Raw genomic sequence first — 117348 nt, 5'->3', positions numbered from 1 at the left:
CTTGGATGAGACTGTTCCAAGCGAAGGTGTTTGACAGGGAATTTGGTCGAACATATGGTGGGTGATTGCAATTTGTCAGGTTTAGAGGAGATTTAAAGCTGGGCTTCAACATTACTGGCTTGCCAAAGTTGGGATTCGTTCATTGGTTTTGGGCTTTGAACATTGTATCTGTTACAGTTGAAGGGCATCTATTTGTTCTATACTTGGATAAATTCTGAAAATAATTAATTATCAGAATGAGTTGAGTGCATTTGGAAATAATTTATGAAAATCACAATTTTAATCGAAGGAACGATAGTGATGTTTGGAAACATTTGGTGGAAATCATTGTATTAGGAGAACAGTAATATCCATGTAGTAGACAGGGGAGATAACAGAGTACGAGATGGAGAGTTGAAGAGAAGAAAGGAGCTCTGTTTTTTCAAGAAAAAATAGGTTATATCTTGATCGAAGTAAAATGGTAGAAGGAAATCAAACGCTGAAGAGAGAGAGAGAGAGAGCGAACATTGGCATTGGTTGTCGGAAACCATGGCAGCCAGCCCCACTGTGATTGCAGCATAGGAAGTGAAGACAACCATCTATCTGAAAATGTCACCGGAAGCTTGGATGTTGCTATTGGGCATAGGAGGTGGAGAAGACAGACAACAAACTCTTTTAAAAAGCAAGCCTGATACTCTTTCCCTTTATTTTTCTCACCGGGATGGCACTGTTTTTGTCCGACCCCAAATCCCAGTTTTTGAGAAAGTACGTCTCCCTATTTTCCCATCCCATTTTCGTGTGTCTCACAAAACAAACATGGGAAAGTGGAATATTTTAGGAACATTCTATCTTTTCCACCTCTTTCTAGCAAATCAAACAGAGCCTTAGGGTGAGCATTATTCGGTTAAAACCAATAATGCAAAGATTCCAAATCAAAATTTTCAGTTCAATTTTTTGGGTTTTGGGTTAAATTAATTCGAGTTTTGGTTTTAGTTTTTATAATTAAAATTTGATTAATTGAATTAATCAAACTTTCTATTATTATATATAATATGTAATATATTACATATTTTGTATTTATATATAATAAAATAAAATTTGATTTCATAATATATATTTTATAATATACACTATATAAAATAGATAATATATTATTAAAATTCCCGAAATAAATGAAAACCAAACTGAAAATTTTGGTTTCGGTTATTTCAGTTTTTTCTATGATTTGGTTTTGGTTCTATTTTCAAAATTTTGGTTTATTCAATCCAGTTTTTGGCCGAATAAACCAAATGCTCACCCCGAACTTTAGTGTAATCTTGCACAAGTCCAAATTTCCTACCCACATAACATCACAACTAGCCACACATGGGGAACATCTCGTCCTCTTAAATGTTACTATGCATGGGGAGACATTCCCAATGCACGGAGTAGTGTTTTGTGGGTAGGCATGGGTAGAATTTTTAGAATATTCTGCTACCCTTCACATGCAATTTGTCACAATAGAGAAGGATATCAAAACATATTTACAACAAGGGTAAATTTCTTAAACCTCCCTTGAAGTTTGGTAATGGAATCACCTCCCCTTAACTTTTTGATATAGTTGCAAGTAAACCCCCTTGTTAGAATCCTCTAACATAGCCATGAAAATGTTTAAAATATCCATGCAATTACTATTAAGAAGGATGGTTTCCATGGAAAAAAATACAAACTTTATGAACAACTAAAAAAATAATTTATAGTTGCACACATTTAAGTGATTGATGTGATGGACAATTTTGAAAAATAAATCAATTTCAAAAAAGATATCGTAAGGGATTATGGTAGTGATTCATATGGAGAGAAATTTTGGAAAACAAACATTACATGGATATTATAGACATTTTCATGCTTGTTGTTAGAAGATTCTACCAAAGGGGCATATTTGCAACCATGTCAGAAAGTTCAAGGGATGTGGATACAATTACCATACTTTAGGAGAGGTTTTGGCAACAACTAGAAACTTCATGGGGGGTTTCACCAATTTACCCTTACCATAAAGATAGCTGTGCAATTAAATAGTTCTAGTCAAATTTAAATTGGGTGGATTACTAAAGCATTCCCTAAGTTTTTGGTTGTAGCTGAAACCTTATCTGAAGTTTGATAACTGTAATCACCTTCCCTAAAATTCCTTACATATTTGCACGTAGAACCCCTTCATTATAATCTTCTATAAATTATGCATGAAAATGTATAAAATACCCATGCAGTTACTTTTGATTTCTATATTTTCTCCTCATATGATTCTCTAGCCTAAGCCCTTCTGATTTTTTTATGAACTTGATTTGTTTTCCAAATCTACCCTTCATATCAATCATTTACACTTAGCTTGGAAGGATTACAAATATGAATATATAGAGTACAACACCTTGTATTTTGTATTATTTTATATATATTTGCACTGTACATATTTGTATGTGTACTATTTCCAAATTGAGCCTTAAAGGCGAAGTTGCAACTTTAAAGTTTCTTTTTTTTTTGTTGTTGTTGTTTATAAAATTTGTATTGTTTTTTCCATAGAAACCAGCCACAATAGTAATTGCATTGGTATTTTGGATATTTTTATTCATTTGTTTAGAATATTCTAACAAATGGGGTCTACTTGCAACTATATCAAAAAGTTCAAGGGACATGATTACAATTATCAAACTCCACGGAGGTTTCATCAATTTACCCATTTAAATTTATGGCTTGTACCAAAACCAATTAACTAGTGTAAGGGTATTGTGGAATAATGGTAAATATTTAAGTTATTATTGAATTTATTTTTTTTTATCATCTCCATCAAAATCAAGCCAAGTATCTACTTTATAATAATATATAAAATGCAAATACAAATGACGATGATGATGATATAGAAAATAGATTGTTTAAAACTTTACCTTATTGTTTTTTTGACTTTTTGCAAAAAAATTATCCAAGTTTTGGTCAATTGACAATTTCAATTACGTTTTAAAAATAATAGCAAATTGAGTGAGCGGGAGGAAACATGAAGTTTTTATGACAAAAATACCCTTTTGTTAAAAACATAATCCACTGAATCCAAAGCATTCATGTTTCGTTCGTTCGACTCCATCCATTCAAACTACGACTAGCTGTAAGCATCTCCAAGTTTGAGTTCGACTCTATCCATTCAAATTGCAGCTAGTTAGAAGCATCGACTCCATCTATTCAAATGACTTCAGATTGGAAAGCATCGATTCCATCTGGTTGGGAAGCATCAACTCGATCGATTCAAACTATGGCTGGTTGAGAAGACTCCATCTTCTAAGCAATATCCCTCCTAGTTCGAGTTCGAGTGATTTGGGGTCCCATTCTTCGTCAAAGTTCAAGTTCAGGCAATTTGGGATCCCATTCTTCGTCCAAGTTCGAGTTTGAGTAATTTGGGGTCCCATTCTCCAAGTTCAAGTTCAAAATTACTATTTGATTGTTTGTCTTCTTGCAAATTTCACAGTTAGCATGAAGGGGTTTTTTCTTCTAACATCGATTTGGGGTCCCATTCCCTTTATTTCTTTTCTTGTTTCTTGTTTCTCCAACTCTTTTTAGTTGGCATGGGGAGATTTTACATAATTTATTTTTTTCTTTGTTGTTTAAGTAATACAAATACTTTGTTGTTTCTTTGATGTGATTCATTGGTCAAATTTTGATTGTGTATTCTTTTGTTTAAATGATGAAAGAAATCCCTTCATCTCAAAATGTAAGTAAATGATGATTTACTTGAGTATTTGCACAATGTAAGTAAAATAAACAAGACTTTGAAGTCAATAGAAAGTTGGAAATGAATGGTTGCCAACAATCCATGATCAATTAAAGCAATTAACATTGGTTTCTTTTGATTTCTAGTACCTTGTTTCATGATTCTTCGTTCTTTTGGTTGATGGATAACTAGTTCCATTTGTAGTTACTAATTTTTAGTGCTATAGAAAGTTAAACTCCCACCTATATGATGAAATGCCTAAAAGGAGAAAACTTTGGTTGTTGAAAGCTAATAGCCTAAGTTGTTGGGAACGGTCATGGGCATGGCATGCTAATCCATTCAAACCCTTGCTAACATTCACAATAGCCAACACCTAAATTTAAAAGACTACAATTAACCAAGAATATTATCACTTCTGATTTATTTCCTATTTAAATATACATAAAGCCCTTTTCTTCAAAGAAGCTACAATTTCGTTTGACCAAAATATCAGCATATAATATCTTATAAAATGAGTTAATATACATAGGACTTTAGAACTTGAATTATATAAATGGCAACCATATGATGATTTGAATGCTAAAGAAATCCCAATAAAGGCAGATATTTATGGCCGTGCACAAAACATGGCTTGTGTGCTTTAACATCGTGGAATGGCACCTGCCCAATAGATGTATTATGCAATTTGGGTTTCTACGTCTATAAATATGAGAATTATATAGAACCAAGAGGTTCATTGAGTTTTAAATGGCTTTGATGGTGTAACTACCTGCAAGGGGATAGATGTTTAAAACTGTAACTTATGTATCAAAATTGCAAACAATTATCCGATCTGTTTAGTGTTGGATGGTTTTTAATTCTATAAACATATAAGAATCATACAAAACAAAAAGGTTTAGTGGGTTCTAAGTGATTTTGATAGTGTAACTATGATGCGGAGGGATAGATGTTTGCAACTATATTTATGTTTCAAAAAGCATTCAAAAAAATTATGTTTTAAAAGCAAACAATAATCCGGTTTATGTAATGCCGGATGGTTTCCAACTCTATAATAAACCATATAGTCTTCTCCATGCGAATCGTTTATACACTTGTGAGAATCATATACTACCTTATGGAATGTTGGGCTTTAGATGGTTTTGAGGGTGTAAATACTATTTCATCACTCGAGGGGCTGAAAGTTACAATTGCAATAAACCATCCAGTCTGTGTAATGCCGGATGGTTTATACACTTGTGAGAATCATATACTATCTTATGGAATGTTGGGTTTTAGACGATTTTGAGGGTGTAAATGCTATTTTATCACATGAGGGGCTGAAATTTAAAATTGTAAATGCTACAATTGAAAATTCAAAATTGCAATAAACCATCCGGTCATAATGTCGAATGGTTTCAAACTCTATAAAGCACTATCCAGTCTATGTAATGCCAGATGGTTTCCAACTCTATAAAACACTATCCGGTTTGTGTGATGTCGGATGGTTTCCAACTCTGTAATAAACCATCCGGTCTTCCCCATGCCAGATGGTGCCTAAATCTGTTAAACACCACCCAAGTAGCTCCATACCAGATAGTCTAGGCACAAAATATGTTATTGTTTGTTGATCATATAAGTAGATATGTAGTTTGGGTATTAATCATAGAGATAAACACCATGAGTTTTACTCAATTGTAATGCTGTTTTAGCCAATCTAGCATTATCATTCACCACTTTCCTCTAGTATGCTTGCTTTGAAGATGGAGTCGATGCTTCCCAGCCATTCGTAGTTTGAATCGATGGAGTTGATGCTTCCCAGCCAGATGGAGTTGACACTTCCCAACCTGGAGTATTTGAATGGATGAAGTCGATGCATCTCAGCCAGCTACAGTTTGAATCGATCGAGTCGATGCTTCCCAATATGAAGTCATTTGGATGTTTGGGGTTGATGCCTCCAGCCAGCCATAGTTTGAATGGATGGAGTCGAATTCGAACTTGGAGAAGCCGAACGAAACATGAATGCCTTTTGGATTCAATGGATTATGTTTTTAACAAAAAGGTAATTTTGTCCTAAAAACTTCATGATTTCTCCCACTCACTCAATTTGCTATTATTTCTAAAACATAACTGAAATTGTCAATTGACCAAACTTGGTCTTTTTTTTTTTTTTTGCAAAAAGTCCTTGCTTTTTTTTCTTTATTTGGTAATAAATGAAATTTATTCAAGAACTAAGGAAGATACATCATAGCTAGAGAATAGCAAAGTAGAAAGCCACAAATGAAAATGGTCCCCCGGCAGGATCTTTGGGAAGGAAGCCCTACGAGTTGTATCATGAGCACCTTCAAAGATCGGGGAACGTGTGACAAATTCCAGCCAGAGAGCCGAAGTAACTTGGATCTTCCAACTCAAAAGGATTCACCATAGGATTCTAGATTACAAAGGCTGTTTGAGAGAACCTTATTTCACCCAAAGTTTAGTGTGACTAGAATCTAACACCCATTCTAATTTCTACGTACGGCTAAATGAAGTTATTAACTGCTCGGCATTCTGCATTGTTAGCCGAAAGACATTGAACTTTTTGCCTCTCACCCCTAGCACTTAACCAACTTCATTGCACAGGACACACTTAGATGGTGTTTAGAAGCGTGAGTGTTTTTTGGAACCGATTTTCACAAAAAAAAAAGCATATGCTTGCTAAACCCGTTTTTACAAATAAACACCTTCGTATATTTGATAGTGTTTCTGCCACATAGGCAGTAAATAACACTAATGCTGTTTGGTGAGATGATTTTCATCACCATTTTTCATGTATATGCACACTTTACACCGTTTGTCCATTGACAACTAGGATACACGTAAACACCGCATCATATAGCCATTGGGGGCAATGATTCGTCGATGCATGAACGTTTCATGCAACAGGAGGGATGCAATTTACAATGCATGCCAGTTTTTTACTGTTTTTTTTTTTTTCAAATAGGCATATAGGCGGTGATAAATGGAATCACCTACATGGATCCGGAGAAAAAGTGTCTTTTTGGGAGGGTTGTTTCTAGCTTTACAAGGTGGACCTCACATGGAAAGCAGCAGCTATGTCCAGTGAAAAACCCGGGAAGCCAAACCCAACATACGCTTTAACTAATAAATCAACTTTTCAATAAGCTAATTTCAGTGGCTTCTTCAACAGGGTTCGGTCAACGCAGCTCAGTGAAAGCTGAGGCCCTCCCAAACGTCCAAGTGGCAACTTGTAAAAGCCATAGCCGCTGATACCGTAATAGTGTAATACCATGTGAGCACAAAATTTACGATTCCCTGCATTGTTTGTTCTTAGGCTTCGTTTGGGAAGACTTTTCTCAAATGGAAAAAGAACAAAGCTCAATCTTTCTCTTCTTTTACTTTTCTTGTTTTGTGTATTGGGAAGCGTGTCCCAGTTCTCCTCAGGGGGGAACCGGATGTAATTGGACCATTCATGATATGCTACATCTGTCTGACATGTCAGACCCAGATGCATGGAGCTGGTATGGTATATCGTGATTGGCCAATATGATTAGCAGTTGCTTACTTGCTTATGAGTCGGTAATTCCAAGCTCTAGACCCACTCGCATGAATTTTGCTATTGAAGGTTCCATAAGATGGGATAAGTTAACAAGTCAATTCAGCTACAAAATAGAGATGGAATTGCATACAACTGCAAAGAAGCCTGAAAGACATTTGGGCACACATGGAAATTGCTTTCTGGATCTAGGAAGAAAGCAACGTGGCTTTTCTTACATTTCAGAGATCATGCATTTGGGATAAAAAGTTTTGATCAAAATCAACAATGAAGGTACGGATTTCCATTGGTCCAAGCTGCATCACTAGCTTTACAGGATCAATAGGTTCTCCTCTCAGCACCTTGGGCTCCTGCTTGGGACCATCTTCTACTTTCCAAACCAGTCTCTTCTTCTCCATTTCTGCTCTTTCTTGATTGGCAGATAAGTTCATCTCTGTTACTTTGCTGATCTGTAGTGAATGAAACAGTAAAACAATGTTAACACAAACATATTTAATTATGAAAAGAGCAGTACAGAGTGGTATGCATCCAACTGTTTCCACCTTTTTATCAGGGAATAGCTTTTTAAGATCGACAGTAGCCATTACTGAAAGGTCCTTGTCCTCTCCAATCTTGCAAATTCAGAAGAACCAATAGTGAACACATTTAGAACATGGCCATTGAAGCCAACGGCCCAAAACCACAATTCTGAAAACTAGGATGAATAAACTGCCATAGTGATTGTAAAACAGTTGCATCCGACTCTATCAAGTCAACACACTGAAAACACCTTAATCAATCAAATATTTATTTGACTTTATGTGCAGTTCATCAATTGTTCATGATTCTTGGGTTCACAAAGTTATCCTGTTTTAGCAATCAATATCATGTTCCTACTACGAAGTTCCATCAGTTAAAACTTGGAATGCCCTGCAATTATTTTGTAATCAAAGTTTCAAAGTTACTGTTATAATTCGGCCTGCCTTTGAGTTCTGTTAGTCTGATAACAGCCAAGAAGAAAGAGGAAGAAAGAGGGAAGAAAGAGAGAGAGAAAGGAGGAGAAAAAGAGAGAAGAAAAGTCTGGTTCGAATTAGGGAAAAGTCACTCTCCCATTCGGCCAAACATGTTTTTATATTATTAATATAATGGAAAAGACACATGTGCCCTTATTTAAGTGAGGGACACTAGTTCTAATATAATATTACAGATCAGCAACCTCAACATAAGTATAAAGACAGAAATACCCCTACACTAACACTCCCCCTCAAGCTGGTGAGTATATATCACTCTCACTTAAATAAGGGCACATGTGTCTTTTCCATTATATTAATAATATAAAAACATGTCTGGCCGAATGGGACACTAGTTCTAATATAATATTACAGATCAGCAACCTCAACATAAGTATAAAGACAGAAATACCCCTACACTAACACTCCCCCTCAAGCTGGTGAGTATATATCATATAATCCCAGCTTGTTACATATGTAGTCCACTCTTCCCCGACTCAACCCTTTTGTAAATAAGTCTGCCCACTGGTTTCTTGTATTAATGTATGCAGTTTCTATCACTCCATTCAGCACCTTCTCTCTCACAAAGTGACAGTCAACCTCTATGTGCTTGGTTCTTTCATGAAACACCAGATTAGAAGAAATATGAACTGCAGTCTGATTGTCACAATAGAGCTTCATTGGAGTATTAATGTTGTATCCTATTTCCTGTAGAAGGTTCCTTAGCCACACTAATTCACAAGCAGTATGTGCCATAGCTCTATATTCTGCCTCTGCACTGCTTCTTTCCACGACTGTCTGCTTCTTACTTTTCCATGTCACCAGATTACCCCCCAGAAAAGTGCAATAACCTGTGGTAGAAACTGCATCGGTATACCCTTCTATTTCAAGTGTTCCACCACTTTTGTATATCAAACCACGACCATGGGCCCCTTTTAAATACCTCACAATTCTTAGAACCGCATTCCAATGAGGAACCAGAGGTTTCTGTATGAACTGACTTACCACACTAACCGCAAATGAAATATCTGGCCGAGTAATGGTTAGGTAGTTTAGTTTACCTACAAGTCGTCAGTATCTGCCAGGGTCTTCAAACACTTCACCCATATCACTGCTCAACTTAGTATTTGTTTCCATAGGTGTTTCAGCTGGTTTAGCACCTAACAAACCTGTTTCCTCTAGCAGATCAAGCACATATTTCCTCCGACACAAATTAATACCGTACTTAGACCTTGCTACTTCTATCCCCAAGAAATATTTTTATTTATCAAGGTCCTTCGTTTGAAAATGTTCCTGTAGAAAAGTCTTCAACCTGTCAATGCCCATTTTATCATTCCCGATAATAACAATATCATCTACATACACCACCAATAGTATTTTTCCTGCCGGAGAGTCATGACTGAAGACGGAATGATCAACTTGGCACTGTTTCATACCAAACTTCTTTACCACCTCACTGAACCTGCCAAACCATGCTCGAGAAGATTGTTTAAGCCCATATATAGCCTTCTTTAGTCTGCATACCTAACCATCCTCCCCCTGAGCAACAAACCTTGGTGATTGCTCCATGTAGACCTCCTCGAGCAAATCACCATGCAAAAAGGCATTCTTGATATCAAGCTGATATAGGGGCCAATCATACATAGTTGCAAGAGAGATCACAACATGGACCGACCCTATCTTAGCAACTGGGGAGAAGGTCTCTGTGTAGTCAATACCATAGGTTTGGGAGTACCCTTTTGCAACCAATCGAGCTTTCAGGTGCTCAACACTACCATCAGGCAAATACTTAACAGTATAAACCCACTTACAACCGACAGTCTGCTTCCCAGGAGGAAGAGCGGTGAGGTCTCAAGTATGATTATGAAGTAGAGCTGAGAGCTCTTCTTCCATTGCACGACACCACCCTGGAGAGGCAAGGGCTTCTTGGACATTCTTAGGAACAACAATTGAGGATAACAAAGAGATAAACTGACGATGGGAGGCGGAAAGGTGAATGAGTGAAACATGATTAGAAATAGGATGAAGGGTGCAAGTGTGTTTACCTTTCCGCAAGGCAATGGGAAGATCAAGATCAAATACTGGGTTCGGGGCTGGTGTGGAGACAATTGCTGGATCTGTCGATGGTGATGGAGCCGGAGGAGTAGCAGCCGATACATGTGGGTGATGTGTATACACTTGACGGATAGGTGGGCATTCAACAGGTGGTGGCACTGGAGGCAAGGACTTGGTCACGGCTAGAACAAGGGGAACAGAATCGACAACTGGAAGTGGAAGAGGGGGAGGTGATGAGGAAGAAGCATCACCGGATCCCAAGAAAAACGGAGTAGACTCAAAGAAGGTAACATCAGCACACACAAAGGAACGTCGAGAACTAGGATGGTAACACTTATACCTTTTATGAGTCCGAGAATAGCCAAGGAAGATGCATTTAAGGGATCGTGCATCTAACTTGTCATTCTCGGGGCCTAGATTATGGACGAAGCAGACACACCCAAATACCTAGGGAGAAAGAGGAAGATGAGACAAGGTGGGAAACAAATGAAGGGATGAGAGAACCATCATATGGATAGCCGAACCCTACAGGTAGGTAGGGCGAAATTTCAAAAAATTTCTCTCTCTCCCATGTGGGAATCACATTCTTTGCTTTAGAAAATCTGCATTTTCAAGGATCAATCTTGAATCTAAACCGAACTAGATCTGAAACCAAAAGGTAGGAGAGGGATATACCTGATACGGAGTAGCAGTAACTCCCAACGAAGGTGCATTTTCAATGATCAATTTTGAACCTAAACCGAACTAGATCTGAAACCAAAAGGTAGGAGAGGGATATACCTGATACGGAGTAGCAGTAACTCCCAACGAAGGTGTTCACGCCCAAGGAAAACTCCAAAGACTGCTTCCACTGAATATGACACAGTGTAGGGTGGAGCAGAATCAACAGGTTCTTCACAAGAACTGAATCCTTCAGCAAGAATTCGATGGAGGGTATGTGAGCACAACTTCAGATCAATTTTTCTCCAAAAACTGCTTTCAAGAACTCTTCTTGATCACTCCTACAGTGGAGATCGAACTGGCAATGGCGGCAGCAGGAGGACGCAAGAGCAGAAGATGGCGCAGTCTTACTGTAGCTGTCTTCTCTCTTTCTGTGATATGAGATCTGTTGTGATGAGATGAATGGGGGTTCGCCCTCCTCCTCCTTTTATAGCCTTAAAGAGAGCTCCTAATCTCATTAGGAGTTTCCTAATCCAAATATGTATTTGGATCAAGACTTCTCTTTAAGAGATAAGGATAAGCCCTTATCTTATCTGTAGATTAGATCAGCCCCTCCTAATCTTATTAGGAGTTTCCAAATCCAAATCTATATTTGGATCTGGACTCTCTGAGTGGATAGGGATAACTCCCTATCCTATCTGCTGATCCAAATCCCAGATCCGCCCCCTTCTTTAACAAATCAAATTAGACCAGTTTGAATTGGGCTTTAGGCCCATTAAGTCTATGTGCTCACTAATCTTCCAGACTACTGCCCAGTTGGGTTTCCTTGTATGGCGTGAGACCCAAACATTGATCTACACATCAGCCACATGGGTTCAACCTAGCCTCTGTTACAAGGCCTGGCCGAATTCACTGTTATGGGCAATGAACCCTTGAGCCCATCACCATGGGCTCTTAATGGGCCCAACACTTACACTAAGTGGTCCCTGGGCCAAGCCACCTTATAAAAACCCAGGGACTGTGGGTAGATGCAAGATTAGCCCATTAGGTATTACCCTCAATGGTCTTACACTTAACCTCTCAGCCCATAATGATCAAACACTGCCCGACAAGAGAAGATCTCTCCCTCGGCTGCAAGGAACAATGCTGCACTCTCTACTCACATGGATCCCGGGAATTAAAACCTTTTGCAAACATTTTGAAACCGTAATATATATGTATATCTTTATATAAATATATTTTGCAAAAACAACTTTCAACGATTGAAATCGGCTGCTAATAGCTTTGGTATCCATCAGAGAGAGAGCATCCCCGATCATTACCTTTGTCCGACAAAGGGGCTGATCCTATCACTATGATTACCCACTCAGATGAATTCTCGGACTGTCCCAACATACCCAGGTTTTGACCCCCTCTAAGGATCTCACTGATTAGCATATCAAAGACAACCCAATCCGACACCTAGTGCAGTATCATAATCGAGTCTAGGGGTCAGGTGTAACATTCCAGTTTTGCCCACTAATCACCAAGGTCCAGGGCAATACTGGAATTCTGGTTCGATTCAGGGTTTCAAGTAAACCTACACCGCATGTACCTCGGGTCTCACCCTGGCAGCTGAGAAAAGCCACCCCAACCAACTTGGAGGCACATCAGTGTCAGCCTTAACAGGATAGATTTCCCCAGATCGATCCAACAACTGTGAACATTTTAAACTAACACGAGTCTCATATGTGTCCAGTTTAAGGGTATTACACAGAAACACACCACAATAACATGAATTAAATATGTACTTTATTCATTTACAATAAATGTCATAATGCACATCATTCTGATTGGAGCTAAGGGCATACACTGTCTAACAACAAGGTAGTGAATGGGGAATGACCATCAAGGATAGACGTGGGCATCCGATTAATCAAGAAGCAAGAAGTAAGCACCGCATCACTCCAAAAGGGTTTGGGAACATTCATGTGATGCATGAGGGATTGTGCTGTTTCCAAGAGATGACGATTCTTTCTCTCAGCCACCCCATTTTGTTGTGGGGTGTAGGTACATGAGGTCTGATGTATAATGCCATGTTGGTCCAAGTATTCTTGAAATGGTGAAGATAAATATTCACGACCATTATCAGAACGAAAAATTTTAATGTGAACACCAAATTGATTGCAAATTTCAGCATAAAATTTTTGAAAGATGGTAAACAATTCACTTCTTTCTTTCATTAAATAGAGCCACGTCATCCTTGAAAAATCATCAACAAAAATGACAAAATATCTATATCCATTGTATGACATCACTTTACAAGGACCCCAAACATCTGAGTGAATCAAAGAAAAATGACTCGACACACGGTTATCAACCCTAGAACTAAAGGGAACACGATGGTGTTTCCCAAACTAACACGACTCACAATTTAAAACAAAAAGTTGACTCAACGAAGGAAACAAAGATTTCAAAACTTTCAGCGAAGGATGACCAAATCGACAGTGCCACTGGAGAGGAGAGGGGGACGACTGGAGAGCTGTTGATGTTCTTCCACCACTGTCAAGATAATACAATCCACCAGCTTCATGCCCTCCACCAATCTTCATCCCCGTCTTGAGATCCTGAAAAACATACATAGAAGGGTAAAAGGTAATGGAACAATTAAGTGACTTGGTTAGCTTACTAATAGACATAAGGTTAAATGAAAATTTAGGGACATACAAAACTGAGGATAGGGATACAAGGTCCAGGTCAACATTACCAACACTACAAATGGAGGATGTGGAACCATTAGCAAAGGTAACAGATTGTGATGTTGAGCAATGAGAGAGGGAAGAAAACACACCTAGAGTTCCAGTCATGTGATCGGAGGCTCTAGAGTCAATAATCCAGGGATTAGACAAACCTCTCATACTCATCATGGGGAACATTCACCATCTCCTTCCCGGAACCATCTGTGGATGTAGGAGGCATCTAATCAGCTGAACGATTCTCCTGTCTGAAATTGGAACTGGTGTCACTAGTCATGGCATGATTGGCCCAGGTTGAGGGTGGACCATGCAAGTCATAGCAATAATTAATGGTATGTCCATCCATACCATAATGAGTACACCTCCTCGGACCTGAGCCACGTCTTCTACCACGGGCTCCCCCCGAATCTCTACCTCTAGTACGACCACCACCACGGTTATATGTGGGTCCACCACCACCACTCCGGCCATATACCGGACCACTGCTACCACCACGGCCAGACTGAGCTCCTCGAGCTCCACCTCTAACACCACGGCCCCTTGACACTGCAAAGGCTGATCTATTTGAGAAATTAGAGTTCTCAGTAGATCCAATAGAAGTCCTCCAAAGTCATACAAACACCTCTTCTAAAGAAAGGAGAGCTAACCCTCCTAGTATCTGAGCCCGTACTGGTTCATACTCAGATTTCAGCCCCACCAAAAATCGAGTCACGCCAAGCTGTTCTCTCTGTTGTTGCTGAATTTTGACATTAGAAGTGAGGGAGTGATAAACATTCAACTCATTACGGATGTTTCTTATACTAGCATAGTACTCCTCAAGACTCTGATTGCCCTGTTGCAGATTAAAGTATTCCTGATACAGCTGATATACTCTGGTTGTATTGTCTTGACCATAATATAACTTCTTAGCATGGTCTCACACATCTTTGGCAGTGTCAAGAAACATGAAATTTACACTAATCTTGGGTTCCATACTATTCCATAACAACATGATAATCTGTGCATCCTCTTGTTTCCAGTCTTCATACTCGTGAGAATCAGTGGAGGGTTTCTCCTCCCTTATGTGTTTCACCTTCTTCTTTGCCTTCAGAAAAACTTCTATAGATTTAGCCCAAGGTACATAATTCTCTCAATTCAGTTTAATGGAGGTCATTTGAACATTCAGGTAGTCAGTAGGTATCATCACATTAGATTTGCTATCACTGTTATCTCCCATTGCTGAATTCTGTTATCACTGAATTCGGCACACTGCACACTGTTTGATCACACTGATCACATTGATTTCAACACTTGTTATTGCTAAAGATTGCACTCTTTACACCACAAACCCTACCCTACGACTACCTGAAATCTCACCACTATATGAGCACCACTCCTTCGAATCACACAAAAAACAGCATAAACCCTAGCACACTACAGTCTAAAATTCCATCATATGATCTGAAACATAATTCCTATTTGATTCATAACAGAAAATATGCATAGAAATCTCTTACCTCATCACTTGAAAGACAAACCACACGAGAAGAAAATCAGTCCACACAAGACACCCACTGCACCACACGAATCAGCCCTCTTCTCTTCATCAATTAGGGGAGGGCTTCTTAGAAACCACAGCAACCGACCACACAAGACACAACTGGAGGCATAGAAACCTCCATGGGAAGAGGGCAACCACTCCTTTTCAGCCCTTTCCCTTATCTCCAATCGATGGCAGAGAAATCAAGGGAAAACCCTAGATTGAGTGCGTAGAGAACAGAAATCTGGGCAGATCCGAGTTGCTTAGTTGTGCTCTGATACCATGTTATAATTCGGCCTGCCTTTGAGTTTTATTAGTCTGATAACATCCAAGAAGAAAGAGGAAGAAAGAGGGAAGAAAGAGAGAGAGAAAGGAGGAGAAAAAGAGAAGAAAAGTTTGGTTTGAATTAGGGAAAAGTCACTCTCCCATTCGGTTAGACATGTTTTTATATTATTAATATAATGGAAAAGACACATGTGCCCTTATTTAAGTGAGGGACACTAGTTCTAATATAATATTACGGATCAGCAACATCAACATAAGTATGAAGACAGAAATACCCCTACACTAACAGTTACCAAATAATTGCTGATGAAAAATGTTGTTGAATAATTCCTACTCTAAGAAGTATACAGTGAAGGAATTATAAGAGTTATAGGAAATAGAATAGCATAATTTTGGTATCTAAATTATTCACTGCTAGATGAAGCCTCTCATCTCCGGTAAAGGTCGTTTTGTCTGAAGTTTAGATGGAGCGTAATGTGTCTTTCAGGAGGCCAGGGGGAGGTAAACGAAGGTGGGAAGCTTTCAACCGGTATCTTAGAGTGGGGAAGGAAGGGAGGGCAAGGCTCAACCTTTCTTACAGTGAAGCGGTGACTGCGGGGGTTTGGCCTGTGTTTGGGTCTTCGGAGGTGAAGTGGATTGAAGGTAAGAGGGTGGTAGTTACGGATCCTCAGGGGGTGAATGCAAGAAGGGATTTCTTGAGGAACTGCCTGGTGGGGAGGAGATTAGGGAGGTAGAGATGTGGGTAAACAAATTCTGAAGGGAAGTGGAGGGGGGGGTGAAAGTGAAGAAAATGGCGGATGGACTCTTCCTCTTCATCTGTCAGTCGCGAGCAGGTGTGGAATGGGTGTTAAGGCAAGGTCCTTGGCAGATGGGAAGGAACCCCCTGTTGTTGGACTGGTGGGGGGCGAGTGCAGGTTGCTATTACCCTGATCCTTTCACAGTTGGGGAGGACATGGAGTTGAGCTGGATTAGGATTTTTGGTCTTCCTCTTCTCCTCCGGTGCCCTAGTGTTATTAGGGCTATCGAGGATGCATGTGGGGGCTTCATAGAGACAGACGATTCCCCGATGGAGATTGCAACCTACGAGTGGGTTAGGATGAGAATTCGTAGGGGGAAGGAAATTCCGCACAAGGTAGAAGTGGTTTTTTATAGTTCAGATCTGGCAAGAGATGCTGCTGCCGTCGGTTCGAAGGTGGAGAGTTGGAGAAGAGCGGTCTTGCGATGTTCAGAAAGAAGAAAAGGGTGTTTCAAGCTATACTAGTCCTGGAAGATTCACGCGAGAGTGTTCTTCCCGTTTCTTCTGAAGGAGTGCGAAGCAAAAAGTCTAGGTTGCGAGGCTCTTCTCCGATGGCCGGTGATGAAGAAGATGCAGAGGTGGGGTCTCCTTTGAACCGTCTGATTATGGCGACATTGAAGGGTCCAAATGGGCATTCCCAGGAATCTAGTGTTAAGGAGGTTCGAAATTTAAATTTGGGGGGCAGCAAGCAGGTCTTGGGAGTCTAAACCATTAAAAGTTTAATCAAGGAGTGTCTTGCTGAGATCCAGCTGGAACCTAGTGAGGGCCGTGCGTCAGCGAATCAGTATGGGGTGTACTAGCCCCCCCTTCTCGGGCCTCAGTTGGCCCATGACAGCTCGAATGTAGTTTTTGGGCCAGGAGTTCTGTACCCAGCCCAGTCGGTTTTACTTCGCTCTAATCCGGAAGTTGGGCCTGGGCCCAATGGTCTTAAAGAATTTAATTCCCCATTGGATAGAGGGGCCCATCAGAGTCTGGTTTTTAACTCTCCGGCTGGGGGTTGTCAGCAGGGTGTGGAGTCAGGGGCTATTCGGGACTCTCAGGATTGTTGGGTGCTTGCTTCCAATAGAGAGAAGGGTGGGGGGGGGAGGCTTGGACCTTGGCTTGGCGATTGTGAAGTCTTCGTCCTCCCAAACGGCTGCTTTGGAAGGTGAGTTGCGACAAAAGTCCAAACAGTTAGTGGTGCAGAGAGAGGAAGAGGAGCTGATGGAGGTTGACTCAATTGTGATGGTGGCCGCAGAATCTCAAGGTATATAGCTGATGGAGATGAACAAGAGGGTGTGGGGTTACAGGGGGAAGGTAGTAAGCTCTGTGAATCAGCTAGGGGAGTTATATCGGATGGGCAGCTTCAGGAGAGCAGTAATATATTAATAGCTCAGTCGAATCTGGTAGGGGAGCATCCGGTAAATGGTTCTGATTCTTCTTGGGTCTCTTATAAGTTGTTGGGTTTGGGTAATTTTCTGGGGATCTCGCTAGAAGGTTTGGAAGAGGAGACAATCAAGTACTTGGAAGGGGTTGAGCAAAGAGTGCGCTTGGCTAGGGGAAAAGCTGCAGTAAAGGAAGGGGGTAATGAATCTAAACGACGTAGAGAACTGTTGTGGTTGACTTGGAGTCTTAATGATAGAGTGGGTAGCAGTGAGGGGAGTTTGGGGGGGGGGAGAAAGGCTCAAGTGCCATCTGTCAGATTTTGTGGTTTTGTTATGGAGTTCAAGGTGCTTTCTTGGAATGTTAGGGGTTTGGGGTCAGGAAGAAGGAGGTTGGTAGTTTGTGATTCTCTGAAAAAATCAGGTTCAAATGTGGTTCCGATTCAAGAAACTAAATTGGAGAGTGTGGAGGCTGCAGTTGTTAGGAGTATCTGGGGGAAGGGGGAGGTTAGGTGGAGGTCAAAGTCAGCTGTTGGAAGTGCAGGGGGGTTACTGAGCATGTGGGACCTGACAGTTTGTAGCTTGATTTCATTTCAGATTGGGAAATTTTCAATTTCCCTTGTATTGAAATTTGTTGATGGTAATGTTTGTCAAATAACTAAACAGATACACCAGCATCCCGAGCAGAAGTTCCAATGGGGGGGGGGGGTGAGAAGAGAGACTGGCATCTCTGAGTGTGAACAGAGAGAAGGTGAGATGGCAGTGAAAGAGGGACAGAAGGAGGAACTAGAGAGAATTTGGGAGAGAATCTGCGTGTTGTTGGAGGAGTATAAAGAGAGGGAGGAGAAATTAGATCAAAGGGAGAGAGTAACAACTTTTCAAGAAAAGGACTATTACAGGAGCTCTAATCTGGGGGGGGGAGATAAATGAAACTAGTGCCTTAATGAGGAAGACTAAGGGTAACAATAAGAGAAAAAAGAAAAAGAGATCTGAAGTGGAGATTGATTTCAGATATTGAGGGTGATATTGAATTTAGTGGGAGAGGGGAAAGAAGAAAGACTTTGCTGTAAGGTGGAGTTTTTGAGAAGGGTTTTTTTTGAAAAAGTGCTTGATGAAGATCATTAGCTGGAATGTGAGAGGCTTGGGAAGTGAAAGAAAGAGAAGGGCAATTAAAAAATTGTTGAGGAGAGAGAAACCGGGCATAGTCTTGATGCAGGAAACCAAGCTGGCAGAATTGGATAGAAGATGGATCAGAAGTGTATGGAGATCAAGAGGAGTTTGTTGGACTTCAGCGCCGTCCTATGGAGCCTCTGGAGGTCTAGTAACCTTATGGAGGGAGGATGCTGTAGAATCAGTGGAGGAGCTAATAGGAAGATTTCCTGTGTCCTTAAAGGTTAGGAATGTGGGGGATGGCTTCACCTGGGTTTTAACCAATGTCTATGGGCCAAACTCGTATAGAGAGAGGAATGAGATGTGGGAAGAGTTGTATGCCATACGAGGTCTGTGGTATTTTCAAGAGTAACGTCCATGTTAAATTGTCTTATTGAATCTGTTGTATTTTCAAGAGTTACTAGTCATTGTAATTTTATTTTAAACAGTCATTTGAATCCTAAGGAATGTTATGTAGGTTTTCAGGGTATCTCCATCTAGTCTGGAAATAGTTATTTTTCATATTGGTTGGCAGTTGAAATTAGTAGTGGGTGAAGACAATCTATTTTTTAGTAGGATCTGGTATACACCGAGTTTCAATCATTGAGGCACTATTGGATATCTTCTCTTAGGAATGGGGATTTCTCTTTTGCTAACTCCTCTGGCAAACAGAAAAGCAGCCTTCAGCCCTTTTATCTTCCAATCTTCTGTCATCTAGTTTATCCTTCAGTTACTACTTTGAGGTTGAATCCAGATTTTGATCTGCTGCCTTGAAGTTTTACTGCTGTACCACACAATCACACATTGAAAGAGCATGTAAAGTCATCCCTTCATGTGCAATAGAAGTGTATTCTAGAAGGTTGTTGTATCTGAGTGACTGTCATAATGGTCAAATCAGAACCATCACAAAAATGCTGTAATTGTTTCAGGGTGAAACCTTTGAATAAAATGTGGAATGGTCAACAATTTAGCCACATTTAAGTGAGATCCACTCATACAATAACAGAGTTCCTAATAGTTAACACAGCAAAGAGAAAAGCTAAGACCTCATATAGATGTGCCAACCGAAGAAGAACCTTTCCACTTTCAATCTCCTGCAGAGTTCATGAAAGCAAAAATTTTAAATTAGAAATGCATGCCAATAAAATGTCTGAAACTACTTTCAAGTGCTTTCTGATTAGCATTTTTGTTTTTTTTTTGTCATTTTTAACTTTTCATGAATGAAGATAATAACTGTTTTGTTTTTCTTTTTTACATAGAATGACATTAATACCTGGAGAGTTATCATTGCAACATTATCAGGTAAAGTATAAGAGGGATCCATCCCTGAAAAACTTGATGGATGAGAACCTATCCAGTTATCTCCATCCTGAACAAAAAAAAAAAAAAAAAAGAACGAATAAATGACCTGTGTGTCACAAATTCATAACCCAAAAACAAAAACCAGTATACTTTACTGTATTTATTTAACCTGCTCTGTGAATGCTAAAAGAAACGGGGAATATATCTCTTGTCCAGCTGAACGACGCCATTTAGCACCCTCTCCCAAAGGATCAATTCTCAGATAATAATTTCCTTGGATCTGTTAAATAATAAATTACTGACTTCAATAAGAGGCAACTACTGCATATTCTCTATATTGGAGAGGGTTGTTATGTAAAGTAGTTATTGTTAACAAGAATAGTTGTTACAGTTCAGGTAGTTAATCATGGATTACAATATCAAGGATTGAAACATGGCCTATGTTAGCAAAAGAAAGAAAAAAAAAAGAAGAGGATAAGAAAAGATGCTCGTAGCATTTCTTCTTTAATAGGATATGCTTTCACAATAATAGTTCTAAAAAGCATACATGGACTACCATAGATTATAAATATATGGTTGTGGAAATTGAACTACTTGCTGAAAATGATAAAGATGTCACTTGTGTAATTTAGGGTACTAATTCATGGTCGTTTTACAGGAAAACAACATCTTTTTTTGAAAGTTACTAACTTACAGTACGATAATCCACCAGAGAAGTAAATAAAAACATCAAATTCAGACTAGTCCATTTGAAATTAATTTAAGCAAAGATGACAAAGGGCAACAATGTGCTTTGTGAAGAGTAGGGAAGGATGGATTTACCACTAGTCCTCTGCATTCATCTAGGAGACAAATTTTTTCATCTAGTGACTCTGCAACACCTCTAGAATCATCATGAAGCAACCTCCTATAATACAATTAAACAAGATAAAACTAAATTAGAAATTTGATAAGTTATGGTGTGCAAACCAAGCTAAGTATCGTGACCTTTATGGATAAACATGGAACACAGAAATTTGAAAATCACAGCTGATGAAGAAAATTAAACTTGCAAAGGGAAGAACAAACCTATGAAGCATCAACTCTATTTCTCCATCCACTATGCTGGATCCACCCACTGATCTATCTACCAAAACTGAGAGCTCAGTCATGTTATCTTGTATGTAAATTCCAAGGTTAATCTGGAAAATAGGAAAAAAAAAGGAAAGAAAAAACTGTTACATGTAGTAGAAAGACATTATCAAATCATGGATTTGGTTTCCAAATTATTTCTATGATTAGTTCAGAAAAAGGGCTTAAAAGACGAGTAGAAATAGGTATGGCCGTATGGGTAAAAATGAAGATATAAATTAGAAAGATCATTATATCTTTATTTCTTTAAACAGTAAACAGTTTTTACCTACATTTCATATGTATGAGCAAGCAGCAAGTAATAGCATTTTATTATGCTTAATAAATGAACTGATTCAATAAGGAAACATACTGGGTAATAATTTCCAGCAACAGGTTGGTTCACTTGCAGGTCCCAATCTGTTCTGTAGTCCCGAATCTGCAAATAAATAAATAAATAAATTGGTATATAAACATAAATTTATGGAAGTTAACTTTTTGTAGAGAACACTAATGTGGACCCCACTAAGGTGGTCCCCACTGTTCATATGTCAGCAATAAGTTATGATTACGATTAGTTCTTTATGATAAGATTAGGACTAGTCTTTTATAAGATTAGGATTAGTCTTTTTTCAGCTTTATCTTATCTTGTTATCTTATGTTATCTTACCATGTAAGCAATTCAGTCCTTTTACAAGTGTGATACTAGTATATAGATTTAAGAGGAGGGCGGCTGTTTAAACACATCAACCCCTCTTTTATCAAAATCTCTCTCTCTCTCTCTCTTTTCTCCCTCTTCTTTTCTTATTTTTTTCTTCTCCTTTTGAGTGTCTGTTCAATCTTGAGCGGCTACTCTTTTCAAATATCAAAGTTCTAAACCATCTAATTATTCCCAATACTTAGAACCTAAACAAATAGCATATTTTGTAACTCCCTTCAATGCAGAGCAGACATGTTGTTTGGAGCATGGGAAAGTCCAATGTTTTCAATCCACTGGATCCTTTTTGAAATTCATAACCAAAGCATACTTAAGCACCCTAGAATTATGTCAAAAAGGTTATCTATTAACTATTAATGTTCCAATTTCGTCAGGGAAAAAACTATTAATGTCCCAAGCTTACCACCATAGTTAACATTAATGCAGTTACTTAATGGGTACAAACATAATATGGAATGCAAATTATAGGTTGATTCAGTTGTTAAGGCATTAGGAATAAGGCCAATGCCACCGTCCTAGGTTGTAATGATTTGTTCTCATATAAAGAATACTTGGTGCACTGATTAATATACATACACAAAGAGGCATGGGGGCAACTCACCCTTCTAATAAAGTCACGACCATTGGAATCTGTGTAAAATGTTTTATTGGTCTTCATGGTAGTTTTAATTTGAGTTACAATCTCTTTTCCGATGCCATCATCAACAGGTATAGGGCCAACCTAAAATTGAGGAGATTGTCAAAGATTGAAGCTCCAAAGCAAAAAAAAAAAATAAAAAACACAGCATAAAACTATGTTAATAGTACTGAAGAATATTTGCTTCATATAAGAGACGATCTGATTGAAGCTCCAAAGCAAAACAATAAAAAACACAGCCTAAAACTCTGTTAATAGTACTGAAGAGTATTTGCTTCATATAAGAGACAATCTTACAGTGAATTCAACTTCAGCATGCTCCTTTCCCTTGTACACCCTGGTGATCTGCATATGCATGTGGTACTATATTAAGCAGAAGCATAATCTATAGGTAGGTAAACATACCAAGATATTGTACTGGCAGATAGTTACTGGTAAATTCCATGACTCTAAAACAACTTATTCAATTGTTCAATATCAAAATTGTGTTTCCATATAGTGTTTCAGATGCCTATATTTCGTCTTCTTCTTACCCATCAAGCGATTGCAATCCTCTCCCTTGGACAAAAAAGAAAAAAAAAATCTCAGATATTTTGTATCTGTCTAAGCTAACTAAAACAAGCTAACATTTAGAAACCTTTTCAATTAAAATTTATGTATTCAATGTAGCTCACATACATAGACTTTGACCCTTTAATTAATTAAAATTTGGTTTAGAAACCAATTTTCTAGCACTGTAATTTCTTATGCATTCTCATGTCCTGAGACAACCAGATAAAAACAATAGTTATATTTTGGTTTCACGACCAGCAAAATAGAACCCATAAGGAAAAAGAATGCACAAAATGCAATGATTGATTGACCAGGTAAAGCACCTGATATATCCACTGATTGACTTGTTGATGCACTTCATCCAATAATTGTCCCCTAAAAACAGTCAAAGGAACCTGAAACAATAAAACAATTCTTTGGCTGTCAGACACTAAATCTGAGAAGCATATTTTTAATAAAGGCTTTTCACCAACCATCTTATATGATTTCGATAGTTATGCATAAGTTATATACTACAGAATGAATGGTCTACCTGTCCATTAGATTTTATTGGAAATGTACCATTTGGGCGGAAGACATAGGCTCCAGAAGCCTTGAACAAGCAGCAAAAACTTCACATGTTAATCAATATTAATATCAACAGTTACTCCTTTATATGCTTTTTAAATCAGAAATCTTATTCAAGAAATTTAAGATGCAACACAATGTTAAGAACTATAATATAGGAGAAACTTTTCCAAGAAAACTCTAACTACCTGAGGATCTTTGTCAGTTCCATTGTATCCAGTGTAAAAGCTGAATGATTGCTCTAATGGTGCCTTGACCTTCAATAATAGAGTACAAACACGTTAAGTCTGTTTTAAATATAAGAGTAAAAATTCAAGAAAGAGGAAAAAATAAAAGAGAAGAAAAACACAAGACAAGGACTATTGAATATTACAAGATATATTAACAATAAAACAGTAATAATAACACTAAAATTGTACCATGTTTATGGAAATGGAAATTGTTTTGAGGAAATTTAACAAACATACAAAAAACAAAGATAGTAAATAATGCAAACAAAGCATCACCAACATTAACCTACCAGGCTTCGTGTGTTAACATACTGAGTAAGTTTGCCTTCATCTATAGAGTAAATAAGCTTTAAATTCCCTTGTCCCACTTCTATGGTACCATTTTCATCTCCAAATGAAGATGGTGTTGATATGGTTGAACTGGCACCTGTCAATATAAAAAAAAAAAGAATATGTAGGTTGATGTCAGTCATGAACAGTTTGTTCTGTAATCACAACTGCAGGTATAAAAGCATTAAATATGCTGAAATGCCTTAACCTGTCCGTTTGGCACTTGACACAATATAAGTGCTGAAACCAAGAGCTGGTACAGATGCAGAAAAAGCAAGCCAATATTTAGGTGTATCACTTGGGTATTTACCCAAGTACGCTTTAACATGGTAATTTCTTATGTTCACAGAGGTATTGACTATAGGCAATAGTTGGAATTCAATTTCTCTTCCATTGGAATCTTTAACAGTAATTGATTCACCAATAACCTGAATCAAGTTTTACCATGTGAGTAGAAATTACAAAATAATAGCTAAGATATTTAAAAATGATTACTTTCTACTGGAAAGGAAGTATGCAAGAACATTTTTACATATTAAAATATTCTGACTAATTTATGGGCTATGTACTGTGCCTGACAAAAAAATAAATACCTTGGAATCAGAGAACATACATCAAGTAACAATAAAAGAATGACATAGGCCTAAAAATCTGTATCAATGATGAAACTGGGTGGTTACCATGTAATAGTTAGCTGAACAGATTGAAGAATTTTTTTTTTTATAAGAAAGCTCAATAATGCCTAAACTATTTAACCAGTGACTTTGAAACTTTTTTTTGGTAACATAACAACTATGACCAGAAAATCAGACAAGTAGGATGAATTCCACAGACAATCTATAAAATGACAAAAATAGCCTTACTATCTAAAAAATACATAAAAATTAAAAAATTCCACATTTATCCACTTGACTCCTATATTAATTGATCGAGTTTCTTACCAATGGAAAATGACAGATCCATTATTTTGTATTTTGGTAGCGGTTGTAGAGCTGCATATTCCCCCTGTTTTGGTAGTGGTCAGTTACTCTACAGCCTTAATGGTTGTAGTTTAGGTCTTTCAGGAGCTGATATCAACCATCAGGTTGGTTCTCTGAATGTTCAGAGTTTTATATATTCTCTATATTTTTTTGTTTGGATGGTCAATAGCTTTCTTTGAGTAGTGAATTCTTTATTTATTTGATAGGAAATGGTAACTTTCATTCATTAAATCATAAAATCAAAACATTACATATCAGACATTACATAGGTGGAATGCTGATTTCATAGCAGTAAATCCTTTATGTCCAACATACCCTTTATTCAACCCACCCCCACCCCCCACCCCCCCCAAAAAAAAAAGTTCTACATGTAATCTTTTAAAATCTAAGGTGGCTGCACTCCACCTGGACATCAAGGTTGAAAAAAATTAAATAAAAACAAAAATAATTTCCAACTTATATCCATGGCATTTTATTCTCCATAATAGGTGCCAAGCACTTGAAACAAGAAGAAAAAACATCTAAAAGAATCTTATTATCAGTAACAATATCAAAAGAGATTTATTAATAGGAGAAAAAAACCCTCATATAGTTAGGACAAGGCTTAGATGCTGAGAAACAAAAATAAACAAGAAACAGTCTTCCTACTCCTTAGTTTGATAGGTGGCCCATGAGATCCTCTAGAATAACAACACTTATGACAACATCTCAATACAAGCCCGCCAAAGTTACTCTTGAGGCATAAAACAAACATCTAAAAAGATTATATGGGTGCACAGAACAAAATGGATTTACTTACAGGAATCCGGACAACATCCTCTCTCTTCCACCCAAGAGAATTGTAGATAATAACAACCTAACAAGAAAAAATTAGAAATGTAGTAAAAAACAGAGAAGTAATTAGTAGCTCTACTGAATGAAAAAAGAAGTAACAGAAGATAAAATGTCAACCATACCAAGCTTTTGCCATGCGACAAATCAGCTTCTGATGGAGGACAATAACTAATATTCAGAAGAGGACACTGAAAAGAAATGACATGTATCAGTTCATTTGTATTTTCTATTCAAAACTGAGAATAGGATGTGTATTCATGCCTAAAATTTTCTAAACCAACTTAAGGTTTGGGTTTGATTGAGACCTGGGTTTTAGAAGAAGCCTCCATGAGTCTGAAATAAATAGTGTTTTAACTCTTCTCCAAGGTCTTGAAAGGGTGTTCTTGGATCCTTCAAAAAGGGATAGTTGGATTTGGACTCTTTCTTCCTTTGGTTCCTTTGCCTGTGCCTCATTCTTTTTGTCCTTAATGCAGTCGGGTGATAGTTTTTAACTGCCTTTTCTTGTAAAGGAGGTTTGGAGCGAACCTATTCCGCCTAGGATAGGATGTTTTTGCTGGTAAGTGTTTCTGGAAAGAATTAACACCTATAATTTACTTCAAAGAAAAAGATCGAATTGGTGCCTATCCCCCCACTGGTGTTCTCTCTATAAGGCCAATGGTGAGACTTGCTATCACTTATTAATCTCATACCCCTTTGCTTCTTCAATTTGGGAACGATTTCTTCCTTTGTTTGGGTGTAAGTAGAGCCTCCTGCCAAGTGTACAAAGCATGTTTGCCCCTAAATTTGTTAGATGGCTGAAGAAGAGGGAAAGAACCCTATGGAGGTGTACAAGGGTGGTTGTTTGTTGGACAACTTGGGAACCTTCTCAGAAAAAGAGAGGAGTATGGATGCCCAAATTGAAGTCATTACTATTAGAGTAGTCTGTTGGGTGAAGTCCTTGAAACTCTTTGAGGAGAATCCTGCTGGTTACTTGATGACAAAGTGGAGGGGCTGATTCTGCTCCCCTCAAGGATGTTGTTAGGCCATCTTGGTCCTCACCTTCTAGTGGTTTCATAAAGATGAATTTTGATGGAAGTAGTAAAGGAAATCTAGGTCCTCCAGGCATTGGAGGAGTCTTAGAAAATGATTAAGGAAAGAATTATTGCTCTCTACTCAAGTCCAATTGAGGTGGATGATTTGTTGGGGGCTGAGATAATGGCTGTCATGGAAGGAATTCAAAAAGCTAAGGAGCTGCACATCTGTAAGCTGTCAACTGAAGGGGATTCAAAGCTAGTTATAAATTGGCTACAAAAGGAAGAGGATGCTGGTTGATGGGGCTACATTTATGAGAAAAGGAGAATCAAGTGGTTGTTACAAGGAATGGATGTTACTCTACAATGGGTGAAAAGAGATGCTAATTCCTTTGCTGATACATTGGTTAAACAAGGGGTGTGAAGGAACCAAATTTTTTGGGCTTTGTTGTAAACATGTCTTTAGTAAGGGAGAAGTAAGAGAATTTATCTATCCCTTTCTTCATCATTAAACCTATTTGTTTTAAATTAATGAATCTGTTTTAGTTATTGGTAAAAAAACAATCATTTTAAAAATAGTATCTATTAACTCTTATGGTACTAAAACAATGAAAACAAGGCTTTCAAGAGAGAGTCAATGCAAGGTGCCATCCCAAAGCCTAGATGCAGCCATATGACATCCCAGGCTTCACTCAACTCCAAAAGAAAGATGTATTCCTTATTACATGAACTTGTTTCTATTGTGCTACGTTGAAAAAAAAAACTGAAAAGAAAAATGCCATTACATCATGGATTCAAATATTTAATACTATTTTCATGAAAGGGGCAGTAAGGCAAACAAGGAACTTGTTTCTATTGTGCTATGAGTATATGCAACAGTTGATAAGACCAATTACAAGCGGCAAAATAGGGAAAAAAAGAACACAACACATACTCCTTTTCCTCTATATGTCATAGGCTAGTCACATGAACAATGCCTAGATAACCATGACGGAATGTTTAGAAGATCCTTTTTCTTCTTCCATTGTGCCTTATCTTCCCCAAATGAACAATATTCTTATTCTTTAAGTAAAGAAAATCAATGTAATAAGAGGCATGGTGAATTAAGGTCAAAGATGTAATTTTACAATCTTTGGTTTTTTATTGAGTTAATTAAAAGGTTAGAATGAGCTGATCAAGGCAACCAGTCTATTCTCCCAAATATATAAACCTTCCTTCTTCCTTCTCTATCACATATAGAAAACCAGAAATACAGGTCTTTAAGATTTAAAATAGAATCAACTAAGATTGGAAGTAAATCTTATCTTACAATGAACCACAGTTTATCCAATTTTATATGTATAAATCAATTCAAACAAATGAAGTAGTTGGTATAAGATACCAACAAATTCTTATGCATACGTATACACTAAAAGGAGTTGCTTAAAAGTAGAAAACCTTATTAGAGCATTAAAAGCATATCCATACAAATTTAGGAAAATATACAAAATTACAAACAATTCATCAATCTCATAGGAAGGCCAAAAGCAAGAAATGCTTCAAGACATTAGGACACTGTGCCTTGAATTCTATCTTAGACAAAACAATTATAAACTGAAGGGCTCCTACTACTCCCAAATCCCCAAGGCATAGTTCAGTGCCATGGAAACAAAAATATAGATAGACATTTCTTATATAAGCCTTTTCTGATTGGTATACAGAATCTGTATGCACTCTTGTTTGAAGTGGAAAATCCTCTGAGTTTTCTTGGTTGGAATCTAACCTTCCTGGTCAGAGCTTAGGATTTGCATTTAGGTCATCTATAAAAGTCATTTTTATCAGTCATCTAAGTAGGTCATGGATTGCGATTGCAGGCTTCTTTTTTTCTTTTTGCAGATCTCCATATAACAGATGATTCTTTAGGTCACCGTTACCTGTGGATGCAGATGCACATTCTCTTCAGTTTTCATGTTACTACAAACCTTGATTGAGTTAGTTGTAACTTGTACCACAATGAAGTGGTCATCCGTACATACAAAATAATAGCATTTCCAGTTATGAGGTGAATCAAGTGGTTGCAGGAAAGCCAAATAAAAAATCTTGTTCAATGTACACCTAGCAGAGAAATTAAGGATTTTTTTAAAAAATCCTACATGCATTAAACATCATCAAGTGAAGCCCTTATCTAAACAAATTAGAATAACTGCAAAAGGAAAAATGAAAAAAGAAGGTTCAGTTGGTTAAAATGAGCATAGAATGTCATGGCAAAATTTTGTCCAACAATTCTTAAAGGTGCATATCACAAGATTCTTCTAAGAAGAACATTAATTACAAGAGGAAGTGCACTCTTTTCAAACTATGATGTAGAAACACCCAACTAGCATAAAAGTTCGCTGTCCTTGACCTGTTCTAACTTAGCTGTTGATTTTCCGCATCCAGTAATTAGTTTTGAATTTGCCAAGCAGGCAAGTGAAGATGCAACCAACTCCTTAGCCTACAAAACAAAGCAAATTATGTTAAAGCTTAACAGGATAAAGTATAAATGATGATAAAAGATTTTGAAATTCATATTTTGATAAAAAAGGAGAATATTCTGCATACACAGAAAATATTACCTCCTCATAACCCATTGATAGTCGTTTTGCATAATCATTCGCCACATGTTGCTTTTCTGTGCCAGTAACTGCATCATGATGCTGAGCAATGGCCAAAGCATCAGCTAGTGTGTCTGTTTTGGGCCCTAGATTGTTCCTACCCACAAAAAATTCCAATTGTTTTGCAGCCTGGTTTGACACAAAAATCTCATGAGCAATAAAGATTTGGAAACTGCAAGAAGACCATAATGTCCTAATCTTTAATATAAATCAGAATAGATACAAAAATATACCAGGTAGTAACCACTTAGCATTCTGACATAGCGTTTAATGGCTGGTCTGCTGGTAAAGTATCCTGTCCAGTAAGCATTTGCACGATCTGCATATCTGATAATTACATGTTTCAGTTTTTAAGTAGAGGTGAAAATAGGAAATAAGTGAATAATTTCTTGTAAATTCAAAATTTTTAACTCACGGGAAGAAGTCATCTGTCTTTATTGGCCAAGATTCATTTGTTGCATATTTTGCATCAGTGTAAATCGATGGGGTTGAATAGAGAGCATTAACACGGCCATCCTACAAGAATTAAGAATTTTAATAACAGGGAAAGCTATTAGATTTTTGAGATATAAGATGTCAAAAGAAAAACATGAAACCACTAAAGGAAACATTTCAATAAATTACCTTCCGAAGTCAACTATGAAAGAAGTCAGGTAGATAGGTACAGAACAAGACAGACAAAAATGAAAAATGGGTATTTTGGTAAACAAATAGGCTTATGAATAACTTTACCTACCCAAGGAGAAGAAGGAGCACCTAACTAAGAGTCTAGGGAATGTAACAGCATGAGTGATAAAAAGTTGAGCAAATCTAGATTCCAAAGTTATCAAAAATGGGGTGAAACATATAAAATGCTAAGAATGATGCAGCAGAAAAAATCATCTTTCATTGACAAGTTCTTCAGATGCTACCATCTTTCATCAAGTATGGAGATGCATATCTTACACTGATATATTAGATCACTGCACCGAATCTCATTAATCAAAGAACATCTTATTGCAATTTCACTTCAGTTAATTATCTCCTGATAGATTATTGATCACACTAATCTATCTAACTCCGCAGGAATCTCAACATGCATCCCTGATTAACCATGGCTATGTTGACACCTTATCGTTCTTTAGCAAGTTATGACATAATGGTGTTTGTTTATTTGAATGAAAAGAAACAATCTTTTTCTTCAATATCATTATTGTCTGGTGAATTTTAACACTATTATCATTCTATCAATTGAAGGCTTTACCGGCACCACTTAGATGGCCAAAGTAATGAGAAAGGCTTTGAAACCAGTCTGTCCAGTGTTTGATTCATTCTTTGAAATTCTTGTAAAGTTACTTGGTTTTGTCTTTCTCAGCCCATGCATCTGAAGTATCAAATCACAATGCTTTAACATGTGAATCCCAAAATAGTTACTAGGAAAAAAGCATAACTTTGGAGTGTGAAATAGCAATATCATAAGTGATTATAACCTACAATAACTAAGAAAACATTTACACACCTATTATCTTTATCCAACTATCATATAGAAAATTGATAGGGCACATCCACCTTATTGACATAATGAATAAGTTTGTCCATCTGCCGGAACCAGGTATGTGCATATTGATACTTGAAATCTGTTCCCATGGTCCACATTATATGATTTGTGCGAGTTTTGTTAGCCTAAAAACAAGAACACAGTTTTTGGTAAGTCATAAGTCCCTTGGAGTTGGAAATACATACAATGAAAGTTAAAAAGAACTGTTTCAAAAGAGACGCAAGTAGATTTTGCAAATTGAACAAGAAATTTAACACATGGAGCTAAGAACAAAATTTCCTGCTCACCTGCACTATTGCAGCAGCTACAAAGTCATTGACTCGCTCTTGTACATTGTAATCAAACAAATTGATGTCATCCTTCAAAATAGAAAATAAAAATACAGTGAACTTCTGAACAAATTAGTGGTGAAGCAGTGATTAGAGAATTCTTATTAGGATTTACCTGAACAATAGGTGAATCATCATTAATTTCAAAGTAAAATCCACTGGGAGGTTCATAATTACCCGCATGGAATGCACCAGCAAAAATCTGGACAATAAAAATTGAAAGCAACAAACACTAAGAATGGGCTTGGGAAGGAAAGGGAAACTTTTCAGATAACTAGACAGACAGTTAATTACAGGTATGCAACACTGAAACCAACAACTGGCATCCATTTCTTGACCCCAATTACATAAATCCAAGACACTTACACCAGCAACATAATATCACCTGTGCAGATGAACCAAGAGTCTTTGAACCCTGCCAAACAAACTCAAGACTCTTTTCATTACTTCTCTTAGATCTGTCTTGATAATCAATCCGAGCAAAGAAAAGAGAGTCAAATCCAACCTACATCAACAAGGGAGGTTGAAAACCTAATAAGATCAGAGACTAGAAGACCTATTTCAAGAATAGAGTACAGATATCGATAAGATATACCTCTGCACCCAACAAGTAAGCTTGCACTGCAGAGTGTCCAAAGGGATCGATTTGCCAACCAATTCTAGGAGTCACACCAAATTCCTGCTTGATAAATCGATGCCCCAGAGTTGTCTGATCAATCATGTCAATGTAATGAGTTGTTGCCTCATCATGCATGCACATCCCACCATTTCTGTGGAAGCCAAAAATCCAACAAGCCCAGTAAGAAAAGAGTGAGTTTTCTGCGCGTACAGGCTTGCCTAATAATGAGAACTGGTAAAATGAACAAAAGCAACCACCCTGTTACAATGTTCGTTGGGAACCTCTGAACAACTAATAATAATAATGAAAAAAAAAAGAAAGAATAATGTCAACATTGTTAAATTTTTTAAAACAAGTAGACAATGCAAAGCTTAAATGACATAGTATACATGAGCTCTAGTTGACCCGAGCTGATGAGCTGCTTGACTATACTCTGGACTGCCTCACTTTGGTCCCTCCACCAACGTTGGAAAAATGCCTGCTTCAAATGAACAAAGCCGATGATAATCGCTATGCATTCTAAGAACATGACAATCAAAACTAACTTTTAATTCACTATCGGAAAAAATATATTCTTGCCTGTTCAACATAAATGAATTTCCGATTCTTGTCGGCCAGTAAAGCTGGAATTAGGGAATCCAATACATTCTGAACGCATGCCACCTACAAAATAAATTGAAAGAAGCAACATTTTATGTTTTTATGTCAGTTTTAACTGACAGCAAATAAGAGACGGGACGGGAGAACATGGAATGCCAAGAAATATGAACGAGAGACCTGAATGGAATTGTTAGAACCAACGTAGTACTGATCGACTGTCTTCAACCATCCGACGTCATCATGCGTGTGCGGTACCAAATGGACATTAATTTTTCCAGGAACTATCCTCTGAGAGGTGTTGTAGGCGATGTACTCAGAGTCCGCGCAGAGAAAACCCGCGAAGACAGACAGAAAAAACAGCACTCCGATCGCCATGAAAATTCCAGTCCGAGCATTCAAGCTCCGAGACTATAAACAAAAGCAGAGCAGTTGGAAGGATGAGATGAAAGCGGAAACAGCGACGAAGAAGCCAAAATTGTGCTCGTCTCCTACCTCTTTGTTTGCTCTGGATCAAAATGAAATCAAAAGTCGCTTCCAGTGTGGGTCCAATATATGCTTGGGTTCTACAAATGTCGAAATGATTTCAGATAAGGTTTAGTTTACTTTTCCTGAAAGGCAAAGGAAAGGAAATTTTAAATCAAGTGGGCGAGCCTTTTTGATGGTGGCGAACGGACTCGTTCTTCCGTCCCGAGTCTGACCTGGTGATTGATACCTGATAGATGCTTTTATTTTAGTAGAAATATACTGTTTATTAAAAATTATACTGTACTCCACCTCACAATTCTAAACCTCACTTATAACACCAATACCCACCCGTCCGTATATTGGCATGGCACTATCGGAGTGGACTGATCAATAAAAATCCATTTTTATTTTAGCTTATTATTTTATTATCAATTATTACTGGTACAGGCTACGACTTACGAGTGTACATAGTTCAGAGTACAGCCTATAGAGAGAGAGAGAGAGGGCTACAAGTGCTGTGAAATTGACGTAAGAAATTCTGTGAAGAAATCTGAATTCAAATTAAACAAAAATGATTCAAGATTTTGGACATTGGTTTGTATCATTTTGGAATCGCACAAAGGATAGGCCTAATAGTTAATCAAGAAACAACATTATGAGCCTGATCTCTCAAACCCTTTTTATTGGAATTTGGATTTCCTCCTCATACAATGGTCCTCACGCTCAAATAACTTGCAACAATTCTGTATAAGGAAACATCTCTCATGAATGAAAACATGTACATACAGAAAATGTTGAAAATGTTCGAGCCTCCCGGAGCACACTAAACCCTGCTTATCCCTCCCACGGGGAAAAGTTATTTGATCCATGGTTTTCAAAACCAGACCGGACCGGATGGTTGGACCAAAAAAACTAGGAACCGATCAAGTGGCTGGTTCCATTTTACCCCAGAACCGTTTTTTCCCCCAAAACTGTTGATTTGGTCTACAAATCACTGACCCGAGCGATCAAACCGTATATAAGTTTGAACGGTTTTTATTTTTTGTCAAAATAGGCCATCCATTCAGTTCGAATGATCAGATTGTTCGACCCGGAAACTGGACCCCTGACCGGTTCATTGTCCGGGTCAGTTTTAAAAGCCTTGATTTGATCACATTTTGATAATTAATGTGCGTGGCACAATGTGGGTTGTTGAAGCTACTTCTTCAATGCAATATCATTTCCCTCATTAAGATTAATTCCAGATCAGTGCGATCCTCCCAGAGCACACTAAACCCTGCTTATCCCTCCCACGGGAAAAAGTTATTTGATCCATGGTTTTCAAAACCGGACTGGACCAGATGGTTGGACCAAAAAAACTGGGACCAGTCAAGTGACCGGTTCAATTTTACCCCAGAACCATTATTTCCCCCAAAACTGTTGATTTGGTCTACAAACCACTGACTCGGATGATCGAACCATTTACCGGTTTGAGCGGTTTTTATTTTTTTTTTAATTTTTAATTTTTATTTTTTTTTGTCAAAACAGGCCGTCCATTCGGTTCAAACAGTAGGACTGTTCGACCCAGGAACTGGACCCCTGACTGGTTCGACCCGGGAACTAAATCGAATTCGACTGACTTTAGCAGTTGACCCAAGTCCGGATTTTGAGCCGATCTGATTGTGGGCTAAAGGCTTGTACCGCGTTTTTGCTGTACCATATCACACGGTTGACCGGAACTCCTGTATATGGTGCGCCGAGGACAATGGAACGGAACCTCATTGGAAGGAAATGTGGTGCGCTTCATAGTTCACATCATCACATGTATACGACTCTTCCCACGTGAAGACCACAACTTTTAACTGGCGACGTGTATCTAATTATCTAAATGTTCCACCCATAACGGTATGCCTGTATCGTGGCAACAGTGCATTAATTCAGAGTCCAGACCATCCGTTGTCCACTTTTATCTGTGAGTTGTGATTGTTCAGTTCGAATCAAGGTATGCGCGTATCATGGATCTTTTCTCCCCTACCAAAAGAATATATACACAGGCTGAGTTGAGTCGAGTCGAGATTACCTCTTCGCTCATGTAATTGTGTTGGCCAGTTTTCAATCTGAGAACAAATGACTTGCCAAGTGGATGAATCTCTCCGATCTGCATACAAGCACAGTAGACGGTAGCGCAGGCCAAATGGAAATGGGACCGTGAAAAAAAGCAGGTTAACCGTTGCATTACTGAAGGGAGGCAAAAGCTGCAACTTGCAAGGCCAATTCAAAGCACGTTGCAGCCGCACATCTCCTGTACTTGTATATTTTCATACATGGGAGACGTTCAATGCACGACTGCCAGTACTGCGAGGACCACTCCGTGGGGAGGAAATCCAGACTCTCAACAATGACTTGCTAAGCGCATAATAGAAACCTCCTCAATGGAGCCTTAACTGAAGTGAAACCAACATTTTCATAGAAACATTGATCTCCCCAGACGAGACGGGGTACAATATTACAAGATAGAAGGCAGAGTAGCGTTTGTCAATACAAAATAGAATGTCTTGAAGGCCCTAGGATCTGACATCCATATTTCAAATATAATGGATTGCAAGGTCGACTCAGAAAGTCAGAAGCCAAGAAGAAGAAGAAGAAGAAGATTGATGGATTGCAAGCTTACCAGGAAAAAAAAAAGACTCGGAAGCAAGTGTCAGCTTCTGAAATCCCCACATCAGAAAGTGAGAATAATCTAGGATCCAAAAAGAAGTTAGAAAATAAAAAAAATAAAGAAGATTGATGGGTCAATACCAGGGTACAATATTGGCTATACATGTGCGTGTATGTATGCAACACCTTTCAAGTTTTAACTAGAAGCGAACCATCATATCATAGCACTGGTCTTGATCAATCTTCTTATGCCATCAATATGCCTAAAAGAAATAACTGCAGTAGGAACCAGGAAGGGTGTATCTATTTACACTACATGCTAAAACAAGTGTACCAGAAAAGGAAATAACAGTAATTCTTGTACCCCTATATGATTAGTGTGGGCTGTTTTATTTAGGCATTAACTTACCATCATTTGATAGCCAATTCATCATAATGCAGAAAGTTACTACAGCCACTATACAGAAGAGGATTTCACTTGCAAATAGAGAAGTTTTGAATACACAAGCTTCTGGGTTAGGTAAAGAAGCCTTTTACCCATCAACCGTATTGACCAAGAATATGTATTTGAAATTGATAATGAAGGTGCGGATTTCCATGGGGCCCAGCTCCACCACCAACCTCACAGGATCAACGGGTCCTCCCCTCACCACCTTTGCTTCTTCCTGGGGAGCATCTACTTTCCAAACTAACTTCTTCTTTTCCATCTCAGCTCTTTCTTGGTTAGAAGATAAGCTCATCTCTGTTATTTTGCTGATCTGAAGAAAATAAAACGGAACTCTATGAGAATGACTTTAGATGGTCACTGGTGATAAGACAAATTCAATGTCATGTACTGGTTGCATCTACCTTCTTGTCTGCAAACAACTTTTTCAGTTCCACCCTTGCCATTACTGAAAGATCCTTGTCCTCTCCAATCTTGGACAGATCATTACACCCAACAGAAATATGTTTAGAATACTACAGTTATAAGAGTAAACCTAGAGCATCTAAAAGAAAACCAACAAAATTTGGTGATTTTGTTGGGTAATCTAGGGGAAGTTGGAGTTGTTAAGACTGTTTCCCATCTTAAAACATAAGTTTTCTTTAGCTTAGAATTTGTCAAAATCCATGGACTGCCAATACTATGAATCACCTTCACTAATAAATACCTTCCCTTTGCAAAAAAGAAATTAAAAAGATAAACATGAGTTTCTTTATTTTAATGACAATTATTGAGATCTAGTATGGAAAATTTCTAGAAACTGAAATCAAACAAATAGATGCAATTTGGGCAATCAAGCTGATGAGTTCGAAAATGGCTGAAACCCAGATTTTCCATGGAAATCTGGAATTCATATCAAAACAATGAAATTTAGAAAGAACCCATCCCAAATGGAGACAAGAACAGAAAACAAGCAGATACTGGTGATTCTTCATGGTTGGCACTATAACCTACAGACGCTGGTATGTGAATCTAGCCTCAACTTACATTATGTATGCTCTTTCAACTAAGAACAAATAATTTTGGTTGCTTTTTTTTCCTTAACTTCCACAGCTCAGCCTCCCCTCCAAAAAAAGAAAAGAAAAAAGAAAACGAAACAAATAAAAAGAAAAGCCATTTGTAATGTAACAAAAAGATCGTTGTGAAGTAAATCATGCCCATTGCATCAAATTTGCAAAGAGATTAGCTCTGTCATCATGCTTGTTAGAATGTTAGAGTGATGTTTGGCTGATAAGAGTTCTTATTAGCCCATTCTTATGTTTAACTTATCTTGTAACTGGGCTTGTGTTAATGGGCCTAATCCTGTTTAATGATTTAAGTCATCTGGGTGTCCCATCACTAATCACGGGCATCCCAGTAATTTCTTGTGCCTTGTACTATATTCATCTATAAATAAAGGACTGGTCGACTGGCTAGTGCAGTTCGACATTCTCTTCAGTTCTGTGGTTCTCTTCTCATCCTTGCTACTTCCAGTATAGCTCTTCAGATTACATGGTATCAGAGCAGTAGCTCCTTCCTGGTTTCAGCAGGCGCACTCTCTTCTCTTGCTGTCTTTTCATCTTCTCTCTTCCTTTTCTGAGTTGCTGCAGTGAAGACCTAGGAGTGTAAGAGAGTAAAGCAAGTTCGAACCTAGGGTTTCTCTTGGTTGTAGGACTCAAGGGAAGTAAGACCCAGAAGTAGATGTCCTACTAGATTATCTCCAGCAAATAGTAGCTATTGGGCTACTAAGAGAGGTCTGTATAGGACAGACCTAGTTGAGGACTGATTTCAGCAGTCCTAGCACTAGCCGAAAGGGGGAGAGCTTCCTCTACAGTTGCAGCTTCGTGCTCCAGCAAGACTTGCGCAGAACAAGTGGTAAAGACTTAGCCTTCTCTACAGTTGCAGCTTCGTGCCCCAGCAAGACTTGGGCAGAACTGTGGTAACTTCAGTTACAGATTTTCTTCAGGTCGGTTATCAGTCCTACTTTGTGAACTTCAGTTACTGCACTGCACAGTTACTTCAGGTTGCAGAACAAGCCCCAACTGAATTAACTTCAGTTACTAGCACTGTGAACTGGTTTAGTTACAGCCCTGTACTTGCTACTTCGGCCAGCCCTAAACAGCACTGCACAGTACCCGAACTGTGAACACTTCTACCAGCACTGTGAACACTGTGACCACTTCGGCTAGTCCTAAACAGAACCAGCTACAGCACTGTGAACAACTCTTGGACTGAAGTCAGGATGTCCTCACTATCCGGTGAAGTTTCCTCTAGAGATAACAGACCTGTTACAAGGTCCTCAAACCTGGAAAACCCTAATCTGCACAGCTTGCAGATTACAAGTGTGCTGCTAGATGAGTATAACTTTAGAGAGTGGTCTGTCTCAGCAATGCTGTTCATTACCTCTCGTGAGCTCACAGGCTATTTGGATGGAGACAAGAAACAATCAAAAATTGGCAGTCCTGAATACACCGTGTGGCGCAAGGAAAATGCCACAGTCATGTCTTGGTTGCTGGCCTCTATGACTCCTAGGGTGGCCATAACTGTTCATCACTTCCCCACAGCTGCTAAAATTTGGGAGAAAGTATCTAAGACATATGGCCAGAAAAAGAACAATGCTAGAATCTACAAGCTGAACCAAGACATTGCAGCCCTAAGGCAAGGAGACATGTTGCAACACTGGAAGGCCTCTGGGAAGAGCTTGACCACCATTTGATTTTGGATTGGGAAAATGCTAATGATAAGGGGAGTTATGATAAGCAGATTGAGGAGGGCAGAGCCTTCAAGTTTCTGGCGGGTCTTGACCCTGTGTATGAAAGTATAAGGTCACAGATTCTAGGGAGAGATGAATTACCTGAGCTTCACCATGTCTACTACCTGGTGAGGAATGAAGAAGTAAGGAGAAAGGAGATGCAAGTTGACTCCCAGACACAGTCAACAGAACTACCTGGAGAACATTCAGCCTTAGTCTCCACTAAGGGGAATAGATTTTCTGACAAGAAGTCCCTCAAGCGTACACATTGTGGTGGTGAGAAACACACAAAGGAGAAATGTTGGGTCTTGTACCCTCATCTGAAGCCAGCTGCTCTGAGAAAGGACAAAAGGCAACATAAGGGCCACACAGCAAGTGGGAATCTTGCCACCAACAATAGTAGTGACAACTCACAGAGTATTCAGACAGTGTCATCTTCCACCGCAAGGCAGGCTGCCAACTCCTCTGGACCAAGTACTTTGGGCTTCACAGCTAGTGAGGTAGAGGTTCTCAGTCGGGCATTAGCCCGTCTGAAGAACAATTCTTTAGCTTCCACCTCTCTTGCCAAATCAGGTACAGCCTCTGCATTTAGTGCATCTAGTTCCATTAATTCTACCTCTTGGGTGATTGATTCCGGAGCCACTGACCATATGACACATATGTCCTTATTCTCCACATATCATTTGTTGTTTGGCCAGGATAAGATGAGAGTAGCTGATGGGTCCCTCTCCACCATCTTTGGAAAGGGGGTGGTTGACCTAAGCAAGAATCTCTCTCTTAAATCAGTCCTACATGTTCCTAGTCTTACCTCAAATCTATTGTCTGTTTCAAAGCTTACGAAAAACTTGAACTGCAGTATAACTTTCTTTCCTTCTCATTGTGTCTTCCAGGACAGATTGACGAGGAGAACGATTGGGAGTGGTCATGAGTATGGGGGCCTCTACTATTTTGATGAAGATGTCAGCTCAGCCTTGCAAGCTTCTACTACTAGTCCGGAAAGTGTGGAGTCAATAGCTAGGTTGCACTTGTGGCATGTTAGGCTAGGTCATTTGTCCTTTTCTTCCTTAGCAATGTTGTTTCCCGAATTATGTAAGGGCATTCCGAGTCAGAGTTTAATTTGTGATGTGTGTCAAATGTCAAAACAATGTAGATCAATGTATCCAATTTCTAGTAATGAAATTCAAGCCCCTTTTGATTTGGTTCATTCTGATGTTTGGGGTCCTTCACCCATTGTTTCCATTGATGGCTTCCGTTACTTTATCAGTTTTATTGACCATTATTCTTGGTGCACTTGGATTTATCTGTTGAAAGGACGTGAAGAAGTTCCCCGGATAACTATGATGTTTTGCAAGATGGTTGAAACACAATTTGATAAAAGGATCAAGCAATTCCGTTCAGACAATGCAGCTGAATACTTTGAAAGATCCCTGAACTCATTCATGGAAGATGCAGGCATGTTACATCAATCATCATGTGCTTACACCCCTCAGCAAAATGGGGTCGCTGAGCGCAAGAACAGGCATCTATTGGAGACAGCTCGAGCCCTTCTTTTCCAGCACAATGTGCCCAAGCAATATTGGTCTCAAGCTGTTCTCACTGCATCATACCTGATAAATCGGATGCCATCTAAGGTCCTGGGTATGAAGACCCCTTTCTCTGTTTTGTGTCCCACTCTTCCAGAATTTCCTCTTCCCTCACGGGTTTTTGGTTGTACATGCTTCATACATGTGAAAGATCCAAAGAAGACCAAACTGGATCCTAAGGCTACAAAGGGAATATTTTTGGGGTACTCTCCTACGCAGAAGGGGTATAAGTGTTATAATCCTGTTTCCAAGAAAAAATATGTCACCAGGGATGCAGTCTTTTTTGAGTCTTAACCCTATTTCCAGTCTTCTCAGAATCCTCTTCAGGGGGAGAGTAGTGGGTTGGAAGAGGATTCTCATTCTCCCTTCTTTTTTGTTCCCATTTCATCACCTTCCACTACTACTAGCTGTAACATTCCGGGTCAACCTAGTGAGACTTCCACTGTGCCAGTTGCTTATCCAGATTCGGCTGATGCTTCTGAAGGTTCCAGTAAACAAGAGAAAGAGATACTTACATACAGTAGAAGGAAGAAGGCCCCTCAACCTCATGATTGCAACCAGTTGAACTTAGATCAATCTGTCTCTGCAATCCAAGGTAATTCTGATTCACTCAATTCAGATTTGGATCTTCCTATTGCTCTCCGTAAGCCTGTTCATTCTTGTACCACTCGGCATCCCATAGCCGATTATGTTTCTTACTCACACTTATCCCCTGCTTATCATTCCTTTGTGTCTGCTCTTTCCTCTGTATGTGTCCCTTCCAGGTATTCAGAGGCGGCATCTGATCCAAGGTGGAAAGAAGCCATGAATGAGGAGATGAAAGCCCTAATGAAAGCAAGGACATGGGAATTGGTGGACCTGCCAGAAGGGAAAGGCACTGTTGGGTGCAAGTGGGTATTCACAGTAAAGCACAGGGAAGATGGGTCAATTGAGAGATACAAGGCCAGACTTGTGGCAAAGGGATTTACACAAAAGGAAGGAATTGACTACAAGGAAACCTTTGCCCCAGTAGCAAAGCTCAACACAATCAGGGTTCTACTGTCACTAGCAGCAAAATTCTCTTGGGAACTTCATCAGCTGGATGTGAAGAATGCCTTCCTAAATGGTGATCTTCATGAAGAGGTATTCATGGAACCCCCACCTGGATATGATGTTGGAAAGAATGTATGTAAACTAAGGAAAGCATTATATGGTTTGAAGCAATCTCCCTGGGCATGGTTTGAGAGACTTTGTTTGGCCATGAAGAAAGTAGGGTACACTCAGAGCAGTGCAGATCATACATTGTTTACAAGGAGACAGGATGACAAACTTACAACACTCATTGTGTATGTGGATGATATGGTGATTACTGGAAATGATGTGAAAGAGATGAAGAGGCTGAAGGAGTTCTTAGCTTCAGAATTTGAGATCAAAGACCTGGGAAATCTGAGATACTTTCTTGGAATTGAAGTTGCTAGATCAAGAGAAGGAATCTACATATGTCAAAGAAAGTATGTGCTAGATCTCTTAGAGGAAACAGGCATGATGGGGTGCAGGCCAGCAGACACTCCAATAGAACCAAGCCATGGATTACAAGAATCAATGGGTGAGGAATACTGTGATAAGGAAAGGTACCAAAAGTTGGTAGGAAAACTGATATACTTATCCCTTACTCGGCCAGACATTGCCTATGCAGTGCATGTTGTCAGTCAATTCATGCACTCACCAAAGACCCCTCATATGAGAGTAGTGGAAAGAATCCTTAGATACTTGAAGACTTGCCCACGGAAAGGAATTCTATTCAGAAAAAACAGCAGACTTGAAATTGAAGCCTACACTGATGTTGATTGGGCTGGGTCTGTTGGAGACAGAAAATCAACCTCAGGTTACTGTACATTCTTGGGAGGAAACCTAGTCACATGGCGTAGTAAGAAGCAGAATGTTGTGGCTAGATCAAGTGTAGAAGCAGAATACCGGGCTATGGCACACGGGGTTGCTGAACTCTTATGGCTCAGGACTCTCCTTAATGAGCTTGGTATCAAGACTGAGGGTCCTCTCAAGCTGTATTGTGATAATAAAGCTGCTATCAACATTGCCAACAATCCTGTGCAGCATGACAGGACAAAACATATTGAAATTGATCGACACTTTGTCAGAGAGAGAATTATTTCAGGAGAACTCTGTGTGCCTTATACTCCATCAGAGATGCAAATTGCAGATGTATTAACTAAAGGGCTGGCATCAACGAAGTTCAGGGACATACTTGGCAAGTTAAACATGATTGATATCCATGCTTAGCTTGAGGGGGAGTGTTAGAATGTTAGAGTGATGTTCGGCTGATAAGAGTTCTTATTAGCCCATTCTTATGTTTAACTTATCTTGTAGCTGGGCTTGTGTTAATGGGCCTAATCCTGTTTAATGATTTAAGTCATTTGGGTGTCCCATCACTAATCAGGGGCATCCCAGTAATTTCTTGTGCCTTGTACTATATTCATCTATAAATAAAGGACTGGTCGACTGGCTAGTGCAGTTCGACATTCTCTTCAGTTCTGTGGTTCTCTTCTCATCCTTGCTACTTCGAGTATAGCTCTTCAGATTACAATGCTATGCAGCTATAGCTCACAAAGAGTTCAAGGAGACAATGATATCTGATTTTGATTCCAAGTAGATAGAGTTAGCAAGGCACTAATAGCAGATCATGAATTCTTTACACTGATTTCATGATGTACTTATGTTTAAATGGTTGGTGTAAGGAGGCCATCTCAGCCTCCTATCTTTAACACACTTTCCGTTTTCAATATTAATAAAACACAGTTATCTTACCTATAAAAGAAAAAAGAAGAATATCATTTAAGCAATGGACTAAAATATGAATGCTTGGAAGCAGTTTTATTTGTATAGTTACCAAAAATAAAGAATGGTTGGTGAGATAAATTTTATGTTTCATGTACAATGAGAATGCCACAGTTTCTAAAAGATGGGCAGAGAGAAATTTAATACCTCATATAGGTGGGCCAACCGAAGGAGAACATTTCCATCTTCAAGCTCCTGCAGAGTTTGGACAGGAAAAAAACAACTAGGTTAATGGGGAAAAGAGATACAATGGAGAATCATTAAATTTCTTAGAGCTTTATCTAAGTTTTCTTTCTCCAGACAATATCAAGGTTGGAGACATTGAAACATCTTGGGCTGACAAGAATGAAAATATGGATCCAAGTACAAGAGTGGCCACTTTGTGCAAGAATAGCCAGGTTAACATTGGGTGGTGACCCTTTATGTTTCACTATATAACATAGTGCCTGATGGGTGGTGCAGGACTCACATTAACATTTCTTTCTTTACATACTAAAATATTAGATTTTTTTTTCTTGCAATTCAAGACAAGGGAAGGAGACAAAGGCATACTTGAAGAGTAATTATTGCAACATTATCAGGTAAACTGTAGGAAGGATCCATTGCAGAAAAAGTTGATACATGAGAACTTGTCCAGTTACCTGCATCCTGCAAAAAGGAACTGGTTGCTAAGCACCACCATCACCACCAACACCCAAGCAGTGAAAATAAATCAACATCAAGGTATCAAGGTATCTTTTACCTGTTCTGTAAAGGCTAGAAGGAATGGAGAGTATATCTCTTGGCCAACTGAACGCCGCCACTTAGAACCTTCTCCTAGAGGGTCAATTCTGAGATAAAATCTTCCTTGAATCTGAAGAAACGTTCACAAATATAAGAGGTAGATGCTGCAAGAAATTTTGATCTAGGACAAATCAAGGAATACAGAATTCTCCACAGATTTTAAAGAACCAGGTTTAGGAATTATTGGAATGATAATATAATAAGTTAACTAAGAATATATGGATCATTAAGCCAATTAAGAACTAAAACAGAAATGGTTAAAGAAATCACAAATGCAGCTGATGACACAAAGATATTTGTCACAGAGAGTACTTGTTAAATAAGACATCCAAAATTTTCATTGTATGACAGCCACCCCTACTCCCAGAACACTTTGGAGTTGATTTTTGATTGGCATGCAATAAATAATGAGATCTCATCATCATCATCCATGCCTTATCCCAACTATATGGGGTCAGCTATATGAATCCTGTTTCACCAATCCATTCTATTTAAAGCCATATCCACTCTTAAATTATTAGTGCTTAAATCATTTCTTACTACTACCCATGTCCTTCTTGGTCTACCCCTGGTTCTTCTATCCCCTTTCACTTGTAACAAATCACTTCTTCTAACCAAAGCCATTGGGGTAGTTGAGGGACGAGGAACATCAGTGCTTTTTCAATCAATGTTTGTAGTCCACTCTCTCTCTCTGCCAAAGGTATCCAGGCAGAATAGATTGTGCTAATATGGCTTTGAATTATGATGCCAACAATTGATTCCAAGACAAAGTGAGGGAAAAGGGAACCCTCTGATTGTTCTCATAGTACAACTTATAAGATGCTTAGTGCATTTTTAATTGTCCAATCATGAAGAAGATTAATTTCTTGATGACCCTAAAGTTTCATGAGGATTGAATGCTAGGAAGAAATGTCTCGTTAAGGTTACCATAGCCCATAGGTAGTTCATTAGCCATGTGATTTTTGGATAATGAGGATGTTTCTTCTTTCTTTTGAGTCACAAATTGCTTACTTTATTTTCTGGTGTCAAATTTTCTCAAATGACTTCACTTTATTTTCTCCCAAAATATTATTCCATTACTAGTCTACATATCAAATATCTCACAGTACCAGGTATGATTTGGGGAATCACAACGGATGTACTTGGTGCCAACTGAAGCTCAAAAGTATCAATACATAGAGGGTGATACTCTATTTTTTTCAGGCTGATATTTCACAAATAATAATGTTAAGAGGGGTTGTTATGTTTAAACATAAAAGATACCTCCTAAATCTATGTAAACAGCATTTCAGATGGTTCAAAAACCGATATGTATCATATGATATGCACCGATACTTTGCGGTATTTCAGATCTTGATGCCAGAAAGTGTTGAGAAATCAATTTTTAGCAGTTTAAACTTTTGTGGTGAAAAGAAATAAAATTTGGTCATTAGATAGCTTTCCATGTTTTTTAGGATATCCGAGCCTTGGCTCTCTGTGAATACACTGTCAACATACATGCTGGATTAGTAAGTCATTTGGTAGACAAATTGGCAAGGAATCTAGTCTACAAAGATCTTGTATCCAGTGATGTGGCATTCTCCATCATACTTGTTTTCTTTTTTATGATCTTTCTTTCAATGGTAAAAGTCATAGTACCATTACTTGTTTAGAATAGGAAACTGTTATTACTTTTAGTAGTTTTGGGTTTCTTTCTTTCTTTTTTTTTTTTTTGATAAATGTAGTTTTGGTTTTGGGTTTCTTAGGCTCATCACTTTTCTCGTGATCTGATTTTGAGCAGATAAATCTCATATATTCTTCATAATTTAGGTGTCATGGAAAGTTATTTCGGTTAGGCATTCAGTGAGACTGACATCATGTGAATCCAATGCAAGGTTATGTCAGTTTAACTGACAAGCATGGTTCAGAGTATCAATACACCCTGTGCATATCAGGGGTTTGACCCTCACACTTCTTTTTTTTAGTTTTTTTTTTTTCAAAATTTTACGGGGGGGCTGGTCATAGCAAGGCCTAACCCCTGAAAATATTAAAAATATAAAATACTTAATATTTAGCATATCGAGGCAGCGCCAATGCAGTACAATACGCCTGATACACCCCAATACATAACGAAATTTTGAACCTTGTTGACAAGGTATCAATTTTTTTTATCAGGAACGATAACTTTCATTAGAGATAAATTAAACTGAAATACAGAATTCAACCCTTATTAGAAAAGGTTGATCCAATAAACATCAAACATTACAGCACTGCCCAATAAAGACTCTCCCTTACAGTCCCTTGTTTTGCTAGGGCGTCAGAAAAACCATTTGCTGATCTCCTTACCCACCTCCCTTGTTATGCTAAGAATTTCCCTTATCAGCTGTCTATATTGCCAAATTCCCAGCTGTCCTGATTGCATCCACCCAATTACCAACTTGGAGTCTCCCTCTATCTCAATCTGCTGTAGCCCCAATTGTTTGGCCAGTTTTACACCTTGATGTAGTGCCAAGATTTCCGCTCTTAAGGAATCTCCAACTCCTATTGGACCTGAAAACAAAGCCATTATCTTGCCTTCATTATCTCTGAAAACACCTACTATACCAGATGGGCCTGGATTACCTATAGAGCTTCCATCAAAGTTCAGTTTCACCCTTTGTTTTGCCGGTGGGGACCAAACTTCCTGTATCATAGCTTTGGAAGTAGTAGTAGATGCCACAATACCCCAACTTCTATAAATGTCTTCAACTGAGAAATCCTTAAAAAGATCACAGGATTTCAACCAATGGATAACCTTAGTAGTTATTCCTTCCACAACCTCATCCTTGGATCTACAACTACCTTTGAAGATCCTATTGTTTCTTTCCTCCCACTGACCAGGTATCAATTAATAACAAGATTTAGTCTAGAAATTCTATTTTCATTAGGATTTCTTAGCTCAAGTTAGGAATTTATTTCTTGTAAATGGTTGTTATGGAGGCACTACAAAGATTTTGTGATTCAATGAAGTTTAAGTTACTTCTCTGAGAATTTTCTCAATTTTCTTGTGGATTCAAGAGTTATATTTGACCAGAATGAGATAGTGATCTTGTTCTTTTATTTTTCATGCTTATCATCACATTACTAATCCATCAAAGTTCTTTTTCATCAGTCAGAGAAGTGAGAACAAAGTCATGAACAAGCTTTCTTTTTCATGTTTGTTAGAGTTTATTAGGATATGCTTACCATTAATCCTGAGCATTCATTTAGAAGTGAGAACAAAGTCATGAACAAGCTCACTTTTTCATGCCTATCATTACATTATTTATCCAATAAAGTTCTTTTTCATTGGTCAGAGAAGTGATAACAAAGTCATGAACAAGCTCTCTTTTTCATGCTTGTTAGAGTTTATTAGGATGTGCTTACCGTTAATCCTGTGCATTCATTTAGTACACACACTTTTTCATCTAATACCTCTCCAACACCTCGAGAATCATCATGAATTAACCTCCTATTCAACAAGGAGAAATTAAGATCACACAACTGATAACATATGATGCATGCAGAAATTGATCGTTATGAATCTTATGCATTAGAACATAATACAATAATAATATGTCATCAAGAAGTTCAAGCATTGGAGATGGCAGAACAAACCTATGGAGCATCAGTTCTATTTGTCCATCAACTATGCTGGATCCTCCCACAGATCGGTCTACCAAAACTGATAGTTCTGTCTGGTTATCTTCTATATAAATTCCAAGATTAATCTGAAAGCAAAAGAAAAAAAGTTTGCTATGTGCGGATAAAGAAATAATGTTTACATAAACTTACAACATCTTTGCTAATAACTTATGGTAACCATCTCTCTCTCTCTCTCTCTCTTGATTTTTGAAATATCATCTGCTATCAGAGTGACAAAGAAAATTGATAACCATATGCACTAAATTTATCCACATGCCTATCATGTTTCATTTCAACATATTGACTGGTTATAAACATGGGTACAAAGCATATATTCAGCGTATGGTACAAACATATAAATCATATACCATATAAACATATTGCCTATCATGGTACCATATAAATCAGAGAATTTATATGGTACAAAGCATGCTTCATGGTACTGGCACCACAAAAACACTATAGGGCTATATTCACCGTAAATGTTGCACCCTAGACCATTATACACCTAGCTGAAAATCTTTTAAAAATGGGGTACAACCTTTATGGCATAAAAGTGCAACATTTACAACCTCAAACTTTGCATTACCCGTACTGTGAAACATGCTTCTGGACCATAGAATTTGCATATAATTTAAGAAGGTTAAGAAAATAAGGACATCCAATATAGGCAAATATTTTTCATATAAAGTAGGCATACTGACAACTGTAGCATCAATATGAAGGAAAATATGCAAATGTTCCACTTATAAAGGAAACATACTGGGTAATAATTTCCAGCAACAGGTTGATCCACTTGAAGTTCCCAGTCTGTCCTATAATCATGAATCTGCAAACCAAAATACCTATTTAAATTTGATATAAATAAGAATGTAATCAATGTATATACATAAAATTAGGTAGTGTAATTCAAGCATCAATTTACTCCTTGACACACCTTAAACTAGAAGACTAATTTGTTTCCCATAGTATATTTCTCCTTTCAAGAGAACTACACTATAAGTGGTTCTAGAAATTAACTAATCAATATTTTCATCTTGCAACCAAATTGAAGAACTATGCCATAACCATAATCACTGGATAGAGGTAAAAGAGTACAAAATTTTGCAATGCTAACAACATACCCTTTTAATAAAGTCACGTCCATTAGAATCTGTATAAAATGTTTTATTTGAATTCATGGTTGTTGTGATTTGAGTTGCAATCTCTTTCCCAATTCCATCATCGACAGGTATTGGTCCAACCTAAATTGAGAAGATTATAGTTGAATAGAGATCAAATAACACCATTACCACAAAAAAGCAAGTGAATAACTTTGTCACAAATACCAATAAGTATATCCGTTATGGATCAGTTTACAAGAAAACAGCTTACAATGAATTCGACTTCAGCATGATCCCTTTCCTTGTAGACTCTGGTGGTCTGCATGTGCAATCACACTATATTATTGAAAAAAAAAAACACAAGATTTCCAGGTTAAGAAAAAAATCTAAAAAAAAAAATAATTGCATTGTTTATAAGAACAATAAAGTAGGTCATGACAATACCACACTACATAGAATCTCCATTCAATTGTCTAATATCTTACACTTGTTTCTGAGTATATCACAAGGAGTTTCACCATGTTACCTGGATATGGCAAGAGCACATCTAGACAAGGCATTGGATATGCTATTTGTTGAAATAATTTAGTTATTTGTGTTAGGGTCTGTTTGGCTAGTTAAAGCATTTTTTTATTTTCTGTTATTTCTGTTATTGTACTCACTTACAGCAGGGGCACAAGAGTCTTTTCCCTTCTTATTTCTGCCGCCCTATATAATATAATAGAAGCTGGCGCCGCCAGCACTGTTCCATTGCTCCAAACCTTTTCTTCTTCCTTTCTTTCTTCTTCTTTTCTCTTTTCTTCCCTTCTCTTCTCTACTTCCTCATATTTCAATCGGATTTATTGCCAAGATGGTATCAGAGCAAGGCTGTTGAATCTGGGCGACTAAGTTTTTCTCTTCAAGTTGCTGAATCTGGGCGGAACAGAGGACTGAATCTGGGCTGATCAAATCAGATCTGCAACTGGTACAACCCTAAAGTTTTCTTTCTTCTTTTATTTCTTTCCTTGGTCGTGTACCAAGTGGAGAACAAATGAATCCAAACCACTGAATGTCAGCAGACTTTTGTGAGGGTTATACCTTTTCTTTATTTGTTGGATCGTGTGATCCTGTACCTGTGAAAAGGTGACTGTAGGTCATAGATGACCTGTTTTCTCTGCTCGTTAGTCTGATTTCATGTGTGTTAGGATCTCTCTTATTGATTAATGCCGTGGTGGAACTTACTGGAAAACCAGTAGGCTGGGACTGTTCTTCATGCAGATCTGAAAATCAATCTCGTCATAGTTCTTCTTTGGAAATTGGTGCTGTTTTTTGTGCTCAAATTAAGTCCATAACTGAATTGTTGTGTGTGGAGATTTTGTCGATATAAGGAGGGATCCTAAGTTGAGAGTTTAGATAAAAAAACTGTGTTTACCATGTCGTCTGAGAGTTCTGCTACTTCAGAGATTTCAGGGAGCCACAATGGAGTGAGTGGGGGAATGGATATGAATTTCCCCATGGCTGTTTTTCCCTTTGATGGTCTGAACTACCTTGAGTGGTCTAGGGGAATACAACTCTACATCACTGCTAGGGGGAAAATAGGATACATCAATGGGAGAGTGAAGGAACCGAAGAACGGAAGTGCTGAATATGATAGGTGGAACCAAGAGAATAGTATGGTGATGTCATGGCTCTTGGTTTCCATGCTGCCACAGGTAAGGAAGACTTTTATGTGGGCTGAAACTGCTTGTGAGATATGGGAACAAGCAAAGTCCACCTATTCAGAGCAGAGACACTATACCAAGATATACCAACTGCAAGCTGAATCCTCTACTTGCAAGCAAGGGGAGAGGAGTCTCTCGATGTACTATTCTGATTTGGCATCGATATGGAAAGAACTTGATCACTACCGGAATGTGAATTGGAAGTGTGATGAAGATGCAAAGGCGTATAAGTCACTTGTATCTCAGCAACGGGTCTTTGCCTTCCTCCTAGGGCTGAATCCTTCATATGAGTCCACCAGGGTGCAGATCTTGGGTAGTAAAGACTTGCCATCAGTTCAGGAGGTGTATGCCTTAGTGCAGTTAGAAGAGAGTAGAAGAAGTGGGATGAATTGTGTAGAGGGGGAGTCAGTTGCCCTAGCTGTCCGGGGAAATTCAGATACAAATGTCGGAGGTGCTTTTAAGAAAGGTGACTCTCAGAAGAGAACAAATGATAAGAGTAAACTTTGGTGCACTCACTGCCAGAAGACAAGACACACTAGAGATATATGTTGGGATCTCCATGGAAAACCTAAATGGGCACAGGATTTGGGTAAGAAGTCAACACCTGATCAGGGCAAGAAACCAAGTCAATAAAATCAGAAAAAGTATAACTCAGCTAATATGGCGTCTCCAGAGACTAGTCCATTGGTATGGTAGGACTCTCCGCCAGATAGATTCTGGTCCTACTCCCTCTACCTCTTTCGCGTCTACATCAGGTAACACTGCCACTGCCTTCCATGTGTCATCTCATACCACTGATTCTCCTTGGGTTATTGACTCCAGAGCCTCAAACCACATGACCGGTAAGTTAAATTTATTTCAAACATACCTCTTTGGGAGAGATAAGGTGAGACTAGCTGATGGTTCTTTCTCTACCATAGCTGGCCAAGGTACCATACCTCTCCCACTTGGCCTTACCCTTTCTAATGTACTGCATGTTCCGAAATTACCTATAAATTTGTTGTCCATTAGTAGTATAACTCACTCCTTGAACTATTCAGTCACTTTTTTTCCGTCTTCATGTGTGTTTCATGATTTGGCCTCAGGGAAGACGATTGGTAGAGGAAGCATGGTGGATGGTCTCTACGTATTGGAGAATAAAGCTGGTCTTGTGGCTATAGAGTCCATGAGTTTGTCAAGTGAGAGTCGAGCCTATTTATGGCATATTCGTCTTGGTCATCTTTCTTTTGAGTCATTAAAAGTTATGTTCCCAAAGTTGTTTGAATCCTTGTCAGTGAGTCAGTTACAGTGTCAGACATGTCAATTGAGTAAACATTGTAGAAGTTCTTTACCTTTGAGAAATAAAAGATCTGAATTTCCATTTCATATTGTTTATTCTAATGTTTGGGGCCCTGTTACTCTACCCACTGAGGCTGGATATAAGTACTTCATTACCTTGATTGATGATTACTCTAGATACACTTGGGTTTACCCTATGCGATCTAGAGATGAACTGCCAAAAATTGTGAAAGACTTTTAACGCGTGGTGTTCACTCAGTTCCAAACGAACACCCCAACCAAAAGGGTGTTGTTGAACGAAAGAACCGTCACCTTCTCGAAGTAGCTCATGGCTTATTAATTCATATGAATGTGCCAAAACGTTTTTGGATGGATGCAGTTTTGTGTGCTACATACATCATCAACCGTATGCCATCTTGGTTATTAGAGTATAAGGCCCCACATCAGCTTCTGTTTCCTACAGCTCCGTTGTCCACCATTCCGATGCGTGTTTTTGGGTGTCGTTGCTTTGTCCATAACTTGTCCCCTACTCGAGGTAAGCTTGATCCTTGGGCTATTCCTTGTGTTTTTCTTGGTTACCCTTTATCTCAAAAGGGGTATCGTTGCTATGATCCTACCTCTCGCAAGTACTATGTCTCCATTGATGTATCCTTCTTTGAGAATCAACATTTCTTCTCGGTTTCTCCTCAGGGGGAGAGTAGGGTTGAGGAGAAACAGGCGGCTCAAACTCAACTACCTCCTTTACCCGATCCTCCTCCATTTCGTGTCTTTCATCGTCGCCATAAAAGCCAACAGAGTTCAAGAGCCGTGGAACCTGACACTATGCAACCAACATCATTGGATTCGCTAGAGGCAGATCCGTCTCATCAGCCAGGTACACTTGCTCCTATTGATATGCCTGTTCCTCTCAATGTTGATTCCCCTATTATCAATGATCTCGATGTTCCTATTGCTAAGAGAAAGGGTGTTAGATCTTGTACCACTAATCATCCTATCTCTAATTTTGTGTCCTATGATCACATTTCACCTTCATTCTGTGCATTCCTCTCTTCTGTGGACAGTGTCCCCGTTCCTAAGAATGTGGCAGAAGCTTTATCTAAACCTGAATGGACAGATGCAATGCAGGAAGAAATTGATGCATTACACAAAAATGGCACTTGGGAGTTGGTGGATCTTCCTGAAGGGAAGGAACCGGTGGGTTGCAAGTGGGTGTTCACAATGAAACACAAGGTTGATGGAACTGTTGAAAGGTGTAAAGAGACTGGGCCGAATGGGCCCTAACATCCTCTCTTGTAATATCTTTTATTTTACTGTTTATGGGCCACACTTAATGGGCCTGTTATTTATTCTTGTTTTATTTTCTTTATGTAACTGCCAAGCTGGCCGCCCACTTAAGGGCATTCTTGTCATCATATAATTTTTAGATCTTAATAAAAGAGGGTTAGAGGAGAATGGAGAATTATTTGACTCCTTCTTCTCTTACCTCTTCTTTGGCCATTTTCTTCTCTTGTATAGCTGTTCAGACATGTTTTTCTTCTAATCCCTAAATTTAATCTTGATACTTGAGGATTGATTTACATCTAAAGGTACAAGGCTAGACTGGTAGCAAGAGGTTTTACACAGGCATATGGAGTGGACTATGCAGAGACTTTTGCTCCAGTAGCCAAGATGAACTCTATCAGGATTCTTCTTTCATTGGCAGCAAATCTTGACTGGGAACTCCACCAATTGGACATCAAAAATGCTTTCTTGAATGGTGACTTGGAAGAGGAAGTGTACATGACCCAACCTCCAAGTTTTTGTGCCAAAGGCAGTGAACAAAAGGTGTGCAGGTTAAAAAAATCTTTATATGGGTTGAAACAATCACCTCGGGCTTGGTTTAGTAAGTTCCACTTAGCAGTTCAACAGATGGGGTTCAAACAATGCCAGTCAGATCACACTCTATTTGTGAAAAAAGGTAAAGGGAAAATTGCAGCTCTAATTGTGTATGTGGATGACATAGTGATCATAGGAGATTGGGAGGCTGAAATACGAAGACAAAAAAAATTCTTAGCCACTCAATTTGAGGTGAAAGATCTAGGTCCCTTACATTATTTCCTTGGAATTGAAGTTGCCCGCTCTCACAAGGGCATCTTTATTTCCCAATGGAAATATGTACTAGATCTACTAGAAGATACAGGCAAGTTGGGGGTAAAACCAATTGACTCACCAATTGAATCTAATCATCAGCTGGGAGACAGTCAAGGAGAGTTTTTGAAAGATGTGAAGATGTGAAGAAGTTCCAGAGACTCGTAAGGAGACTCTTGTATTTGTCTATGACCAAGCCTGATATTGCTTATGCAGTGGGTGTCCTTAGTCAGTTCATGCACAATCCTAGGACAACTCACTTTGAAGCTGCAGAGAGGATCCTTAGATACCTCAAGAAGTTTCCCGGAGCTGGTTTGTTGTTCCAGAACATGGACACTTAAAGGTGGAAGTATATACTGATGCTGATTGGGCAGGAGCAGTTGATGACCGAAAGTCTACCAGTGGGTATTGTGCCTTTGTAGGAGGAAACCTGGTCACATGGAGAAGTTAAAAACAAAGTGTGGTGGCTAGATCTAGTGCTGAAGCAGAATATAGAGCGATGTTTCATGGGGTTGCTGAAATCATGTGGATAAGAAATCTGTTAGGTGAACTGGGTTTTGCAGTGGGCAATCCTATGTCACTCTACTGTGACAATAAAGTTGAGATCAATATTGCTGCTAATCCAGTCCTGCATGATAGGACGAAACACATTGAAGTGGACAAGCATTTTATTAGAGAGAAACTTGTAGATGGAGAAGTGTGTACTCCATATGTCAGCTCAGAAGAACAACTTGCAGATATCTTCACCAAAGGTCTTCATCATGTGCGGCACAATGATTTGTGTGACAAGTTGGGCATGATTGACATCTATGCTCCAACTTGAGGGGGAGTGTTGAAATAATTTGGTTATTTGTGTTAGGGTCTGTTTGGCTAGTTAAAGCGTTTTTTATTTTCTGTTATTTCTGTTATTGTACTCACTTACAACAGGGGCACAAGAGTCTTTTCCCTTCTTATTTCTGCCGCCCTATATAATATAATAGAAGCTAGCGCCGCCAGCACCGTTCCATTGCTCCAAACATTTTCTTCTTCCTTTCTTTCTTCTTCTTTTCTCTCTTCTTCCCTTCTCTTCTCTACTTCCTCATATTTCAATCAGATTTATTGCCAAGACAATTAATACTAAAAATCGAATTATCCAACATGATACGGCACCCTTGTATGGGAATCTCTCCTCTCTTCTATTTTCTTTTATTATCCTCTTCTTTCTTTCTTCCACACTTGCAGCAGGCTGAATACCATTTACAAGTATATTTAGGGATAAAAAAAGAAATAAAAGGTAAGGAAGAATCTCTTAACTGACATATTTACTGCTTTTCATTTTTCTCCTCATTTTTTTAAATATATAATGTATTGAATTGATCAAAAAAACTAACATATACAATCAGCCCAGAAACCCCTGTACAATGAGAATCTGTACGAGGGAAAACCCAAGTGACCCAATTACGATAAAGCCAAACCAGCAAAACAAATTACAGATTCCTGACAAAAAGATGATCCCAATAAAAAAAAGTGTCTGATTTTGAACAGAGAGTGATTTGCCCACAAAAACAACATGCCTGAAGCTTTTCTGAAAACCTCCTCTTTTGAACTCTGCCTCCCCTCAAAGATTCTGTTATTTCTTTCACACCACAGTCCCAAAAAACTGCTGTAGGAATGATGCTCCAGGCTACTCTACCAGCCTTATTTATCCCCCTTAACCACCAAGCACTTTCAAGTCCCATCACCACACTGCCCAAAAGACCTTCCAACTTCAAGGTAGGAATAGAATGTTTTGCCTAGAAATGAGATTAGATAAATGGGGATCAATAATCAGCTAAATCAAAAGGTAATATTTGATGCGAAGGTGGTGAATTAATATGTATTTCATCTACCACCTGAAGGTAGCAAAGTGTACACTGCAGTTGGGGATGCCCACTGGAGGAGGGGGGGTTATGACCATTAGGCTGTAAAGGAAGTTGGATAGCAGAAGACTGGTCGCATGAAGGTTTTTGGCAAATTGGTGATTCAACTTCTGCAGAAGAAGGGATCTGTGGCATTTTTTGTTGGGGGATTTATATGTGCTTGCTATTAGTGGTTGTTCTTGTTGTGAGCCCTTATTGCACTAACTCTGGGGTATGCATTTTGTGGGTTAGGGGATTTATTTTCTCATGTTGCTATTATTTCTCTTGTATAAGGTTTTGTAGCCACTTTTTTTAGGCTTTTTCACTGTTTTTCTCATTCACTGATCTTCAATAAAACTTCTGTCATCAACAAATTCTTCTGCTTCCTCAGTTTTTAATGGTGTTCTTGGTCTTGTGTCTTTTTTTTCCCTGATGATAAGGTAAAAGAAAATCTCATTAATACAAAAAAGATTGCTCTTGAGTCTTTAAGGCTGTTTGAGTTAGCTAAGTAGGGTTATTTTAGTATCTTCTCTCTTATTTATTAAATTGTGCTTTCTCTATTTTGTTTCACTTTAAGTTACATGTCTCATAATTAGGGGCATAATAGTCTTTGTATTCTTTGGCTAATCTATATATAGTTGAGGTCGGCTGGGGTGAGAATTCATTCTCTCCAGTTTAGAGTCTTTAGACAATTGTTTCTCTTCTTTCCCCTTCTCTTTCTCTCTTCTCCTCTTCTCTTTTTCTTTCTAACTGAACCATTAAAACAAAGGCCTTCATGCCTTGTACTTCCTTCTCTCTTTATTTTCTTTTTGTTGCCAATTATAGAAAAGAAACCTCCCTTAATTATAGAAGAGCAAACTCCTGTTCCTAGGCAATGTTTCACTACAAGATAAAACTCTTAGTTAAAGAAATAAATTTCCATTGCAAATGACAAGAATATGGTCATAAGTCATAACTCCCACAGATCAAGTTCAATTGCTTAGCTCCTAAGATCTTAGACCATGAAAACCTTTCTAAAGGCACTAGAACCAAGGAATTGAATTTTTTTTATAACATATAGGTTGCAACTAAATTTGCAAACTGAGATTCATGGAAAACTGAATTTGTTTCAACACCTTGTACCTATCACAAAGTGCACATTTTCTGGAGTATTTTTCCATACGTCGGAAATGATCGTTCACACCAAGGTATCTACTCACTCTCCAGTCAAATTAATCACATCTCAATACTCATGAACGAAACCATGGTACCTCAATGCTAATAACAAAGAAAAGTTAGAGTATGAACTCTTAGTTGATAGGCATGCAGTTTTGCTTATAGTTACTGTTTTACATTCTTTTTAATTGAATGCATCACTGTAATATTTCTGTTTCTTAATGATGTGACCTCTTCACTATTTGCATAGATGCAACTTTTTCTTTTACTGATTTTTTTCACTATAAGAAAATCATTCTAAATTTATTTTAGGAACTACTTTTGATGTATTTTTAATATTCTATATTAATTTTATCATCATAATTCTGGTTCTGTAATCGAAGAAAGGCATAGACGGTAAATAAACAACACTTAATACAGAAATGTACCTGATATATCCAAGGATTGATCTGTTGATGAACTTCATCCACAATTGGTCCCCGCAAGATAGTCAAAGGAGCCTAGAATAATCAACATAATTCTTCCTTTTGTTTCAGACACAAAAATTTGGCAAGTAATAAATTTTCAGCATGATCTTTTATTTGATCATCATCCATTAATATAAGCTGCATGATGTACCTGTCCTTCAGACGCTGATGAGAATGTGCCATTTGGTCGAAAGATATATGCACCAGAGGCCTAGAACAAGCAGCAAAAATGTTCATATCATTAACATTTAACAACATCTCACCTTAATCACTGTTTGAATAAGACTTGAAGAAGGTGATACAAGTCTTTGAGAAAATTACAAATCTGAAAGTTAACTTCAAATAAGACTTGTGTGGCAAGCATCAACATTGGAAGATGAAGAGGTATTTGAATGTGCAACAATATTGGGTTATAAGGTATGTTAGTAGCCTATGAATTATTTGATTTACCTCTGGGGGCAACCCTAGAAGCGTGAATTTTTGGAACCTGGTAGTGGATAGATTCTCAAAAAGGCTTGCCTCCTGAAAAAGGAATTATCTCTCAATGGGTGGAAGAATTACCTTGATCAAATCAACTTTGGCCAAACTGCCAGTTTACTTTCTTTCGATCTTTAGGATGCCTGCGGGGATCTGTATAAGGTTGGAGAAGCTAATGAGAGATTTTTTATGGAAACTGGGAGGGGAAAAGAGGGATCATAGGATGAGTAGAAGTAAGGAGCTAGGGGGTCTAGGAATTGGGAACATTCAGAAGAGGAATACAGCCTTGTTAGGAAAGTAGTTATGGGGATTTCCGGTGGATCAAGACAAATTGTGGACAAAAGTGATTAAGAGCATGCACAGGATGACGGCAGATGGCTGGAACGCAGGAATTTCAGCTAGAGCAACGGAGGCAACACCTTGGAAAGCCATCCATGCCATTCTTCCTTGTTTTCTACCCTTTGTCAGGTATAACTTGTGTTCTGGAAACATGGTAAGGTTTTGGGAACATGTGTGGGTGGGGGAGACATCACTTAAAGACCAATTCCCTTCCCCGTTCTCCCTTTCTAGGTACAAAAACTTAACTGCCTCATCTTTAGTTTCATTTGTTGGTTCAGGACCTCAACTTAATTGGGATTTGGGTTTCAGATGAGGTCTCAGAGATTCTGAGATGGAGTTGGTGTGGTCCCTGGTTCAGGTACTTCAAAAGGTCTTCTTAGAACCGTCAGAGGGGGATTCCCAAATTTGGACCCTTTCCTCTTCTGGCTCTTTCAGTTGTGCCTCCTTTTTCAATGCCCTAGATCAACCCTCTCTTTCTCCTGCCATTCCCTTCCCTTCTAAAGAAGTATGGGGAAGGCCGGTCCCACCTAGGGTCGGAGCAATGCAAAGATTATTGGCTGACGTCAAAGAAATAAAAGAAAGCTTCGCATCCTTGCTTGAGCGACTGGAACAGACACCACCAGTGCCGAATCGGGAAGGGCAGGAAGAACGTAGTGATACCAGTCATCGAAGCGGATCAAGAACGGCAAGAATCGAGTTTCCCGTCTTCGCAGGGGGAGATCCCACGTCCTGGCTTCTGCGAACCGAAAGGTACTTCGATTACCACAATACGCAGGGACCTGATCGTGTTCCATTAGCTTCCGCACACCTGGAAGGGAGGCGATCGTCTGGTACTAGTGGTACCGGCGATGGCACCCAAGAGCCACATGGGTGGACTTCACCGATGCCTTAACCATGAGATTTGGAGTCTCGGCTTTTGAAAACTATGATGAAAGCCTCGCTAAGCTATGACAGACCGACTCCGTCCAAGATTATCAGATGGCGTTCGAAAGGTTAGCTGTGCGCGTGCAAGGGTGGCTAGAAAAAGCACTTTGTCGGCAGTTTTGTTGGTGGACTCAGGGAAGAATTGCGGCTGGAGGTTAAAGCCATGCAACCCACCACTATTCTTGACGCAGCAGCCTTAGCTCGACTCCATGAAGACAAACTAAATCGGGCAAGAAGGATTGATCAACCTTTGGGAGTTGTGGTCAGACCATGTATACCGAATCCAGAACCGGGTATCTTGGGTAAACCGGAGTGTAGACCAGGAGAAGGAATCACAAGCAAGGAAGCCAACTCTGGTTCAGGCCCCGGCTCAGCCAAGAGGTTAACCTGGGCTTAGATGCAAGCCCGACGGGAAAAGGGCTTTTGTTATGCATGTGGAGACAAATTCAGACTGGGCCATCACTGTAAGATCCCGCAAGTATTCTTCCTTCAGCCCAAAACCGAAAACGTCGAGCAATCAGCAGACATTGACGAGCCAGTGGACAACCAAGAATGGGGACAATGGACAAAGGAATACCTAGAAGTATCCCTGCAAGCCTTGACCGATCTTGCCTCCTCTCAAACTATGAGAGTAACCGGACTAGTACAAGGGCGCCATGTGTCGGTTCTTATAGACAGTGGCAGCACTCTCAATTTCATTACCCAAACATTGGTCAGACAACTAGGGATTCCGGTCCAACCATGTACAACATTCCAGGTGCACGTAGCTAATGGGAGCAACCTGGTGTCGACAGTACGTGCACGGGATTAAAACTGAAGAAACAAGGACACGAGTTCGAGGTAGATCTACATCCCCTGGAAATCAGTGGAGCAGATGTAGTTCTTGGAGTCCAATGGTTAAGGCAACTAGGGCCGGTGATATGTGACTGGGTCCGTCTCACAATGGACTTTCAAGTGGGCAGCTCACAGGTGCATATTCAAGGACAGCTGTCCAAGGATCCAGGACCCATTAGTCTCGCCACCCTAAGAAAACAGGCAGCAGACCCATCCCACATCATTTTAATGCAGATAAACTCCCACGGGAACGGCCCAATTCTAGCCCAAGGAAGTAACTCCAGCAGATCCGAAGAAGCCGACATACAACTACAGCAGCTACTTCAAAAGTTTTCAGTGATCTTCCAAGAGCCTAAGGAACTACCACCGAGACGTGCCCATGATCATTGCATTCCATTCCATTGCTGCCCGGAACGGCACCCACAAATGTAAGGCCCTATCGTTACCCCTATTTTCAGAAACTAGAGATTGAGAGACAAGTGCAAAATATGCTTGATAGAAAAATTATACAACCCAGCCAAAGCCCATTCTCCTCGCCGGTATTACTTGTGAAAAAGAAGGATGGGACATGGTGGCTTTGTATAGACTATAGGGCCCTGAACAATATTACTGTGAAGGATCGATTTCCCATACCGGTAATCGATGAACTCGGTCGAGCCACCATATTCTCTAAACTAGACCTGAGATCGAGATATCATCAAATTCGGGTCCATGAGGGTGACATCCACAAGACCGCCTTTTGTACACACGAGGGGCATTATGAGTTTTTGGTCATGCCATTTGGGTTGACCAATGCACCAGCTACGTTCCAAGCACTTGTGAATGACATATTTCGACCCCATTTGCGCAAATTTATACTCGTTTTTTTATGATATACTTGTATATAGCGCTACATGGGACAAACACATAGTACATCTACAAATCACCTTGGAACTACTAAGGACTCATAAACTCTTTGCAAAGGAGTCAAAGTGCGCATTTGGACAGACTCAAGTACACTGCTTAGGGCACGTAGTCGAAAACGACATTGTAGCAGCAGACCCGGAAAAGATCTCAAGCATGATAAATTGAACCCGACCTCAAAATGTTAAGGAGTTACGGGGCTTCTTGGGTCTAACAGGGTACTACCGGCGATTCATCAGAGGGTATGGACTGATTGCTGCCCCCTTGACAAGTTTACTTAAGAAGAATGGTTTCTGCTGGACTAGGGAGGCCCAACAGGCCTTCGAGATGCTCAAAACAACTGTCTCGTCCCCACCGACGCTCGCACTTCCAGACTTCTCAAAGGACTTCATCATTGAATGGGATGCGTCAAGCCAAGGAGTAGGTGCAGTCCTCATGCAAGAAGAAAGGCCACTAGTGTTTTTCAGCAAAGCAATGACAGCACAAAAATGGGCCAAGTCAGTATACGAACGTGAACTGATAGCAATTGTTCTCGTAGTTCAGAGGTGGCGACCCTACCTTCTAGGGAGGGAGGTTCATCATACGAACTGACCACCAATAGCCTGAAATTTCTGTTGGAGCAGTCCGTACTATCCTCGGAACAGCAACGATGGATAGCCAAATTACTCAGCTATGATCATGTCATTAAATACAAGGCAGGGCACACTAACAAGGTGACAGATGCGCTGTCACGCCAACCACAACTATTTCCATTACTTCTCATGGGCCCAACATGTTCCATCATGAGTCAGTTAAGGGAAGAAGCTGAAAGACACCCACAACTGAACAAGCTGCGTTCACAAGTCCAAGCCACCCAGGGTACACAGTGGAGAATAACTTGTTGTTGTATAAACGTCGATTGGTGATACCACAGGATTCAGCCCATATTCAGCAGCTTCTTGAAGTGTTCCACTCATCACCAGCAAGAGGACACTCGGGGATTTTGCGCACTTACAAGAGACTAGCCACCCAATTCCACTGGAAAGGCATGCGGAATTCGGTCCAAAAATTCATAGCCGAATGCGTCATTTGCTAGAAAAATAAGGCTGATACCCAGTCTCCAGCAGGTTTGCTACAACCACTCCCAATTCCTACACGTGTGGGCGGATATATCCATGGACTTCATGTTATGGACGCATTCCTCGGAAAGACGTACCATCGCCGCCGGCAGCAACAGGAACCTGACCCACCGCCAGATTAGATTAGATCATCTTGCTTGTTCTTATCTTATTCTATTGCTCTTATCTTATCTTGTTAGTAAGTTATCAGATTAGGATTAGTTTATCTTATTATCAGATTAGGATTAGTTTATCTTGTTATCAGATTAGGATTAGTTTATCTTGTTATCAGATTAGGATTAGTTTATCTTATTATCAGATTAAGATTAGCTTATCTTATCCTTAGCAAGATAGAATTGGAAGTCTCCCTATTCAGCAAGGAGACTCCCTAAGATTAGGACTCTTGTAATCTCCTATTTAAGGAGACACCGTTATTGAATGAGGACATCGAATATTCAGTCAAGAAAGAGAGTAAAGGAGAGTTAGGTGATCTCTTGAACAAATCACCATTAGGGCGCCTAGATAGGTCCATCAAGAGCAGGGAGGAACAAAAGAAAACAGAGGGTTTTCCCCGTGGACCGACCCGTGACGACATCCTATTCACGGGCCCATAACACTTCATAACAGGGCTTCCCCTTTCCTATGGCAAGTCCGTCATTCTCGTAGTTGTTGATAGATTCACCAAATACTGCCATTTTCTCCCTCTTTTCCACCCCTTTACAGCTTCGATGGTGGCTGAGATTTTTAATAAGGAGGTGGCACAACTGCATGGTACCCCTAACTCTATTGTCCCAGACCGCGACCCAATTTTTATGAGTCGTTTCTGGGTAGAACTTTTTCGACTACAGGGAGTGAAACTCTTCAAATCTACCAGGTACCATCCTCAAACAGATGGGCAAACTGAGGTGGTCAACCGGAGTTTGGAAACCTATCTAAGGTGCTATGCAGGGGATAGGCCACGTCAGTGGCTCAAGTGGCTTCATTGGGTGGAATGGTGGTACAATACCATGTATCACAGTGCAGCAGGAATGACTCATTTCTGGGCTCTATATGGACGGGACCCACCTCCCCTACTCCCATATGAGAAAGGGTATACAGCAGTAGCACCAGTGGAAGACCAACTCCTCCAGCGGAATAGGGTGTTACAAGATCTCAAATCCCACCTCCGTCGAGCCCAACAATGGATGGCAGACTCTTACAACAGAAAGCATAGGCCTGTCTAGCACCAGATTGGGGAGCAAGTCTTCCTTAAACTACAACCATACGAGCAAGTTTTAGTAGCAGGCCACAGGTGGAACAAACTGAGCCCAAGGTACTTCGGCCCATTTCGGATTGTGGAACGCATTGGGTCTGTGGCATACAGGCTTGACCTTCCAGCAACATCAAAATTGCACCCTGTATTTCATGTATCTCTATTAAATAAATGGCCAAAAACAGGAGCAATAACAACAACCACCCTCCCATCATTCTCGGAAGATGGCCAAGTTCAAACTGAGCCCACCCAGATAACAGATTTCAGGTGGATACACAAAGGGAATCACATCAAACCAGAGGCATTGGTGGTATGATCAGGTCTCCCACTTGAAGATGCAACTTGGGAACCTTACTTGGACTTACAGAATAGATTTCCACATCTTGACCTTGAGGGCAAGGTCGCTTTCAAGGGAGGAGGGACTGTTGAGACACAAATAAAGGGAATAGAGAGACAAGTGTACAAGAAAAGGCCACATCAGCCTTTAAGTAATGTAACTGACAGCCAACCACTAGAACAAACTAAATAACAAACTGGACAAGTGGAGAGGCTGATATAACAGAATTGTAACGGAAGTGTTATAAATAAGGAAAAGAAGCCAGAAGAGGAATTATTGATTTTGGGAATTCAATCTCTCTCTCTCTCTCTCTTTCTTTTTCTCTCTCTCTCTCATCCAGAAGGCAGGCTTCCTCGAAAAGTCCCTGAGTTAGGCAGTTACCTAATAGGAGCACTTTGCTGGGAAATAGCTTAGGAAAGAATTAATACTTGTGATCATCTTCAAAAAAAGAAGCCTTTTTGGTGCTTGTCCCCGCACTGGTGTACCCTTTGTAAAGCCACTGGTGAGTCTTGCTCTCATTTACTTACATCCTGCTCTTTTACTTCATCTATTTGGGAGTGGTTTATCTCTTTATTTGGTTGCAGGTGGACTCCCCCGTCAAGCATTCGAAGCCTCTTCATCTATCCAGTTGGAAGCTAGATCAAAAAGAGGGGAAAAATCTTGTGGAGGTGCACCAGGGCAGCAGTTTGTTGGAAAATTTGGGAGGAAAGGAACCAAAGGATATTTGCTGAAAAAGAAAGAAAAAGGGACACGATTATAGAAGTGATTACTTTGAGGGTAGCACAATGGGTAAAAACAATGAACCTATTTGATGATGCTCCAATAGAGACCATTGTGAACAACTGGCAGGAAATAACAGTCTCGGCTCCAAGCAGAATCAATGTCCATCCTTTGTGGCACCCCTCGATGGAAGGTTTTATCAAACTCAACTTTGACGGGAGCAATGAAGGAAATCCAGGACCATCAGGGGTTGGTGGTGTTTTCAGAACAGAGGCAGGTTCAGTGATAGCCCTTTTTTCAGGACCAATTGAAGTTGGAGACTCATTGAGAGCAGAAATTCTGGCCCTCTTGGAGGGGGTAAAAAGGGCTAAGGAGCTGAATATAAATGGGTTGGTTATCGAAGGAGATTCACAAGTGGTAACTGGCTGGATAGAGAAGGCAACTGATGGGTTATGGGCATACATTAATGAATGAAGGCAACTCAAGTGGCTAATCCAAGGAACGGATGTGCGTGTCTGGTGGGTTAAAAGATGTGCCAATTCATTTGCAGATGCTTTGGCTAAACAGGGGTGGGAAGAAGTCATTTTTTTGGGCTACACTGTAATTTTCCTTTTGGGGGTGAGGTAAGAGGGTTTACGGTTTACCTCCCCCCACCATTGTTTTTAAACTTTTTTCTTAATGAAAGTTTCTGTTACTGATAAAAAAATGCTAAAGCAAGCAAGAAGAACTATAGATATGCAAATAGAACTAAAGTAAGGAAAAACTAAAGCCTAACAAGTGTTTTGATTACCTGAGGATCTTTATCACTTCCACCATATCCTGAATAAAAAATGTATGACTGTTCTATAGATGTTTTGACCTTCAATAATAAATAATACTTAAATTAGACAAAAAAGCAAACCACAGAAAACAAGTAATGAAAAGAAACGTATTAAAATGCCATAATGACAAATAACAACAACAAAAATAAGAATATACATTGCTATTGCTTTTCATGATTGGACAGAAGGAACTGCAAGTCGAGGCAAACTTAAGAATACAGGGATGAAATCACATGAACCAACTAAGAGATAAATCAAAGGATCACAAATAAAAAGTAAATCGTTAATGAATGGTGTAATATACCAGGCTTCTAGTATTAACATATTGGATAAGTTTGCCTTCCTTTAGAGAGTATATAAGCCTTAAATTTCCTTGCCCAACTTCTATGGTGCCATCTTCATTTCCTTGCGTTGTGTATACTGTCGATCTGGTTGAACTAGCTCCTATTGTAATGCAGAACCAGGACAACTAAAAGGTCAGTAACTTTAAAAAATAATTTCTCTTCTTGTTCCAGTTCACAGGAAGATTGAAGTTCTAAAGTGCCTATAATGGTTAACCTGTCTTTTTTGCATCTGAGACAAAGTAAGTGCTGAAACCAAGAGGTGGGACAGATGCCAGAAATACCAGCGAATTCTTAGGTGCGCTACCGGGAGATTTTCCCAGGTATGCCTTAACATAGTAGCTTCTTATGCTGGCAGAGGCATTGGCTAGAGGTAGAAGCTGTGATTCAGTTTCTCTTCCACTAGAGTCCCGAACAGTAACTGCTTCACTGCTGACCTGAAACAAGTTTGTTTCTGTAAGTTGAAATATGTCAAATAAATGTCTAAAACATTTAAATTTGCTGGATTTCAGTACATAGGTTCTCATGGATGTCTATGGGCTCATATAAAGGATATCTCCTGTCAAATGGATAATTATGTCAGTATTTAGATTTTAGAATCTTTAGCATCCAGCTTAAGTATCAAGGTTGACTCTTTTATAAATAATTACTAGTCTTCTGTTATTGGTTAAATTTGATATGGAGTGACAGGGTTTGTTAAACAATAAAACTTCCGAAGATTTTCCATTTATTTTTTCTTCAAATTAATCGAATTTCTTGGATACAACTGCTTCTACACTACAACTCTTATGGGCTTCATTGTATAATTGATGCGGAAAAGAGGTGGCTTTTTAGGAGCCTAAACTGCTATCCTGTTTTATTTATTACAAATTAATAAAAGTTACCACAGTTACTGATCAAAAAAGGGAACAAAAATAAAAAGATGCTAGCAACAGAAATACTAACCGGAATTCGAACTATATCCTCTCTCTTCCACCCAAGAGGATTGTAGACAACAACAACCTACAAATGCAAAGAAACGATCAAAAGAAAGGTGCATGCAGATTTTGACAAATTCATTAAAAATCTTTTTCATTACAGAAAAAAAAAAGTTGTAGATTAAATCTTGATGCATAAACATACCATAAACAAAATGGAGTACTTACCAAGCTTCTTCCTTGAGACAAATCAATTTCTGATGGAGGGCAGTAACTTATATTCAGAAGAGGGCACTGATGAAGAAAGTTCATATAACAGGAGTGAGTTGTATATTTTACTTTTATTATTCAAAGAAAAGAATGCACATGCCTAAATGTAGCATAAGAACGATAACATGTAATATACAGAATCATATAAATAACATCTTCATCAATATATATGTCTTTGACTTTTTCCAAAACCAAAATAAAATACCTAAGAATAAATGAAAAGGATTATAACCCTGCCAAAAAGGCCCCTTTCTACCATTCCAATCCCTTATATAAGCTTTTAATGATGATTTTGGTAGGTTGAGTACTGGGTGGTAAAGGAAGGTGATGTTCAAGATCATCAAGGAGATGCTGCCACCAGATGTTCGTGTTGCAAGAGATGCTCAAGATCTTCTTGTCGAGTGTTGTGTAGTGTCGGAGTTAGTCGAAGCCACTAGAGTTCTCTGAAATTTTTGGAGGTGAAGATGTTTCATAGAAGACCCTCTTGGAGATTTCAGGGAGGAGGGAGGAGATGGGAAGTAGAGAATTGGTACAGGAGAGAAGGGATGGGCGCGAGAGCAAGACCAAACTTTTCCTACAGTAAAGCGGTGTCGGCCGATGCTTGGCCGGATTTTGGGCATTCAGAACTCAAGAAGGTGGAGGATAAGCAGGTGGTAATGACAGAGGTCCAAGGTGTTGAGGCAAGAAGAAAGTTCCTATGTGATTGCTTGGTGGGAAGATTCTGGTGGAGAGTAAGGGTTCGAGAAGTGGAAAGCTGGGTAAGCAGTTCTTGGAAGGAAGGGGGGTGAGGGTGAAGAAGCTGGCGGACGATCTTTTCCTTTTCATCTTTCATTTGAGATCTGATGCAGAGTGGATCCTTGACAATGGTCCATGGAAAATGGGGAGAAATCATCTCCTCCTTGATTGGTGAGGAGCTAGCGCAGGATGCTTCTATCCGGAGTCGAGTGAGGATGTTGATCGCTCGGACTCAACCTGGGTTAGGGTGTTTGGTCTTCCTCTGATTCTCTGGTGTCCAAGTGTGATCAAATCAATTGGCGATACATGCAGTGGGTTTCTAGAAACTAACAATTCCCCAGAGGAGCTAGCTACTTGTGAGTGGATTCGTATGAAGGTGAGAAAGAAAGATCCGATTCCTGAGAAGGTTGAGATTGTGGCTGGGGAGTCTCTCTTCTCTGTTTGCATTTGGCCTGAAACTTTGCCGTCAGTCCAAAGATGGAAGAAGGGTAACCAAACAAATAAACAAGTTCAAAAGGATAGGATGGGTTCGGAGATCTCAAAGATGGTTGTTTTAGAAGATGTTGGGGAGAGTTCACTGCTTCAAGAATCTCTGAGAGGTATTCAGGCCCGTAACATGCCGCCGATGAGGTCGCCGGAGATTGGTGGAGAAGAAGAAGAGACCCTCGATGCTAATCTGGACCATCCAATCTTAAATCCTATGGAGGGTCAGGATCCTATCTCAAGGGATAGCTTCGAGGATCGTGCGCAAAAGTTAAAGTTGGGAAGTAGTGGGGGAGATTTGATGGTTGAGGAATTAAAAACTTTAATTAAACAATGTCTCAAAGAAATGCACGTGGTGCCCATGGAGGAGGACGTGCTGAGCAGGGGGAGGGAGGCTTGACAGGGATCAGAAATTGGGAAACGTGAAAGAGAGGGTTTTCCGAGACGGGTCCAGGACCCGGACCAGTGCCATTCGTACCCAAAGAACCCGAATATTCGATCCATGCAGGCGTTCAGGAGAAGCAAAATTTCAAAGTCCGCCAGTGAACCAAGGTGGTCCATTGGCAAACAGAATCTCATTAGTTTTTTTTTTTTTGATCAATAACACTTTCATTAATTCATCAATAGAAGATTTACAAAAGGAAGACAAACACGCTTTTCTTCCAAGAGCAACAAAGAACCTCAAGAAAGGGAAAAAAGAAAAAGAAAAGAAAGAAAACACACTAAGGTTACAGCTTGGCCCAAAAAAGTGAATCCCTTTCTGCCCCTTGTTTAGCTAAACCGTCAGCTAGGGAATTAGTCGATCTTTTAACCCAACGTATCTTAACTTCCATCTCCCGCACCAGCCACTTGAATTTCCTCCTCTCATTATTGTACTTCCATAAGCCATTGTGATCTTTAAGCAGCCACCCTATCACCACCTCTGAATCCCCTTCAATTAAGAGTTTCCTGATGTTCAACTCCTTAGCTTTTTGGACTCCTTCCATAACTGCAAAGATCTCAGCTCTAAGGGAGTCACCCACTCCAATTGGGCCTGAGTACATGGCAGAAATGACCCCAATTCCCGATTGTCCCGGATTTCCCCTGCTACACCCAAACAGAATCTCATTAGTTTGGTTCGTCTAGAGCCGACCTGGGTCAGCCAACCTCCCAAACAATCAGAGTTGACAGGGATCGAGACTCCAGTTGAGCCGGTTTCTCTGTCATCGGACACTGAGTTCAGAGGTGATGGTCAGGGTGGTTCGCCACTCCCCTTGCATCCCCCTGATTCAGAGAGTCTGCCAGAGGCTGAACACAGGCGGCGACAAAAACAGCTTCTTCCTCTGGTACCTGCGGAAGATAATCTGCTGGTGGTGACTCCCATTGCAGTGATGGGGTCTGAGGTTCAAAGTGATAGTGTGGTCGACTGTCTCAATCAATTCAAAGAGCCAGAGAGAAGTGGGAGAAGCCCTGATTTGACGAAGAGGAGTGAAGAAGCTCACCTGAAGGAAAATAAGGATAAAACAAATTCTTTGGAAGGCCAGGAAGGTAAGTACAGTAATAATGTTACTAATCCCTCCTCTTGGGTGACCTTGAAGCTCTTGGGGTTGGGAAATTTCCCGGGGATTTCGATGGAGGGGATGGAAGCTAAAACATAAAGTTTTTGGAAGGGATTGAACAAAGAGTTCTTATGGAAAGGGGAAAATGGCGGCAAAACAAGGAGGAACCAACTCAAAGAGACAGAGAAATGATGAGACTTACTTGGGGGATGAATGACAAGGTGGGGAGTAGTGAAGGGGTAGCAAGGGGGTCTAAGAAGGTTTGAGGTGGGGGGTTGATTGTATTCTGATAAGTTTTTTCATGGAGTTAAAAATTTTATCTTGGAATGTTAGAGGTTTGGGTTCGGGAAGGAGAAGATTAGTGGTTTGTGATTCCCTAAAGATGTCGAAGTCAAAGATTGTCCTTCTCTAAGAAACAAAATTGGAGAAATTAGATGCTGCTATTATCCGAAGTATTTGGGGGGAAGATCAGGTTAGGTGGAACGCATTGGCAGCTTCTGGGAGTGCAGGGGGCCTTCTGAGTGTTTGGGATCCTTCATTTTGTAGCCTTGTTTCTAGCAGAATTGGAAATTTCTCAATTTCTTTAATTATGAAGCTCCATGATGGCAATGTTATCCAAACTATAAATTTTTATGGACCAACAGTTTCAAACCTCAGGGCGGGGAGGAATTATCAGATATGAGAGGATCACTAATCCATCCTTGGATCATTGGTGGAGATTTTGATGTGACTTTATCGGTGGAAGAGAAAAATACAAGGGGTAGAAGAACAGTGTTGATGAATTTGTTTGCTGATTTTATCAATAATATGGAACTTATGGATATCCCTATTCAGGGCAACAGATTCACCTGGACCAATAATCAAGAAAATCCCACCCTTGTGCGGCTGGATAGATTTTTGGTATTCTCAAATTGGGATGATATCTTTCCTGATTTTAGGCAGGTCACCCTCCCTAGACTGGTTTCTGATCACAGTCCTATTCAGCTTATATGTGGTCATCATGAGAGAATCAGAGCTCCTTTTAAATTTGAAAATGCCTGGTTTGAGGAGGACAAGCTTATTCCTTTGATCAATTCTGTGTGGAATGAGCTTCAGGTGGAGGGTTCTAGCTCCTTTATTTTGGCAAAAAAGTTAGGTGTCATCAAAGGAAAATTAAAAATTTGGAATTTGGAAAATAGATTGAATTCGGGTACTGAAAATAAAGCTTTATTGAGTACCATTGAAGAGATTGACAAAGCTGAAGAGGTGGGTCCCTTAACTGAAGAATTGAGATTAAAAAGATCCAAAGCAAAAAAAAAAAAAAAAAACAGCTATGACAAGTTGGCTGTAAAGGAAGAAATTAAGTGGAGACAAAGAGCCAAAACCACTTGGCTAAAGGAGGGTGATAAAAATACGAAATTTTTTCATAAAATGGCAAATGCCCAAGCAAGAGCTTCTTCAATCAACAAGCTGGTGTGGGAAGATAGGAGTGGAGAATCATGTTCAGAGATTAAGTCAGTAGCAGTTTCCTTTTATAAAAATCTCTATAATGAAAGCTGGACCCATAGGCCTTTTCCTACTGATCTTCCTTTAAAGCAATTGAATGAAGATCAGAAACTTTGGCTTGAGAGACCCTTCACAGAGGAAATAAAGGCAGCAATTAAGAAGTTAGAATGTGATGAATCACATGGGCCAGATGGTCTTACAAACCTTTTTTACTTAAAATGCTGGGATTTTGTGAATAAAGATTTGTTGAATGTGTTCCAGGCCTTCCATACAAATGCACCTCTGCAAAGAAGTTTGAATGCTACATTTATTACTCTCATTCCAAAGATTGAGGGGGCTGTGAACATTAAGAATTTTAGGCCAATTAGTCTCCTGCACAATTTCTATAAAATCTTGGCTAAAGTCTTAGCAGAAAGAATGAAAGGGGTGCTAGACAGTGTAATTTCTAGTAACCAAAGTGCATTTGTTCTGGGGAAGCAGATGGTTGATTCAATTCTCATTTCAAATGAATTGATTGACTCCAAAAGAAGAGAGGGTACCCCGGGTGTAATTTGTAAACTTGATATTGAGAAAGCATTCGATGAATTGCCTAGATCTGGTGTTGGAAAAAACAAACTTTGGGCAGAAATGGAGAAACTGAATCAGAGTTTGTGTTAAGACCCCAAAATTTTCCATCCTAATTAATGGCCAATTGAAGGGGTTTTTCGGTAGCTCTAGAGGTTTGAGGCAGGGAGATCCTCTTTCCCCTTTGTTGTTTATTTGTGTCATGGAAATTCTAACTCTTTTCAGTAAGAAGGCTGCAGATTATGGGTATTGGGATGGATTTGCAATCTCCCCTGGAAAGGAAAAAGTTAATATCCTCCAGTTTGCATATGATACCTACGTTTTGTTGATGCATCTCCGATTCAGTTGGAATCAGTGCTTGGGATTCTGAGTTGGTTTGAAGTGGTGACTGGTTTCAAAGTTAATTTGAGTAAGAGTCATATCATCCCAGTGGGTCTTGTCCCAAACTTAGAAGAATGTGCAGAAGTGATGGCTTGCCAAACTGATTCTCTCCCGGTTAAGTATTTGGGGCTGCCTCTTGGGGCTAAATATTCTTCCTCCGCGACCTGGGTTCCAATTATTGAGAGAATGGAGAGAAAATTGACTTCTTGGAAGGCAAAATATCTGTCATTTGGGGGCAGAGTGACACTGATTAAGAGTACCCTTTCTAACCTCCCTACTTCCTCTCTCTTTTCCCCATCCCAATTAAAATAGTATATAGGCTGGAGCAAATCCAGAGGAATTTTTTATGGAGGGGATGGGAAGAGGAAAAGAAAATCCATATTGTAAAATGGGAGCAAGTGTGTCTCCCAAAGGAAGTTGGTGGGCTGGGATTAAGGAATTTGAAGAAATTTAATTCTGCCCTTCTCAGCAAATGGTTATGAAGATTTGCTACTGAAAGAAATGTGTGGTGGAGAAACCTTATTGCGACAAAGTATGGGGTGGAGTGGGGTGATTGGAGATCTAAGTTTCCTCATTCAAGAGGGGATAGATCTCTCTGGGCAGGTATGTTGAAGAATTTTCCTATCCTCTTGGATGGGATTAGACTTAAGGTGGGGAAAGGGGATAGAATTAAGTTTTGGAAGGATCCTTGGTGTTCAGAGGTGTCCTTGGAAGAAGCTTTCCCCCTCCTGTTCCAAATCTCTGTGAATCAAGATTCTTCAGTAGCTGAGAACTTTAATGCTTCTGGTAATTCAATTATTTGGACTCCTCTTTGTAGGAGAAGCTTGTTTGACTGGGAGGTGGAAGAGTATGCGGTTCTGTTGGGGTTGCTTCAAAATCAGATGATTGATTTAAGTCAGGAGGATGAATGGAGCTGGAAATGGAATGCAGATGGTTGTTTTTCTGTCAAATCCATGGTTCTCAAGCTGTATAAATCAGGTCAGGAGGATTTCCCTGCCAGGCAGATTTGGAACCCAACTAGTCCCTTTAAGATTAATTTCTGGTTTGGACAATGGCTCTTGACAAATGTCTGACTAGAGTTAATCTAGAGAGACACGGAATTCAGATTCTGGATCTTTCGTGTGGTTTGTGTGTTACTCTTGCAGAAACTACAGAGCACTTGTGTATCCATTGCCCAATTTCTTCTATTGTCTGAGGGCATTTCCTAAAGGCCTTGGAGATTAGTTGGGTTATGCCAAATTCAGTGAAGGAGCTGCTGAATTGTTGGAGAATTGAGGGCCTCAGCAAGAAAGGTAAGCTTGTTCGGAATACCATTCCGGCAGCTGTGTTATGGTCCATTTGGACTGAGAGAAATAATAGAATTTTATGTTGTAAAGTCCAGATGAAATAGTGAATAGAGCTGTGGGTAAGTAATTCTCTTGGGTGTCGGTGACGGAGGAGTTTAAACATCAGAATTTGCCTCTTTTGTTTTGTTCTCAGTCTTGGATGAGATTGTAGTTTGATTTGGGCCCAGGCAATCTTTATGGCCTGGGTTTTGTTGTACTTTTCATCTTTTTCTGTGATGAATAAATTACCTTACCTTTTTCCAAAAAAAAAAAATAATTCCAATATAGTATCAAATAAATAGAAAAATAAAAACTGGTTGCTGTTGAAAAGTTCAAAAACCAAGTTAACATCTTTTGGCTTATAAGTTCATGCAGTGGGTGCAAGACACAGATTATGCTTGTATGCATGCTTATGTTTCATATAGTAAACATATAAATACACATTCAAGTCAAAAAATTGAAGCAACATTTTTTCTATTATCTTTTTGATCACTAAGAGAAAATCTTAAAAGCATAGGCCATAGTTTTCAAGGCACCAAAGCAAGGCTAGGCAATAGTTACCTTGTCACCTAGTCACCTAGGCAATGGGAATTTTTTGAATAAAAACCATGAATTCTAGGGTAATTTTTAGGTTCCATAGCAAGCAACAACCATCATTCACTATTAATTGTCTATAATCTTTATAGAAAATGTATAAACTTCATTTAAAACATAGAAAATCAAAATATTCCTGAAAAGAAAAGGAATTTTAGAAAATAGTGGGGCTGAGCCTCTACTTTTGTCCTAGGATAAGAAGAAAAGAAAAAGAAAGGATAAAAATGAAGAAAAGGTTTAGAAAGGTTGAAAAAATCAATATGTATTGATGACTCAGTTTGGAAAGAGTGCAAAATACATGTTTTGCACTGTACATATTTGTATTTGTACTCTTTCCAAACTGAGCTGATTGGACAAAATTTTGAGTTCTTCCATGTTTATTGGTTCAAGTTTTGAAGTCTTAGTAGTCGCTCAAGATTGAACAGACACTTAAAAGGAGAAGAAAAAGTAAGAAAAGAAGAGTGAGAAGAGAGAGAGAGAGAGAGAGAGAGGGAGAGGGAGATTTTGATAAAAGAGAGTTGGGTTGATGTGTTTAAACAGCCGCCCCCCTCTTAAATTTATATACATAGTATCATACTTGTAAAAGGACTGAATTGCTTATATGGCAAGATAAGATAAGATAAGATAAAGCTGAAAAAAGACTAATCCTAATCTTATAAAAGACTAGTCCTAATCTTATCATAAAGAACTAATCCTAATCATAACTTATTGCTGACATACGAACAGTGGGGACCACCTTAGTGGGGTCCACATTAGTGTTCTCTACACTCCCCCTCAAGTTGGGAATAGATGTTTGTCATTCCCAACTTGCATAGATTTGCCTCTAACTTCTTCCTTGAAACCGCCTTGGTGAGAAGGTCTGCCAGCTGCATGTCAGAGGTGATGTATGGAAGACATACTTCTTGAGATGTAACCCTTTCTCTGATAAAATGTCGATCCACTTCAATATGCTTAGTTTTGTCGTGTTGTATCGGATTATGGGCTATATTGATGGCAGCTTGATTATCACAGTACAACATCAAGGGTTTCTCATAAACAATACCTAACTCCTCAAATAATGATCTCAACCATAGGATCTCAGCTACACCATTTGCCATGGACCTATATTCAACTTCAGCATTGGAATGAGAAACAACATTTTGTTTCTTACTCCTCCAAGAGACAAGGTCACCTCCTACAAAAGCACAATATCCAGAGGTAGATCTTCGATCATCAACACACCCAGCCCAACCAACATCTGTGAAAACTTCTTTCTTCATGTGATCATTATTCTTGAATAAAATGCCTTTGCTTGGGCACCTCTTCAAATATGCTAGTATCCTCTCAACTGCAAGGAGGTGAGTAGTCCTAGGAGAGTGCATATACTGACTAACCACACTGACTGCATAACTAATGTTGGGTCGAGTGAGACAAAGATAGAGAAGTTTTCCAACTAACCGTTGGAACATAGCTTTATCTTCAAGGGGTTCTCCACCCTCTGCACTGATCTTGTGATTTTGTTCAATGGGTGTGTCAGCATGCTTAACACCTAACTTTCTTGTTTCTTCCAAGAGGTCAAGAACATACTTTCTTTGAGAAACAAAAATCCCACGCTTGAATCTGGCTACCTCAATGCCCAAGAAGTATCGTAGTTCTCCCAAATCTTTTACCTCAAACTCTTGATGAAGGAGTTGCTTAAGGGACTCAATCTCAGTATTATCATTTCCTGTTACCACAATATCATCCACATATACAGCAAGCAAGGTTAAGGAAGAATCCACTCTCTTAATAAACAAGGTGTGGTCTGACTAGGCCTATACATATCCGAACCTTTCAAGGGCTTGTCTAAATCTATCAAACCAAGCTCTGGGAGACTGTTTTAGTCCATACAAGGCTTTATTCAACCGACAAACCTTCTTTCCTGCCTCCGTACCATAAAATTCAGGAGGCAACTGCATGTAAACCTCTTCTTGCAAGTCTCCATTGAGAAAGGCATTTTTAACATCCATCTGATACAACGGCCAAGAGTAACTGGCTGCAAAAGATAATAAGATTCTGATAGTGGTCATCTTTGCTACTGGTGCAAAAGTTTCCAAGTAGTCAATACCATATGTCTGAGTAAATCCTTTTGCAACTAATCGGGCCTTATACCTTTCAATAGAGCCATCAGCATTATGTTTCACAGTGAATACCCATCTACATCCAACCGGTTTCTTACCTTTAGGCTGATCAATTATCTCCCAAGTATTGTTTCTGATGAGGGCATCCATTTCTGCTTTTATTGCATCTTTCCATTCTGGTACTTTCAATGCTTCATGTATTGTTCTGGGAATGGGAACATCGGCAATGAATGTGAGAAAAGACTTATAGGAGGGAGACAAATGATCGTAGGACAAGAACTGAGAAATGTTGTGAGCTGTGGATGTGGTACAACGACGCTTGCCCTTACGAACTGCTATGGGAAGATCAAGATCATCTAATGAAGGTGAAAGCTCCATGGTGGGATGTCTCTCATCCGTAGTATCTGTGGTACCTGGATCTGGCTCTGTAGGAGGAACTGGGGCAACTGTGGTACCGGGATCTGGATCTGCAGAGGAGACTGGGACTGGCCTACATTGTTGATGTCCAAAATCAACCTGTCTCCATCGTCTATGATAGACTCTCACATCCCTGCATCTCTGACAGCCCTCCCCATTACACCCCTCTTCACTTAATGGGATAGGTAAAGGAACTTCTGACGAGTTAACCCCATCCTTACTACTCTCCCCCTGAGGAGAAACCCTTGGATAATAGGGTACATCTTCAAAGAAAGTGACATCCATTGAGACAAATCTTTTCCCAGAAGTAGGTTCATAGCAACAATATCCCTTTTGAGTTTGTGCATAACCAAGGAAAATACATTTTGAGGCCTTAGGATCAAACTTGGAACGATGAGGGCCAAGAATCTAAACAAAGCATGTACAACCAAAGGTTTTAAGGGGAATGGTAAATAACTCTTTATCAGGATATAAGAGGGTAAATGGAGATTTCATGTCAAGAACCCGTGAAGGAATCCTATTGATGAGATACACTGCTGTAAGAATAGCATTCCCCCAGAAACATATAGGCACATTGGAGGTAAACATAATGCTTCTGGCTACCTCCAATATGTGTTTATTCTTTCTCTCAGCAACCCCATTTTGCCGTGGTGTATGAGCGCAGATACTCTGATGGATAATTTTATGTTCAAGCAAATAGGAGGCTAATGGGTTTGCAAAATATTCTTTCGCATTATCATATCTAAAAATTTTGATTCTGACCCTAAATTGGGTTAAAATCATCTTATGAAAGACCCAGGTTAATGCTGGAACCTCATCTCGAGAACACATGAGATAAATCCACGAAAAATGAGTATAATCATCAACAAACAGTAGAAAATATCTGTACCCCCCCATGGCAATGGTATGGTAAGGTCCCCAAACATCAGTATGCACAATTTCAAAGGAAATATTACTTCTATTATTACTTAATGAATTGGTTGTCCTGCAGTGTTTTGCAAGTTCACAACTCTCACATTTCAAACTAGACATCTGGATAGATTCAAATAAACTAGGAAACAAACTCTTTAAAGCCCGAAAAGATAAATGACCCATCCTATTATGCCAAAGCATAGCCTGATCAATAGACTGAGAAACACAAGACCTCTTAGTCTCACTATCTTCCCAATGAGGACTCCCTCCAAGCTGATAGACTCCATTTGCCTCACGGCCAATCCCAATTACCTTCCTTGTCTCCAGATCCTAAAAAACACATCGATCCGGAAAAAAGGTTACTGAACATTTCTGATTTTTTGTAATGCTACTAACTGAAGGCAAGTTAGTACTAAGCTTAGGAACATGCAAAACCAAAGATAAGAAAATAGCATTAGACAACTTGATGTCTCCCTTGCCAAAAATAGGAACGAGGGAGCCATCAGCAATGGACACTTTGTCTCTGCCTGAAGATAAGTGATATGTAGTAAATAGTGACGGCAAGCCAGTCATATGGTCAGATGCTCCAGAATCTATTATCCATGAATGTTTTGTATTACCTGAAATTGAGGCATGGTGAGCTGAGGCCCGATTACCTGAATGAGAAAAAGCTGAGGTAGGGGGTGTTGATGGTGTCTGAGGAGGTGGAGCTGAATTACCAACTTCATTTTCCAGCTGAATTAGAGCAGCTCGGACAGCAGCTAGAGTATCTAGAGGATTGCCTCTTGTACTAGATGAGGTTGTACTATCAGTGTTAACAGCCATATTTGCATTCCCCTTTTTATTTCTAAGTTTTGCTGGAACTAGATGTGGATGTAACTTCCAACAGGTCTCTTTAGTATGTTTAGGTTTCTTGCGATGCTCACATATTAGGTCCTTTTTAGCTTCCTTCTTCATGTCTCTTTCCTTATCACTCCCAGATTTGGGCTTAACTGCTGCCAAAGCTCATTCAAAAGGTTGTTGTTGTAGCATAACTTTTCTCCTAGTCTCTTCGTTGTGCACTAAGGAATAGGCCTGGGACAGAGTTACATTGTCTCTTGTCAACAGTTGCTACCTCACAATATCATATTTCGAATTTAGACCAGCCAGGAACTCAAAACACTATTAGTTTCAATCTGCTTTCTGTAAATCTGTGCATCCTTCTGGCTTTCCCATTCAATTGATTCAAGGTGGTCAATTTCATGCCATAGGGATTTCAAGATTGAAAATAAACAGAAACTTGTTTCTCACCTTGCTTGAGATTTTTAACCTCACATTTCAGCTCATAAGCCCTAGCAACATTAAGGGGCTGAGAGTAGGTTTCTTTCACAACATCCCATATTTCTTTAGTTGTTTTTGCCCATAAGTAATTTCGGTTGATGTGTGGCTGCATGGAATTGCACAGCCATGTCATCACCAAATAATTTTCCTAAATCCACTTAACATAAGTGGGATCCTCCTTATTTGGTTCCTTCACATCTCCCAACAAATAGTTCAGTTTTCCTCTTCCCCCAATGGTCATCATGGCTGATTGGGCCCACTCTAAGTAGTTTGAACCATCAAACTTTACAGTTGTAATCTGGAAGGTGTTTTAAGTCATGCCACCTGAACCAGTCCCAAAAACACCCTCCCCTTGGTGCTTGAACTCCATTCTTGGTTAGGGGTTAAGCAAAAAGCACCTTCTATTTACTGTAACAATCAGCCTACTGGGTTTGAAAAACTAACGACAGTAGGTCTAGAAGCAGAAATCAGATTCAGAGAAAGAAAAAAAAAAATCCAATTCACTGTATCACTGTATTAATCAGCCTACTAAATCTGAGAACTAATAGCAGTTGGCCTGGGTACAGAACTCCAAAAACAAAGATCAGAGAACAGAGATCTGATAGCAGCCAAAAAAAAAGTCTAATCTCTTATCCAGACACAGTAACAGTCCTGGATTTTAGGGTTTTCTCTTAAAACCCTAGAAGAGAAAAAGAAAAAAATTCTATTTAGCCGTACCTCACAAATTAAGCTATCCTTGTTGCTGCCCTCAAGAAGGAATAAGACCTTACCCAGGAATTTCTGAGAAAAAAAATGATCTTGATTCAAAAAAAATCTTGCTGAAATTCTGATCGCCAACTTCAGTTTGCTCAAAACTGTTCTTGATTCTGATCAACCCGAGAAACTTTTGAAACAGAACTGATCTCGGAGAAAAATCTTCTTGATCGCCAACTTCAGTCTTGATGAGAGAACCAAAAAATCTGATTGGCACCTCCAATCTTGATCAAAGACCTAACCTTGATCACTTGATTCTTCTCTGATTTTTCCTTATTACAAGGAGCACTTTCCAATCCTTGGACAGTTGCTGAAGGCTTCTTGTAATCTCCAAGAATCAGTCGAATGAAAAAAACTCAGCCCTAAATAGTTCTCATGTGGTTGGCTGAATTAATTCCACATGAGAAAACCTAGATCGAATGCTCTGATACCAAGTAGTTGCTCAAGATTGAACAGAGACTTAAAAGGAGAAGAAAAAGTAACAAAAGAAGAGGGTGAAAAGAGAGAGAGAGAGAGGGAGATTTTGATAAAAGAGAGTTGGGTTGATGTGTTTAAACAGCCGCCCCCCTCTTAAATTTATATGCATAGTATCATACTTGTAAAAGGACTGAATTGCTTACATGGCAAGATAAGATAAGATAAAGCTGAAAAAAGACTAATCCTAAACTTATAAAAGACTAGTCCTAATCTTATCATAAAGAACTAATCCTAATCATAACTTATTGCTGACATACGAACAGTGGGGACCACCTTAGTGGGGTCCACATTAGTGTTCTCTACAGTCTTCAAGGGTCCAAGACAGTATACATCTTGATTGAACCCTAACAAATAAGAAAAATAATAAAAATAAAACTAGTATTTTAACTCAAGCTGAATCATTTAGTTTAATAATGTCTATTTTATTTTATTATAACCTCAGAAAGTTAAACATTTAAAAGTATCCAACAGCACCAAGTAAGAAAAATATCTTGGCGACTAAGTGAGGTGACCCTTCATGAGCCCCTTATCACCTAGACGTCACTCTACATGTTAAGCTACCTTGGTATTACCTGACTGTTATATTCAGTATATCCTGAGGTAGTCTCTGTTTTATATGATAGTGAACTGTTCTTGTATCATTTGGTGTAGCAATAGCAGACATGCCTTCGCTAGGTTATTTGGCTTTTCATTTGATAGCAGCATGTTTGTGTCTTATTGGATGGTCGTAAGAAATTGTTATGACTATGTGAACTCATGAAAACCAAATCACCCAGGCATACACACACTGGGTGATTTGGTTTATCATTTGACTTATAGCATGCATGGGTTGTTTTAGAGGCCACAATAAAGTGTTATGATTAGGTAAACTCATTGCTCCACATGTTAGGGCTACCTTTTTATTTCTTGATATTCCTAGTAAGCTAGTGGGTTCTAGAGTTAATCTCCATTTTATCATATGATAGAAGGTAGTTCATGTATCACCTAAGGTAGCAACAAGCATGCTCTCACTGGGTAATTTTGTCTTTCATTTGATCAATAGAATGCCTATGTTTTATTGGAGGGTTGCAAAAAAGTGTTGTGACTATGTGGACTAATTGAAACCAAATCACCTAGGCATGCACTTTTTTTTTATGAATGAATGGTATTTTATTAAATAGAGATAGAAATAGTACAAGCATGAAGCAGCCTAAGAGGAGGCACAAGGTGTTACCTCCCCTTAAAGGTGGTTCCAAACCCAACTCTTTTCAGATTGCAGTTACAAATTAGCCAAAAACAGAGAATCCCTTGAAGCCCCTTGTTTAGCTAAAGAATCTGCCAAAGCATTTGCCGATCTATTTACCCACTAAAAGCTAACTGACATGGTTCTCGTAAACCATTTGACTTTTTTGATGATGTCCCTATATCCCCAAACAACAGTTTCTGGATCCGACATCCATCCCACTATCACCTTAGAGTCTCCTTCAACTATCAAATTAGTCACTCCAAGTTGGTTGGAAATCTGTAGTCCTTGTACCATAGCTAATATCTCAGCCCTTGTAGAATCTCCATAACCCACTGGACCTGAGAACAAGGACAGAATGTTTCCATCCTTATTCCTCAAGATCCCTCCTATATCCAAAGGTCCTGGATTGCTTTGACTGCTCCCATCAAAGTTCAACTTTACAACTCCTTCCGGAGGGGGTAACCAACTTGCTTGTATTCTATTTTTCTTGGATGATGTGGAGGCCACTGCTGCCCAACCCCTTCGAAGGTCATCACTAGAGTAATCCGCAAAGAGATCAGTAGTTTTTAGCCAAAGGATTGCCCTTGTCAGTATACAATCCTTTATTTCAGCGATGCTTCTCTCCTCCTGGAAAATTATGGCATTTCTTTCCTCCCAAATGGTCCATAAGAGGGCTGCCCTAATACATTTCCACATTACTTTCCCTCTCTTTGTTGGCCAACCAAAAAAAGACGGATCAAAAAACAGATTTACTTCAAGAGGCAGGTTCCACCTGTACCCAAACAGCATAAAAACCCAATTCCAAATATTTACTATAAAAGAGCAAGAAATCAATAGGTGATAACAGTCCTCATTCTGCACTTTACATAAAATGCACCAATTGGGGGACAAGCATGAATAAGGTCTCTTTTTTTGTACATTGTCAACAGTATTAATTTTACCATAATACACTTCCCATCAAAAACCAGCAATTTTAGGTGGAATTGGCCTTGAGCAGACTTCTTTAACTAGGAACAACAAAGGGGAAGGAGTAGAGCATAGGGACTTAAAGAAGGAAAAACAAGAGAAGGAGCCACTCGGGGTCAAAGACCAAATTCTTCTATCTAATTTAGGAGGGTCCAAACAAACAAAATCAAGTAAAAGTAAGAGCTCAGAGGTAGCAACTGATTCCTCATCCCTCGACCCTCTACGAAACCCAAAATCCCAATTAAGAGACAATGGGAGAATGGGGGGACAAAGAAACCTCGAAACAAGCTCCTTTTTATAGAGGGAAATAGAAAAAGGGGAGGGATAGAGGTCTTTTAATGGTTGGTTGCCCATCCAAACATCTTCCCAAAAAGCACAGAATTACCATTGCAGACATCATACCTTACGAACTTGAGAAATTTTGGGAGTCTCAAAGAACCATTCAACCTAAAAGCTTAAGCTGTTAGGTGAGGTCCTTGAATAGGTTGATATTCTCTAACACAACACGCCCCCTCACACGAGGGCCCATTGGGCTTGAAGCGTAAACAAGCACAGGCCCACCCATACCTTGTGCTGAAACTTGTTTAATTATAATGGGGGTAACAAGGATCGAACACTAGACTACTTGGTCAAAATGGCTCTGATACCACCTCAAAGAACCATTCAACCTAAAAGCTTAAGTTGTTAGGTGAGGTCCTTGAATAGATTGATATTCTCTAACACAACAGGGAGGATGCCAAATCACCTTCCAAGGTGTATTGAGTGTGGCCCGTTGAGATACCCCAGCATCCCAACCAGATTCAGAACAGCCATGGTTACTAGCCACCACCTCATGCCACAATCTCTCTCTTTCCAGATGCCACCTCCATAACCACTTGCCCAAAAGAGCTTCATTCTTATTTACTAGGTTCCCTAACCCTAAGCCACCTTGTTCCTTGCTCCGACTCACCATCTCCCATCTAATCAAATGATCCTTTTTCTCTGCACCTAGCTCCCACAAAAAATCCCTCATCAACTTTTCTATCTTTTGGCTTCCCTAACAAGTATCCTAAAAACTGACAAAAAGTAGATGGGTAAGTTTGCGAGTGTGGCCCTAATCAAAGTTATTCTACCCCCCCCCCTCCAGAGAGATATAGTTCTGTTTCCAGGTCACTAGCCTTTTTTCAAACTTCTCTACCACCGGGATCCAAAACCTACTTTCCTTTGCATTTGCACCTAGGGGAAGTCCTAAATAGGTCAAGGGCCAAGCAGAAATAGGGCATTCTAAACAGGCAGCAATAGACTCCAACTCCCTTCCCTCCACATTTAGCCCCACTACACAGCTCTTCTCAAGATTTATTTTCAGGTTTAAGACATTCTCAAAGAGGGTTATTAGATTTCCCAGATTCCTTGCCCTCAACAAATCACATCCCTCACAAAAGATTATGATATCATTTGCAAACTGAAGGTGGGTAACCGAAACTTGATTTTTTCCTAATCTCCAAGATTATGACATCACCTAGGCATGCACTTAAAAGGTGATTTGGTTTTAAATTTGATTATTAGCATGTTCAGGACTTATTTGAGAGTCACATGAAAGTGTTGTAACCGCATGAGCTCATCGAAATCAAATCACCCGGGCATGCACTCACTAGGTGATTTGTTTTTTCTTTTGATTTATAGCATGCTAGAGTTTTGTTGTAAGGCCACAAGAAAGTATTGTGACCATGTAAACACACCACAACACATGTTAGGCTACTTTGGCATTTCTTGATCGTCTAGTGAGGTAGTAGACCTCAGAGGTAGTCTCTATTTTTTTCTCATATGTTGGTGGGTTATTTTTGTATCATTGGGGTAGAAAATAGGCATGCACTCACTGGATGATTTGATTGTTAGCATGTATGTGTTTTATTGTAGGGTTGCAAGAAAGTGTTGTGACCATGTTAACTCATCGAAATCAAATCACCCAAACATGCACTCATTTAGTGATTTGGTTTTTCATTTGATTGATAGCATGCTTTTGTTTCATTAGAGGGTTGCATGAAAGTATAGTGGTCGTGTGAACTCATCGTTCAATACATTAAGCTACCCTGGTATTTCTAAATTGTCATTTGGTTGATACCATGTTGTGTTATTTTTGGAGGGTCAAAACCATGTGAATTATTTCTCTACATGTTAATCTATCTTTGTATTTCTTGATTGTCAAAGTAAGGCAGTGGACCCCAAAGGCATAGTTCTCAAGGCGTCGAGGCAAGGATAGGTGATGGGTTTTTTTTAACAAAGCCCATCTTTTTTTTACCAACAAGAAGAATTTTGTTGAAAGCTTGTATTTTCCTAAGTATAGTACTGCAGGGGTACTATTTTACTTTTACCCTTTTATTTTTTAGTTGTTGTCGCCCTAGTATATATAACAAAAGAGCTGGTGCCGCCAGCATGCTTTTTGACTATCAATCTTTTCTCCTCTCTTCTGCTCTCTCTCTCTCTTCTCCTCTTCTCTTCCATCACTGCACTGATAACATGGTATCAGAGCAGGACTGTTAGATCCGAAAGAAGAAATCGAGCACAGCTTCCCTGTCTTCTCCATTCGCCAGATCCAGATCCAGATTCATTGAAGATTCAGATCCAGGTCCAGATCGAACTGAAGTACCTTCTCTCCCTTCTCCTTTTTTTTATTTTTTCTGGTCGTGTGCCAGAACAGAACCTGTAATAGGTTCAGACCATTAATGTGAGGCAAGCAGTCCCTTTTCTTTCCTTTTTTGTGGGGTCAGCTGATCCCTGTAAAACTGTAGGTCATGAGGACCTTTTGTGGGCTACAACAGCAGCTTTTATGGTGAACCGGAGGTCAGAAAGTAACCTGTACTTGCTGTAACAGATTTTGTGTGCTGCAACAGCAGCTTTTATGGTGAACTGGAGGTCAGAAAGTGACCTGTACTTGCTGTAATTGCCTTCCTGTTGATGCGTAGGTCAAGAGATGACCTATATGCACTGTGGCAACACTTGTGTTAATTCTGTAGGTCAAAGGATGACCTGTTAGTGCTGTTACAGCACCTGTGTTTTACAGAAAAGAGGTGTATTTTCTGAAGAAAAAAGGGGTTCTCCCTGGTACCCTGTGTTAGGATTTTTTTTAAGGCTGTGTACCCCTCTAAGAGTGTTTTATTGAATCTGAAATCATGAGTGGTGAAGATTCTACTACATCCAGTGTTTCCTCAATGCCGAATGGAATGAGTGGGGGTGCGGACCTATCCTTTCCCATGGTTGTTATTCCTCTCGACAGTTTAAATTATTTGGAATGGTCAAGAGGGATCAAGTTATACATTACTGCAAGGGGGAAGATAGGTTATATAAATGGGAGAATCAAAGAACCCAATTCTGGGAGTGCTGAATACGACAGATGGAACCAGGAGAACAACATGGTTATGTCCTGGCTTTTAGTGTCTATGCAACCCCAAATAAGAAAGAACTTTATGTGGACTGAAACGGCAAATGAAATCTGGGAACAGGCAAAATCAACCTATTCTGAGTTGCGCCACTATGCAAAGATTTATCAATTATAGGCATAATCGTCCACTTGTAAATAGAGGGAGATGTGTCTTTCTGTGTACAACTCCAACGACCTCTGTCTGGAAGGAGCTAGATCATTATCAGAGTGTGGACTGGAAGTGTGATGAAGATGCAAAATTATACAAGAAACTTGTATCTCAGCAGAGAGTGTTTGCTTTTCTACATGGCTTGAATCCGGCATATGAATCCATCAGAGTTCAGATCCTAGGTAGCAAGGATCTTCCCTCCGTCCAGAAAGTTTATGCTCTTGTACAATCAGAAGAAAGTAGAAGGAACTTGATGAACAATTCTGGAGGGGATGCAGTTGGGTTGGCAGCAAAAGGAAGTGTGATTACAGGTGGTGGGAACACTTTTAAGAGAGGAGACTCTCAAAAAAGGGCGGATGACAAAGACAAATTGTGGTGTACTCATTGCCAGAAACCCTGACACACCCGAGATACATGTTGGGATCTCCATGGGAAGCCAAAATGGGCTCAAGATTTGAACAAGAAGCAAGGTTCAGATCTGAACAAAAAGTCAGGATAGCAAAGTACAAGAAAGAACACTATGGCAAACATGGCCTCTCAGAAGATCAGCCCCCCATTACTACTATGATACCGACTCACGTCTCTGGATCTGACCCAAGGGAGGATATTATTAATTCCTTCCGTAACCATTTAAAGCTCTATGGTAGAGCAATTCGTCATATGGATGCTCCTCCCTCAATGTCATTTGCGTCTACATCAAGTAACTCTGCCACAGCCTTCCATGTTGCATCTCATACCCTTGACACTCCCTGGATCATTGATTCTGGAGCGTCTAAACACATGATTCGTAAGTCCTCTTACTTTCAAACCTATCACCTCCTTTCTAGAAGAGACAAGGTGAGACTAGCTGATGGATCATATACTACCATAGCTGGTCAATGAACTATTTCTCTTCCTTTTGGCCTTACACTCTCTAATGTTTTACATGTCTCAAAATTTCCCATTAATTTGTTCTCTGTTAGTAGTATTACAAATTCCTTAAACTACTCAGTTACCTTTTTCCCTTCTTACTGTGTGATCCAGGATCTGGCCTCGGGGAAGACGATTGGTAGAGGATGTATGGTGGATGGACTTTACATGCTGGAGAATAAAGTTGGTCTTCAAGTTACAGAGTCTAAGAGTCAGTCCTGTAAGAGTCAAGTCTATTTATGGCATTGCCGTCTTGGTCATTTATCTTTTGAGTCTTTAAAAGTGATGTTTCCAGAATTGTTCAAGTCAGTGTCAGTTTCAGACTTTTCTTGTCAAACTTGTCAATTGAGTAAGTAATGTAGAACTCATTTTCCTTCAAAGAATAATAAATCTGAATTTCCTTTTCACATTGTTCATTCTGATGTGTGGGGCCCGGTTACTTTACCATCTAAGAGTGGCTACAAGTATTTTATTACCATTATTGATGATTTTTCTCGATATACATGGGTATATCCCATGCGGACAAAGGATGAAGTACCAAAAATTATCCAAGACTTTCAACGGATGATCTACACCCAATTTCAAACTGAAATCCAAATTTTTCAATCAAATAATAATGCCAAAGAGTATTTTCATAGTGATCTCACGGAATTTTTTGCTTCACATGGTTCACTTCACCGTAGCACTTGTGCCCAAACACCACAACAAAATGGTGTTGCCGAAAGAAAAAACTGACACCTCCTTGAAGTGACCCGGGGTTTACTAATCCATATGAATGTCCCAAAACGATTTTGGCTTGAGGCTGTCCTTTGTGCTACCTATCTCATCAACCGTATGCCCTCTTGTTGGTTAGAGTGCAAAGCCCCACATCAGCTTCTTTTTCCTAAAGCTCCCCTTCTTTCCATTCCTCCTCGTGTGTTTGGATGTCATTGTTTTGTCCAAAATTTGTCACCCACTCGTGGAAAATTAGACCCCCGTGCTGTTCCTTGCATCTTCCTGGGGTATTCTTTCACTCAGAAGGGATACCGTTGTTTTGATCCTGTTTCTCGGAAGTTTAATGTTTCCATGGACGTCTCTTTCTTTGAGAGTGAGCCTTTTTTCCCTGTTTCTCCTCAGAGAGAGTGTAGGAATGAGGAGAAACTAGCTCAACTCCCTCATCTTCCTGATCCCCCTCCTTTTCGTGTCTTCTTTCATCATCACAAAGGCCAACCAAGTTCAAGAGTTGTGGAGAACCTAGAAGTTGTACCTCCAATGCCATCAAACTCCTCGGGGGCGGATCATACTCACTCAGGTATCTTGGTTCCTATCGATGTCCCTGACCCTATTGCTATTGATACCTCTGTTGGTAATGACCTTGACCTTCCTATTGCTCACAGGAAAGGTGTTAGATCTTGCACCACTAAACACCCCATTTCTCACTTTGTTTCCTATGAAAACATTTCACCCTCTTTTTGGGACTTTCTCACTTCCATTGACAGTGTTCCTATCCCTAAGAATGTGGCAGAAGCTCTTTCAGTACCTGAATGGACAGATGCTATGAAGGAAGAAATTAATGCTCTACATAAAAATGGCACATGGGAATTAGTAGATCTTCCTAAGGGAAAGGATCCAGTTGGATGTAAATGGGCATTCACAATCAAACATAGGGCAAGATGAGCTCCATTAGAGTCCTGTTCTCCCTTGCTGCTAATCTTGATTGGTATCTACATCAGCTTGATATCAAGAATGCATTCCTGAATGGTGACCTTGAAGAGGAAGTTTACATGGTACAACCCCCTGGTTTTCGGGCTCAAGGCAATGAACAGAAAGTGTGCAGGTTGAAGAAGTCTTTATACGGACTGAAACAATCACCAAGAGCCTGGTTCAGCAGGTTCCATGCAGCGATTTAGCAGAAAGGATACAAGCAATGTCAATCTGATCACACATTGTTTGTGAAAAGAGGGGAAGGGAAAATTGCTGCTCTTATAGTATATGTTGATGATATAATTATCACTGGCGATTGGAAGGATGAAATCCAAAAGTTAAAGATTTTTCTTGCTACACAGTTTAAAGTAAAGGATCTAGGTCCTCTAAGATATTTTCTTGGAATTGAAGTTGCCCGCTTACAAAAGGGTATCTTCATTTCCCAAAGGAAGTATGTCCTAGATCTACTCCAGGATACAAGAAAATTGGGAGTGAAGTCAGTTGATTCCCCTATTGATCCTAACCACAAATTAGGTGACTGCCAAGGTAAACCTATCAAGGATGTGAAACAGTTTAAGAGACTTATAGGAAGATTGTTATATCTTTCTATGACCCGCCCCGACATTGCTTATGTAGTTGGTGTTCTTAGCCAATTCATGCATGCTCCCAAGATCACTCACCTTGAAGCAACAGAAAGAGTTCTTAGATATCTTAAGAAGTTCCCAGGCGCTGGTTTGTTGTTTCAAAAGCATGGACATCTGAAAGTTGAAGTGTACATTGATGCAGATTCGGCAAGATCCCTAAATGACAGAAAGTCAACTAGTGGCTATTGTGCCTTCATAGGGGGAAACCTAGTTACCTGGAGAAGCAAAAAGAAGAATGTGATAGCTAGATCCAGTGTTGAAGCTGAATATCGGGCAATGGCTCATGGGGTGGCTGAAATTATGTGGCTAAAGAATCTATTGAGTGAGTTGGGTTTTACAACAGACCTATGACCCTATTCTGTGATAACAAAGCAGCCATAAACATTGCTGCATGATAGAACTAAACACATCGAAGTTGACAAACACTTTATCAGAGAGAATGTTATCACAAGGGAAGTGTGTAATCCTTATGTCAGCTATGAGGATCAACTTGCAGACATCTTTACAAAAGGACTACACCATTCACGGCATTATGACTTATGTGATAAGTTGGGCATGATTGACATCTATGTCCCAACTTGAGGGGGAGTGTTGAAAGCTTGTATTTTCCTAAGTTAGTACTATAGGGGTACTATTGTACTTTTATCATTTTATTTTTTATAGTCAGCTATATTGCATGAACACTTAAAAACCAATGTCATCTCCATGTAACCAAAGTTTAAAATGCAGAGACGTGACACAAGGCTTTCCACTAGCCAGAGGCATGAGGTGTAGTTCAGAACACAAGAGGCATCCTCCTGAGTGCAAGGAGGTAAAAGCCTCCTCAAGAGGAGTTACTCTTCTTTCTTGAGGCATGCATGAAGTGCATGAGGCATACACCTCATGTAAAAGGCATTTGAGACATATACCTCAGAGTCATCCACTCCCCCAGTGGACGCCTCAAGGCTTTTCGAGTGTACCTTGCCTGGAGGTACCTGGATGCATGCCTCAAATGCCTTGAAAAGCATTGCATGTAACATAGATAATAGTGACTGAAATGCTGGGATAATTACACAAAAGCAAATAAATCCTATATCTATCTGCTACTAAAGTGAAAGCTTTGCTCAAAATATATGCTATAAAAGCAAAAGGAACTTGACAAATAATTTGAAGAAATGATAGTCAATGTCACCAAAGAGTTAAAGAATTGTTGCAGATTCAAGTATCCTTTCATGTGAAAGTAAACGTTCCACAATAAGGGATACCATCACTTTGACCTCAAACAAGCATGAAATTTAGGATGTTCAAACAATTAATAGCAAATAGATTACTCGTGTTAAGGCTCATAATAGTTGCCTGTTGAAACTTAGTTGTTGGATTCTGACATCCAGTACTCGAGGATGGTTCAGCCAAGCAGGCAAGGGAGGATGCAACCAACTCCTCGGCCTGCCAAGATACATTGAGTAGAGATAACTTTTCAAGCTTTAAGTGGATAGATGAAAGATTAGCCAGAAAATCATTATAATGATCAAACAAAATCTGCATATTCTGCACCTCTATGTAGCCAATTGACAGTCGTTGTGCATAATCATCAGCTACATGCTGCCTTTGTGTACCACTAACTGCATCATGATGCTGAGCAATTGCCAAAGCATCAGCCAATGTATTTGTATGGGACCCTGAACTACTCCTTCCTTTAAAGAATTCCAATTGCCTTGCTGCCTGGTTATACATAAAAAAAGCAATAAATATTTAAGAATTGCAAAAAGACCCTAGAAAGTTCCTGTTAAATAAAGGGGCACAAAGATATTACCAAATAATAACCACTCATCATTCTAACATAACGTTTGAAGGCTGGCCTGCTTGTGAAGTATCCTGTCCAATATGCATTCGGACGGTCTGCATACCTGAAAAGTGCATGATATATTTCTTCAGCACAAGATGAAAACATAGAATGGAAAAATGAAATGCCAAATGCAATATGTCCAACTCACGGGAAAAAATCATCAATCTTAATAGGCCAGGATTCATTTGCTTCATGTTTTGCATCAGTGTAAATGGATGGGGTTGAATACAAGGCATTAACACGTCCATCCTGAAAGTACTCCAAACAAAATTATTTTACCAAAGCATACTAAAGCAGATCATCACAGGAGTTCTATGAATATATATGTATATATATATATATGCACAAAGGAAATATTTTAGAGTGCAAGAGAGGATTATATACTAGAATCTACAGGACAGGCAACACAAAGCGCCCCCCCCCCCAAGGGAAAAAGATGTTGGACTATATTCACCCTACTAACTACTAAGAGTATCACATTCCTTCATTATTTCCTTCTTTCTTTCCTACTGTCTTTTCTTATCAGACCTACTAAGTGTCATTCTCATTTGCATAGACATGGCATAAGTCAGTTCACTGGAAGAACTAACATTTTATTAATCAGTAGAAAGCACGTTGGCATTTTTTATTACCCTCTTTAAATACACCTATTGACATTCAACTCCACCTTATTTGGTAGAGAAAAACATTTGTATCAGATTTATACTCCCCATCCTCGTTCTCCTTAATTAGAATTATAAACATAACAAAGCAAGGAAAGTAAATAGAGAGAGGGAGAATTATGTGGAAGTGCATAAGAGCAGCTTTGTTGTGGACAGTTTGGGAAGAAAGGAACACCAGAATCTTTTGTGAAAAAGAAAGGAGCTTCTCGGAAGTTAAAGAATGTATTTTGACAAGGGCAATTCAGTGGTTGAAAACTCTAAAGATCTTTGATGCATACTCTTTTGATGACAGATGACCTATGGAGAAGTTGGTTAGCAGTGGCTAATACTTCTACCAGGAAGGACAGACATGGGGTTGAATGGATGCCACCAGGGGAGGAGTTCATCAAGCTGAACTTTGATGGAAGTAGCCGAGGAAATCCAGGACCTTCAGGCATAGGAGGAGTGCTGAGAAACAAAGATAGTAACGTGATATCTTTGTACTCAGGTCCTGCAGGTGTGGGAGACTCTTTAAGGACCGAATTACTGGCTGCTGTACAAGGAATCCAGCTTGCAAATCAGCTAGGCATAGAGCATCTGATTATTGAAGAGGATTCCCAGGTGATAGTGGGTTGGTTGAAGGATCCAGACACTGTTATTTGGGGTTTTAGAGATCTTCTCAAAAAGGTTAAATGGTTAACAAGGAATATGACAATCAGAGTTCAGTGGGTAGGCAGATCAGCAAACTCATTGGCTGATTCACTTGCAAAACAAGGAGTTTCCCGAGATACTTTATTCTGGGCTTCAGTTTAATTTTGTAGAGAACACTGATGTGGGCCCCACAGCAGTGGTCCCCACTGTGTTCATAGGACAGCATGTGTAATTTTTTGTTTCAGTCATAGTAGTGTCAGTTGGGGTCAGTTTGTTATTTCAGTTGTTATTTATTTCAGTTTTTATTTACTTTATTTGTCATGTAAGTACTAAGGGCAGATCTGTCCTTTTCTCTATGTACTGAACATAACCTATAAATACTAAGAGAGTGGCGGCGGAAGATGTGTTAGAATCTGTCCCTCCTTTCAAACCCTTGTGTTCTCCTGTTTCTCTTCTCTTCCTTCTCCTTCCTCTCACTTTTCTTCTGCTTAACCTAAAATCTATTAGGGTTCAAGACTAATTGCAGTCTTGATCTTCTACTTGGTATCAGAGTCTATCTAGGGCTTCTCATGTGTGTCTAGTCCAGCCGACCACATGAGGACCAGCTAGGGCTGGAAGCTTATGAAGAAGTATTCGTCGGCTGATTCTTGGAGATTACCAGGAGAGGTTCGCAGCTGTTGAGGACTTACCACGGCTTGCAGAGAGTTGGTAATCAGGAAGAAGCAGCGAAGACTAGGGTTCAGGTAACCTTGGAAGGCAGTGAACATCATTCCATAAGTAAGTTTTATTTAGTTTCCAGAGACTGCTATCAGTCGAGATAGGTTGGACCTATTTAGAAGGAGAGGCCGAACTGCTTTAAGGTTTTTCGCTCTAATCTAGGGTTTGACTGTTGGGCCGAACCCCCTTCTCTCAGAGGTGATCAGTTTTAGGGTTTCATATTAACCCTACGACAGGTCCTAACTGTATGGACTGCTTGGAGAGTGCGGCTGAGCACTTATTTCAGACCTACGATTGAAACCCTAATTCTGCTCCTGCATCTCAGATTGCTCTCTAAGCTGGTTTCAGACCTATTTTTTTGGCTTCGAGCTCTTCTAGGGGATAAAAAACTTGACAGACTGCCTGGTACTGTGATTGCCAATTGGTTTCAGATCAGGCCTGCACTAGTTCATGCATATACTGTGATTACAGATTGGTTTCAGATCAGACTTGCATTGATTTCATACTGTTTTCTGGTTGTGACCGACTGTCCAAGTGCTATTTTCTGGTGTAGTGGCTCTAACAGTTTGTAGCTACTGATTCTTGACCAAAGATGGAGTTTAAAAATCAGGGAGAAAGTAGTTTTGGGAACAGCAGTTATGGTAGTGTATTTGAAATCGGGTTTCAGATTACAACTGTGAGATTTGATGGGTCAAATTACTTGGAATGGGCTCAATCAGCCATGATGGCTATTGGAGGAAGGGGAAAACTGGGTTACCTCTTGGGAGATGTGAAAGAACCTTCCAAGGAGGACCCAACATACACCAAGTGGGTTCAAGAGAACTATTTGGTTATGGCATGGCTGTGTAATTCTATGCAGCCACATATCATCCGAAATTACTTGTGGGCAAAGACAACCAAGGAGATATGGGATGTTGTGAAAGAAACCTATTCCCAACCCCTTAATGTTGCTAGAGCCTATGAACTGAAGTGTGAGGTGAACAGCCTTAAACAAGGAGAGAAGCCAATTTCTGTCTACTTCTCTACCTTGAAATCCTTGTGGCATGAGATTGACCATCTGGAGACCCTTGAGTGGGAGAGTCCCAAAGATGCACAGACTCACAAAAAGCAAGTCGAGACAAATAGGGTGTTTGAGTTTCTGGCTGGCTTGAATTCAGAATATGACATTGTGCAGCAACAGATACTGACCAGAGATAGTGTGACCCTCTCTCAAGCATACTCCCTGGTGCATAGTGAAGAGACCAGGAGAAAAGTCATGATGCAGCCTCAACCCCCTTTCCCAGCCCTGACAGCTGTTAAACTTAAGTCAAGGGGTGATCCAAAAAGGGACCGGAAGAAGGAAGATAAACGGGACCTGGTATGTGAACATTGCAAGAAACCCAAGCACACAAAAGATACTTGTTGGAAGCTACATCCTCACTTGGTCGCAGCAAAACTAAGAAATAAGAAGGGTAATGCTCATGTGGTCGTGAACACTGATTCAGCATCCTCATCAAGCACATCCCTAGAGACCTTAGTCGTTGTTCGGGCTGCCCTCATACAGTTGGAAAGGGAAGTTGGGAGTTCAGCTCAGCCGTCTCAGTCACCATCAGCTCCTGCCACATCTGCGTTTGCACATTCAGGTACTCGAGCCTCAGCTTACCATGCTTCAGCTCCAAGTAATACTGACCACTGTTGGGTAATAGGTTCAGGTGCATCCGACCATATGACTAGCTTGCCATCATTGTTCACTTCTTATCACTTGTCCTCTGGCTGAGATAGAGTATCCATTGCTGATGGCTCTCTTGTTCCCATTTCGGGCAAAGGTGACATCAAGGTATCAGATACTATCTCTTTATCTTCTGTCTTGCATGTTCCTAAGCTTGATACTAACCTGCTTTCAGTCAATAGTATTACCAAACATATGAACTGTTCAGTAACCTTTTTCCCTGACCGATGTGTTTTTCAGGACTTGGAGACGAGGAAGGTGATTGGGACTGGCCGTGAGACGAATGGGATCTATCTGCTTGGAGAGAGTTCTCGTCGGGAGGAGTCAGTGGATAAGAAGTCTTTTGTTTCTCAGTCTGTGAGTCCGGTTATGCTTTGGCATAATCGATTGGCATAAAAGGAGTAATTCTTCTTTTGATATTGTGCATACTGATGTTTGGGGGCCATATCACATCTCTTCTATGGGTGGGTACAGATATTTTCTACTGTTTGTTGATGACCATACCCGCTTTTCTTGGGTCTATCTTATGTGTTCTCGGGATGAGATTCCTGCTATGACCCAAAACTTCCATCAGATGATTCTCACTCAGTTTGGGGCCAAAATCAAAGTCCTTAGATCTGATCATGCAAAGGAATACTTTGCTAAGCCACTGACCTCCTACCTTCTCAGCCATGGAGTTATTCACCAGAGCACTTGTCCTCATACACCGTAGTAGAACGGCGTTGCCGAAAGGAAGAATAGGCACATCTTGGAGGTGGCTAGAAGCATTATGTTTACCTCCAATGCACCTATTCGCTTCTGGGGTGATGCTATCCTTACGGCAGTATATCTCATTAATCGGGTGCCTTCCCGGGTTCTTGATATGAAAACCCCTTTTCCCTTCTATACCCAGACGAGGAGTTGTTCATTGTTCCCCTTAAAACCTTTGGTTGTACCTGTTTCGTTCAGCTTCTCGGGCCTCATCATTCCAAGTTTGAACCTAAGGCCTTTGTTGAGCAAGAGCAAGAGAAGAGAGGAGAGGAGAAGAGAGAAGAGAGGAGAGTCGAGTGAACTGAAAGCCCTCCAGAATACCAGGGACGAGTGAAAGAATTATTATTTATACTGGCCCAGTCGTACAATATAAACAGGAGAGAAATTACAACAGTACCCTTGTGGTACTAAACCTGAGTACACAAACAACTGTCAACACTCCCCCTCAAGTTGGAGCATAGATATCAATAATGCCCAACTTGTCACAAAGATCATGATGTCTGGAAAGGTTTAAACCCTTTGTAAAGATGTTTGCAAGCTGGTTCTCAGAAGTGACATAGGGGGTACACACTTCACCTGTGATAACTTTCTCTCTGATAAAATGCTTGTCAACTTCGATGTGCTTTGTTCTATCATGTAGCACCGGATTGGCGGCAATGCTTATAGCTGCTTTGTTATCACAGAATAGAGTTATAGGTTTGGCCACTGGGAAACCCAACTCCCCCAACAAATTCTTTATCCACATGCCTTCAGCAACCCCGTGGGCCATAGCACGATATTCAGCTTCAGCACTGGATCTAGCCACCACATTTTGCTTTTTACTCCTCCATGTAACAAGGTTCCCTCCTATAAAGGTGCAGTAGCCACTGGTAGACTTTCTGTCACTTTGGGATCCAGCCCAATCTGCATCTGTATAAACTTCAACTTTCAAATGTCCGTGCTTTTGAAATAACAAACCAGTACCCGGATACTTCTTTAGATATAGGAGGATTCTCTCTGCTGCTTCAAGATGGGAGGACCTAGGAGCATGCATGAACTGACTGAGGACACCAACAGCATATGCAATGTCTGGGCGAGTCATAGAAAGGTATAACAATCTCCCTACAAGCCTCTGGAACTGTTTCACATCCTTGAGAGGTTCACCACAACTGTCACCTAATTGATGGTTGGGGTCAATGGGAGAGTCAACTGGCTTCACCCCCATCTTCCCAGTGTCCTGAAGTAAATCTAGGACATATTTCCTTTGAGAAATGAAGATACCCTTCTTTGATCGAGCGACTTCAATTCCAAGGAAGTACCTGACAGGTCCTACATCCTTCACTTCAAACTGAGTGGCAAGAAAAAACTTCAATCTCTGAATTTCATCATCCCAGTCACCAGTAACAATCATGTCATCCACATATACAATTAGAGCAGAAATCTTACCTTCCCCTCTTTTCACAAACAGTGTGAGATCTGATTGACATTGCCTGTATCCTTTCTGCTGAACTGCCACATGGAATCTGCTAAACCAAGCTCTTGGTGATTGTTTCAGCCCGTATAAGGACTTCTTCAACTTGCACAATTCTGTTCATTGCCTTGAGCTAGAAAGCCAGGAGGTTGAATCATGTACACTTCCTCTTCAAGGTCACCATTCAAGAATGCATTCTTGATGTCAAGCTGGTGTAAAACCCAATCCAGATTAGCCGCAAAAGAGAAAAGGACTCTAATGGAGTTCATCTTGGCAATGGGGGCAAAAGTTTATGCATAATCAACTCCATACACTTGAGTAAATCCCTTTGCCACTAAGCGAGCTTTATACCTTTCCACTATTCCATCAGCCTTATGCTTGACTGTGAACACCCATTTACATCCAACTGAAACCTTTCCCTTAGGAAGATCAACAAGTTCCCATGTGCCATTTTTGTGAAGGGCATTAATTTCTTCCTTCATGGCATTTGTCCATTCAGGAACTGAAAGAACTTCTGCCACATTCTTAGGGATAGGGACACTGTCAATAGAGGTAAGGAAAGCACGGAATGAGGATGAAATGTTCTCATAGGAGACAAAATTGGAAATGGGATGTTTAGTGGTGCACAATCTAACACCCTTCCTATGAGCAATAGGACGGTCAAGATCATTAGCAGTAGAGGAATCATTTTCAATAGATTCAAGGACATCATTGGGAGCCAAAATACCTGAGTGAGTATGATCCTCCCCCGAGGAGTCTGGTGGCACTGGAGGTACAGCTTCCGGATTCTCTACAGCTCTTGAATTTGGTTGGCCTTTGTGACGACGAGAAAAAACACGAAAAGGCGGAGGATCAGGAAGAGAAGGAAGTTGAACCAGTTTCTCTTCATGCCTACACTCCCCCTGAGGAGAAACAGGAAAGAAAGGCTCATCTTCAAAGAAAGAAACATCCATGGAGACATAGAATTTCCGAGAAACATGATCAAAACAACGATATCCCTTTTGAGTGAAGGAGTAACCAAGAAATATGCAAGAGATAGCACGAGAATCCAATTTCCCACGGGTGGGAGACAGATTTTGTACAAAACACCGGCAACCAAAGACACGCGAAGGAATAGAAAGAAGAGGAGCCTTAGGAAAGAGAAGTTGATGTGGGGCTTTGTACTCTAACCGACGAGAGGGCATACGGTTTATAAGGTAGGTGGAACAAAGAACGGCTTCAAACCAAAAACGTTTGGGAACATTCATATGTAGTAAACCCCGAGCCACTTCAAGGAGATGTCGGTTCTTCCATTCGGCCACACCATTTTGTTGTGGCGTGCGAGCACAAGAGCTACGATGAAGGGGAACCACGCGAAGCAAAAAACTCCGTGAGGTCACTATGAAAAAATTCTTTTGCATTGTCTAATTGAAAATTTTGGATTTCAGTTTGAAATTGAGTGAAGACCATCCGTTGGAAATCTTGAATGATTTTTGGTACTTCTTTCCTGGTTCGCATCGGGTAAATCCAAGTATATCTAGAATAATCATCAATGAGGGTAATGAAATACTTGTAGCCACTCTCAGATGGTAAGGTAACAGGGCCCCATACATCAGAATGAACAATGTGAAAAGGAGATTCAGATTTACCATTTCTTTGAAGAAAATGAGTTCTACAATGTTTGCTTAACTGACACGTTTGACAAGAAAAATCAGAAACAGACAATGACTTAAACAGTTATGGGAATACAACTTTCAAAGACTCAAAAGACAAATGACCAAGACGACAATGCCATAAATAGACTTTTTTCTTACAGGACTGACTCATAGACTGACTCATAAACTCTGTAACATGAAGACCAGCCTTATTCTCCAGCATGTAAAGTCCATCAGCCATACGACCCCTACCAATCGTCCTCCCCGAGGCCAGATCCTAAATCACACAATGAGAAGGGAAAAAAGTCATTGAGCAATTCAAGGAATTAGTAACACTACTAACAGAGAACAAATTAATGGGAAATTTTGGAACATGAAGGACATCAGAAAGGGTAAGACCAAGAGGAAGAGAGAGAGTTCCTTGACCAGCTATGGAAGTGTATGATCCATCAGCTAGTCTCACCTTGTCTCTTCCAGAAAGAGGGTGATAGGTTTGAAAGTAAGAGGACGTACCAGTCATGTGTTTCGACGCTCCATAATCAATGATCCATGGAGAGTCAGGGGTGTGAGAAGCAACATGGAAAGCAGTGGCAAGGTTACCTGACGTAGATGCAAATGAGGTTGAGGGAGGAGCATCCATCTGACGAATTGCTCTACCATAGATCTCTAAATGGTCACGGAAGGAATTCATAATGTCCTCCCTTAGGTCAGGTCCAATGACATGTGTTTGAGTCACAGTAGAAATGGGGGCTGATTCTCCCGAGTAGCCATGTTGGCCATGTGATGTTTCTTTGTACCTTGCTGTTCGGACTTCTTATTCACCTCTGAACCTTGCTTCTTAGTCAGATCTTGAGCCCATTTTGGTTTCCCATGAAGATCCCAACAGGTATCTTTGGTGTGTCGGGGTTTCTGGCAATGAGTGCACCACAATTTGTCCTTATCTTCTGTTTTTTTCTGGAGATTTCCTTTCCGGGAAGAAAATCCCACACCAGTAGAGACACCCCCTTTTGCTAGCAACACAACAGCATCCCCACCAGGGCTATTCATCAAATTTCTCCAGTTTTCTTCAGACTGTACAAGAGCATAGACTTCCTCAACAGATGGGAGATCCTTAGAGCTGAGAATCTGAACCCTGATAGATTCATACATAGGATTCAGACCATGTAAGAATGCAAACACCCTTTGCTGGGAGACAAGCTGCATGTACTTCTTAGCATCCTCATCACACTTCCAATCCACACTCTGGTAGTGATCCAACTCCTTCCAGACAGATGTTAAGTCAGAGTAATAAACTGATAAACACCTCTCCCCCTGTCTACAAGTAGAAGATGCTGCCTGCAGTTGATAAATTTTGGCATAGTGTCGCAATTCTGAATATGTAGACTTTGCTTGTTCCCAGATTTCATTTGCAGTTTCAGCCCACATGAAATTCTTCCTTATTTGAGGTTGCATGGAAACCAAGAGCCAGGACATAACAATACTGTTCTCCTGATTCCATATATCATATTCAGCACTCCCAAAGGATGGTTCTTTTATCCTCCCATTAATATAGCCTATCTTCCCCCTTGCAGTGATGTATAATTTGATCCCTCTTGACCACTCCAGGTAATTTAAACCATCAAGAGGGACAACAGCCATAGGAAAGGATAGGTCACCCCCACCCATTCCATTCAGCATTGAGGAAACTCCAGATGTGGCTGAATCTTCACTACTCATGATATCAGAATAAAACGAAACAGCAACCAAATGAGTACAGCCGTACAAGGCTATTGCAGAAATAGGTCCTTCTGACCTCCGGTTTCACTGAGAGCAAAAAGCAGAACACTGCTGTTGCAGTACAAGAACAGGTCCTTCTGACCTACAGTTTCACTGAGAACAAACAAAAAACTGAACACTGCTGTTGCAGTACTAAAACAGGTCCTTCTGACCTATGGTTTCACTGAAACAAGTCAGAACACTGCTGTTGCAGTACAAGAACAGGTCTGTATGACCTACGATTTTTTTAGGAATCAAAACAAAAAACACTGCACTTGTAGTACATCACTAGGTCTGAATGACCTAATCAGTAGGCCTGATAGCCAACCGGTCAAGGAGATCAACAGGATAGTCGAACAATCAATCAATAAGATTAATATTGAACAGACAATCAATCGGCTGAATAGACAATCAACAGTCCACAATACCAAGAAAAAAAGAGTTGAATACAGTTACTTTGTTAAGGAATAGAGTCACTCAACAATTCATCAATCGGCTGAACAGACAATCAGTAGGGCAGCCGAACAGAAGATGACCAGTACCTCTTTTAGTTTCAGATGATAGTCTCCCTATAAACCAGAACTCCCTCTACGAACATCAAACAATAGGCAGCCGAATAGAAGATGACTAGTACCTCTTTTAGTTTCAGATGATAGTCTCTCTGTAAACCAGAACTCCCTCTACGAACCTCAAACAATAGCCTCTCTACAGTCGAGCAGACAAGAGGTGCAACTTTTGGGCTAGAAGATGAAAAGACTCTGTAACTTCTGGGTCGAACTGATTACACCAGATTAGGAGTTCGATGGAGACAGCTCTGGGAGATGAAAGGTCACTATAACTTCTGGGTCAAACTGGATGCAACAGCAGTTTGCTTGACACCACCCTTCAGGCCTGGACGACTTGCTCTGATACCATGTTGAGCAAGAGCAAGAGAAGAGAGGAGAGGAGAAGAGAGAAGAGAGGAGAGTCGAGTGAACTGAAAGCCCTATAGAATACCGGGGGCGAGTGAAAGAATTATTATTTATACTGGCTCAGTCGTACAATATAAACAGAAGAGAAATTACAATAGTACCCTTGTGGTACTAAACCTGAGTACACAAACAACTGTCAACAACCTTCAAATGCATTTTCCTCGGTTATGCACAAACTCAAAAGGGTTATTGCTGCTATGATCCGGTTTCAGGGAAAAGGTTTGTCTCCATGGATGTCACCTTCTTTGAGGAGACACCCTATTATCCTAGGGTTTCTCCTCAGGGGGAGAGCAGTGAGAGTGGGATTTTGAGTCTCTTTCCTCAGGGGGAGCGCAGTGGGAGTGGGGTTGTTCCTTTACCTATTCCACTAGGTGATGAAGGTTGTAGTAATGAGGGTGGTCAGAGGGATCAAGAGTTGAGAGTCTATCACAGGTGATGCAGGCAGGTTGATCCTAGTCATCGGCAGTCCCGGCCAGCTCCAATTCCTTCTGCGGCTCCAGATCCAAAGCCTACTGAGACACCTTCCACTGTTGCCACTTCCCCTCTTGTGGATGACCTTGATCTCCCTATTGTCATCCGCAAAGGGAAACGGCATTGCACCACATCTACAACTCACAGCATCTCACAGTTCTTATCCTATGATCGCCTATCTCCCTCTTACCGGTCCTATCTCACTTCCATTGCCAATGTCCCTATTCCAAGAATAGTGCAAGAAGCCTTATCAGTTCTAGAATGGAAAGATGCAACGCAAGTCGAAATGGATGCCCTGTTGAAGAATAATACTTGGGCACTGGTTGACCTACCAAAATGAAAGAAACCGGTTCGATGTAGATGGGTATTCACTGTGAAGCATAATGCTGATGGCTCTATTGAAAGGTACAAAGCCCGGCTAGTCGCAAAGGGGTTCACCCAGACTTATGGTATAGACTACTTGGAGACCTTTGCCCCAGTAGCCAAGATGACCACCATCCGAGTTTTGTTATCCCTTGCAACAAATCATTCTTGGCCCTTGTTCCAGATGGATGTTAAAAATGCCTTTCTGAATGGAGACTTACAGGAAGAGGTCTACATGCAGTTGCCTCCTGGATTCTATGATACAGAGACAGGTAAGAAGGTTTGCCGACTGAACAAGGCATTGTATGGTTTAAAACAGTCACCTAGAGCCTGGTTTGATAGGTCCAGATTAGCCCTTGGAAAGTTTGGTTATGTACAGGCCCAGTCAGATCATACACTGTTCATCAAAAGGGTGGAGTCCTCTCTGACACTACTTGCAGTATATGTTGATGATATTGTGGTGACAGGAAATGATAGCCATGAGATTGAGTCCCTCAAACAGCTCCTTCATCAAGAGTTTGAGGTGAAAAATCTTGGTGCACTACGGTATTTTTTGGGTATTGAGGTTGCTAGATCTAAACAGGGGATTTTTATCTCTCAGAGAAAATATGTTCTAGATCTGTTGGCGGAAATTGGAAAGTTAGGTGTTAAGCCTGCTGATACACCCATTGAACAGAATCACAAGATTAGTGCAGAGGGTGGGGAGCCTCTTGAAGACAAAGTTATGTTCCAACGGTTGGTTGGAAAGCTCCTATATCTCTGCCTCACTCGGCCAGATATCAGTTATGCAGTTAGTGTTGTTAGCCAGTACATGCATTCCCCTAGAACTTCTCATCTCCTTACGGCAGAGAGAATATTAGCATACTTGAAGAGATGCCCGGGTAGAGGTATACTGCTCAAGAACAATAATCACATGAAGGTGGAGGTCTATACAAATGCCGATTGGGCTGGGAGTGTTGATGACAGAAGGTCTACCTCTGGATATTGTGCCCTTGTGAGAGGTAACCGTGTTTCTTGAAGGAGTAAGAAGCAAAGTGTTGTTTCCCGCTCTAGTGCTGAAGCGGAATACAGGTCAATGGCTAATGGAGTGGCTGAAATCTTATGGCTGAGATCACTACTTGAAGAGTTGGGTATTGACTATGAAAAGCCCTTGATGCTGTATTGTGATAATCAGGCAGCTATTAATATAGCCCACAACCTAGTGCAGCATGACAGAACTAAACATATCGAAGTTGATTGACATTTTGTGCGAGAGAGGGTCACATCACAAGAAGTGTGTCTCCCGTATATCACATCTAATATGCAGCTCGCGGATATCCTCACCAAGGCTGTACCAAGGAAGAAGTTAGAGGCAGACCTATCCAAGTTGGGAATGATAAATATCTACTCCCAACTTGAGGGGGAGTGTAGAGAACACTGATGTGGGCCCCACAGCAGTGGTCCCCACTGTGTTCATAGGACAGCATGTGTAATTTTTTGTTTCAGTCATAGTAGTGTCAGTTGGGGTCAGTTTGTTATTTCAGTTTTTATTTACTTTATTTGTCATGTAAGTACTAAGGGCAGATCTGTCCTTTTCTCTCTGTACTGAACATAACCTATAAATACTAAGAGAGTGGCGGCGGCAGATGTGTTAGAATCTGTCCCTCATTTCAAACCCTTGTGTTCTCCTGTTTCTCTTCTCTTCCTTCTCCTTCCTCTCACTTTTCTTCTGCTTTTCTTAACCTAAAATCTATTAGGGTTCAAGACTGATTGCAGTCTTGATCTTCTACTAATTTCTTTTGTACTTATAATTCTGTAACTAGTTTTAAAGGAAAGGTCGCATCTCGTGCATTTCCACAGGTTGCATGTAACTCTTATTTTCTGGTTTAATAAAATTTCACTCATTTATCAAAAAAAAAAGGTAAACAGACTGCTCATTAAAAGGTGTGATGTGGAACAATTTGTCACATAAAGCTTAAGTTTAGCAACCCCTTTTCCAAAGAATATTTACACACCTAATAAATTTTGAGAAAATGGAAAAGCATCAGAAATCAAGATCCACAACTTGTAAATTGTAGCTGAACTGAGAAATAAAATCTTTTATGTATGGCTTAACACAGACACAACATCTTTTATTTTGTTTGACATATTCAATGTAAGGCCTTTTGGGGATAAATACCTTGTTGACATAATGAATAAGTTTGTCCATCTGCTTAAACCATGTGTTTGCATATTGATACCGAAAGTCTGTTCCCATGGTCCACATTATATGATTTGTCCTTGTCATATTAGCCTGGAAAAAGAACAACAACAACCTGTTCACAAACTGCAACTATATGATGTGGCATATTTTTAGAATATAAATAGAATGTATTCTCTGGACTGTTGTGAGTATTTTTAATTTTAACTTAAAACATAGTGGAACACAGAAATTCCATGAAATGAGACCCTGATTGATATGGTATTAAATACTCCTCTGACTTTGATTCACCATTCTCTGTGGCCATATCTCTTTTAACTGTTATGCCACTATTAATTTGTATGGTTCCATATAGATGTTAGTTCAACATATTTATGATGATTCAATCCCAATAAGACAAACACTGAGGGAGATTTTCTTTTGATGAATAACACTGAGGGAGATTGATGACATGGGAAACAGAAGCTACTTTCAGATGGATGAAAAGATCTGTTAATTGTTTTGCTGACACATTAACCAAACAAATAATTTGGATTAGCTGAACGCTTTGGCCGTATAGTGGGCTGTTGAACCAATGATAATGCCCCACGCTTTGGAGAGTTATCATTGGTTCCACAGCCTGCTGAACAGCTATTGCATTAAGTTAATCCCATCTCCCAACAAGGGATTAATAGGGAGCAATTTTTCTGGGATTAAATGTAACATAATATATTTGATTTGGTCAGGTGGTCTCCAGATTGGTGCTTGGCATATTATAATAATTATTTCTGTTTTAACAAAATTCCTCTATTAGCAATAAAAAATGATTCAAATCTAAAAGGTAGAAAGTTCAAGAGCTTGCTGAATTGTATGTGCCATCTGATCTGTTATTCTACCTTTTTATGAAGGACAAACTGAAAGTAAACTACCAATCATAGTAAATTTGAAGCCTCAGCAGAACTTGAAACATGACAAAGGAGAAAAAAAGTGCTTGCTTACCTGTTGTATGGCTGCATTTACAAAGTCATCAACTCGCTCTTGAACATTGTAATCAAACAAAAGAACGTCATCCTTAAACCAAGTAGAGAAACATCAAAAAATAAATAGATAAATCGTTGGCTGTTGATCAAAAACCAATCTGCTTTATTTCATATCTTCTCTCAACGAGAAAATAATTCTCAAATACTAAAAGTACACAAGGACAAGAAAACAATTTAGACTTAAATGATAATTACCTGAACGGGAGGAGAGTCATCGTTAAATTCAAATGCGAAACCAATGGGAGTATCATAATGCTTTGGGAATATCCCAGTGAAAATCTGCAAATGCATAATAGCAACCTCAATAAAAAAAGAAAAGCAAATGCATATAGCATGAAAAGATTATAAAAGCTTGACATATGGCCAGCAGAGGATAGGAAAAAGCTAAATGGCTCAATTCAATATAAAGATATAGATAATGAGATCTGGAAAGTTTACTTATTTAATTTAAACCTTGTAGAAGAGAAAGAAAATAACCCAATAATAGATCAATGGGTTGCTAACCTGTGAAGATGAACCAAGAGACTTGGAACCCCGCCATACAACCTCAAGATTCTTCTCATCTTTCCGCTTTGCTCTGTCTTGGTAATCAATCCGAGCAAAGAAAAGAGAGTCGAACCCTAACTGAAAAATGAAATAGGTGCTTGAGAATACAGAACTTAGACATCCAGCATTATTGCTTAGACAAGTTATGGAGCATATTGAAAAGATTCAGTCTTCAACCTTTTATATATTATATCATGTCAAACGTGCATGTTCTTTGTTTTAATACAATGAGAGTTTGCTTACACCCTCCATTATAGAAAAGTAAAGAAGTAGGCCTAATCAAGAAACACAGATAATATACATATAAAAAAAATACCTCTGCTCCAAGCAAGTAAGCTTGTACTGCAGAATGTCCAAAAGGATCAATCTGCCAACCAACTCTTGGAATTTGATCAAACTCCTGTTTGATAAATCGGTGCCCAAGAGTTGTCTGATCAATCATGTCAATGTAATGGGGTGTTGCCTCATCGTGCATGCACATGCCACCATTTCTGTAAAAAGAAAAGTAAAAAATCAAAGTTTCAAAAAAGCATCAAATAGATAAAAGAGCTTAGCAAACACTATACTTGGTCAAACAAATGTAACAAATTAATCAAAGAAAGCAACACTCGGTAAATAACATTGACTGCGAGTATGGAAGACTAACCAAAAAAAATCAAAATGACACAAGAAAAAAATAAATCAAATAGAATACTAAAAACAATGGAACATAGTCAAAGTCCAAAGAGCTGCGATCTTCAGAGACCTTTGCTGCTTTTGGGGTGGGGGTGGGGGAGGAACTGAGAATTTACATGAATTCTAGTTGACCCGCGTTGACAAGCTGTCTCACAATACTCTGAACAGCCTCGCTCTGCTGTCTCCACCATCGCTGGAAGAAAGCCTGCATAAAAAAGTACATAATAAATAAATAAAAGGAAAAGACGTCTATATGTCACAACTGCCACTCAGACGATGCACAAAGAATAACCGGAAATACAATGGACAGGAGAAATTTTGAAAAGAAATAATAATTGCCTGCTCAACATAGATAAACTTCCGGTTCTTATCAGCCAACAATGCCGAAACCACAGAATCCAAGATGTTCTGAACACACGCTCCCTGTTGAGAAAGTAGATAATTATGCATTTCATAGCACCTACAAGTCCGCTAACTTGGACCTACATTAACGAACAGTACAATTAAAGCTAAAGAAGCAACTTCTGATGACTCTTCTTTTTCAGATGAAATACCCGAATTGAATTATTGGCACCAACGTAGTACTGATCAACCGTCTTCAACCATCCAACATCATCGTGCGAGTGAGGAACCAAATGGACATTCAATTTCCCAGGGACGACCCGTTGCGAAGTGTTATAAGCGATGTACTTCGATTCCGCACAGAAAAAGCTGGCAAGGAGAACAAGAAAAGAGCACAGACCGATCTCCATCTTTGACGTAGGTCAAGCGTTCGAGCTCTAACTTAAACAAACGAAAAGACGCGCAGCATAGCGAATTACACGATTTTATATCTTCTTGTTACTTCGAACCAGTGCCTTCGGTCACTTGCTGTGTGGACCTTCTGTGTTTAAAATAGCATTCCGTCGAGCTAGGGTTTTACATGTGTTGAGGTGATTAAGGGGATTGTTACTTTACTCTCCCGACGGGAAAGAAGAAGTTTCTCTGACGAGCTCCCATGGATGGAGAATGGTGCTTTGTCTGAATCGTGAGAGTGCGAAAGACCGGGAGGCACTTCTGATTTCTGAATGAATAAACCAGAGAGGAAACAATTAAAACTTCGCCAGCTAGACCGATATTTCTTGTATATACCAAAATTTCTCCTCACCTTTGTAAAATTACACTAGCGTTCCTTGATTGACATGGATAGGACAAAAAACACCCCTAACATAGTCCCAACTCCCAAATTGGAAATTGCTTTTATATGTAATGGTAAATTTATAATTGATTATCTACCGAACTAAGCGTCAACATTGTGGGTATTTTTGTACATGGATAAAGAATGAATGAAGGAGGATTAAGTTTAGAGGAGTTAAAAGGCAGTTGCAAAATAGTATAAATAGAAATATGTAGAGTGCAAAAGGGTTTTGTATTATTTTTTAGGGAAAATTTCTAATTAGTACCCTGTATTTTGGGTCTACTGCTATTTTGGTCTCTTAACTTTAAAACATAATAATTCAGTATCTCAACTTTCAAAATGTATCAAATCCAATACCTGTTGTTAACTTGGCATTAAGTGGCACTTGAAATGATACAAATGCCCTTTGATTATCATCTAATTATCTTTATCAATCATTCAAATATTGATAAAAAAATTAATAATCTCAAATCTTGTCTCTTTTATTCAAGAAAGTTGGGGTCACATCTCAATAGGCATTCTAGTGACCCCAACTTTCTTAAATAGAAGAGGCAAAGTTTTGTGACTATTTATTTGTTATCAACGTTTAAATTGTTGATAAAGAAAAATATATGACACTCAAAGGGCATTTATATTTTTTTGAATGTCACTTAACAACTGATTAATAGTAGGTACTAGATTGACACGTTCTGGTTCGAGTGCTGAATTATCATGTTTTAAAGTTCAGGGACTAAAGTGACACTAGACCCAAAGTATAAGATACTAATAAGGAATTTTCCTTGTATTTATACTATATATGTTATTTTGTATATTTACATTGTACATATTTGTACTTATACATGAGCACAAAACCATTTAATCCTCATTGGCCCAAGAGTGTTTGTCCTTGCGATTTGGATTAGATCGATATTGAGAGACATGTGTTGCCATATCAATACAAATTTGTATTAATCAACTCATATAGAAAAACCTTCCTCACAAGTTTGTATGGATGAAACCAAATACCTCCCTCATCAGTCACCACAAATTGGTTATGGTCTCTTATGTCCATAGCTCAGCACATCACATGGCAGATATTCTAGATAATGAAAACATCATCATCCATCCATCATTGGAGGGGGCTCATATTGAGATATCACATTTGCAACCCACAAAATACCCCACATGCACATCTCAGTGTGTATTGTGGACATCTCCCGAAGTTGTCACTAGGAGATATACCCAATACACAGTTGGGATATGTTGTGGGGCGCCCCTCTGTTGGGGTGCAGATGTGAATTTCATATTGAAATGAAAAATATGTTTAAGTTTAGGAGAAATTATCGATCATTACCTTGTACTTTGGCTCCTCGAATGACAATTTGATTCCCAAACTTTAAAATGCAACAATCTAGTACCTACCATTAATGGACCGTCAGTTATGTAGATCACGTGACCTCATGTGTGATTTAAGATTTTTAAAAATGTCAAAATCACCCTTAGAAATAAAAACACACTATTCATTTTTTCTTGTCTCCTCCCTTTTCATCCATCTTTACTCTTACTAGACCCGATCTACCCTTTTGTCTTATGTGGCTACGAATATAACAAAACTCTTCTTCTTTAATTTTATTTTTTATTTTTATTAAAGGGAAAATTATTGATTAGTACCTTGTACTTTGGCTTGAGTGACAATTTGGTCCCTAAACTTTAAAATGCAACAATTCAGTACCGACCTTTCAAAATGTGACAATCCAGCACCTATTATTAACCAGCCGTTAGGGACATTTGAAAAGTAAAAAATGCCATAAGAATGCTATCTAATAATCTTTATCATCACCAATTTTTTTGAATAGAAGAAGATAGAATTTGGGACTGTTCAGATTTTTGTCAATGTTTGGATGGTTGATAAAAAGAATTAGATGACATTAGAATGTTATTTTTAAATTTTCAAATATCACTTAATGACTGATTAACAGGTAGATACTAGATTGTCACAGTTTAAAATTTTAAATACTGGATTGTCACATTTTCAAATTTCAATTATTGGATTGTTGCATTTTAAAATTCGGGGACCAAATTGTACTGATTGACAATAGACTCATGGGCTTGCTTCTTGTATTATTCTTTCTTCTGCTACACGCAACATGTGTGTTGGAGGCCCCACGGACCATAAGCAAATGGAGGGACCGTGGGTCTAATTACTATAGCTCATCGCCATTTGTGGGCTTGCTTCTTGTTTTATTCCCTTGGATTCCTTCTTCTCGAATCAACCTGGGCCCAATCAAGTTGGATAAGACGCAGTTTCTTGGGTCTGGGGCCTATTTCCCGTCGCATCATATGGTCCCAACTCCCAACGTATCGAGAGCAACAGCAACAGGATCACCATTGGATGAATCCCACTTAGAAGAGAGACCCACGGCGACATTCAACCTGGTCCAACGACCTTTTTTTTTTCAGTTAATTCCCAGTTGCATGGGGCCATTCAAGTACTCAAGTAGTAACCATTTCAAGAGCCACTGAAACCATTAGAAAGGTTCACTTGATATCCACCATGACCAATACATAACCCCACATATCTGGTTGAATTTGCTAGACCAGTCCAGACTGGTCTAAGCCTGAGATGAAACAGGCAAATCTAAGACTGGCCAGAAATGGGCTAGACAAGCTGGTTTGTTGACAATAATCTACGTTCAAGAGAGTTTGATAAAAGTTTCAATTTTCAATATCAGCTGCCAACTGACACAATCCTTTTAATTCCCTTATTCCGATCTAAGACCAGTAATCTGAAACAATCCACTTTCCTAGTTCACTATGATTCCATGTTTCCATTAATTTGTAATGGTAAACCACCTATGTCTTGTGAGAATGGGTCCTTCCGAGAATAATGGACCTCCAACTCCTTTTCTTTTGTCCTTTTCTCTCCACAACAGCTGAAGTTATGCTTTGAAGGAAAGTTTGGAATGATGACAATTTAATTATTTGATTTCTTCCCCACCGTAGAGTCAATTGTTAGAAGTAGGTGTGTCAACTGGACTGGATTTGGTCCAATCCAATTCGGTCCAATGTGAATTCATTACAGATGGACCAGGTCCAATCCAATCTGATGAATACTTTGGACCAATTCGGACCAGCCCAGTTCAATGTCTAAACCATCTAATTTGTTTAAATTGGTTTTGTTCCAGTCCATACCTGATTCATTGACACTTATATTCTTTTATTAATGTACTAGATATTGGTTCAATCCAATATAAATCCATTAGGGATGGACCAGGCCCAATCCAATCCAATAAATGCTTTGGACCATTAAGTCTAGACTGGTCTAGTTTGTTGGTTCGTCCAATCCATTTAAATTAATTTTGATCCGGACGGATTCAAGTCAAAACTGGCCCATTGACACTAGACCTGTTCATGGGCCGGGCTGGGCTTTCACTTGTTATCAACATAATTTATTCAGGCCTGAGCCTGACCCTCATAAAAGCCTGAGCTTGAACCCGAAGCTTGAGTTGCTGACGAATGCCGATGAACTAGAGGGGAGATTGGAAGAGAGAGAGAGAGAGATATAGAGAGAGAGAGAGAGACACCGTTGTTGGGGAATGGGGAGGCGTCACCGACTGCTGTAGATGCCACCAACCACTATTGGGGAATGGGGAGGCATCGTCGGAGAGATGATGGAAACTATGTGTGGAAGGAGAGAATCAAAGAATGGGACACATTGCCAGAACCGTTCGCCACCTATGGAAGGAGATCAAATGATACCACTGCTAGCTTCATCGGTTGTTGTCTATGGAAGGAGATCAGAGAATGGGACGCATCACCGAAGAGATTATATCGTTTACCACCTCACTAGTTGCCGATTGTCACCTGTGGAAGGAGATCAGATGATACCGTTGCTAGCCTGCTAGCCTACTACCTTGGTTGTTGGTCTGGAACCAAAAGGGAAGTTCCAAGCTCTTCTAGGTTTAAACAGAAAACAAGTTGAGGTTGAGAAGGGGAGAGTATTGAGTGAAAGTTAGGGTTAGGACTTATGGATTTAAGAAAATAATATGTATATGTGTGTGTGTATATATATATATATAAATAATATTATCGGGTCAGGCTTTTATCTGAAATCTCGAGCCCAGGCTCATGGGCCTAAGAGCATGTCCAAGCCCGGCTGGGGAGCGGACCGGGCCATCGGGCTACCGGCCCATGAAACATGTCTAATTAACACCCTTAATTAGAAGAATAATGGATATCGAGTGATATCCATTTAAGAAATGCCTCGTTTTAAATTTTCTTTTGTAGTTGGTCATTTAGGAAACTTATAGAGGTGTAAAACATGTCGTGTTGCCGTGCTGGCCCGCGGGTCGTGCTTCCCTCCCCTGGGATATTTTGGGGGGTTGGCCTGGCATTGACCCATAGCTCGAGCCCGTGCGGGCCCGTGTCGGGTTACACTAGACTGGTCTGTGGGCCAAGCCTTGGGCCAGGCTGGGCCATGGACCAAGCCAAAGTTATTTATTTAAAAAAAGAAAAAAAAACTTAAAAATTTAATTTTATATGAATTTTGATGTATATAGTTGCTTATATATACAATAATTAAACAAAACAGTATAACAAAATTAAACAAATTGTTTATTTTATTAATATATTATATACTATCTATTGTTATATAATTATAATATATATATGGGTCGTACCAGCTTGCGGGTCACGGGCGATATGGCCCGCTGATCTAAAACCCCAAGCCTGTCACGACCCATCAGCCCATACAATCATGCAGGGCCACGACATAGCCTATGGACCATCAGGCTGGGCCATCTCAAAATCGTGCTGGACTGTGGGTGACACAACCCGATTTTCACCTTTAGAAACTCAGTGTGTTGCTTTAGGATAACAAGTTGGTGGGCTCTCAACAAGGCTCTCCCCGCATGACACATTAGTTTCGAGGGGTGAAGTGCTAGTGTGCCACACAACGAAATCCATGTTAGTTGCGATGGAATACCAATAAAACACTTCCAACATTGTCCCAACAGGATACAACCACACATTGATCTACGGTTACAATGTTATTGGCACCATGTGTTGGTAGCTGATTCAAAACATTTTCCCAACTCTATAACACCTATTGCGGCCATGCACCATAAACATTTTCCACTATCCTCATGGTAGGGATGCAAACAAATCAGATCTGATTCGAATTTGATCCGAGGCATTATAAATTCGATTCGATCTAATCTGGAGATCCAATGAAATCTTAATTATAAATACTGATTTGAATTCGAATTCAATTAGGATGTTAGATATCTAAATCTAATATGATCCGATTTTATTTTAAAAATTTATTAAATTATTAAAAAAAAAGAAAATACAACAGTTTAAATAAAAATACAAATATTTATATACATTTTTTATAAAAAAATAAAAATTATAAAAATGCAATATAAATAACATATTATATATATATATACCAATTTGTTATGGGCCCGAGCGTAGGATCGCATCACGGGTCGTTCCACGGCAGGAACCCCTGATCTTCCCTTGCCTTTGGTCTTATGCACAGACCCTATTTTGCCTATCTAGTGGGTGATTTGTCCAAGAGACCACCCGAACTCTCACTTGGGTGATTTGTCCAAGAGACCACCCGAACTCTCCTCACTCTTTTATTGACTGAAAAACTGAATGCTCTATTTCAATTCGTAGCTCCTTAAATAGGAGATTACAGAAGGGAATTCCTAATTAAACTCAAACTCCAATTTGAACTCAAACACCTAATTACCTATTCCTACTGGTAACTCACTCTTACTTAAGATAAAGATAAAGATAAGATTAGATAAAGATAAGGGATAAGGGATAAGGGATAAGATAAGGATAAGGTAAGCTGGTGGCGAGTTGGCATATTCAAATAAGGATGGGCTCACCCCTATGAGCTGTCGCGTGGACCCCGCCCTGCTACTGCTACCGGGTGCATGCGCGCGGCTCATGGTGCCCTGCCGCGCGTGCGGGCGCGCAGTGCTGCTACTGGGTCGTTCAATTTGCACTCCCTACTCCATTGCAAGATGTTCTCAATATATAGTTGCAATAGGTGTTGAGACTAGTTATTGGGATTATCTGGAGGATTAGGCACTTCGAGTTAGAATCAAAATCAATTATCATGCCAATTCGTGGATAAAGAACTTAGGGTCCGTTTTATTCAAAGTTAGAATCAGAATCAAAATCCTTCGAAATTGAAATGGTTTATTCCCATAGTTTGTTTGGTTCAAACAGGAATTGGAATGGAAATTGGAATCAGTAGGAATGAGATTTCCTTCCCAAGAGAGGGAAAAAATGAGATTTCATTCCCAAGTGAGAAGATGCTAACCAAACAGTTGAAATTAGAATAACTCATTTTAAGTCCAATTCCAAATCCCTATTCCTTCAAACCAAACGGGGCCTTAGGGCATGAATCTACTACCAATACAACGCTACCAACAATGTCCCAACAAATCACGGCAGAGTGCAGCTGTACATCGGAGACATCACCCTTTATATTCATGGGAGATGCTCCCAATGTGCAACTGCAGTTGCCGATTGGACATGTTAGCAGTAGATCCGAATCCAATAACTTATTAGTAATACATGGGAGAAAAATGATACAACAAATATGTGTGGTTACACTTGTCCCAATAAGCGTGCCTCCAACCAATACTCGTAATGATTTAAGCACACTCGTGAGTAGGGGTGTCAATGGACCATTTTTTATTTGGACTCCATTCAGATCAAAATCAATTTAGATGGATTAGATGGACCAACATGACATATTAAATTAGACCTGTTCAGACTTAATGGTCCAAAACATTTATTGGATTGAATTGGACCTGGTCCATCTGTAATGAATTTATATTAGATTGGGTCGGATTGAATCAAATTGAACAGATTAAATGGTCCAGACATTGAATTAGGCTGATCCAAATTAGTCCAGAGCATTCATCAGATTATATTGGGCCTGATCCATTTATAATGGACTCATCATAATGGGTCAAATTGGAGTGGACCAAATCCGGTCCAGTTGACACCCCTACTCGTGAGACTGGTACTATACATTGATTGTGTGCCTAGATCTAAACTAAAGCCATATATATTTTTCTCATTCTAAACTTCTAATGGTAAAAGCACCCAATCTATTTCAAATATATAACAATAATGTTTTGGTCTCTCTCCCTCTCCCTCTCTCTCATTGGCAAATAAGGTGATACACAAGCCTGGGTAGCATATCCTCTAAAATCTGTTTAATAAAGGAACAAGAGATAGAGAACGTTAGGAAAACTAGAAGAAAAAACAAATTTATCCTCAGGACCTAGTGTTGGTTTAGTTACCTGAATGGTTCTGAGATAAAGCTTGTTTTTGTAGTTTTGGGCCCGATTTTCCTTGTGTTTACCCTCTTATTTAACATCTCATAAAATCGTTGGGGTGGTTTGTGTTAACAACTGAAGTGTTTGAACTGAATGAATGTTTTTTTTTTTATTTGTTTATGAAATCGTTATATCAGCAAAAAAAAAAAACATGTTCTTAATTTTATTTTTGTTTTCAAAGGAAAAAATAAATTCATTTTGGTTCTAAAAATAATACATGTTTTTGGAATCAACAAAATGTTGGTTTTTAAAACAAAAACAACATTTCTAGTATAGAAATTATATGTTTTATGGATAGGGATGCAAACGAATCATATCGAATTCAAAGATTCGAATCCGATCAGACACTGTTTATGTCGGATCGGATCCGACCGGATCTGATAGGACTCGATATGAATTTGAATCCTATCGGATCTTCGGATATGATTTACAAAAAATACATGTGTTTTTTTTTAATTATTTTTATTATATATACATGTTTTTTTATAAAAAATAAATAATATAACAAATTTATAAAAAGTACAATATAAATAAGATATTTATAAATAAATAAATAATATATATATGTATTATATATTTATATATATAATACATCGGATCGAATAAGGGGATCCAAATCCGATCCAAAGATCCGACAAGGGATGATCCGAATTCGACCAAATAGGATCGAATCGGATAATGGTCCGATCCATTTGCACCCCTATTTATGGAACATGATGAAGAATAATCAAATGAAAACATGTTCTTAAAACTAGATCCAATAAACATATTTTTTTGTTTCAGTTCTGAAAACAAAAAAACACTTACACAACTAAGAACATGTTTTTTATGTTTTTGTTTTAAGAAACAATCTATTTTCAAACAAGATGGTTTTCATTTATTTTTGAAATCGGTAACAAGAAAAATAATTCATGTTGTAGAACACCCCTTAATAAACAAATTATCAAGGACAAGTATGTTGAATTATCTTCTTAAGCTTAATTAGATCAATTTCTATAGCCTTTAACATTTTATTAATTAGTTATTTTTGCATTAAAGTAAAAACAATGCCTTTCAGTTTAGCCATTTCAGCCAAATGACTCCTTATGTGAATTACAGTATATTCATGAAGATTCCAATCCACCCTTTTTAGGGGGTGTTTGATACTTAGCATGGTGTGTTTTAATCCACTGCTTCCTACTTCACACTCTAATGTGTTATTTACTTTGGCATGGATGCATTATCATCAAAATTTTCAACAAAATATCTTGGTCGTTTATTACAAAAATTTTATATTAATAATTTATTCTAGCGTAGTTTAATCCACAAGATTCAACAATAGATGAAAAATTGCAATATACTCCAAGCTTTAGTATGATTTGAGCTGAGCTATACCCTCAAGGAAAAAACACACAAACTTCGTAAATACCGTGGCTCAGATTGGAACCAACCAATCCATGCTATTTTCCACAATATTGAACACTTAGAACTTGGAAGGATAGTCTCAGCTGTCCATAAGAGCATTGTGGGGTGTAATCGAGTTGAGCCAAGCGAAGTACTAGGTTTCTGGAGTTCGAGTTCAACTCAAAAACACAAAGCTTGAAACTCCACTGAAGCTCAATCAAGTTTCATCTATTTGGCTCAAAGTCAATACTCATGAGTTATTCAAATTTGGCTCAACTCGAGTCGATTATAAATAAATTAGTATTAAAAATTTTAAATATATTAAAAAGTATAGACAAATTAAATTATAAATATTATAAATAAAAATTTATTATGAAAATCAATTCTAGATATATTTATTTATATTATAAATACATTAATGTCAAATAACATTTATTTATATTATAAATACAAATATATTAAAAAATAGTATTTTATTACAAATTCAATTAAACTCACGAGCCATTCGAATTGGGTATTATAATTTGTGAATCTTGAACTTGACTCAACCAACTATATGACTTGAACTCGACTATTGCGAACTGAATTCAGATATTCCCAAGTAACTTGTGAGTAGTCTCGGCTTACTTAAGCTGTGTTTGATTTGAAGGAAAATCTTTACAAACCTTTTATAGGTTATTCTATCTTTTCCTTCCTTCTCCTGCCTTTTCCTTCAAACCAAACATAGCATTACATTCCTACTCCTTAATCATCACAATTCACAACCTACTAACCTAGGGATGATTATAGGCTAGGTCAGGTGGCCCACCGGGCTTGCACTCTAGGGAAACGAGTTTTGAAAGTCTGAATATAACCAAACCGGCCTTGGACGCAAAATTCAGGCCTATGCCCATAAATTTACGGGCTGGGCTGGGCCTGGAGTTGTTACCACAACCACGACCTTTTTGGAAATATCGCTTTCATTCAATACGATATTGCAAGTTGATGTTAGCACGGCCCGTTTATCATCAATTTGATGATTTTGATCCATTCTATCTCGGGATTCTTATAGCGTCATAGGTGAATTAGCAAGTAAATTTTAGAAGATAACAATGAACAGGGATTTTATAGTATGACTTATGGCTAACTATG

General features: G+C 39.4%; 2 protein-coding genes across 4 annotated transcripts; both read right to left on the bottom strand.

The window, feature by feature from the left end:
• Nucleotides 1–7299: 7299 nt before the first annotated feature.
• On the bottom strand, nt 7300–36574 carry LOC104591858 (alpha-mannosidase At3g26720-like). Of its 2 annotated transcripts, XM_088902972.1 has the most exons (32): nt 36025–36574; nt 35897–35933; nt 33274–33344; nt 32959–33189; nt 32761–32844; nt 32571–32659; nt 32158–32332; nt 31948–32067; nt 31678–31764; nt 31521–31592; nt 31245–31358; nt 30112–30212; nt 29930–30023; nt 29658–29825; nt 29447–29536; nt 26176–26241; nt 26019–26075; nt 24448–24667; nt 24200–24336; nt 23868–23936; nt 23645–23704; nt 23436–23507; nt 22858–22905; nt 22525–22644; nt 21579–21644; nt 21164–21276; nt 20918–21002; nt 20265–20375; nt 20067–20162; nt 19840–19887; nt 7787–7855; nt 7300–7693 (listed from the first exon to the last, which is right to left on the bottom strand). In XM_088902972.1, exons 4-32 carry the CDS (start codon nt 33154–33156, stop codon nt 7466–7468), a joined length of 3057 nt encoding a protein of 1018 aa, XP_088759098.1. In that variant the 5' UTR covers nt 33157–33189; nt 33274–33344; nt 35897–35933; nt 36025–36574; the 3' UTR covers nt 7300–7465. The 2 variants fall into 2 exon arrangements, with proteins under 2 accessions (XP_088759098.1, XP_010249228.1); XM_010250926.3 differs by lacking the exon at nt 36025–36574 and having other exon boundaries at nt 35306–35965.
• On the bottom strand, nt 36158–107377 carry LOC104591859 (Glycosyl hydrolase family 38 protein). Of its 2 annotated transcripts, XM_010250927.3 has the most exons (29): nt 106863–107377; nt 106648–106731; nt 106425–106513; nt 105950–106124; nt 105592–105711; nt 105283–105366; nt 105047–105118; nt 104048–104161; nt 90927–91027; nt 90746–90839; nt 90487–90654; nt 90289–90378; nt 66836–66901; nt 66636–66692; nt 65908–66127; nt 65654–65793; nt 65319–65387; nt 57797–57856; nt 57607–57678; nt 49313–49360; nt 49063–49182; nt 48702–48767; nt 47912–48024; nt 47681–47765; nt 44256–44366; nt 44066–44161; nt 43661–43708; nt 36733–36801; nt 36158–36641 (listed from the first exon to the last, which is right to left on the bottom strand). In XM_010250927.3, the coding sequence occupies exons 1-29, from the start codon at nt 107058–107060 to the stop codon at nt 36417–36419; spliced, it is 3054 nt and encodes a 1017-aa protein (XP_010249229.1). In that variant the 5' UTR covers nt 107061–107377; the 3' UTR covers nt 36158–36416. The 2 variants fall into 2 exon arrangements, 1 of the variants encoding a protein (XP_010249229.1); XR_016085426.1 differs by lacking the exon at nt 47681–47765 and having other exon boundaries at nt 106863–107373.
• Nucleotides 107378–117348: the final 9971 nt, after the last annotated feature.

The sequence above is a fragment of the Nelumbo nucifera genome, chromosome 4, assembly GCF_055504915.1.
Source record: "Nelumbo nucifera cultivar China Antique chromosome 4, China Antique-T2T, whole genome shotgun sequence".
Classification (NCBI taxonomy): Eukaryota; Viridiplantae; Streptophyta; class Magnoliopsida; order Proteales; family Nelumbonaceae; genus Nelumbo; species Nelumbo nucifera.
This window is presented reverse-complemented; position numbering and strand designations above follow the sequence as displayed.

Coding starts and splice junctions, on each gene's coding strand:
- LOC104591858 (XM_088902972.1), bottom strand. CDS start 33,156: ATGGCGATCGGAGTGCTGTTTTTTCTGTCTGTCTTCGCGGGTTTTCTC. Junction 22,645..22,857: donor ATGCTGAAGTTGAATTCACT/GTAAGATTGTCT, acceptor CCTCAATTTTAG/GTTGGCCCTATACCTGTTGA. Junction 21,277..21,578: donor TTGCTGGAAATTATTACCCA/GTATGTTTCCTT, acceptor CCTATTTTCCAG/ATTAACCTTGGAATTTACAT.
- LOC104591859 (XM_010250927.3), bottom strand. CDS start 107,060: ATGGAGATCGGTCTGTGCTCTTTTCTTGTTCTCCTTGCCAGCTTTTTC. Junction 104,162..105,046: donor TAAATGCAGCCATACAACAG/GTAAGCAAGCAC, acceptor TTCTTTTTCCAG/GCTAATATGACAAGGACAAA. Junction 49,183..49,312: donor ATGCTGAAGTCGAATTCATT/GTAAGCTGTTTT, acceptor TTCTCAATTTAG/GTTGGACCAATACCTGTCGA.